The sequence below is a fragment of the Mytilus californianus genome, unplaced genomic scaffold, assembly GCF_021869535.1.
Source record: "Mytilus californianus isolate M0D057914Y unplaced genomic scaffold, xbMytCali1.0.p SCAF_1, whole genome shotgun sequence".
NCBI lineage: Eukaryota > Metazoa > Mollusca > Bivalvia > Mytilida > Mytilidae > Mytilus > Mytilus californianus.
The window spans coordinates 30,314,729-30,426,211 of record NW_026262581.1 but is presented as its reverse complement, the minus strand read 5'-3'; the positions used below and the strand labels follow the sequence as shown (position 1 = coordinate 30,426,211).

Here is a 111,483-nt window from a genome sequence, read left to right as displayed (position 1 = left end):
AAGTGGTAACTGGATTCGGTTTCTTTACAACAAATTGCAGAACGTTGTGTACAGTGCGATGTAAAATGACTGCATAAAAAGCAAACGTAACAGCGTAATGACGTGATAACAGTGTGCATCGAAGATGTAATTTCAAGGATTTTAGAGATGCCATACATACTTGGAAAAATTTACAGAGCAAAAATCGAAACGTTTTCTGCCTTGAAGTTTTCATACCAATAAAATGAAAAACATATTATGTGTAGCATGTGTCGTTGGAGTATATGTTTGGTTACAAAGTATAGTACTTCATTTTTTACGAAGCAGTTTGAATAATTTCTTTTATAACACACACCCACAAAAAGAACTGATTATTTTCGGCTTTTTCTGCGGCCGGGGAAACGGATCTGTCATCTCTTGTAAAGAGTGAGCGAAGCATGCAGTATCTACATCTTCTTTTAAACGTTTTTCGCATTGCTTGGAATAATAAAGAATCTTAAAAGTTAATTATGTTTACAATTTATAAATTTAGGGTCACGGTATTTCGACCCTTTTGCTACCATATTTCGTAGAAAAGTATTGTGAACATTTCTATATCAGTGGAATTATATCGTTGTTCAACCGTGGGAAATTAAATTTGTACTTTAATTGTTGACGCCAATTTCGTATGCACGGTTTTTTATTTTGTTTATTTATAGATAAATGATATGTGGATTAATGTTAATCAGATAGAAAAAAAGTTAGAGGATAACACGGAAACTGATAAACCTAAAAAAGATATATTCATAGAAATTAAACGAGTTATTTCGTAAATAAAAACAGGAAAATCAGCAGGACCCACCAGAATTTTTAATAAAACTGTAAAATATACTTATCCAGTGCTTTGTAAATCATTCTGAAACTTTTTAACCTTATTTTGAAAAAGTGAAACTATCCAAATACATTGGGGTGGGGGTGGGGGGGGGTCTTTCATGGTACCTCTTCATAAATCAAGAAATCGAAATGATCCCAATAATTATAAAGGTATGTCATTAATTAATTGTTTACCATAATATGCAATTTTAAATAACAAATGGAAAAAATGATAGACGGGCAACCAGTAAAAAGTGGATTTGTTTCAGGAAATACCATTGAACATCTGAGAGCATATTCGTATAAAAATCTTTAATCAATAAATATATACATAAAGGAAAAAGAAACTGCATATATAAATAAGAAGATGTTGTATGAGTGCCAATGAGACAACTCTTCATCCAGGTCACAATTTATAAAAAGTTAACAATTATAGGTCAAAGTACGGCTTTCAACACGGAGCCTTGGCTCACACCGAACAGCAAGCTATAAAAGGCCCCCAAATGAATAGTGTAAAACAATTCAAACAAGAAAACCAACGGTCTAATCTATATAAAAAACGAGAAACGAGAAACACCTATGAACACACCAACAAACGACAACCACTGAACAACAGGCTCCTGACTTAGGGCAGGTGCATAAAAATGCAGCGGGTTTAAAATGTATGTTTTGTTGCCTTCGTAAAGATTTTGATTCGGTGCAGAGAATAGGCCTTTTGTAAAAACTAATAAAAACGGTGGTTTTGAAAATATTCTTTCGATGTTATAACAGAGAAACACGAAGAGGGGTAAAACAAGGGGATTCATTTGGTCCTACATTATTTAATATCTTTATAGATTGAATTAGTTAATATGAATTCAGATCCAGTATCATTGGTTTCTTCAAACATTAATTCTCTTCATTTTACATATGATTTACTGTTCTTATTTGAAACTAAAGAGGGTGAACAGAATACATGTAGTTTAAACAATTTAATATCTCTTTTTGTTGTTGTGATAATTGGCAACTAAGTTTAACTTTAATTAAAACTGAAACTACATTTATAAAGGGAAGCTTTTCTAAAATGGTTTCCTCATTTGTAACATACAAATTATATTCCATTATCAGATACAATTGAGTACATACTTTTAAGCATATTGATTAAAATTAATGGACAATTTTCTCACAATACTATTGATGTAACTAAAAAATCTAAAAAGTTCTCTTTACTATGATGTTTTACACTAATTCATTAAACAATATAACAGTTAAAGTTGCAAATAATCTCTATGATTCATAAGCCTATAGCTTTATACTATTCAGCAGTTACTTTTTGAATACTTATATTGCATCTTTTAGAAGCCAAAAAAAGAGCAAAAAATTCAGGAAAACAATTAGACACAAATGATAAACTAACAGATAAAGGAGACAACAGCAAATTAAATATTAACTAAAATGTTAAAAAATATTCCAGAAAAAAAGTATCTGGCTTGCTGCCAATTAAGAAAGCTGATAACAAAAAATAGAAAAAAAGTGATCACAATTTATTATTAGACAAGAAATGAGCTGTCAAATTGGCAGCAAACCAGGTTTTCTGTATTTTGAAGACGCCTTCAGGCTTGTTTGACCTGCCATATTTTTGTGCTTATTTTACAATATATTATAAGGACCAAAACTTCTGAACTGCAAAAGTGAAAATCGTCAATATCTAACTTGACCTCCATTTTATCACCAGTAACAACATACTAAAATTTGAAAAGCATTGGTTAAACGGTTCATAAAAATTTCATGGAATCGACATAAAGTGCCATTATCAAATCAATCAAAGACCATAACTCCTGAACGGTAAAAAAGAAAATCGTCAATATCGAACTTGACAGGAATAAAAGCCCTGTTCATTGATAATTTCCTATGTTTTCTATGTATTGTGTGCGATTTTGTCCCATGTACATTTACTCCATATCCTTTCATTTTCTATTGATTCTAGAGTTTGTCTCTAGTGCTGTGTGGAGGCAGTAGAACGTTTCCCCGTGCTTGAGGTGTATGCTCTTATAATATTTACAGTTATGGTGTGCTTGTTCATGTGAGAATTTCTCATATTAATACACCGTCAAAATTTCATGTTTGGTTAAATTTCTTCAAAATACTGGTCTGGTCATCTGTTTTGTATATTGCCCTTTCATACTATTTTAAACTGCTAGGTTTTCTTACATATATTTCGATGTGCACCGTGCTGTCTATCATTTGTTTTTTAGTTTTATATGTATTGTCTATCATTTGTTGTTTCGAAATTATTGGGCTTTTGTTGGGCAATGTATGACAAATATATGTTGAAAAACCTCGCCCGTAATTATAAATTATATAATTCATTGACCGCTCCCGACATGTGTTACTTCAAGGCATATTTTAGCGGCGAACGATGTCTTTCAAAATTACTGCACTTTTCTTGTATCCCTGGTGCTTTCGACTGGAGAACCGTCGTACACAAGCATCGCACAAGTTGGCACTCCGAGTCGGGTGGGGAGCAAGAAGGTGAACTGTGGTTTATTTTTATCAATAGTACCGCTGAAGTCGACGCTAGGGGCCGTCTTGACCTTGTTGTAGGGTATGAATGATTCGTTCATTGTTGAAGACCCTACATCAACTGTCAAGATGAAGAACAGGAATAAAAGCCCTGTTCATTGATAATTTCCTATGTTTTCTATGTATTGTGTGCGATTTTGTCCCATGTACATTTACTCCATATCCTTTTATTTTCTATTGACCTCAATTTTGTCGTTAGTAACACTATATTGAAATTTTAAAAGCATTGGTTGAAAGCTTCATAAGTAATAGCAACGGAAACGACATACCGAGACATTTTCCAATTTATCAAGGGCCATAACGTCTTAGCAGTAAAAGTGAAAAATACTAGAAGTCAATATCGAACTTGAACTCTATTTTGTCATCAGTAACATCATATTTAAATTTGAAAAGCATTGGTGGAAAGGTTCATATGTTACCGTACAGAAAGGTTGGCAGTCGTCCGCCGACCCTTTTAAAACGGTCAGTAGAAATTAAATAGTGTATATTAATGTTGTTGGTTTTTTTTATTTTTGTCAGATGTAATTGTTTTTAATATATTATGACAATAAAAATTTGAATTGAATTGTGAATAAAATAGCATGAAACCAACAGCCTACAATAAAACAATTGGCAAGATTTAACGCCTTATACCGAACTCTTTCAAAATCTCCCATAATGGATGGTGGGTCCCCATTTCTGTATTCTTTAATTTCTTGCCATTTTCTCTAATTTTTTTTATATTTTAGCACCTTGTTATACTATTCTTTATTCTTTTATACAATTTTTTTATATTCTATAATATTTTGGCTCATTATTCTCTATTGTGTAAACCACCTGCTAAACTTGACAACTAACGGAGGTGACCTGAAAACCTGACTGTCAGACACCAACGCGAAATTCGCCGTTTTGATTAAAATGCATTATGCCGGATAATATGTTTAAAAGCGCAAAAAAATATTGGTTAATTGGTTAACCGCAAACAATACAACCACTGGCGTAATGCTGTTTTCATATATGCAAACCAAGAACTTTGATAGTTGAGAATACTATAAAAATCATTGAACAAACTATGAAAATCCTAAGATTATGAGGCTTAAAGAGTCAACTAGGGATCGGGATCAGTTAATAGAGAGGCGTACCAAAAGGACATTCACACTCATAAGTCGAAAATAACTGGAACTGATAACGCCATGGCAAAAAATATAAAAAAAAAACAAAGGACAAACAGCAATAATCAAAAGAAAAGAAAACCTAAGACTGAGCAACACGAACCCCGCCAAAAACCGTGGGTGATCTCAGGTGCTCCCGAAGGGTAAGCAGATCCTGCTCCACATGTGGCACCCGTCGCGATGCTCATGTAAATACAAACTAGGTGATAGGTCACAATCGGGGGAAAGAGGATCGACGGGATTGAGGTTACGAAGATTATAATATCGTATTAAACTGGGAGGAATAAGACATGGAGCGGGGTAATATGCAAATTTTGTTATTTTTTAACCCTCACCCTACTACATGAATGAGTGGGAAAAAGAAACAGTAAAATGCAACATAATAAAATTCAAACCTGGTGTTGTTCGTCTTTGAAATAAAAGGTGTAAAAGGTATATGACAGTAAATTTGTTTGCATTTATGTAACATTCGGAGAGGAATTGTATTCGATTCTCTATATTACCCATGTTACATTTCTCATAGATTCTGTTTTGCATTGACATTGAAAGTATAAAATATATAAGTGTACGATAATATGCTCAAATCTGCTTATTCCATTTATATGGGTCTATGTAACCCCAAAAATCGTATTTTTATATAGGCCTTTAAATCCCAAAAAAAATCGTCTTTCTGTAAAGCGTCATTTTCAGAACATAAACTAAAATGGCAACTCTTAACTACATAGGCACAAGATTCACACCGGACATGTAATCTCTAACGCTCAGACACACCAACGATAAAACTCTCACGTTTTTTGGGGAAACTGGAATTTTTTATGATTATCAAAAATGAAGTCAATAAAACTCACTCATTTTTTCAAATGTATTTTGATTGAATATTGAATTTTGTCAGTCGTGCTAACTGGGACTATTATACTACTAGTTAGTATAATAGTCCCAGGTGCTAAGCAGTATAATGTTTATAACTTCATCTTCAAAACTGTTGCTTACTAAATGAATTCATTTGCCAAACTGACAGGAAAGTATTTTCCATTTCCCTCTCAGTTTAATGGACGAAATGCGCATCCTGGTTCAGAAATCATGGTCTTGAGTTTTTAATAAACGATGGAAAAAAGGCAAACATAAATGTATATAAATTAATTTAATAACAAAATCCTCCTTGTGATGATAAATTACCTTAGTTCGGATGTATGATACCCCCGTCTGCAATTTTTATCCTTTTTTTTAATAATGACCAATACAAATTTAGACCGACTTCACTTGTAATTTATAAATTTCAAGAGATACCAGATAAATTTATTTCTTATCCCCTTTAAGCTAAACAAACAAGAAAATTAATATAACTATATTTGCAATGATAAAACTCACGAATCATTATATGTACACAGATGTTACGATTTTTTACCACTTTCTTAACTGAAAAATAATTAATATGCAGTGCACTTAATTTTTGCATACGTCATCCCCAAAAAATCTTATCGTTTTTACGTATGTGGTGTGTGAAATGGGAGGGTGCATCAAGTTACAATCTAATTTTATCCAAAATGTGTGATGCGCATATAACCTGTTCATGGAGTGCTCAGAAGAATTTATTATAGACTACAAATAAATAGTAAACTATGATAGTGCTCCATTTCTATCTTGATGCATGCTCAACCGAAGACCATTTTATTTACACGAATACAGCACAGGCGCTTGGGTACAGTATTTCGATAATGTATATTTGATTGTTTACACTGAAAATACAATTTCCTATTTTTATATCAGATACTTAACAGTACTGCTAGTGTATAGACAATGAGAAAATAAGGGATTTCACCAGAGTTGATAATCCTAAGACTCGGTAAGACAAGCCTAGTTGTGCTAAGCATGTGGTATAAAATAGAAAATTAAATATTCAATGTAACCAATTATGTATCCAAGTATCTATGCTGTATACATGTCTAAGAGGGTCTCATAATCATCAATCCTGTAAAATTTCAAACTATGTCGTGTTGTAATTTCAGAGGAGAAGATTTTTTGAAAATTTTCCAATAAGAATCGATGATTTCATCCGGCGATCATTTTTTGTCCTATAAGAACAAAAAGAGGACATTAATGAATTTGAAGGGGTCCTTCTATACATTAATCCTGTAAATTTTGGTTACAATAGGCAATTTCAGAGAAGATAATACAAATATGGTTTGAATGGGAACTACGTGCCACAACGCCTAATCTTTGCCTACCGAACACCACTTAAGGATGTGCGCCCCTTGTTTTAAAATACGGGCTTTTTAAAAGACTGTTATCAATTGTTTTAGAGAGTAACACAATTTGCCAATCAGAATCAAGGATTGCATCTGGCAACCATGTTTCTCGTAAGATCGGAACCGAATGGGGATCGTTTGTAACGACCTGCCACACATCCTATATCTACTAAGTTTTGTTTAAGATTTTCAAGGGGTTCCAGGAATAAATATGTGATTTCCCTTATGGTTTCCATGCGATTTATGTGCCAGTAATGCCGCCATGTTGCTACCAAAAAGTAAGATAACAAAAATACCGAACTCAAAAAAGAAAATTCAAAACGGAGAGTCCCTTATCAGATGGCAAAATCAAAAGCAGAAACACATCAAACGCATGGAAAACAACTATCATATTCCTGACTAGGTAAAGGAATTTCCTTTAATATGTAGAAAATGGTGGATTAAACCTGGTTTTATAGGTAGCTAAACCTCTCTATTGTATGACAGTCACATAGAATTCCATTATATTGACGACAATGTGTGGGCAAAACAAACAGACATAATAGGTAAAAATGTAAAAAATTGGGGTGCAGCAGTCAACATTGTATTATAATCTTAATCACTATGAAAACAAACAACTGTGTTAACAAAGAAAAACAAAATGGCATATAGACAAAGCACATATTAAACAAAAATGAAAGACAATAATACAAAAAATGACCATAGAATAATAACACAATGGCGGGATGTATAAATACCGAGCCAAATCAACATTATGTAAATGATGATCATTTGTAGAGGGTCTCTAAGTTAAAGTTTTGCTTAAGTTTCAAAACTTCACATTGCGATTTCAGAGAAGATTTTAGGAAATTGACCAATCAGAATAAAAAAGATTGCCTCTTGTGGTCATATTTTTTATCCAATCAGAACAAAATGAGGATTTTTTAACAGGCCTTCCATACATCAGCTCTACAAAGATTAGTTAAAATTGGTCAAGGATAGATGCAGAGAGGAAGATGAAATTTCGATAGGAAATATGTGCCACCAAAGTTGTCATGTTTGCCACCCGATCAACACTAAATGGAAATAGTTTGTAAATGGGCCCATTCATTATTCTGTTAAGTTTCAAAGCATTTGGCCATGTAAGTTTAGGCAGAGGAGAAAAATTTTGATAATTGGCAAATCTGAATAAAAGATTGCCTCTGATGACCATGGTTTTCATCTGATGGAAGAAATAAGGATGGTTTGTAGATAATCTTCCATAAATCATTAATGACATATTTGGTCAAAGTTGGTGAAGTGGTTTCAAAGAAGAAGGTGAAAATCGGAAAGTTTATAGTGGCAATAAATCACATGGTCTATCTCGCCAAGTGAGCTAAAAAGCCAACTTCGTTTAGAATTTTATTTATATAATCTATATATAGAAAGCATCTTTCATATATCTTTATATTAGAGTGTTACATCCTTGGGAGAATAGGGATTGTTTGTAGAGAATCTTCCATAAACCATTTATGTCATGTTTGGTCAAAAAATGGCAAGTGGTTCCAAAGAAGAAAACGAATGTCAAGTAATGGCAAAAAATTACACGGTCTTCTCGCCAGGTGAGCGTTTAGATTTTTTTTTGTATAATCTATAGACAGTATATATCTTTATATTAGATGGGAGTGTTACATCCTTGACGGAAATGAGGATTGTTTGTAGAGAATCTTCCATAAATCATTTATGTTATATTTGGTCAAAGTTGGGCAAGTGGTTCCAAAGAAGAAAACGAATGTCAAGTAATGGCAATAAATCACATGGCCTTTCTCGCCAGGTGTGCTAAAAAGTCAACTGCGTTTAGAATTTTTTTTATATAATCTATAGACAGTATATATCATTATATTAGATTGGATTGTTACATCCTTGACGGAAATGAGGATTGTTTGTAGAAAATCTTCCATAAATCATTTATGTTATATTTGGTCAAAGTTGGGCAAGTGGTTCCAAAGAAGAAAACGAATATCAAGTCATGGCAATAAATCACATGACCTTTCTCGCCAGGCGATCTCAAAAGCGAACTGCGTTTCGACATTGTTATACAATGATATAATCTAGACAGTATAAATAGCATCTTACATAAAAAAAAATTATCTTTATATCAGGTTGGAGTGTTACATCCTTGAATATTGTCTTCTTAATGATAAACATCAGTGCACTTGTTGATTTTTAAAATTAACTTTAACAGGCAGTGTAATCAGAGATGGATCTTGCAAGTGAAATTATCATCGACACAGAAAAATATATAGGTTAATGATGCAGTGAGAGTTTATAATTGTAATCTTACATGTAACAGATTGAAACCTTTGTATAGTATATTTGCTACCTGAAAATGCCATTTTAAGTACATTCCCAATGCAAATGAAGGAATGTAAGACTTCTATAATATACACGATTAACATATATTTAGATGAAATCAAAATATATTCATTTTTGTTTTTACCGTACTTTATGTGCTTACAGTATCAGGGTACCATATTTCAAATGATATTTTTGCTGTTTCCAATTGCCTTAAGGATATACTAAGGTGAAATTAGAAAAATCTAGAATTTAAAATTGATACTATAAGTCAGAAGAGTACTTATTAAGGAACAAAATAAGGTAAAAATATTGATAGGTTATGGAGCTCCTTTTCGAGATATTTGATTTTTAAAAAAAAGCGGGAAAAGGCTGACTCGGACTTTTACCTTATATTTGCATTGGTACAATTAGGTCTCAAATCGAAAGAAAAGAAATCTAGAATCTGCTTAAATTATGACCTTTTATGAGCTATTAAAGTCTTATATGAAAAGAAAAATGGGTGTTATGGGGCAAAATATTTTACCCTGTATCGTAGGGAAAAAACTAATGAGTCCGAACATCTGACAAAAATTCCTAAACCTGACCTAAGCATATCCTTAAAATATGCAAAAAGTGCTATTTTATTATGTTTATTAAAACTCTAACAAACAAATCCACAGTTTCCTTATTATATAGTTATTTTAAAGCATGTTTCTATAAACAAATTCAATCAGCTAACATGAAATGTATGCGATGCTAGATCAAACGTGATATCAATCCTCCCCACGACACATTACTAACATAACTATGAAGAGAAAGATAATTCAAGAAATTTAGACCCTTATATGTCTCTGCTGCTACCAAAAAAAAAATTGAAAAGAAAAACATTTTCACTGTAAAAAAGTAGTAAGTAGTTTATACTTCCCACCAGAATTTACAATTATAGACTGTTACTATAGATAAAGTAACCATATAGTCTTTTTTGTCTATAACTTCTTCAAATAGTGTTATATGTATATATACTTCGTCACAAATTTAGCCCAACTATGTTAGATCTGCAAATTAGCAAATGTTTGTTCTTCGGGATTTGAACTCATTCGTCTGTGACATCGTAGCAACTCCGCAATTTAGCCCAACAATTTAAAAGAGAGGCGAAAGATGCCAAAGGGACATTCAAACTCATATGTCGAAAATAAACTGACAACGCCATGGCTAAAAAAGAAAAAAAAAACCAACAGTCAAACAAAAGTACACAAAACACAACATAAAAAACTAAAGACTTAGCAACACGAATCATGTAAGATCTGCTAATTTGCGTTACCAAATTTATGTTCTTCCCTCAACGCGGTTTGAACTTATTCGTCTGTCATCGTACATTTGTAGATCTAACATTGTTGGGCTGAATTTGAAGTACGTAAGTACGACGACGAGGGGGTTTAACGACTTTTACTACCCATGAGGGTCTTGCACGGTCGGCTACGTAAGTAGAAATCACTTAAACTGTTTATCATAATGTTTCTGATTCTAACAAAAGTAAGCTTGATTCTTTTTTAAACTGATATTTATAGTTTGTGCTTATGTTGTACTGTTACACCACTGTCACAGATTAGGGGAGGGTTCGCGCTTTCAAACATGTTTAACCCCGCCACATTCTTTATGTGCCTGTCCCAAGTCAGGAGCCTGTAGTTCAGTGGTTGTCTTTGATTCATGTCTACTATATTTGTTTTTCGTAAATTGTTGTGTTACAAATTAGGCCGTTAGTTTTCTCAATTGAATTGTTTCATATTTTTCATATCGGGGCCTTTTATAGCCGTCTATACAGTATGGGCTTTTCTCACTGGTGAAGGCCGTACGATTGCATATAATTGCTTACATCCACTTCATTTGAACTTTGATATATATATAAGTTCTGTTCGCATGTTTTGACGTCGCTGATAACTTCTCCTCACGTCTAAAAGCTGTGATACGAGAATTATGGATCGACTGAGCAGGGTGATATTGCAACATCAATCAAAAAGCGTTTCATTGTATTCTTGTACATCATTAAGATTGCAGTTTTGATATGTATTTCAAGTATTGTATGTTTCGATTTCCTTATAAATACGATGGTTTCGACATTTTTTAAAGATGTTGAACGATTTGACTCATTTATAGACAATAATCATGTTATTCAAATTTATCCTAAGTGATCTCTCCTTATATATTTAAGTAGGTAGTTCGAAGAAAGATTGTGTAACAAATGTGTGCTTATCTGGTTCGTGTGCGTTTGAAATTTGAAATCATGTTCAAAGAAATTATTGATCGCCTTTATCGCAATAATAATTCAAATCCCTTTCAAACATGCTCTCTTATTTCAATAGTATAGTCCAAAGTTCCTTTGTAGGGATGATCCGGGATGATTGAAAGGGGAGGTGTTATTTCCGAAAATGGAATCTATGTAATGCAAAAAAAATATATGTTTCACGATTAAAGGGGGAGTGCCCGATATCCACCCCGTCCCCTGAACCCACCCTGCTTTGTCCATCTAAGAGTTCAACCCACTTTCCAAAGCCTTTTTTTAGGTTTTTATTTAATATTGATTCTTTGAGATAATATTTATTCTCAGTAATTTTCATATTTTAACCAGTGCAGTAATAAGAAAGTACATGCTACCAGAATAAGATATTTGTATACTAAACAATTGTACGATTATGTTATTTATACACATACATTTGCATATTAGATTGCTTTATGCAGGATAAAATTGACCCATAGTTCATTTCCCTCCATATAAAATGATGATCAATGAGACAACTCTCCACCAGAGACCAAATGACATAGAAGCATCGATTCGCACTGTTTTCATTGGCTGATTGATTTTCTGCCTAACGTTCGGGGGTATTCATTTCATTCATATTCAGGATGAGAATGAATTAACAATATATATACATTAGGGGCCGTAGGTCGACTGGGATGAAGAGCTGGAATTTCGACTGGAAAATGGGACACTTTGAAAAAGAATAGGGGTTTTGCCTTATAAGTTAACAACCATCTACGGACCCCTCAAACAGGGCTCGCATCGGCTCTTGAAGAACTCACCGCACTTTTCATGATAGCCTTCCAACTCGCAAAAGCTTAAATCATGTGAGAGTGATTAAAATCATAACTGTGACGTATATGGAATATATGCGTAGGAGAATATTAACATTTATTTTCTGAGGAGGAAACTTGTCACAGTGTCATTTGGTAGAGAGGAAATAAAGGTCATTAAACGATAAAAAAATTGGAATCAGCGGGAGAAATGAAATCAAGGAAGAAATGTTTGTACAAATTCTGGTTTAGGCGATACGAAAGCCAAAATCGTGGATTTTTTGTCCAATTAAATACATGTGAATTTTGAACCCAATGTAGACAGTTATTTCCAGGAATCCCAAAGAAGAGATTATGTCGCATTTTAAAAATTGTATCAGAATCAACTGGTGTATAAAAGGAGGAGAGTCATTAAACGGCTTTATTAACCCAGCAATTTAACAAAATATCAATAAGATATATAGGTCCGACCGATCGTTATTCTAGTCTATTACCTTATCTTTCACGAATATTTGATGTATCTTCATGACTGTTTGCTGTATCTTTTACGAATATTTGCTGTTTCTTTCACGAGAATCTGCAGTATCTTCCGTGAATATTTTTTGTATCTTTCACGAGTATATGCTTAATCTTTCACACATATATGCTGGGTCTTTCACGAGTATTTGCTGTATCTTTCACGAGTATTTGCTGTATCTTTCACGAGTATTTGTTGTATCTTTCACGAGTATTTGATGTATTTGCTGTATCTTTCACGAGTATTAATTTTGCTGGATCTTTCACGAATATTTGCTGTATCTTTCACGAGTATTTGTTGTATCTTTCACGAGTATTTGCGGTATCTTTCACGAATATTTGCTTTATCTTTCACAAATATATACTGTATCTTTCACAAATATTTGCTGTATTTTTCACGGATATTTGCTGTATCTTTCATGAATATTTTCTTACAGTATGCATTCATTTTTTAAAACGCGAACTAGAGTTTAAAAATGATAAAACATAATGAATTGATTAAATGATACATAAACCTATAAACTATTTTTAGCAACTTTTGGAAGTTTACCTCGTTTAAAATTAATGTATCAATATAAACATACGAAGATGTGGAATGCTTGTCAATGAGACAACTCTCCACCAGAGACCTTAGAAAACAATAGAAAACTAGCAAGATTTCAAAAAAGATTAAACAAAGTAAGGCAAATCGGAGGAAAACCAAACGCTAGAATATTTAAGAACCATTACTAATAGTTTAAAGTGTGTAGCATTTGTGACTGTTTTCAAAATCAATAAAACAAAATAGAACTAATATTCTTATGTATACACGAAAGAGGTAAACAAAAAAAATGCTTCCTGTATTACTCTATGGTGGCCGCGTTATTTTAGAATTTGAAAGCTAAGTTCAGATTATGATAAATTTACAGAAACTAAAATGAAATACAGAACTGGAAAGAAAATCCAAGTTGAAGTACATGTATGGAGATAAAGAAAATTATGAATAAGATTTTCTCATTTATTATTGTGCATACAAATATTCAAAGGAAAAGGCTAATCTTATTTTAGTTTCAAGTACTAATGTTTTATGCAAGTCAATTTGGAAAATACCCGGCTAACAAAACCGTAAATGCTGTAAAAAACTGAATTTAAAGAATTCGTGAAAAGCTGTTAAAACAAGAATGGTAAGTTAGATACTTATTTTTCTTATTTGTATATTATCTATCTAATATTAACAAACAAATATCAATCACAAGACACCTACTCGTGACGTCTACGAAAATTTCATAAGCTGTCAATAGAATAGAGATGGCAATTATTTGTACACCACCAAGAAATTAATGGTAATGTTAATAGAAATAAAACATGCATACCAAGAAATTTATAATAATAATAAGAATAAAATATAGCAATAAATAAAAAATATGATAATAATAATAATTATAATAATAATAATAATAAAGCCTGCCAAGAAATTAATAAATATTATAATAATAATAAACAGTAATAATTTATACACAGTTTCTGAAAATACAATGTCATATTTTTTATTGATATTCTAGTCAGTCCTGGTTATGTGTTTTTAAAGGTTTACTCCGAAACTAAGACATGGAGATCCCCATCTTTTGCAACAGTTGAGCTGCGCTTTTATTTGATTTATTTGTCCTCGGACATTTTTGTTAAAATGTTCAAATACTATTGCATCTTGGATAAGTCAGCGTTATATCTTTTAACAAATGAACGACAGTATTGAGAACTTGGATATAAAAGATAATAAAAAAAAACAAACACTAATTTCAAATATTTCCAAGACATCAAAATTTTGTTCAGCGGTTTAAAGCAATTTTGATACAATTTGAAACGTTTTTGTAAAATTTCTGCATTGAATGAGATCTTTAACGAAATTGAGATAATTTGCATTATAATTACTTTTCAATAGAATTTTGGTTGAGGTTAAGAATGCCTTTATGCATTTTCTGCTTAAATAGATACAAATAATTGCCAAAAGCATATCATTATGCATCATTAACTTGGTCATATGTTTAGATATAAACCATGATATTGTTAAAATCTCAAAGAACACGCATGAAGCTGTGATATTGAAATATTGGGAAATTTAGTACAATTTGAAATTACTTTTGTTAAATGACCTTGATGAAATAAATTCCGAGAATTTGCCCTGTCTTTTTTTGGTGGCATGCATTGACATAATTATCTATAAACAATTCGTATCAGCGTATGTTAAGTCACAGTCTTTGTCTAAAGAAAGTGTATTTCCGACAGATCTACCCTAAGATATGAAGACTTAAAGAAACAATAGAAAACAATAGAAAACTACTAAGATTTCAAAAAAGATTGAAAAGGGAAGGCAGATCGGAGGAAAACCAAACACTAGAATATTTCAAAACCATGATTCTGCAAAGGAAGGAGTATTTAGGTGGTTTTTGTAAAGGGGATATTTTTCATTTTGTACTGTAGACAACATCATTTATTTCATCTAGGGCCTGCTATGGGGTGGTTGCAGTATAGATTCATGCCTTTGCGAATGTAATTAGTTAAAAGTAATCAGTTGATGCAAGCATAGAGGCACAAAAAAAAAACACACACAAAAGAAACTATATATATACCAACAGTTACTGTTTATTTCTCAATGTTTGTGTAAAAAATCGTACAGATAATCGGATCTAGTGACATATGAATTTCAAACCGTCTTCATTGTTTACCTCCAAGATTTAAAAAAAAATTTACATATATGTCCATAGCATCAAAATAATAATAATCGCTATTCACTACTTATGAAGTCGAATTTTATGCATTAAAAATTAGTTCATGCATTTGTTAAAATTTTGAAGTGAAGCATGTTCGGAACCAAATGTGGTAATTTGTATCTAATTTAGAATGTATATCGTTCCTTCAAAAGATTTTTTTTTTCTTTGAAGTGTCCTAGCTCCTTGGATGTATGTTTATCATTTTGTGAAGAAAAAAACCCTATTAAATTGTAGTTTTAGGCATCTTCAAACATTTATAAGTTTGTTAAACGATCACACACATAAAATTTTATCAACATTTGAGATACACACATGAAGCTATGATACTGGATATTTAGGTAAAGAATGCATTATTTTATTTTTTATTTCCAAGTTTGAAATGGATAGTGGGGAACTCAACTTTTTTCGAATTTTACACCAATTCCTAATCAAATAAATCGATGGCAACTACAAAATCTTAAATTCTTTTTCAGTAAGTTGTGTCTTAAAAAATCAAAAGATCGTACAAAGTTTACCAAGGTTCAATAAAGCGCTAAATGCAGTGAAAAATGTTTGCATGTAAAAAAAAACAACTTAGAATTAGATTGATTGATTGATTGTTGTTTGTTTAACTTCCAGTGGCAAATAGTTCATGTGTCATGATTCAAGACGAGAACAAATTTACAAAAAATACAATAGGTATAGATTCTTGTAGAGTGTATCAACCGGGACGAAAGGCGGGAAAAGGGTAGGGCAAGTTGCGGAGTACTAGTGTCTGTTTCAGTCACAGGGTTAATATATAAAAATCAGTGGCGTAGGAGTAGACTAAAAGATGTGTGGGGAACAAACTTTCGAAAGTGACAAGCAAAAGTGATGATACCACATCTCCTTTTTTTATATAAAACTTTCTATAATCTTTTACCATCGAAGCCAATGTCCTCAAAATTTTTGTTTGCCTCTCCAAAATGTTAGGGGGTGGAAATTGCACCCCTGTCCTCCCTTGACTCCTTCACCCCTGAAAATTAGAGTCCTACTGGAATTTGAATATTCGCGAGTCTATATCATACACATAAATAAAAACTTTTTTCAATAATTTTATTTATTACCATAAATTCAAAATATTATTCAGCAATGCATGTTTCTGTTGCATTTTGATACAAAAACTGCAAATTTTGCATGTTTTTGTAAACAATTTCGACAGAAAAAGTCTTTTATAAAATTCGTTAAGGTTAATAGACTTCTTGAAAATGGCCCTGGTGTGAAATGAATTCAGGGGAAATTGGCCATTCCTCTTTGGACTGCAACAGGAAAAGGAGGGTAGGCTGGCAGGGACATACTTTTTGCTTTGCAACTGGCTATCTAAGGACATCTCAAAGGTTATATAATGGTTCTCATACGTGCAGAGGGCGTGGTTCATTCCATACACGGAGTATCGAATTTACGTCCTTATTCCGAAAGACTGACATTTGAAAGAATTTATATATCCCGCACACTATAAACAAACGTCCCTTGCGGGGGCTTTATACCCCTTAAACCGAGAAACTTGAAGAAGAAACCGGGATACCCTTGGGGTTAGATATTAGAAAAAACACAGTAAAACATTTTTTATGATAAAAGAATTCTATGTCCAACAACCTCCATTCTACTAACACATCTAATCTGAGACGTCAGCCCTGATCGCACAACCATTTTGAATAGTCTGATTAGAAGCACATTGACCTCTCCCTATTAATCTAAAGTGTTTTGGATTTCAGAATACTGAGAATTTCCTTAAGATTGCCTGGAATACGCATTTTCATCAAAAACGCCGGCATACGATTCTGTAGTGGGACTCATTTCCTATTGCTCTCATACTACAAAGTAGATGTGTATTATTACTTGATCATTATACCTACAAATTGTATTGGAAATTCATGATAAGTTGCTTTAAAATTTTACGAATTAACTTGAATTATCCATTGAGGGTAAAATATTCTAGGTTTTGGTGAAACAAATTAAGAGAATTATATATACTAGTAGTTATTTTAAATTTGTGTCGGTCGTTGGAAATCGACAGAATTAAACATATTTCGTGAATGAGCAAATAAATATGATTTGTGAAAGTGCAAATAAATTATTATTTATTATCAAAATATGAATGAGCAAATAAATATGGTTTGTGAAAGTGCAAATAAATAATTATTTATTATCACGGCAATTAACAACATATTATTAAAAAGTGATAAAAATGTTATAGGTATTATTATTTTCACCAATAGCCATAACATATTTATTCACACAATTGTATTTTACCCTCATCCCTAATTTCTTTAAAAAATCAAACAGTCATCTCTAAAAGTTACTTTGATACAACACATGCACTCAGAGACATCCATTTACAAAGAAATACAGACCACATAGCTAGTTTCATGTTGACATTGATTATAGAAACTTAAAAAAAAATATATGCACTATAAAACTCCACTTGAAAAAATTACAAATGTGAGGGTCACTCTTCATGGTTAGTCTGTACAAAGATAAAATCTCTGTATTGTTAATGTGCATAAAAATATTCCCCATAACTATATAAATGTTTTTAATTTGTATGAAATAATAAATAAGGTGTAATCTCTATTTATTCAAAATAAAAAATATATAAAAAAGTGCAGTTCATTCATTAGAAAAATTAATATATTTGAATGTGCATGTGAATGTGGTGCATCAAATTAATGAATGGAATATATTGTTTATTTGGGTTAAATTGATGACAAGGTCAACATATGTATACAGACTAAAAATTCGCGTGAACCAAATCAGAGATATGTATATATATGTATATGTCTCTGGTCACTAATAGAACATTTTAATTACGATATGATAAACAAATTTCATTTAATTGATTAATGAATACACTGTGGTTAATTTATAAATAATTTTTAAAAAAAGTATTGAAAAAAAAATACCAACAAATTTTGTATTAATTATAAATAGATATACATTTCATTTACTTTTAAATATTTCCTCGTTAGTATTAACTTCCCTTAATTAGTTGACAAGTTTTGATAGCAACACAAAGGAAACAAAACAGTGTGTCGTGTGTCATTACACTTCATAATGAGTAATTGTAAAATTTGCTATTTGAAAAATTTTGAAAATGGGAGGAGCGTCTGAGTATTTGCATAAAGTAATGCTATCAGTTTGTGTATATACACGCCTTGTCAAGAAGTTAAATTGTTATTACAGGAGAGAAACTTAGTGATAAAAGTGTATAAGCTGATCAGCTCAAATCAAATTTTCAATCTAACTATAAAAAGAAATAAGTTGTCCAAAGAGAGTTGTCTTCAGCAAATGTTTTGATATTAAAACTTCAGGAGATATATAGAACAATGCAAATGAGACTAGCTGATAATTTTGGAATGTATTCTCCGCCGCTGGGCAACATTCAGGAGAGTTACCATTATTGGCCGGAACCTTATGGATATTATAGTGACCAAAGGGATACAGGTTGCTCTCCTTATAAAAAAGAAGAAAGGATACGTCGCCCGATGAACGCATTCATGGTTTGGGCGAAAACAGAACGAAAGAAATTAGCTGATGAAAATCCGGACGTTCACAATGCCGACCTTAGTAAAATGCTAGGTATGTTTAATAGTTGTTTTTATTTTCTGTCCCTTTCATCGCAACTCCATTACTTATACATACATACGAGGCATTGGAAATTTTATATAACTTCTATTATTTATGTTTCTAATTGTTTAATTTTTGTCTTATAACCCAATATTTTTGCCATTTGTATAAAAATAAGGAGATCAATGTGGTATGATTGTCAATGAAACAACTATCCATGAAATTCCAAAATGAAATGGATGCAAGCAACTATAGCCTTAGGTCAATGTTCGGCCTTCAACAATGAGAAAAAACCCATACCGTATAGCCATAAAATGCCCCGATATGAAAAAATGTAAAACAACTCAAATGATAAAAGAAATGGGACTTGAAATTCCACATGTATTTTTTTCTCATTTTTTGCTCTTTATCTTAGATTGTTTTACATTAACAATAATAAGTAAGGGCATGCGAGTTGCAGAAAAATGCTGTATAATACACTTTATCAATTTTTAATTATCAATGTTTTTATGTTATACTTAGTTTGAGAATAACCTGAGAAATTTCTTGATATGATGTTATCTTAATTCCTTTGACATTAACCAGACATATATTTTACAACAATTTCTTTCAAAACAGTTAATTTTTGCATGAATTCTATGTTTTGTTTCATTTAATTCATAGTTTCATCATATTGTTACTAAAAAAATGATAAAAACTGAAATTAAATTTAAATTAAAATAAATCTGTAAAATCGTTTTCGTTTTTGTTTAAAGTACATTGGTCAGGAAAAAATTAACCTATTTTAGGATTCTGTCTTTGCTCTGTAAATTAATGCTTCCCTGTCCAGTTCTTGTCATCCGAACATAATTCGTGGATTTTTAGAGTATTACTGGGATTGAGAAATGAAATATTTATGATTCAGTAATCCATGATATTTATTATTGCTTTATTTATTTTTCGCCTTCCATTGTTTATTTAGGTGATAATGGTAAATTTACAAATGTCAAACCATTATGACTGTTGTCAGTTTGTAAATTTTACGGTTTAAAAATTCAGTTATATACATGTACTATGTTATACATGTATATTTTTTTAATAAATTTTGATTTCCTTTAATTGATGTAAATATAGAATTGATTGTAGCCAGTTAATTGGTATATTTTAATCAGTAGTTATAAATCATAAATGAAGAAAGTATTTACTAAATTAAAGAATTTTAAAAAAGATATTTAAAAAACATTTAAATAAATAATAAAAAAAAAAAATACCAGAAGAAGCATGTTGAAATCTTAATGGCAAAGTTGTATAAATTCGATTCAAAAAAGGATAATTTCCTGCAAAATCATTTTTATTTCATGTTTTTAGGCTCAAATATCATAAGTCAGGAGCATTTTTTTAATTTTAATATGCTTTCGTAAATAACAGTACAAAACTATAAAATTACATTCCAGTAGAATCTTTCTTTGAATTTATTTCACGAATTTTGTTTTGGAATGAAACATGTCCTGGATACCTAAAATTGTATTAAATATGGATACAATATACGTAGTTTTCTGTATATTTCAGGAAAGAAATGGAAAGATTTACCAGAAGATGAAAAGAAGCCTTTTTTGGAAGAAGCTGAAAGGCTACGTCAGCAACACATGGTAGACCATCCGGAATATAAATACAAACCAAGAAGACGAAAAAATAATAAGAAAGTAAAATCAGTCGACAAACCAAGCAGAAACTACAACTATTCCAGTTCAAATGTAGTCTATAATAAATCCAGTGTGGAAAACAGACATTATAGTGAGACGGACTCTTCTGGAGACAGTTTCCGGTCGTCTGGTAAAAGAAACCAGACGCCGGAAAGAGCAATTTCGTCAACGCCATTGTATCTGCAACAATTTTGGAACGTCTCAGCAGCAAGTGGGCAACCAAATCCAGCAGTAAGAGATATGAGATCAGAAAATACCCATATAACGAAAAACTTTTTGTCAATGGACTACAATTCGAATCTATCGAAAAATTCTCCTTTTTCAGACGTTTTACGATCAGCTTCGATGCAACCCTTGAAACCGACACCACCATTTTATTCACCAACAAGCACATGTTTGACTACAAGCTCTGACAGTTTAACGACTCTCCGAGCATTAGTTAGTCGCCAACCTTTTTATAGTGGACAGTTTGCTGAAAAACAAGACAATTCTCATGTTCCATCTGTAGGTGCAGCACCTTCAAGCTTTAAGCCAGTCACAAGTAACAGCCAATATCCACATCATCAGTTTTCTGAAGCAACACATGCTACTCCAAATACATATTTACCTTGCTCAGTTCGCTCTAATTCAAATATGAACTTTCAACCTGGACTTTGTGTGAACGAGGTTGATAGAAATGAATTTGACCAGTACCTGGAAGAAGGGAACAGCACTTATCTTCATCATATCGACAGGTGCCAAAGAGGTGCAGACCAGTATACCGGGATACAGTTTGAACATACTACTACATTACCTTTTTTCAGTGAAATCAACGGAGATGGAAAAACTGAAAATAATTCCACTGGCACAAACACTATGAACTTATCAAACCCATTGTTATCTGAATGTGTACATTAATGTTCATCTGAAATTCACAATGGATACTGATTCATTCCAGTAAGTCCACGGGTAACTTACCTTTTTGTGCTCATATATTTTTTTTGTGCCAATATATGTAAGGCTACGCCAAATTAATTTCTGCTTCATGGGACAATGATTTTTTCTACATATTCAAAGAAAAGTTTAGCAGAAAATTTAGAATTGTTAAGAATTTTGTAGTCCAAAACTTAATTTGGCATGGTCTAACCTTTTAATTAGTGCATTAATATCTCAAAAAGAAAAAGAAAACATATTTATATTGACGATCAAGTGCTTTAAATAAATATTGTATAGTTTCAAATTTTCAGTTTCCGACGAAAATGCCGGACACACTTTGTATATATGGAGAATATCATATGTTTTATATAGCTATATTTATATTTTTTGAATAAAAATTGGAAAACAGTTTTGACACTTCTGTTGATATAAACAAGAAATGTGTGTGGCGCACACCTGCTACACGTCACAGGGCAGAATCTTGAATGACGGGATCATATCGTTGTGACAAGATACTTACCAAACATGATGAAAAGTAGGTTATATTTGGTAAAAAAAAATTGTGCAGTCACTAATGTTTGTAAGACACTCGATTGACCTTCGAATCTAAAAATTGATCGATTAAGGAAATATTAAAGATATCATTATATAACTTTACCATTACGTGATTTTTCCAGGCTGCTTTTGGGGTCTTTACATCCGTGAAAAAGTAAGAGATGCAACACATTATAGTAGATCATACCAATAATCCTTCATTAAACCGACGAAAAAAAGGGGGGGGGGAGTTTGTGAAACATTACGCTTTTCATCCGAAATCTTCATGGATAATGGTTTACCTTTTCACTGAAATGTTCCTCCTAACCTTGTTCAGTGCCAGTGTAATCTGTCATGGAATACTTTATTAGTAGAATGTACCGTCTCCATTGGCAACAAAAATGTTCCTAGACCCTATGTCAGGTATGCGAATGAAAATTAAAAAAAACCAAAACTGTAGAACCCTATTTATAACTCAGTTCATGATAGATTGATTGTTGTTCTCCATTCTCACCACTTATACTCTTATTATCTTAATATTGTTTTACTAGTTTGGCCTTTCTAGGCTATACATTAAATATTTTTGCCTAGCAACATATATTTCTCAATATAATAACAAATACACAGCAAGTGAAATATTTGAAATTCTTGTTTTTTTTCTATAAGGATAAGGAGATGTGGTTTGATTTGCCAATGAGACATATATTCACCAGAGACCAAAGGACGAGAATATCAATAACTAAAGGGCACTGTATAGCCTTCAACAATGAGCAAAACCCATACCGTATAATGAGCTATTAAAGGCCCCGGAATTACTTAATGTGAAACAAATCAGAAGAGAAAACCAAGCGCCGGATTTATGCCAAAAACAATAAACGACAAGCTAATAACCGAGACAGGCAGCATCCAACGACAACGACTGAAAATCAGGCTCCTGAATTTGGACAGGCACATACGAATTGGGCGGGATGGATTTATATGTTTGTGAGCGCTCAATCCTCCCCTGATCTTGTACAACACGCGTATGCTTTAATATGGTTTCATATTCATTTCGTCTTTATACCAAGTGAAAGATGTAGAGGAAACTTTTCCTGCCAAAAATCAAATAATTTTTTAATGTTAGTATTGCAAATACAAACACCAACTCAAGGATTTTGATGTTTCGGGCCATACCAAATGACGTCATTCACCTGGAAAACTGCAAAAGCTGTGAAATTCCCGTGACATCTTTCGGTGTTGACTTTTAAACGTTTCATATAGGATGTATCTTTCAACTTCAAAATATCAACTTCCGTCCAGGGAATTGAAAACAACGAGAGCCACCAGGAACTCGGCGGACCAAGAGAAGTCAGAAAGTAGGACCCCTCCCTCCAAAGGTAAATTTCATAAATTTGGATTTAACAGACGGGAAAGTACCTGGGACATACTATATACTAGTCCCAGGATTAACCTGTAATGATAGGGGGAAACTGCTTTAGGGGAGAACAGTAGTGCTTTAATCGTTTAATGTTTACTAAATAATTGTTTGCCTTTCTGTGCTTTGTTACATGGCATGATGAATTTGTTGTGCCAGGTTGGTGTAGTTTGCTTGGGTTTAGATTTGCTATAGCGAAATAAGTACTTTGGACAAAAAAAAATGATGACCAACTACAAAAAATAAATTGATTTGAATAGTTATAAGTGGTGTTAGTATGGAACTCGCGGTGAAAAATTCATAATCGACAAATTTTTAAAAATCTTTTTTGAAAAATCGATGAACAAAAAACAAGAAATTATCATTAATTACATGATAAAGAGCAATTGTGTAATATCGTATGCGTCCATGAGACAGCAACCTAACGACAAAAATCAAGTCATCTATAGTCATCTTTCGTGTATTGTTCTATGAACTTTACAAAGTATTAAAAGCCTCGTTAGGCAAAGTTGATCGCAGATGTAGAAACAGGAACTCCTGCTCCAAACAAAGCACATTTGGTACCACGAAACCCATGAAGCGGTTTGGAGTAAAAAGCTGAATAGGAACGGTCTGGGAGTTTTAACAATTAAAATACCTCCGCTGAATGAAGTGTATAATACGGCATGCACTTTTCCAGAAATGCTCCTGGTTATTTTTACCAACCTATGGTTTTCAAAGTTTTTTTAAGATATGATTACGTCTTCGTGATTAACCTTTTTCTCGGCATTATTCCGAATATTTTCTTACGTCTGACGTCGGAGTAATATCGGACTAACCGGTATATGTAACTATTGGAGCCTTCTATAATAGTCTCGATTTGTCCAAGGGTTAATTTCACAATAATCATACGAGAAAAATACTCGTCAGTCATAAACGTTTAAGTATACTTTAAGATCTACTTTAGTCGTAACTGTTCTTGTAAAAAGGGCTTCCATATGTTTTTTTGCGACGTAATAGTTTTTCCTTGTGAAGGTCAGGATTCTTTTAATGCAAATGCATTCTTTTTGACACCAAAAGTATGTGTTTCCAAAAAGCAACTGGTACTAGATTATTCATAAAAATAGCTATATTTCTATACCCATGTTACCTTAGAATGTGGTTATAGTCAAATGATGATTTTTATATAAATACATTCTATTCCATCTTTGGAGCTGTCGTTCCCCGCAGTATGAATATAAATTACAGGCTTTTGATTATAATGTTGGTAGAGTGATCGTAAAACGCAGCTACTTCACTTAATTTACAAAGATGACGACCGATGTAAATATAAACCGTAAATATAAACTGTGTACATACCTCTCCATTTTATGACTTAATATGGCTCTCGTGTCTTAAAACTCAACACAAAACGGTAATATCGACGTCAAAATGAAATTTACAACCCTGGTACAGCCAACACGAACCGGTTATTTATCACGGTGCAATATTCGGATAGATATATGGCTTGAAAAACACTGGGAAAATCTTAAATCATTTGCTACTTTAGTGTTAACTGCATGTTGTGCAAGTTTTCATGTACATGCACTTGTCATTTCATACCAGACTGTATAGTAGATACTAGTAAAAAATGAAATATTTCTTAATCAATAAAATACCGGTAGTACTACATATATAGTAATTAACATTCAAAACGACACGTTTCTCGTCATTGTACATAGCTGACGCATAGATGTCTTTTGCAGACTTTGGTATAGCTCTACCAGGTAAAAGGAACAAATACTGTCATATAATAGACACGAAGGAAGTTAAGATGGCTAAGTATATACAAAACTTAAACCAGACGGTTAATTTAATAGATATAAGAAGATGTGGTATGAGTGCCAATAAGACAACTCTCCATCCAAGTCACAATTTGCAAAAGTAAACCATTATAGGTCAAAGTACGGCCTTCAACACGGAGCCTTGGCTCACACCGAACAGCAAGCTATAAAGGGCCCCCAAAATGACTAGTGTAAAACCATTCAAACAGGAAAACCAACGGTCTAATCTATGTAAAAAACGAGGAACGAAAAACACTTATGAACCACATCAACAACATGTTTTATTGTTCAAAATGACAAATGGATCAGATACAAGTTTTACACCTTAGTATATATAACATTTTCAGCAGACGGTTTTAGGAAGTAAAAGTCATTCTTTGATTCGCTACAGCTTAAAGACATGTTATCTACAGGTACTTATCCCATTTTCCATTGAAAATAAAAGGAAACGGTGCTTTAAATACTTGTACTTCACAATTCAAAGAAATAGAAGAGTTTCAAGGTTAGTCCTAGCAATCACAGGAAAAGATATAAATAGCATGCCAGTTAATGACGTCACAACATGATTATCAGGCCCAATGGTAAATATGTCGGCATGATATGTTACTGAACCGTTGCAAATTCTTCGCATGGTTTAAATGGGCTTTGGAATGAATAAATGACGAACTTCAGTTTGATAAAAAAGGGGGAGAGACGAGCAATCAAAAGCCACTAGACGAAGAAAGACAAACAACACAATGGGCAAAAGAAAGAAACAATAAAAAAGGAATAGACAAACAACACAATGGGCAAAAGAGAGAAACAATAAAAAAAAAAAGGAATAGACAAACAACACAATGTGCAAAAGAAAGCATCAATAAAAAAGGAATAGACAAACAACATTTTACAAGACACTACACAGAAGTTTGAAGTTTGAGCATCACAATCATCAAAACCAAAACCGATGCACTAAAAGGGTCAGCAATTTCTGCTCCACGTGTCGTGTATCATTACAACTAAAAATTCATTGACAAGTTGCATTCGGCGGATGTCAGAAAACGAGGAAAGAGGACGTAATTGTGGTTACAAGTGGAACATATGGATCCGTGGTCATCTGTGATACATGTATTCCCTTACAATCAAGCAAATCATGGTGAAGTCCGTAACACTTTTGAAAAGATGACTTCAAGTTTACCAATAAGAACCCTTGAAATATGGAAAGTAAAATGAACGTATAAACACAATATCATAAGTTTATTTTAAAGTAATAAAAAGATGAGCACGTCTTAAATGATTTGCCGAGTATTTTCTCCATTTCATGACCAATCCTTATAATAGTACAAACTCTGTGGTGAAAAACGACATTCTCGTTTTTTATATAGATTAGACCGTTGGTTTTTCCATTTGAATGGTTTTACACTAGTAATTTTGGGGGCCCTTTATAGCTTACTGTTCGGTGTGAGCCAAGGCTCCGTGTTGAAGACCGTACTGTGACCTATAATGGTTTATTTTTATAAATTTTGACTTGGATGGAGAGTTGTCTCATTGGCACTCATACCACATCTTCTTATATCTATTAAAAAAAGATGAAGTGCTAGTAAATAAAATAGATATTAATAAACAGTTTATCACAGGCGTTATTTGAAGTATTCCTGCTCTTTTTATTAACTTTAAGACAGTTCATAGCAAGAACACATTAAATAAGATAAAACAAGTTGAAATGTATTATAGAGATTTAGATTTACTAAAAAAATTGAAACACCGAAAAGATAAAAGGGGGTCCATGTCCAAATCGTCTGTGCTCTCCATATACTGGGTTCAGTAGTATTGTTGACTACATCTTGGCATGCATAATCTCAGCTTTAACTTGAATGAATAATCAATGAATCAATGCAATGCAATGCATCAATAAATCAATTAATCAAGTGATATATAGTATTGGTTTTTCTGCTCACTCATCAACTAGCCTGGAGATAAATTTCCGAAGGATGTACACAGCTTCCGTCACGTGACAACGTTCGTCTGTTTAAAAACATCCTTATCAATCATCGAAGTTTCGGTGTCAAGAGCTCGGAAATAGGTACTTGATATTCTTCAATGAACTTTTTGACAAGGAAATAAAGAGTTTCTCACCTTAAATGGACAAATAAAACTTTCTAAACTCTTGTTACAGAACACATGCACTCTTATTGCACTATTAAATGTTCACCATCGCAATTATAAGTTATTCTTAGAATGTACCAGCGTACGTAAAGAGTTCAGCATATATTTTTAATTGTTTTCTTATTCCTTTTGATTTATAATAGTTTTAATGTTTCGATATCTTTTCATCATACCATTTTAGTCCGAAACCTCTTTTATGTATATATATATATACCCATATCGATCTGTTTGTATCATACTGTACTGGTGCGTAGGATGCTTCTAGGAAATAAGGAATATTCTCAGGTCATGTATATTTGGTTTCAAATTCTTATTTCATCTCTAAATTTTTTTTAGCGTAAAATGGAAACCCTTTCTTTTTAATTAAATTGATTGATTGATTGATGATTTCTTAACGTCAGATTATACCGTTACGAGAGCCCCTCGTATACATTCAATCAGCTGATCTTTCATTAAATTAAAAAAAGAAGATAAATCTTATTTCGACATTACAGATTACAAACTAATTGTGTATGAAACTCATTCCTCCGTTATTCTCACGCCAAAAAGACGCAAATACAATTTTGAAGATAAAAAACTAAAGACTGAGAATCACGAACCCCACCAGAAACCGGCGGTAATCTCTGGTGGTACGGAAGGGTAAGTAGATACTGCTCCACATGTGACACTGTCGTGTTGCTCATGTAAGTACAAATAGGACAAATCGCATAGGCAATCAGCCATTAAAAAGGATTATGTCAACTTGTTTCAATCAACATGCTACATGTGATCATTTCATTTTCTCGTGGAAGACAGCTCTTATTTTAACCTGATTATAATCAGATCTGTCACTTTTCTATGTGATATTTGTTTGTCGCTCGTGTAGTCTTATTTTAATCAGATTGAATATAAGTCGATTTTTTTGTCGCGACATTCTATAGCAATATGCCGATATCAACTAAATGATATAATCCTCAATTACACTTTTTGTGTGAATAATTCCCTGTTATTTCAATGTTTCTCATTCTAATGACATTTAGTTATGTTCTGATTACAATATTGAATTAAGATAAATTTTATCTACCCCATATTTATTTTCGATACTGTAGTAAACAGCTTGATTTGTTGTGCTGTTGGGTTGCTGTCTCAACATTGATGTATATCCCTCATCTTCTTCTATTCATATGAGAAATTATTTTGGAAAAACTGTTCAATAATTATCAAAAGAAACCAACAAACAAACAAAATATGGGAAATATATAAAGTTCGTAGCAAAATAAATCATAATCTTTAAAATTAAAAATATACGTTTTGTAATATGGAAAATTAAACATTTTCGAGATTGTAAAGTCGAGTAAATTTAGGTCTAAAAGGCAGAATATTATTTAGAACAAACATGGAACTCCATAAAACGAGGGTCTGGATGGGGTCCTTCATTTCTCTATTCTTTATTTTTCCCCCTATTTTTCTCTATTTTATTTTTCCCTATATTTTTGTCTATTCTTTATTTTTTTTCCCCTATTTTTCTCTATTCTTTTTTTTGCCATTTGTTCTGCACATTTTGCCCATTATTCTCTTTTCTGTAAATCCCATCCATACCCTCTTAAACACGACAACATCGTACTGACTGAAGGCATCGTTGATGTCTATGTATAAAGACATCGAAAGGAAAGATCACGAGAAATGCGTCTTCATTCTGTCCAACCTTAGTCCTCGAACTTTTATATAAAATACTGATCATGCAGTGGCAATAAATGTGAAAGTGAACTATCTTCAGTAAACATCCAGGAGGAGGTATAAAATGTCAGGATAGTATATCACAACGATAGGTTCAAGATACTATAATTTACTTTGAGATATAGGAATCAAATATTTGTCTGTCAAATCATAAAACTTTGATATATTAGAAGTCAGCTACCGAAAATTTCATAAAGTCATTTAAATCCACATAATTTTGCCAATGTGAAATGATTATTTTTTTTACATTTTCTTTGAAATGAGTATTTTGTACTTTTTCTCAGAATTTTTGCTACCTCAAAAAAGAGCAGATATAACATTTTTGGGTTGTTGGGATAAAATTCACACGAAGTAAATGTGAATGGTGATGGTTGTTCTAGATAACCCTTGGTTATCCGAAAGAGAATGTCTCAGTCGTAGAGTTTTCACAGATCTAGTACGTATAAAATAAAAACAGTTTGATGTGATTGAATGGTAAGTTATATCCTGCACGACTGATAAAAAAAAAAGGATTTCCAAAGTATACCATCTATACATGCCGTCATACATGTACTGTACAACAAGCCTAAATGAGACCGACGGAACAAAGTAGGATTCGAAAAATGAAAGCTAAATGATTTTGTCCGAGTGGTTCAGATCGATAACATATAACAATGAGATCATGTGAAAGTTTCACAACACTCTTTCAAACTGTTTAAGAGTAGTAACGATTACCAAATTTGGACGAACATGTAGTTCGAGAAAGGCTATTATCGCAAAAAAAAAATCATGTCCTACAAGAAAGTGTTTTTCGTTTTTATTTAAGTTTAACATGCAGTTAGTTTGATTATCACTGCCCCGATACATATTTGTTTAGCTCCCTTCTATGGCTATATAACTCTCAGTAAACGTTATCTCCAATAAATGTATCAAGGCGCCTGAATCTTGAAGTGTTCCGTGGCACATGTTGTCTTCATTCTCTGGTCTAAAGATACTCATAATGCTATTTTGTGAGTTATAATCAGTATACGGCATACACTTTTGTACGGCACATGTTGTCTTCCTTCTCACCGGTTTAAGGATACTCATAATGCTATCTTTGGGGTTATAATCAGTATACGGCATGCGCTTTGGTAGGGGACATGTTGTCACAAGTTGCCACATTTTAACTCTTTCACATGTAATTGATTTATATGATCTTTTATATTTTTTTTTAAATTTTTATACCTAAAACAAACAGATTAAACGGACACGAGGACAGACAATTTTGCCCACAGAAACTTAAAACCATATGTCCCCATACAAAAGCACAAGTTGTCAAACAAAAAGGGAAGTTTCAACCACCGCAACACCTCCCCCCTCCATGGATCCCCCATTGGGTACTTTGAAGATATTTCCCTTTTCAACTAACAGAACAGTCCATATATATCTGGTATTGGAAAGGAACATCATTGAAAAAAAATCATTTTATAATTTATAGTATAAATGCCTTAAAACATATATTACCAACCATGCATAATCTGCTTTCCTTAATCGCTTATCGTTATTTGATTAAATTAAAGTGGAAATTGATTGTTTCCTCATGTTTATCATTTATACAAAAATCTGTTATCAGACAATTCAAATACTTTAGAAAGCAATTTCTATTTTTAAACTTACGATTAAAAGAAAAAAAATCTCCGATATTGCCGGAAAACTTTGTCTGAGTGATAGATACATTCAAGAAATACGTCGAATACAGGACACGACAGCTAGAATTTGACATACTGAGGACCATAGATGAGGGTCTGAATGGGGTTCGCAGAATAGAGAATAATGGGCCAATACTACAAAAAACGAGCAAAACAAATTATGAATAGAGAAAAATAGGCCAAAAAGATAAAGAGTAGGGAATAATAGGGTGCTTAAATATAAAGAATAGAGAATAATGGGCAAACAATATAAGGAATAGAGAATAATGGGCAAACAAAATAAGGAATAGAGAATAATGGGCAAACAATATAAGGAATAGAGAATAATGGGCAAACAATATAAGGAATAGAGAATAATGGGCAAACAATATAAAGAATAGAGTTTAATGGGCAAACAATATAAGGAATGGAGAATAATGGGCAAACCAAATAAAGAATAGAGAATAATGGGCAAACAATATAAGGAATAGAGAATAATGGGCAAACAATATAAGGAATAGAGAATAATGGGCAAACAATATAAGGAATAGAGTTTAATGGGCAAACAATATAAAGAATAGAGAATAATGGGCAAACAATATAAGGAATAGAGAATAATGGGCAAACAATATAAGGAATAGAGAATAGTGGACAAACAATATAAAGAATAGAGAATAATGGGCAAACAATATAAGGAATAGAGAATAATGGGCAAACAATATAAGGAATAGAGTTTAATGGGCAAACAATATAAGGAATAAAGAGTAATGGGCAAACAATATAAAGAATAGAGAATAATGGGCAAATAATATAAGGAATAGAGAATAATTGGCAAACAATATAAGGAATAGAGTTTAATGGGCAAACAATATAAGGAATAGAGAATAATGGGCAAACAATATAAGGAATAGAGAATAATGTACAAACAATATAAAGAATAGAGAATAATGGGCAAACAATATAAGGAATAGAGAATAATGGGCAAACAATATAAGGAATAGAGTTAAATGGGCAAACAATATAAGGAATAGAGAATAATGGGCAAACAATATAAAAAATAGAGTTTAATGGGCAAACAATATAAGGAATAGAGAATAATGAGTTTAATGGGCAAACAATATAAGGAATAGAGAATAATGGGCAAACAATATAAGGAATAGAGTTTAATGGGCAAACAATATAAGGAATAGAGTTTAATGGGCAAACAATATAAAGAATAGAGAATAATGGGCAAACAATATAAGGAATAGAGAATAATGGGCAAACAATATAAGGAATAGAGAATAATGGGCAAACAATATAAGGAATAGAGAATAATGGGCAAACAATATAAAAAATAGAGTTCAATGGGAAAAACAATATAAGGAATAGAGAATAATGGGCAAACAATATAAAAAATAGAGTTTAATGGGCAAACAATATAAGGAATAGAGAATAATGAGTTTAATGGGCAAACAATATAAGGAATGGAGAATAATGGGCAAGCAATATAAGGAATAGAGAATAATGGGCAAACAATATAAGGAATAGAGTTTAATGGGCAAACAATATAAGGAATAGAGTTTAATGGGCAAACAATATAAGGAATAGAGAATAATGGGCAAACAATATAAGGAATAGAGAATAATGGGCAGACAATATAAGGAATAGAGAATAATGGGCAAACAATATAAAGAATAGAGAATAATGGGCAAACAATATAAGGAATGGAGAATAATGGGCAAACCAAATAAAGAATAGAGAATAATGGGCAAACAATATAAGGAATAGAGAATAATGGGCAAACAATATAAGGAATAGAGAATAATGGGCAAACAAAATAAGGAATAGAGTTTAATGGGCAAACAATATAAAGAATAGAGAATAATGGGCAAACAATATAAGGAATAGAGAATAATGGGCACACAATATAAGGAATAGAGAATAGTGGGCAAACAATATAAAGAATAGAGAATAATGGGCAAACAATATAAGGAATAGAGAATAATGGGCAAACAATATAAGGAATAGAGTTTAATGGGCAAACAATTTAAGGAATAGAGAATAATGGGCAAACAATATAAAGAATAGAGAATAATGGGCAAACAATATAAGGAATAGAGAATAATGGGCAAACAATATAAGGAATAGAGTTTAATGGGCAAACAATATAAAGAATAGAGAATAATGGGCAAACAATATAAGGAATAGAAAATAATGGGCAAACAATATAAAGAATAGAGAAGAATGGGCAAACAATATAAGGAATAGAGAATAATGGGCAAACAATATAAGGAATAGAGTTTAATGGGCAAACAATAAAAGGAATAGAGAATAATGGGCAAACATTATAAAAAATAGAGTTTAATGGGCAAACAATATAAGGAATAGAGAATAATGAGTTTAATGGGCAAACAATATAAGGAATGGAGAATAATGGGCAAACAATATAAGGAATAGAGAATAATGGACAAACAATATAAGGAATAGAGAATAATGGGCAAACAATATAAGGAATAGAGTTAAATGGGCAAACAATATAAGGAATAGAGAATAATGGACAAACAATATAAGGAATAGAGAATAATGGGCAAACAATATAAAGAATAGAGAATAATGGACAAACAATATAAGGAATAGAGAATAATGGGCAAACAATATAAGGAATAGAGAATAATGGGCAAACAATATAAGGAATAGAGTTTAATGGGCAAACAATATAAAGAATAGAGAATAATGGGCAAACAATATAAGGAATAGAGAATAATGGGCAAACAATATAAGGAATAGAGAATAATGGGCAAACAATATAAGGAATAGAGAAAATGACCTAAACTATTAAAGAATACAGAAACGGAGGACCCCATTTCGGCCCCCAATGATGTAATGGTTTGATGAGAATATCTGATAATTGCAGAGTTGATAGTTCAAAGGGTGAAGGCATGACGAACATCTAGATCATCTGTAACGATCAAACAGTATCATCTTTATCTAACTAGAGGCTCTCAAGATATCATTTGTCGCTCACCTAAGTATTTATGTATCTTCAACCAATGGTTACACTCCAACACTAAAGACTAGAATATAATTCATGACTAAAATTTTCTTTTTTGTTGATCAATTTTGTTGTTCAGTTTCTTTCTATACTATAGTTGTTGCCAAAAATGTAAAAAAATCCTGATCAGTTAAGAGCAATAACTCCTATGATGAGTGGACTGACAAAGTAGAAATTGATTCGTCCCTCATATCTATCATTTATACGAAAATCTGCTATCAGATAATGTACAATACAAATACTCAAGAAAGCAATTTCTATCTTTAAACTTACAATTTAAGGAAAACTTAAGAAAAATACTCTCCGATAATGCCGGATTTTTTTTTTTTTTGGCTAAGCGAAATATACGCATTCATTAAACACACCGAATGCAGGACACAACACTTGATGACAAGTAGTGACTGTAGTGGTTTAATGAGAAATATCTGATAATATCTGAGTTGATAGTTCAAAGGGAGAAGGGGTGAAGAACATCTAGTCCAAACTTCCTGCCATATCAGCTGTAGCGATCGGACCTTTACTGACAACTCCTCGAGTATACGTAACAACAGTGTCATCTACATACTAGTATAACGAGAGGCTCTAAAGACCTTGTGTCGCTCACCTGAGTTTATGTGCATCTTCAACAATGGCCACTCTCTAACATTAAAGACTAAAATATAATTCATGACTACAATCCTCTTTTTTTCTGATCATTTTTGTTATGTTCAGTTTCTATTTACAATAGTGCCCAAAATGCAAATTTGGGTAGAACAGTATCATAACTTAAGGGCAATAACTCATATGATGAGAGGTCTGACGATTTCAGCTATATAACTTATTTGCAGATCTTGCCTTGCTGATTTTTTTGGTGTCTCTTTTGTTACTACAGTTTTTGCCCAAAGCGCATAAAAATGATAAAAGTCCTAACTTCCGAGCAATATAACTCCTATATTGAGTTGACTAATGATTTCGGTCATGTTGACTTAAAAATAGATATAGTCTTGCTTATCGTTTTTTGCTAAGTAAAGTTTCTCTGTATCTATTATATATAGTCGTCAACATAATAGACGACAGCTAAAAAAATTGGCAAAAATCGTCATTTGAGGCAATAGCTCTTTTAATGAGTTAACTGACATTTTGACATGCTGGCTTATTGTAGATCTTGTCCTACTTAACTGTTTTGCCATTTTAAGTTTCTATTTATGTTTTCTAAATAACAGTAAAAAACGAACTAAATTGGTAAAAAAAAATCGTCATTTAAGGGCAATAACTCCTTTAAGGTGTCGAGTGACATTTTAGCCAAGTTGGCTTTGTTGTAGATCTAGTCAATTTAAAGTTTTCACTATTTATTATAGTTTTCAAGTTAACAGACAAAACCATAAAAAATGGTAAACATCGTCGTTTAAAGGCAATAACTCCTATAAGGAGTCGTCTGAAGTGTTGGTCTAAATAGACAGTTGGTAGATCTCATGATATTGTACATTTCTGCCACAGTCAGATTTTCTCTATCTATAACGGTTTACGAAATACTAGACAACATTTGTATTATACCCCTATGTTCTATGTTGAGCCTTTGCGGCCATGCGATTTGGTAGGCTAGAGATTGAAATATTCTAAAACTAAATACTTAAGGATAATTGAGGCCACATTTGGTTTTATTTGGTCTATTAGTTTCATCAGAGAAGATTTTTTTGGTCAAAGTTAATGGAAATCGGACTACGACGGACGCCAAGTGGTAGCAATATCTCACACTGGCGTTTTAGGCCAGGAGAGATAAAAAAAAAATCACTATTTTTGAGTCAACAGACGAACCTTCAGCTTATAGGCAGCACCAAGAAGTATGTCCAACTGTTATAGTATAGAAACTCAAAAATAATCAAATCAAACTTTCGTTTCAAAAAAGGTAATAAGAGAAAGTTTTTTTCTTCTCAAAAATGTATAATTCTAAGCAGCAAACTTATCTTTTTTCAATAGATATCATGAAGGTTTGACAGAAGATGGTAGGCCAAAGGAGTATTTTATTAATCACAATCTCTTTATTATTTTTAAAAGAAAGTGAGAAAAGAAAATACAGTAATTTATAAATATTTCGAATGACAAATAATTTCTTAATTTTAAATCCAACTTCTGATACCGAAGAAGCCTGGTGATAGTTATACGAAATACTATTCATTATTTTATATTCTTAATTTATAATTTTGTTAAAATATAGTAATGAAACAACAGACAACAAAAACAAAATAACCAGCAGCAACATTAAAAGCAATATCAATACCTTTGACAGACTGCTCGAATCAAAAGAATGTCAGGCATCGAATCTACCTATCTGAACATGGTCATCCAATAAGATAAGATATGTTTTATTCCAATTAAAGGGCACACGAAGAGCAAAGTAATTCATTACAATGATTTTTCATTATCCTATTTGTAACATCGACCGCTGATGCACTTCATAGCAGATTTTATACCGCAGCAAAGTCATAATACACTCACGGATATAGACACGGAAAAGATGTATAAAATTTCAACAAGGGATTGGAAGCGACGCTTATATATTATATAAATGATGCAAATATCAAACACAACACAATCATAACCCTATCAATAAATATATCAAGCTAAAACACAGATTTAATGGACAACTTTCAAACCTTTTTACTTAATAAACAATCTAAAAAACCAAATGGGTCAATACCAGTTTCAATCAAATTTCAGACGGCATCCCTCCTCGATAAATCTGTTTATTTGAGAAAAAAAAACCAGCCCTGATGTACGTTTTTGCTAATCAATGATATCCATATCATTTTGAAAAAAAAGCCAATGATTTAAATGTCACGCTTTTCTGTCCATGAATTGAGTTATCTTTCTTCGTCTACTTGCAAACTGTATAAATATCGATAGCTATTCCGTCGTCATTAATAATCATTAATCTTTGAGAATCTTGATCAAATGCAAGACCCCAAGGATGGTGTATTCCTTCGTCTAAGACAATGGATTTAGTTCCTCTGTTGGATAATTGATGTATATTTCCAGATTCGTACCCAGCAACAAATACGTGACCTGTGCCATCTGTAGCAAGTCCAGTAGGACCAACCAAAGTCTCAGATCTGCAGATGAATTGTGAACGCTCTCTTGCAATGCATTGGACTTCATCCCCGTTATTACTTGTCCAGTAAATGGAGCCGTTGATTCCTGCGCTTAAAATTAAAGGGTCATATTTGGTGTTTATCTTGAAAATGGAAATTCCCGCGCGATCGAGAATGCTTATTTTGCAGTGTCCACTCCGGACGATGATTTGATCGTCAATGCAGGAAATCGCAGTGCATTTCCCACCAGGCCTTATAAACCGATCTGGTCTACATTCACCATCGATGATATCAAAAACTTGTATACCCCTCTCGCCTGCTGCGACAACGGCTGTATTTTTGTCAAACAGGGCAACATCATGTGGAAAGTACAGCAATGGAATTTTATCGGCCATTGACCCGTAGAGGTTACATTTAAATATACATCTATTTTGTGCATCGCATAAAAGAATATGCTTTCCTGATATAAAACAGCCACGTGAAACGGTGATATGTTCTCCTAATGATGAAGACGTTGGGATTTTTTTGTATAGTACTAGCTGTGTTATCGAGGGAGTTTGAGGTACAAGTTTTTTTAACGACATTTCATTTTCTTTGAAATTACTAACGGATCGAGTTGATACAGGTCTAGTTACAACCTTGTTGCTCTCTGTTGGACTTTCCCAGTGTTTGCTGATTGGCCTAGGTGGAGTTGTTATTGCACTGACATTAGGTGGGACTCGGTTAATAACTTTGATATCGACCCAACCCAGTGCATTGTAAAGCGATGCTAATTGTTCTTCGTTTTGGGTGAAATCTATTACCAGTGGTTTATATTTATCTCTGAAGTTACCTATAATATCCTCAGTCCTTGGTTTAGTCTGTTCAAACTTCTTTACAATTGTGAACTTATAAGGTTCAGAACCATTTTTTCTCATCAATTCAATATCACTATCGTGAATGGACATCAGTTCTCTATTTCGTTGAAGCTGGGAAATTTCATCATCTATTTGTTCAACGCATGAGTCGTATTTGACACTCAGACTATGTAGTAGTTCTTCTTCTAGTTTTGTAAGATGATCTATGATTTCAGACTTTGTTTTCTTAATTGTTGCTTGAATTGTCTTGTTTTGTTCATCAAGTTTTGCTAGGTTTTCTTTCCTTGTATCTATGAGTTGGTTTAAGGAGTCTGCAAGTTTTAATGCTTGCTTCTGTAGAACATCAAAATGGTCGTTACTACTACTGCGAGGTCTCTGTGGCATTAGCTGTTCAATTGCAGTAATATATTTACAGTCTTTATGTGTCTGTAACAGACAGGTTTGGCAAATCAGCTGGTCATGTCTATTGCAGTAGAAAGTCACCCTTAAATCTGAATGGAGATCGCAGAGGAAAGACGTAGCCATTAGAAATGATTTAGAATTTTTCACTTCCCGGAGACGGATAAGTTTATGCGAGGTTGTGAATCTAGACTTTCTATGAACCTTCCCGCAATCATCACACAATGCCTCAGCACAGTCACAACACCAGTGTTTGGCTTCAGCAGTATCATTGTCTCTTAGACAAGCAGCGCAAATTTCGACATTAACAGTCTTCTCCTGATCCATCTGAAAGTGTAAAGAACCATGTTTCTATGTTAAAATACATAAAAAGGATAGCAGGAATAACAAAAAATACTGGACTGTCCAACAGATCATATGAACTACCAAAACCAGCCTGAATTTTAATACTCTAATATCTAAAAGGGGGAGTTTTGTACGTACGCACGATAGGCTATCTATACCACGTGTAAATCGTTGTTGTTTTTAAGTATATTTTCTGGGAGGAGTCGGTTGTTGTTGGTAGTAAGTATGGTGTGATAAACGTTCTACTATTTATGGTAATACCTGCTATCGTACTTATGATCGATTTAAAAAAAATAATATTAAATTGTATGAAAATGTAGAAGACATGACAAGAATTTGAAAATATTTTATCATAAATGTATATAAGATATTTTTCTTCAAAAGATTGATAAATACTGTGTTTGCTGAGCAACAAAAAAAAAATGAACGCATTACAAAAGATAAAAGAAGAATGTGTTTGAAGACACGAATGCCCCCGCTCAAGCTTTGAAATTTTCCAAGTTAAAAGGGGTAAAACTCTATAACGTTGATTGACCTACTGCCCAACTGCGTGTTGTGGTTCTTAGCAATGTATATGAGTTTCATAAAATTTGTATGAGGAAAATTTAAGTTAGAGTGCGGAAACGAAAATAGGACGGACGGAAGAACGGACGGATAGACGGAAGGACGGACGGACACAAGGACGGAAGGTCAAGGGTAACACTAACGACGGGGGCATAAAAAGCCAAAAGGTTTGATAAATATTAGGAAAAGTTAAAAAATTGTAAGCAGAGAACTTCCCTAAAGTAAACCGATTAAAATGAATAATGAGAATAAGGACAAAAAATATTGAATACATAACGGGGTGTTAAAATATATAGAGAATGATAGGCAACAACTAAAGAATAGAGAAAGGGGGGGGGGGGGGGCGAAAGATACCAAAGGGACATTCAATCTCATAAGTCGAAAATAAACTGTCAACGCCGGCATGGCTAAAAACGAAAAAGACAAACAAACAATAGTACATAAAACACAACATAGAAAACTAAAGACTGAACAACACGAACCCCACCAAAAACTGTGGGTGGTATCAGGTGCTCCGGAAGGTTAAGCAGATCCTGCTCCACATGTGGCACCCGTCGTGTTGCTCATGTTAGTACAAACCCGGTAATAAGTCTCATTCGGTAGGTCACACTCGGGAAAAGGGGACGGGATTGTAGTTCCGACATTATGAACATATCCGCTATCATCTGTGAAACGGATACCTTCAAATAATGACTACAGAAATGAAGACAACCCCTATAAATAAAAATTAAATTCAGATCCCCATACCGGGTGTTTCAGGAAGTCAACGACGACCCCTGTTTGTAACATGAATATAAAGTATACACAACCGCCCCGTATACCTTTGCCTGGCACAAGTACCTTTCATATTAACAAAAAGATCTAAGCTTGGATAGATATAAGAAGATGTGGTATGAGTGCCATTGAGACAACTCTCAATCCAAGTCACAATTTGTAAAATTAAACCTTTATAAATCAAAGTACGGCCTTCAACACGGAGCCTTGGCTCACACCGAACAGCAAGCTATAAAGGGCCCCAAAAATTACTAGTGTAAAACCATTCAAACAGGAAGACCAACGGTCTAATCTATATAAAAACGAGAGAAGAGAAACACTTATGAACCACATCAACAAACGACAACCACTGAACATCAGGCTCCTGATTTAGGAACGTTTGTGTAAAAATATAGAAATGCATGTACATTTTCTTTTAGGGGGCTGTAGATAACGCCTATATCTTATCCTTTCCTTTGATATTCTTGTATGCTTACCTTTAAAATGTATCTCTTTGAACTGTTTCAAGTTAACACTACCAACATGTCGATATAGTACTGTTATACTGATATAGTAACAGTATATTCGACAAAAGAACTCATGCGGATCAGTTAGTTTCTTAAGAAGTAATAATGCAATAAAAGTAAAGCTTGAAATATGATCATGTATTGTTATCTGAATTGACAATAGTATATACACTCAAATCATTGTCGACATATTTTGATCAAAAGTTGATATGCTGGCATTTCATCTAATAAAAACATAAATAATTGTACTTTTCCAGATTTTGATATTTCAATTTCACACAGGGAATGCTTTACAAAAAGTTACCACAATAGAGAATTTTTTTCGTTCCCTATTGTTTTTTTGGGGGGGGGGGGGGGGGCGTTAATGTTCATTTGAGCCCATCTTACGATGTGTATGTTTTCCAACTCGATCGCCATGCCCGTCTGTAGTGCCGGATGTTTTACATTTAAATGAACGAAACTATGTACAACTGGTAAATATATTATGTCAGGGATTTCGTTACCATAAGTTACTTAAACATTCACAATTTGTTTTATAAATTTTGGATGTATACATGTGGAAATTTTATTACAAACGGGATATCACATACTTTATTTTTATGGGGCTGAGTACTCACAAACATGTTTACCCTCGCAACATTACTCTTTATGTGTCTGTCCCCAAAAAAGGAGCCTGTAATTCAGTTGTTGTCATTGGTTGCTGTCAGTAATATTTGTTTTTTTTTTTTTTTATTGTAAAAACATAAATCAGCCTGACAGTTGGTTTTCTCGTTTGAATTGATTCATATTTTTGCATACATCTTTTTTTAAAGCTATACGGTATGAGTTTTGCTCATTGTTGGAGGCCGTATGGTGACCAATTGTTGCTTAAACCCGTGCACATCCTTTCGTCTCTGGTGGATAGCTATCTCACTGGCAAGCATACTAAATCTCCTTATATTCATATTAGACTATAAAAATAATACGGAAGGAGAGATTCAAAATTCATAAGTCGAAGAAAAACTGACAACGCTGTTGTACAAAAGGAAAGACGACGAAAAGAAAAACAAGTCTACAAAACACTACACTCAACCAAAATCTGGAGAAAACTAATAACTAAGCAACACGAACTCAACCAAAATCTGGAGAAAACTAATAACTAAGCAACACGAACTCAACCAAAATCTGGAGAAAAATAATAACTAAGCAACACGAACTCAACCAAAATCTGGAGAAAACTAATAACTAAGCAACACGAGCTCAACCAAAATCTGGAGAAAACTAATAACTAAGCAACACGAACTCAACCAAAATCTGGAGAAAACTAATAACTAAGCAACACGAACTCAACCAAAATCTGGAGAAAACTAATAACTAAGCAACACGAACTCAACCAAAAACCTGAGAAAACTAATAACTAAGCAACACGAACTCAACCAAAATCTGGAGAAAACTAATAACTAAGCAACACGAACTCAACCAAAATCTGGAGAAAACTAATAACTAAGCAACACGAACTCAACCAAAATCTGGTGGAATTCGTATTAACTAATTTAGTCCATTACTTGAATGCCAATAGATTTTATGACTTGCTTGCAGTTTTTAAAGGTTAATTTTATTGCTAAACTGTTTTCATTGGCCGGATTTCATTTGACGTATATAATAAATACGGGAAAGATGCAAGTGGAATAGACCTTTAATATTAATATTCCAATATGATTATTTTTACAACAAATATGAACAACACGAACACGTTTATGTTGTTGAAATTATAGCCTGAGAATGTAAGGGTAGCAATGAAAATAAAAAGGATGCCTATAATGAAACATCTGGAAAAAATAAAATACTATATGACTTACAAAATGGTTTTCGATCATCTCGCTCCTGTGAAACTCAGCTAATATCATTTATTCAAGATCTTGCAAATTCAAATAATAAAATCATTCAAACAGACATCATAATAATGGATTTTGCAAAAGCATTTGATAAAGTTTCACACCACCACCTCATGTATAAAATCGGTTTCTACGGTATAAATTGCAATGCATTACATTGGATTCAAGATTTTTTAACAAACAGAACACAAACAGTATAGTCCTTGAAGGTGAAACATCAAATAAAATTCCTGTAACATCTGGGGTACCTCAAGGCACAGTGCTTGGTCCAATTTTATTCTTAATATTTATAAATGATTTGGCAGAATTTATTGAACATAGTACATTAAGATTGTTCGCAGATGACAGTATTATTTATAGGGAAATTAAAAAACCAGATGACACATATAAATTACAGTCTGGCTTGAAATCGGCCGGCAGATGGGAGCAGGACTGGCTCATGCATTTTCACCCTGATAAGTGCAACATTCTCAGTGTAACTCAAAAACGCAAACCTTTAGACTTCACTTATAGATTACATAATCACTCTTTAGAAAAAGTTGACTCTACAAAATATTTAGGCCTAACTCTTCAATCAAATTTAAAATGGGACAAACATATCGATAACATGACATCAGAAGCAAATCAGTCTCTTGGATTTATTCGTAGAAACCTAAAAATAGCCTCACCTAAAGTTAAAGCTCATGCATTTAAAGCTCTTGTCCGACCCAAACTAGAGTACTGCTCAACTATTTGGGATCCACATCAAAAACAGCAAATTTCACAAATTGAAAAAGTTCAGAGAAGAGCAGCGCGCTTCTCATGCAACCGCTTCCATAACACCAACTCAGTTACTGAAATGATGACAGACTTAAATTGGTACCCACTTGAAATTAGGCGTTTACGATACAGACTTGTCTTCTTTTACAAAATTATACACAAAATTGTTGCAGTCCCTACATATAACCTTTTGATCCCACTACACAATAGAACTAGACATAGCAATCCACACTCATTTAGGCAAATACAAACATCTAAAGACAGTTATAAATATTCATTTTATCCACGAACAGTTATAAATTGGAATCATCTGCCACAACAAATAGTATCATGCAGTACAGTACAGGGATTCAAGAGTATGATCTCAGAATCTGCTCTCATCCCCATTTTCTATCCCAAACTATTTTGTTATCAAATGTATATAGTTTTATCTAAATGAAATTTTTCAAATGTACATACATTATTTTGATTTTTTTATTTTGTTTATTTTTATTTTTCCTGCTACAATGTAAATTATAAAATTTTATAGTCGACGCACGGCAAATAATCTTCAATAATTGTAGGATCGCTAGAAACTTAAAGAAGAAGAAACATAAAAGTACAAATGCAACAAAGAATACTAAAGCAGAAACACCACACAATCCCTTTATATAAATACATTGTAAGTCCCCGGAAGGGTAAACAGTTCTGCTTGAGTTGCTTATTCAAAGTGAAAAACCTGAAATTTGGTGATGTCATGGACGAGGAAAAAAGACGGGATTGTAGCTACGACAATTGATCGAAATTAGATTCGTGGTTACCTGTGGCAGTCCGCCCCATAAGTGGTTTTTTTTTTTGTCATCATCTTTTTATTTGATACCCATTTTGCTAAATTACCTATGATTGATAAACTTGTTCAGTCAATACGCATGACATATTTGTCACTGGACGAAAAGAAAAGAATCCCGGATCAATCAATCCGGCAATCACTAATTTTATTTCAGTCAGGTTATGCCCATCGTTTGGTTTATGCCCTTATGTGCTTCTGGAATGTAAAACATGAATACTCAATGACTCGTTTGTTCTTTCTTTATAGAATAATGTATATAGTAATCTCCTGTTCTTTTAAAATACTTATTTTCGAATATTCAAAACCTGTCCGTAGTTGGTTTCTTTTTTAGTTTGATTTGGTTTGTTTTGATGCATGATCGCCCACGAGAAAATGGGTACATGAATAACAAAGGGTAAGTGAACATTTCTATAAACTGTCAGACAAAAAAGGAATCGATTTTTAAATTTTCTCAAAATTATGTGTTCCTTCATTCTAATTTGTACACTGTTTTGTCCACAGAAATTTGCTTTATGTTTGGATCACCTGATCGCAACTTCAGAAACGGGGTCAAAGTTGTTGAACCATTTCATTTCACTTTGGAATCTCCTTAAAATTGGTAAAATACAAACCAGGAAATGTTCTACTAGTTTAGGAAATAATAATATGTTTTAAACATTTAATTTCCTAATAAGGAACTGTTAATTGTCGAGATAATAGTATGTATCTGAAATGTACATGCTACACGCCCCCTTTTACGATATAATGTTGATAAAGTGTACCACTTTGGAATATCACTAAGTAATTATAATGTTATGAAGAAAAAACAGATAATTTGCACTTAGATTAAGATTTTATACACTGTCAAAGGAATCGAGAGTTGAATACCCTACTCTGTTGTTTTAATCATGTTACATGTAAATGTACAAATCAAATGTAGTACATGTAGATAGATGCAGGTAATATTAATAATTACATTTGTCAAAGCCCAATGTAAAAGAATAATATTTCAATGTTGACACTTGACAATTGTTATGTTATTGTTGATGGTCACAATAAATTTATACATAGAACATGTAGAAAGTATCAACATTTGTCATAAAAATTCTCCACACCTCAGCTCTCCAGAAGGGCATCACTGGAAAGTGTTTCACCATCATTTTCTCAATATTAAGGATACATATTTTGATTTGGACTAACATGCAACTGAAATACAGGTATGTTAGACCCCTTGTATTACTGCAAAATTGATGAATTATTTTGTTTTTGTGTCAGCAATAGTAATGTCGGATCATCTTATTTTTACATAATTTTATACATGTACCTCATATCTCATTTAATTTATAAAATTGAATGCAGATGTATTGGTACCCATTACTCTATTGAGTTAGTGAGCATTCACTTTAAAGTATGTCACTCTAACCTACATGTATATATGCATTTACATGAAGCCTATTGCCCTAAAAAAGAAGTGATGTGTATCTGCCAACCCAACCTACAAAATGTACCCTAGTTTTAAGTGTGTAAAGGGGTTTAGTGTTTTTGCCATTTTTGAACAAGCGCAAAAATCAGACTTTTCCAGCTGAAACCAATGAAACAAATTTAAAAAAGAATTATTTGCCTTCAGGCCATAAAAAAGAATATGTTTGTTTGCCCTAACCCTACCTACCCAGAAAATAGCTGCCTACTTAAAATCTTTTATTGTCCTGATGTGAAAAAGTTTTTTTTTAATCAGATAGGCATGAAGACTAAGAAACATCTGACACTGCAATTTCTTTTTGCCGAAAAAAAAAGAAAATGCCTACCTACCTACCCACTGTCTTTACCTATGGGTAGGATTTGGGCAAACCAAAATATTTTTAAGTGTGGCCTCATTTGCTGGCACTGATATTTTATGATTGTTCAACATGACAGTACAAATATTTTATTTTTGGCCTATTCAAAACAAATGTATATTGAAAGGGTTTTTTAAGATTTACTTTGCATCAAACTTTGCCTATTTTATATTGCATGAAGATGTACTGATATCTTTAAGTGAGTTATTCAGCATGTTCAGAGGTCTCGAAATATGCCTGACCTCCTGACATGTCAGGTCAATTTTGGTTGAGAGAGACTAGTGTTGCCAATTGTCTGACCACCAAATTTTTAGAAGACTGTTCAGTGAACTATCACTTAAAAGGAGGTCACTACATGTTTATCCTACATACACATGCAGAAATGCAGATGCACTTAAGGGAGGTAGGTTACGTAACATGTAGTTTCCAGAGAAAAGTAGGTGCACCTGTCAAGCTTCAGCAATGTTTGTTGGAATGAATGAATTAGATTTAATATATTCATCAACATGATCAATGAGACAGCAACTTAACAACATAAATAACCAAAAGACATATAGAGGACTGAGATCAATATGCAGTCTTCAACAATACTTTGTTTTCCTTGAAAGAAGTTTCTTTTAAAGAGTTTCTATAGAAAAATTTAATGCTTATATCATCTGATTTTTATAAGCAGGATACAGTCTGTCCTATTTCATGTATTTAGGAGTTGTTTCCCTTGAGCAATTTTTTTTTATCATTATTGGAAACAAAGTGGATCATTTGAAAATAAACTATTGTGACTATTTTTGAGGAAAATTGTCAATAAAGAAAAAAATGCAAAAATGCAAAGAGGAGGATATCGCATTAGTATAAATCATATATAACATTTTGAAAATATAAAAACATGTAATACATGTACATGTACCATAAAAAGAGGACAGGCATTAGCAAAAAATGATGTCCAGACAAAGTCAAACAACTACAAACAGCACATGGTTCATATAGCCTGACAAATGTTGTGAAGTTAAAACCGTTTTATATGAGCCCAAACCCCCCTCCCGGAAAGCATGGTAAAAATGTGCTAGCGAATACAGGCATGACAGGAAGCTAGCTATATGCATGGTAGCCTCAGCTGTTTGTTGAATACTGTCACTCTAGAAAAAAAAAAAAAAAAAAATATCAGACACAGCACTCAACAGGTTTCATTATAAAGTCTCATCATAAAATTTAATTGATATCAACAGTAAACTTTTTGTCAGAGAATAGGTATGTATTAATTTAATGAGTAAGGAAAGGAATCATAGAATAGAGAATGGAAATGGGGAATGTGTCAAAGAGTAGAAAACAACTCAAGGCTACCAATGGGTCTTCAATTCAGCGAGAAAATCCTGCACATGAAAGCAGGCTTCAGCTGGCCTCTAAACTGTATTCTAGTTCATGAAAATGGACGCCACACTAAACTCTGAAATATACAAATGAACCAAAATTTAGAAAAACACACAAGACTAACAAAGGCAAGATTTGTCGACTTGAAAAATGGATCCTATATGATTTTGAGATAGAGACTTGCCGCCTCAAGTCTGAGTAGAAAATTTCCATGTTTTTCCCTATGGGCATTTTTTCATGGTATTGTTTGCAGAAGTCAGAAGCCTTATGACTTTTATGAAAGAAATGGTAGGGTGGGCACAGGGGACCATATCTAGAATGGTTTGGCCACTTTCAATCTATTCTTACAATGGACAGGTGGATTAATTTTATTGAATTGACCTGTGGTGTAGTGCATTTCTTACATCCACAACTTTTATTTGGAACTCACTAGACTTTATCTTGACATTCATTGACATTTATCTTTATAAATACAATATGCATGTGACTGTATATAGTTATCAGATAATAAAGAGATGTACAATTAAATCATTATAAGCTTATTTTTTATATCTGTGAAGCTTTAAGGAAAAATATACACCCACATACACCAAAAACATTTTTGTATTTAGGCCAAAAATAGTGGGAACAACAGATCATTTTCAAAATGGGATTAGGTTTCTTTTTAAAAAAGTAAAAAAAAAGAAAAAAAAAAAACCAAAAGGTTCATGTTGTATTGTTTTAGAAATCCCATAAAACATGATTTATAAGTCGTTCAAATATTTCAAAAGAGGCACACACCCTTATTAACCATTTGGCTTGGTGTTACCCATCAGAACACCCAATTGTTACAGATACATGTAGATATATTATGCAGTTTTAATCATTATCAACTGAACCTTCAATCTTTGTTTAATGATAAAGGATTTAATTTTGATTGTCCAGGAACAGTTATGTGGTTTATCTCAATTATCACTGATCTCTTGTCTACTTCATCATGTCCATGCATAAAACTTTTATCATGTAAAATTACATAGGATTTATTTAACACTTTTTTCCCTAACTCAGCCTAGGATTGTGCCAGAAAAAGGTTGGTGTTTGTAATAAATTATAAGAAATATTGAATTCATTTATTTAGTTTATATCATGTACATGTATTTCAATCATGTCAATTTTGGTAGGTGCTTTTGTTAAGTGGCTGCTCAGTGTTGTTTACCACTGAGGGTTGCATTGATGTTTACTCCTGTTTGTCCCATTGAAGTTTACCCCTGACTGTTGCATTGATGTTTACTCCTGTTTGTCCCATTGAAGTTTACCCCTGACTGTTGCATTGATGTTTACTCCTATTTGTCCTATTGAAGTTTACCCCTGACTGTTGCATTGATGTTTACTCCTATTTGTCCTATTGAAGTTTACCCCTGACTGTTGCATTGATGTTTACTCCTATTTGTCCTATTGAAGTTTACCCCTGACATTTGCATTGATGTTAACTCCTGTATATTTTGTCCCATTGAAGTTTACCCCTGACTGTTGCATTGATGTTAACTCCTGTATATTTTGTCCCATTGAAGTTTACCCCTGACTGTTGCATTGATGTTAACTCCTGTATATTTTGTCCCATTGAAGTTTACCCCTGACTGTTGCATTGATGTTAACTCCTGTATATTTTGTCCCATTGAAGTTTACCCCTGACTGTTGCATTGATGTTAACTCCTGTATATTTTGTCCCATTGAAGTTTACCCCTGACTGTTGCATTGATGTTAACTCCTGTATATTTTGTTTCATTAAAGTTTACCCCTGACTGTGGCATTGATGTTTACTCCTAATTGTCCCATTGATGTTTGTCTCATTGATGTTTACCTCTGACTGTTGCATTGATTTTTACTCCTGACTGTCCCATTCATTTATACCCCTTTTTGTCTCACCATAATGAAGTCAAAGGGTGGTGGTGGTGGTGGTGGTGAGTTGAGGAGGATTTGAACTTTTGTACATGATTGATTCCTGCATTTTGTGTTGTATAAAATTCATGATCATCCTGTCTTATGCAAGGTTATTTATTTTCAGCCCTTACAAAGGCCTGGATATTCATATTCAAAATCCTCCTGCTAACTAAGCATTTCTAAAGACCCCTACCCCTACCCCTTTCCCCCATTCTTGGTGCTCATGATCATAAGCCAATAAGGTCAAATTTTCATGTAGTTTAAAAATGTAAATCAAATTTATGGAACACAAATGCAACTTGCTTTTGTCAAAGTGTTAAGTGTTTTACACAATCAAACCTGACAATATTGAGATTAAGTACTATTATTAGAAGAAAAGCTATATAGCTACATACAAATGTATCTTATCTTCTTACAGGAAGTATTAAATATAGACATGATAGACATATATGTATTTAAGCTGAAATACTTAAAAATATGAAAGTTTGCCAACTGATGTTGTTTGTTTATGAATGCACTTTTGTGTTGCATTTTATATGCGTTTAATCACATTATTCTGAGTGTATAGTAGAGAGAAATGCATCCTGTTGTTATTTACCTGGTCCAAACCGTCAGTATGATCTTATTGCCATCATACTATGTGTGTTGTTATGCAACATCTGCTATGTTTTCACATAGTGGTCAACTCTTCCGAATTTAGAAGGTTAAGAAGATATGTCATATCATTGCCAACGAGACAAGTTTCCACCAGAGAATAAATGGGCTAGAAATTAGCAACAGTTACTATAGGTTACTATATGGCTTTCAACAATGAGCAAAACTCATACTGCTTAATAAGCTATAAAACATGTAAAAGACAGTAAAACATCTCAAAAGAGAAAACTATAAAAGACATGATTTATGAATTAAACAATTAACAAAAAACAAAAATCAAATATGATATACAGCTGAAAACAACAACCTTTGAATTATAATCTCCTGACTTGGGACAGAATGTAACAGGATTAAACTTGTTTGTGGGTGCCCAACCCTAAACTGTGACAGTGGTGTAACAGCACAAGATAAGAACAAACTACAAAAATCAGTTTAAAAAGGCTTAATGACTCGTCAAATCAACACAAAGCACACAGACAACAACTATAAACAGTTAAGTCTATTCTTTTATTAGAATTTTAGAAATTTCCAAGTTTCATGCTACTTCAAAGTCAAAAACAAAACTTTTGAATAATTCAAAGTATGACTTTAATAAAAGAGATCAAGGAGTGAGGAGCCTGAAGTTCTGTGGTTGTTGTTGGTTCATGTCTGTCATATTTATTATTCGTAAATTTTTTTTTTAAATTAGGCTGTTAGTTTTCTCAATTGAATTGTTTCATATTTTTCATGTCGGGGCCTTTTATAGCTGACTATACAGTATGAGTTTTTCTCATTGTTGATGGCTGTACAGTTGCCTATAATTGCTTTCATCCACTTTATTTGAACTTTGGTGGATAGTTGTCTCATTGGCAATCATACCTCATCTTGTTTTTATATTTAGAAGCAATTCTCCTGAAAAAAACATTTATCAGTTAGTTTATGAAATGTGAAATATATTTGGTCATAATACGCTACAAGGTCTATCTGTTTGCGTCATTATGTTTGAATAAATTAACATACCAATAAATGTTTTAAATGACATGTGTTTTAATTTTCGTATCATGGTTATGGAAGTGTTTTTACGATAAGTAAATTTGCCTAGCGGTCCTTTAGCTGCATTTCATGAATGGACATTAAAATAGTTAAAATGTTTTAATTCTATGAATTCATTTATTTTGTCATTTGGTCATGATGTCAACATGGTTAATTTCAGTTGGTCATACTATTTTACTAATATGAAAAAGAAATTTGATTTCTCTCTTTCAGCATGTTCAGGGAAATCAAAAAACCTGTTTGCCTATTGAATGTTAAAGCTAATAGGAATACTCTGAAAGTTAAATGATAATGAAATTTGCAGAAAGAATAGCAACTTTTTTGATTAAAAAATTAAAATAAAATTTGAAGTCTTTGAAGGAATGAATTAATGACAAAAACATCTTACAATTATTCCAAAATTTAGGCTGTGAAATGTCAAAAACTATTACAAAAGTTAGGATAAAAAAAATATATTTATGTGTCAGAAGTATTCTTGTAAAAGTAGATATGTGCTAAAATGTATGTATTGTAATACATTGTTTCTAATGGAAATGTACAGAAACAACTATTTTGTTACCCCTGGGGCTATATATGTTATGTTCTATGTAAGTTGGATTAATTATTTATTGTGTTAATATTGACCTGATTAAATAATAAACATGTGTACAATTATGTTGAAATATTACTTGATGATATTTAATGTAATGATGTATTCCAGGAAATTAAAAAATTTAGTAGTACAAGTTTAAGTCTTTGTTTTTGAAATGTTTGGAAATCTAAAAAGGTGCTTGCAATTCCCCCCCAACCCCCTCTTGAAAAAACCCAATGTTAAACAATGTTTAAAAGGATCAAATGAAGAAAAAAATACAAATATGCATCATGGGTTTGTTTAAAGAAAATTTCGTTATTTTTGGTTGTAAAATCTAAATTTTATCTTTTTAAAATAGATACATGTAGTAGTTAAGTCATGAAATTAAAAAAGTACTTTGACCTTATTTCTAACCATTGATATAAGGAGAGTTTAACATAGCTGTCAAACCAAAGTCATTATGACTCGTTGCAATGAACAAACTCTAATTCCATAATTTACGATATTTCATAACTACATGAATAATAAATTGTCATAAGACCTTATGGTTTGCCAAGCTAAAAAAATCAATTTAAGACAAAGATACATTGAAGTTCATAATTAGTCGTAATCTGAGCACAAAAACATGTAAACTTGTAAAATTCTATGAAATCAATAATTGTACATGATACTTATGTACATGTTGTTACAATTTCTGCTTAATATAGTCCCAATTATAAAAATTATACATACAGGAAACAATTTTGACAAAAAAATGCCGGTTTTGATGATCTGACTACCGGTACCAGGTTTAAGGTTGTACTATCAGTATGAAACATGGTAATGATGATACTCGTACTCGTTTATTCTGAAGTTATAGTTGCTTTTATAAATGGTACCTTTTTATCTTTTAGGCACTTTAGACAGAATCTGATCTGAACAAAGTAAATTGAGAAGAATTCACATTTTAAGTCTTCATCTTACATCATGTCGACAACAGAAGAAGCCACTCCTGCCACAGAAACCATTACTGTTACAACGGACCCAACCACAACAACAGCTGCCACTACTGCAACAACACCAAACAAACCTGCCCTTGTTTTCAGAGTTAATAGAAAAATAGGTACCAGTTTTGTTTATTTGTTTAAAAACCTTGAAATATTTGATATTTTAATACATTTTGTCATTTTTCGTTTTTTGTCATGGCATTGTTGGTTTCTCTTCTAATTTAAGTTTTAAATGTCCCCTTGGTATCATTGTCCACTTTTCTTTTTTTTTTAAGAAGTTTTATTTTTTTTGGTAGAAAGCGTTTGAAAAAGTTGAACCACATGTACCACTTAACGATACATCTGTTAAGGGTTTCTAAACTGACTGTTGTTTGTGCCATAACTTTGTGTTTTTTTTTAGTGTATAAAAATGAAATATGTGTACCAGTAATTGTTTATGGTGGAACTGTTCGGTATGTACAGGAAATTAAAAAGAAATGCTTGTCATAGACCAGTCCATCTATAGGTGTTTTTGGATAGACTCATCAATGAAGTGTCCAGTTGTGGTCATTGATCCGGTTAAAATATGTAAACACTATATGTGTATTCGCAAAGTAAATAGTGAGACACAGATAATGAATTTCTTGTAAAATGGAGTTTAAAAACATATAAAAATTGTCACATTTTGGATACTAAAAGTATAACTATGATGTTGCAAAATATGCATATGTTGTTATTCTGATATGCTTTTTTATTCCTTTTATTCTGAATGCATTTTTTTTGGAGGGGGGGGGGGGGGGGGGTGGCAGGGAGTTCTCCGTATAGCAGCCTTGCTAACCAGGGTAGCTTCTGCAGTTCTCTTTATAAAGGCATTTACTGGAGTGGCAGTCAGTTGTTGAATCTGTGACCGGAAAAACTTTGACACGAAAAATATTTTTTTTGACTGAGAGGAAAGTATCTTCTTACGCTCTGCCATATTCTTAATACAGAATGATTTACCTGAACTAGCAGATGGCAGATGTGTTAAATAGAAAATCTAAGAAGCGGTAAAACATGCACGCGTAAATCGAAAATTTCTTTTTTGAAAAGCTGTATATTATGATCATATTCAAGGAAGGTAGGGAATAAGGTGTAAATATTTTATTTTTTATATATAATTTTTATAAATCCCATTTAATATTAATCTCACAAATAGAAAGGTTTTAAACAGAATAATACAATAGCCGATACTTTAAAATACTTAGCTATAGCACATATAAATTCTATCAATTGTAAACTATTTTATTCGTCCCATATCATACACTCAGTTCTTTTGTATATCTGCTTGGTGACACTGATAGGTGATTAGAAATCAGTAATAATAATTATAACGACAATCAATTCCTTTTCACACACATCTTCAAATAGACTGTCCTTATGCAAATTAAAATGTAAGCTCCGCCAGATCAGTTGAAAAAGCGTTGGTAATATGTGAATATTAGTAACGTGAATATTACCCGTATACCAAAAAAAAAAAAGAATTTAGATGAGCTTGATCATTGTATCATGTTTTTTTACAATGGAAACTTAAAATGACGTATGTATTCCTTAAAGGTGTATAACATTCAAATATTTCCTGATTTTAGATATTCCTGTAACAAAATGCAAATCTTCTGCTGGAAAACTCCAGTTTTGCTCCCTGAGACTTCTGCAAGTCTGTATCTTTGTGCAATTATTATGTTTATGATGAAAGAAGTATTACATACACATGTAGGTGTCAATTTTAGAGCTACATCATGGTTCAGGTAAAACCTTTCTTGATCAAATAAATTTTTCAGGGGTCTAAACTCGAAAGGTTATATCACTGGTCTTATGCTGGAGCAACCTAGATGAGTATATACGTTTGTATACATATTTGTAGCCTAGGGATTATTTGCTAATTGTTTGTCTTATCTGTAGACAAATAATACAGAAAAAAAAATTATTTAGAGCTACTTGGAAGTCCATTTGTATATAAAAAAAACCTTATTGAAATGTGTGAAATGACTAGTAACCATTCCCTATCAAATCATGAATAGTGTAAAAATATTCAACAATTTGTATGATTTTGGTTTTTTTTCATAGACAAAAATGATCCACTCAGATTTCAAGGAGAAGGAATTAGCTTTAATGCCAAAATGATAGGAACGGAGGAAGTCCCTGAAGCAAGAGGAGACAAAATGTGCCAGGAGAAAATCCAAAAGTTGAAAGCAGAAATCAAAGCTTTGGGTGTTCACAAACAGAGAATTGTTGTCAATGTTTCGGAGGAAGGAATAAAACTTGTAGATGTTAGACATGGGGTGAGTAATAGAAAGAATCAAAACTATTTATGGGTAAAAGAGAATTTGAAATTTAAGGTTTCTGACATGTAATTATCTAAATATAATGTACAGTTATGTACAAATTATGTCAAAATAAATTGAGAATCATAAATGCAAATGTTTATTTTCAGTTCAATAAATTAAAAGACATGACAAAATTAAAGGTCAGGCATCATTAGACATGGACTGATCAAAGGTGTAGTTTAGGGTAAATGAAGACAAAGTAATGACAATTGTGATATGAATAAAAGAAAGATTTGAGTTCTTTGAGAAGACCTTGTAGAGTAATAGGGGTTTAGAATCACAATTTATTAACAAGCTTATTTATCAAGGTCGAATTATTTGTTGAAACACTTTAATCTGTGGTTTAAATGTGCTTATATATATACATAATTGTAGCCTTTCTGTATTATTGTTTTGAACATTTTGAGGGATGTGTTGATGCACATTGTTTGTACATTATGATTGAATACCCCTTAATTGCTGTTGTCAATTTAGTGTTATTTAATTATTTTCTTTCGACAACCCTGCATACCATCAGTATCCACTTAAAGGAACTTATTTACTCCCTCGTTTTACTCCTCCGAAAATAAAATTTTTCTGAACTAGATATCGTAGAAAAAAAAAAAAAAAAACGAAACACAGTATAGGGTTGTGCGTTCGCTACAAGATCGCATTTAATTGAAAGTGTTCAACATAAATATATACAATCAGCCATACATAATGAATCAATTTTTACTATACACAAGTCGATAAGAAACGATAAGGTTACATATAATATGCGTAAATGGGGTGGGAGGGTGAGGAATAGTATACCAAACTAACATAGTCCTTACTATCTTGTAACGAGCGTCGCATTGGTCAAACACACCTCAAATCTTCCTTATATACTGTCTCGAAATCATCCGTGCAGAAAGGAATTCAATGGGTATTACCCTATCTCATTTAAATATAGAAAGACCGTTATATGTAAAACATAGGACCGTAAAGAAATGTATTCTACCAACATGAAATTTAGGAGGCGTTTGTTCATTGGTTCATTATTTGATATATATAATTGAGTTTATAAAACTGTGGATTCATTTTTATTTGTGGGATTCTAATTTTAATGGATATTGTGGATAAAAGGTAAACCACAAATTTAAATGTTCAATGAAGTACACATTTTCTGAAGGCTTCTAAACAGACTTTGGCAAATCCTTGAAATCAGTTATCCACCAAAAAACAAGTATTCTTCAATCCATGAAAATGTGTAAACACAAAATGAATGAATTCACTGTAGTTATTTGTCAACAAAAAATAAACATTTCAAATTTGATAGGTTTATGCTATTTTGAACATTATCAATATTAAAGAAAATTATTTATGAAACATATGATTTTTAGTGCTTCCATGTGTCTATTTGCATTGTAATTTTGGATGATATTTTATATCTTTGTTAAGGAATTTATTGTTTATTTTATAGGTAGTAGAGCATTCACATCCAGTACACAAAGTATCTTTTATATCAAGAGATATGAGTGATTCCAGGGCTTTTGGTTATATCTTCAGTACAGAGGAGAAAAAACATATATTTTATGGCATCAAAACAGAAAAAGCAGTATGTAAAATATACATAAGTACTTCATTCATTATCTTATTTACACAACTGGTCCATTTCCAATGCTCGACACCAATACCAAATAGACAGAGTTTGCCTAATCTGCCTTGAAAAACAGTTTTATTATCTTTATAAATTCTTGTTTTAAAATAGTAGGTTGAACTGAAAGGCCATACTCGTTAAAGACACCGTACATATGACAGAAAATCCCACATTAGAACCAAAATCTGTCTGCTGGCATCAATTATGAATAAAGAGGAAATTTATTCTTTATCTATTCAGAAAAGGCTGAGTTTTTTTGTGTGTAGGTTGATTTTATTGATTTTTTTCATGAAGTTGAGCTTCTTGATATTCACCTGAACTTTGAAGAATAACTATACAAATTAATTTTTCAAATACGGTATTATCTCCTTTTGCTAAAGTCCCACATAGTAAGTTATACACTGTGAATTGATGTAAATTCAAAAATCATTATAGAACTATACAACCATTACATAGTAGTAAGAGAGTATATATCATAGACTTAGGATAGGGAAATTGTAATGCTTTGAAACCAGATTTTTATTTTGGCTAATACCACTAACGAACATGATATATTTCAGAATTCATATGATATAGCAAACCTATAAGCAGTTAGTGCATATATTCTAGCAAGTCAAAACACTTTGGATTCATTGTTATTTAAGAGATACTGATCTTTGTGCTATTTTTAGAGATGGAATATAAAGTTATCAGATAATAAAGAGATGTACAATTAAATCATTATAAGCTTATTTTATATCTGAAGCATTTTTTATTGTTGAAGGCCGTATGGTTGTCTATAATTGCTTACATCCACTTCATTTGAACTTTGGTGGATAGTTGTCTCACTAGCAATCATACCACATCCTTATTTTTATTTATAATAAATCTTTAAAAAAATTGTAATAAAGCAGACAGAAATAGCAAACATTATTAGTTACATAGTGTGCTAGTAACCTAATACGATATACATGGGGTCAGTAAATTCCATATGGGGTGCGAGCGAAGCTCGAATCCCCATATGGAATTTACTGACCCCATATATATCGTATTAGGTCACTAGCACACTATGTAACGAATTTATCTTACCGACTATCTTAACATGTGGTATTTAGACTAGTGGCCTATCAAAGTGATCAAGTCTTCATTGCCGTTAGTATTAAGAACTTCTTCCATTGGTCTATACAAAAACAAATGCCAACAATAACAACTGTGTTTTATGAATTTATTTCAATCGTTCATCATCAATTTCTTCGTCTGTTGAAACCTTTAAGATTTGTCCTCAACACCATGTTATTTTTATAAAGGGACGTAACACCACTACTAACCGTATATTGAAACAAGCCCCGCCTACTAACCTAACATGGAATATACAAGGTATCCACGTGGTTGCTTTTAACCAATCATATTCCTAGAAATGTATAGGAGGTAAGATAATAATGCATATTCAGTTACATATTTGATGAAAACAATTTAAATCAATCATCACATACAATCAATTAATAAAAAATATTTTTCATTATATTTTGCATAGTCTGAAGCTGTTGTCTTGACACTGAGAGATTTATTTCAAGTAATATTTGAAAGAAAAAAGAAAGAAATGGAGGTAGCTAAGAAGCAGCAAGAATCCCCAGAGAATAAAGAAGAGAAACAAGATCCAAATGGTAAGATATCTTTAATGGGATATTTTGCTTCGAGAAGAAAAAAATAATAAAGAAGAAGAACCCACCAGGTACATACATGTATAGGTAATGTAAGTTGAGATTGAGGACCTGAAATATGAAGCGTCTTAAGATTGTTACACACAGGAATCTATATCATAAATGATCACATGATTGATGTAAAGACCAGGATGAAAGTACAGTAATAACTCCAAGAGTTTAATAAACTTTGCACTATTCTGAAAAGTTCAGACACAGGATAAAAAAATTTGAATGGACTATCACATAAAGATATGAACAAAATTTATTTTAATCTGCTGATGTTGAAAATTAAGAAAACTAATGATCATGTCTGATATTTGGATGCTGTAAGAGAGCCAGCTAATAATTTCATTTGCAATACAGTTATAAGAAAAACCTTCATGAACAATTCATGAGGAATGTGTAGTTTGTCCTAAGACAATGATATAGGCCAAACCCTCTGGTCCTTATTTTCCAGTGACAACCTATTTTTTCTACCATTTGTCCTCTTATACCTTATATACTATCAAAGTGGTTTCTGGTCAAAATATTTGATGCATAACCTAGAAAACTTCCTGGAGTGACAAAATATTGAGGAAAAGTTGAAAATATGAGAAGCATCCTTAAATAAGATTTTCTCTTACAGTCATCAAATTAGATGGAGAATTAAATACAGAATCAAATACAGATGAAGAACCTGTCTATTCAGTAAGTCATTTATATTTTACTCAGAGCCTTATGATCTATGATGAATGGAAAGGATAAACCAATCTAATTCAATTTTTAAAAATATGATTTCTACGAGAACCCGTGATAAAATTCATAGTTATGTGTGGTACAAAAAAGATGAAAAGATGAAAAGATGGACGAATTTAGAATATCCAGTTGCCAGATGTACCGTCAAAGGCTAGAAAACTGAAAAAGAAAAGCAAGTGTTGATTTCAAATAATTCAAGGAAATATTTTGTTTTCAATATCTTTGATAGTCGATGGATCCCATCATAACAAAAAAAGAGGTTTTTGCAACTTGGACTGACCAAAAGGTTTAACATCTGCTGCATTGCAGTACAATTTAATTGTTAAATATTGCTTTCTCTTGGGCTTTTGGTCATAAAAATTTACTCAGTACTCAATGTACGAAATTTATGCTTGAAAAACCAAATCCAGTATTTTTATTGGTTGATTTCTGAGTCTTGTGTACAATAATTGTGCTCAAAATTTTTATGACAGCAGTGTTGAATAATGGGGATTAATTGGGTCCTTATCACACCTTGTTTCTTCTGAAATTTTGTTCCAAATAAAAAGAAAAAGCGTTTGACTTTTTGCTTTGTATGGGTGCTGAATTATTTATATAACAAAAAAGTATGAGATGGGTCTTAAAGAAAAAATCCTAACCCATGGTTATATATTAATGTCCCTCAAATTATATACTAAAAAGTGTTTTCATGTTCTTAAAATTATCTTTTTATGCCCCACCTACGATAGTAGAGGGGCATTATGTTTTTCATTCTGTGCGTCCGTTCATTGGTTTGTCTGTCCGTTTGTCCGTCTGTCCCGCTTCAGTTTAAAGTTTTTGTCAAGGTATTTTTTTATGAAGTTGAAGTCCAATCAACTTGAAACTTAGTACACATGTTCCCTATGATATGGTCTTTCTAATTTTAATGCCAAATTAGAGTTTTGACCCCAATTTCATGGTCCACTGAACATAGAAAATGATAGTGCGAGTGGGGCATCCATGTACTATAGACACATTCTTGTTTTATTTCTTTTCCTGTACTTGTGCAAAAAATTGATGTCTTTCAGATTGAAAGTGAGTCTAACACTTTTTCAAGTTTAAGTATTTATGTTTTTGTCAATTAAGCCCATTGCAAGGGAAAGTTAGGGGTTGGATAAAAGCAGGTGCAGAAAAGTCCTTTTCAGCGTCTTCTTTAAAAGAGGGATAAACTCTTATTTAAAGTATGTGGGCAATCAAGTAGGTATCTATAAGTTTGACTTTGTTCATATAATATGTATTATAATACTATTCTATATTTGATCTAATTTAAATGTTTTATAGTTGTTATTAGATGTTGTTATGTGTTCTAACAAGTATTTGTGAAAAAATGTAAATGACATGAGTAAAGGGAGATAACCTTGTTTGTGCTTTCTGTCATTGAGTTTGTTGCAAGATTATCTCCCTTCTATAGTGTTTGTTTAGTATTTGAAATTACAGTATACAACAAGTGTACAATTACTTTCTTGTTAGACCACAAATCGATTTGTAAAAAGTTATAGAAACAGTATTCAAACTAATTACATGACTTATGCAAACAGCTTTGGCCTTTCAGATTGCTAATGGGATAAACAGTTTTTCAAGTTGCAGTATAAAGTCATCTCTTCACACTGATCAATTGGTGAAAAAAATTTAGTTCATTTAATTATCCCTCTAATACCAATGTCTGACTATCTTTTTCTTAAGAAGAATACTAGTGCTAAAAGAAATTAGTATGAACTTAAAATTTTTCTACTGTTGATCAGTTTTTAGGAATTTACCCAGATTTGGAACTTGAAATAGTGTAAATATTGGGCTGATTTTATAGTTTATAAGTTTATACAGTGGATTCATTTATTCCTGTGGCTACCATTTTTTGTAGATTGAGGAAAAATATTTGTTTTTGTAGATACTTGATATCCTGGTTTCAATGTCCATTGGGGTGTGCCCTTGGTGGCTGAGTGGTGGCCGAGTGATCTAAGTGGTCGAAACTACTGTATCACTAGCCTGTCAACACTGAGGTTGTGAGTTCGAATCCCTCATAGGGCAGGTGCACACTACTCCAATCTTAATTGACTAGGATTGTCAGTTTTCCTACCGATGGTCGGTGGTTCTCTCTGGGCACTCCAGCTTCTTCCACCAATATAAAACTGACCGCCACGAAAAAGCACAATAGTGCTGAAAGTGGTCTTAAACACCAATCAATCAATCAACTAATGTCCATTAGTTTTTAGGGGACAAAAAAGATCAAACTCAAGCTGAAAAAAACTATTTAATAGAATTATCTTTCTTATGATACCACCATTTTTTCTATAAAATTGATAGTGGAAAATACACTGTTTTAGAATCTAATGCATTCTGGGAAATATTTTCAAAAGAGTACACCAAAAAGGTTATGATTGGCTAACTACATCTTAAATAATGGAAATTATGTAACTAATAATGGTATCATCCATTTTTATTGAAATTTTTTTGCTAATTTAAAGGGTTAAATAATCCTGTAAATTAGCCTGCTCATTTGAACTATAATGAAAAACTTTATAGGGAAAGACCAAAGAAATGACCAGACCAACCATTGAGTGGACGACACACAATATCTCCCATTTGATATAGGTGAAAAAAAGCATCATTCTATATATTCCCTCCACAACTCTGTTGGGCAAGGGAATAAAATAAAACCTGCTATGCTCTATAATTAAAAAATAAATGACATACTAATTACTTACCATTATTAACCTTGTGATATTAACCCTTGGCCCATGGAGACAATAAGAGCTACATGAATTAGGAGCTAGCTTCTTTTTCCATTCTGTTATTTGATCAACAAATTAACAAAAAATTAAAACTGATTTTTGTTGTTACATATTCAAAAGTAATGATTTTTGTTGTTGGTGCCGTTCATAAGTGTACCTTTGTTATGATTTAGCTTCTTTCTCCGTCATATTGTTTAATAAAAAGAACTTAATAGAATAATGTTTCAATTTGTAAAAGCAAATTGTTGTCGTTGCAGTTCTTTCATAACGAACATCAAAGGATTTGGAAAAATTAACACATAAATATTTTGTAAAGTAATGAATAATTTGCAAGTTCAATCACCATTAAACGAAGGCATTAGTTTTAATAAACAACTACACAAAGCAGATTCCTACTAGATAAGATAATATTAAAGCCAGTAAGTATCCACCTGTATCCAACTGTAGAAATTGTAATTGTTTGATTTCAAAGGCTATATACTGGAATTATATGGCATTGATTTTACTGTAGAAAATTTGTAAAAGCAAATTGTTGTCGTTGCAGTTCTTTCATAACGAACATCAAAGGATTTGGAAAAATTAACACATAAATATTTTGTAAAGTGGTGAATAATTTGCAAGTTCAATCACCATTAAACGAAGGCATTAGTTTTAATAAACAACTACACAAAGCAGATTCCTACTAGATAAGATAATATTAAAGCCAGTAAGTATCCACCTGTATCCAACTGTAGAAATTGTAATTGTTTGATTTCAAAGGCTATATACTGGAATTATATGGCATTGATTTTACTGTAGAAAATTTGTAAAAGCAAATTGTTGTCGTTGCAGTTCTTTCATAACGAACATCAAAGGATTTGGAAAAATTAACACATAAATATTTTGTAAAGTAATGAATAATTTGGAAGTTCAATCACCATTAAACGAAGGCATTAGTTTTAATAAACAACTACACAAAGCAGATTCCTACTAGATAAGATAATATTAAAGCCAGTAAGTATCCACCTGTATCCAACTGTAGAAATTGTAATTGTTTGATTTCAAAGGCTATATACTGGAATTATATGGCATTGATTTTACTGTTGAAAATTTGTTTAGAAGTTTTGAGAAGTTTGAATATTTGTTTTCAGATTTTGCTTCCGAATCAAATGAAACACACATTCTGTATATTTCTGTGCTAATCCAAAAAGCTATGTCTTAGATTACTTTTTAGCTAATCATGTTTTTAATAATAAATCCCAAATTTATTTTGCATATGGCCAATAAATGCATACTTGAGCTCATGATACTTATATATATCAAAAATTGAAACCGACAGTTATCTAAATTGTAATGGTATGAAATAGAAAACTGTTAGTAAAACTATGATAGTATAACAATGTTAAAGGGAGATAACTCATGTGTTTCCAACAACAGGGGAGACAATTTGTGTTCAATTTAAAAGACACATTAGAGTACTAAGAATTCTCTTTCAAACCTATTCCATTTCCAGAATAGTTTTATGACATGTATGTTATGTCATTCACAATTTATTTTTACTTACAGATTATATCATAGTTTAATTTTTTATGTCTGTTGTCTAAATAATGTTACATGTATAAAATATTGAATATTTTTATTAGTATTATACTGTTATCCCAATAGGAACTGTATATATATAATGGATATGATGAAATATCAGAACCCATCTATGAAGTAAGTTACGATGTTGTGGTGATTTTGGTTGTTGTTAGAAATCATTGTTAGTTTAATGTGGACGATCTTATGATGAAATAGGATGCAATTTCTGTACAGCTTTCTGACTCTGCACATTCTAGTTAGTTACCTGTTGTTATCTATATTTGCAGTTTTTGTTGTTATTACTTCTTCACACTGTTAAACACTTATTTTGTTTTTGTTGTGTTCCTATACCAAATAGATGTATTGAAAATGAGGCAGATGTTCTGAAATCTCAAAGTATTGTCCTTACAATTTAAGGATACAATTTTTGAAAACATTTTACCGCCAGCATTATGAGTATACATTTTTAGTTCACCTGGCCCAAAGGCATCGTTGTTGCGTCCATAAACTTTTACAAAAATCTTCTCCTCTGAAACTACTTGGCCAATTAGAACCAAACTTGGCCACAATCATCATTAGGGTATCTAGTTTAAAAAATGTGTCTGATGACCCCACCTGCCAACCAACATGGCCGACATGGCTAAAAATAGAACATAGGGGTAAAATGCAGTGTTTGGCTATTATCTGGAAAACTGTTAAAGATAGAGAAAATCTGACATGGGCAAAAATGTTCATTATCTTGAAAATTATAATACAGTAGAAAGAAAGAAACTTTAAATAACAAAAAATGATCAGGAAGACAAGATCTACATATAAGTCAACATGATCGAAATTGTTAGTCGACACCTCATTGAAGTTATTGCCCTTTAATGACGATTTTTCCCAATTTTTGGCATTTTTGCTTATTGTCTTGAAAACTATAATAGATAGATGGAAATTTTGAATAGCAAAAATGATCAGCAAGACAATTTCTACAAATAAGTCATTAAGACTGAAGTTTTTGGTTGACTCCTTATTGAAGTTATTGCCCTTTAGTGAAGATTTTTCCCAATTTTTCATTTTTGCCTATTATCTTGAAAACTATAATAGATAGATATAAATTTTAAAAAGCAAATTGTCTGTTAACTCTTAATACTGTTATTCCCCTTTAATGATGATTTTTACAAAAAATGTGGCAATTGTTGAAGATACAGGTGAGCGATACACAGGCTCTAAAGAGGCTCTAGTTATAAGTGAAAAGTAGTACTGTTAATTTTAGAAAACTATGCAATTCCTGATATGATTTTGCATATTGTTTTGTTTTTTTTAGAATTTTGAAAAATATTTGAAAAGGGTTTCAACAGATACTTTTCTTAAAATTTACGTCAAATAAGCCTAGTGATCAGGTGGGTTTTGTAATTTTGTACCTGTCATCGATATTAAACTCAGGTTTTGTAAAAAAAATATTAAACACAAAAGCAATTCTCTTTTCCAAGGTATCATATTTATAATCTGTTTATTGCTGTTTTCCGAGGCTTATGACGTTATACATTTTCCTTCTACTCTACCAAAAGAAAAACCAAAAACACTCAAGAAGTGTGATATGAAAAATGATCACTAAAAAAGATCAAAAGAGAATGTTTTTGAACTTTCATGTACTCATATTTTATTTTATAGGTACCTACAAACAATAGACTTGTAAAAGAGAGAGCTGGAAGTTCTTTGGTCGATTTAGAAAGTGAACTTGAGACTATTGGTCAGGTAACTATAGATATTCATTTGGAAAAGGAAAAATATTAGGTGTGGGATAAACTACAGAAAACTATTATAAGAAAGTAACCCTCTGTCACAACGATGGTGAAACATGAGGTTTTCATAGAAACATTTAAACATGTACCGGATTGTCTTTAAAAAATGATTAATAGCAAAATAATAATTTGACAAAATAATGTTCCCTTTTCACATTTAAGTATAATAACTTGGTTAAAAACTGTTAATTAAGAGGTATTTCTTCCAGAATCGTCTATGTTTGTAACTCTTTGGTAGTTAAATCTTGTTTGAACATTTGAAAAACATTAAGTTCCGATGATTCTGATTCATTTGTTGATTTTTTGTTTTGTAGAGGAATATTTCACCGCTGTATGATACTCAAATTAAATGCATCGTGTAGTTTTTGGTTTCCAGCTCCTTCAGTATGTGGTTTGAACAAATCACCATCAATATACAGTTTGTCTTTTATCAGGAGTACTTTCCTTTTTTCCCTTCTGGCCTGTTTAGCTACTGGGTATAAAGTTTTTTTTTGTTCAATTTCTTTTGGAAATTGCTCTTGAACTCTAAAACTTATCCTTTTTAATTTGAATCCGTTTTTCAGCATAATTTCTTTATCCTTAATTGATACAAATTTTGCTAAAATCAGATGATTACCTTTGAGACTTCTTTTCCCTGAATCGATGAACTGTTTGATAAAAGAATTAAGTGTATCTTCTGTGTTTTATCAAAAATCATCCTTCAGCACCAGAAACTCCAAATGAAATGACAAAAAAAACAGGTTCATAAAAAAAAAAAAGTAATTGAAATGAATATATGGTTTAACATGTTTTGTAGAAACACAAAAACTTTGGAAAATTCTGTCTTCAATTTTACGGCTCTTTATCAAAATGCAAAGAATAAAAGGAAAAGAAAGATTAGAAAATGTTTGTTTATCTTTTTGGAAGTGTGAAATCTGTTTATAGAAAATGAAAAGTAATACTTGGAAACTTCTGTCAGTTATAACACAAAGGTTATCAGAAAGAGGATTAGAAATGACAATTGTATTTTTGTAATGCTGTGTGAGTTTTGATAATACCTATTTGTTGGACAACAAAGCTGAAGCAAGGGAGGTAATTAAAACCCTTATTCCTACACAAAGGACCATATTGTTTGAATAAGACATACTTTTGTTTTGCAGGGTATAGAGCAAATGAACAAGCTAGAAACATTTTTTGAAAATGAAAATCCACCAACATCATCTCCATCAAATGATCCATGGGGTTCTCCCACATCCACATCCACAGCTGGTGGGGTACCCACATCAACATCCTCTGACCTTCAAGATATCGACTTGTTTGGTACAAAACCAGCTTCTCCAGTTGATAAAAATGCTATATTAGGACTTTTTGGTAATCAACCTACAATGCCACCTAATAATCCAGGAATGCTGCATGCTGGTTTTGCAGCTCAGCCAGGGTTTGGTGCTCAACCTCAGCAAGGATTTGGTGCTCAACCTCAGCAAGGATTTGGTGCACAAACTCAGGCAGGGTTTGGTGCTCAACCAGGAGCACCACTAACAGTTCAGACTGGATTTGGACAACAAGGGTTTGGAGTACCAACATCTCAGCCAGGCTTTGGAGCACCACCAGCTCAACCAGGTTTTGGTGCACCGACAGCCCAGCCAGGCTTCGGAGCACCTGCAGCTAATCCATTTGGACAACCTATGGTAATAAATCCTTATGCCAATATATTGAGATAATTAATAAAAGTAGTAATGTATGATATATAGATTCCACCACTGCATCAAGTGTGTTACAATATTTCTCAACTCGAGACAGTATTATTTTTATATTTAAAGCAAGAGGCTTGCCAAGCTTTTTAAATAATAAAAATGTAACTGTTGAGAGTGGAGAAATATCGTAATACACTAGATATAGTGGTAGAATCTGTTTCCCTAATGATTTTTAGATGATATCTAAACGAAGTTTATCCTTCCTTTTCAAAGATTTGCAGAAAGTTGTGTTCTTTTTATGACGTCTTCAGGCATGGTTGTCTTTTTTCATGACGTCACAATAGAAAATTCAGAAGAAACCAAGAAAATTTTACGTCATAATTGAATTTCAACCAATTATTTGCTGAGATAAAAGTTTTCCCTAGAGATGAGAAATATTTTTATGCCCCCGCTGTGGCAGAGGGGGCATTAAGTTTTACTCTTGTCTGTCTGTAAGTATGTGCGTACGTCCCAAAATTGGTTTCCGTTCTCTAACTTTAGTTTGCCTCAACCAAATGTTATGAAACTTATACACAATGCTTATTACCACAAAACACAGATCAAGTTTGAATTTTGGTGGCGTCACTTTTACCGTTCTAGAGTTATGCCCCTTTACAAATGGAAAACTGCTGAATTTATAGTTTCCGTTCTCTATCTTTAGTTTGCCTCAACCAAATGTTATGAAACTTATACACATTGCTTATTACCACAAAAACACAGATCAAATTTGAGTTTTGGTGGCATCACTTTTACCGTTCTAGAGTTATGCCCCTTTACAAATGGAAAAGTTGCTGAATTTTTTGTTTCCGTTCACTAATTTTAGTTTGCCTCTACCAAATATTATGAAACTTATACACAATGCTTATTACCACAAAACACAGATCCAGTTTGAATTTTGGTGGCGTCACTGTAACCATTCTAGAGTTATGCCCCTTTAGAAATGGCAAAATTTTTATTTTCTTCTAAATATCAGGTAATTTTAAAATTGGAGTTATCTTCGTTTGTCAATGATTATAGTTGAATCAACTACAATCAATGCTTTATACAATGCAATGTTTAATTTTGACTTCCACTGATAAAACACAGATCAAGTTGAATTTGGGTAGTGTTACTTTAATAATCATTATTGAGTTATGCCCCTTTATAAATCGAAAGATTTCAAAATTTTTAGTTTCCATTCTGTAACTTAAGTTTGCCCCAACCTAACATTATGAAACCTATACACAATATTCATTACCACAAAACTAAGATCAAGTACAAATTTTTTGTTTCCCTTTTCTATCTTTAGTTTGCCTCAACCAAATGTTATGAAACTTATACACAATGCTTATTACTACATAATACAGATTAATTACGAAATTTGGTGGCAACACTTTTACCATTCTTGAGTTATGTCCCTTTATAAACATAAAAATTGCTGAATTTTTCGTTTCCATTCTCTAACTTTAGTTTGTCTCAACCAAATGTTATAAAACTTATACAAAACCGTTCTAGAGTTATGCGTGTTTATAAATAGAAAAATTGCTGAATTTTTAGTTTCTGTTCTCTACTTAAGTTAGCCTCAACCAAATGTTATGAGACTTACACACCATGCTTATTACCACAAACTCAGATCAAGTTCATATTTGGGTAGCGTCACTTTTACCGTTCTTCAGTTATGTCCCTTTATAACTATATGATATGCAAGCGGGGGCATCATCTGTGTCCACATGTGGACACTATCCACATTTATTTTTTAAACCGATCGAGAAATGTGAAAAAAGCATGAAAATTAGAGAAATGAAATTTCCACGATAATGCCATGAAGGAGTAAGGTCAATTTCTCCTGAATTTATTTCACACCACGTTCAAAAGTCTTTTAATCTTAAATTAAATTCATAGCATCACAGCCAAATATTTGTTCTTTAAGATTATAACAATATTTTGGCTTATTTCTTAACAGGTCATCAAATTATAAATTCCTGAGGATTGCCCCAAACCTCAATTTTAATTATTTTACCTAGGTGTAAAATACCATTTCTTAAAATAGTTGAGAAGATGTACTGGTAAGTCAATGAACATGCTATCTCAAATAAATTTAATGCAGTACACAAGTAAAAAAGTCCTGACGATGAGAAATTCCAAAAAAAAACTAAAAAATACATCAAAAAACTGTTCAGCTTTGAGTCTTTAGTATAAGAAACGCAGGCCTGGTTTACAAATTTATAAATCTGGTATGTTTGATGACTTTTTTTAACTTATCTATATGTACTTGAGCAAAACACTAATTGAAATATAGATTTTATAATCCTACATTAATAGATTAAATTTTAAAGATCTGACAGAGATTAAAGAAAACTACTAATTGATATATCTTATGGAATACCTCAGGTATGCAAACTAATAAATTTTCAGATATTCAAATGCTTTAATCTTTTCAAAATACATATCCTTATATAATATTGAGAATGGAAATGGGGAATGTGTCAATGAGACAACAACCCAACCAAAGAGTAGAAAACAGCCGAAGGCCACATATAACATTTTTAACGTATTATATAAACAATTTCAAAGGAGTAATTTTCTGTGATTAAGTCTCTATGGCAAGTTAAATCTTGGCACTATTCTGTTTTGTCATTTGACCATGGCATCATCAACGTTCTACACGATTAATAGTCATGATAGATTTGATAAAAAAATTTCTTTCCATCAAACCTATAGATATGAATTTAATTCAAAATATCAATGTATAAAAATTTTATTGTGATGTGGAGTTTTGAGATATTTAAGGGTAATGATATAATGTAGAATTTTGGGTTATGATAGAAAACATTTTTCATAGGTGATCTTCTAAAGACCAATAATAAAAGAATCTTGATCATGCATTAATATGGGTATAAATGACCAAAAAACGAAAGATTTTTATCATAAAGAATTGTGAACACTATATTGACCAAATATAAGATATTTTTTTATAAATATGAAATAAAAAAGTTTAATTTACAGTCAAAAAGTTTTAAATTATTAAATAAAGCTTGCTTTAATGTCTAAAAGGGGAAAACTTGATATAGTTAAATTAGCTAAATATGCAGACAAATAAGTAGCAGGGAATTTTAATTTAGTTGAATTAAATAGTTTTGCAGTGAGACTGAAAATTGCAAAACAGTTGAAAGCATATGCACAAAATGCTGACAGTTTATAAAGATTTTAGCATCTGTTTCAAACATAAAACATAAAAAAACAGTTTGTCATTTGATTATGTAATTTTTTCTTCTTTAGGGAGGTTTTCCACCTGCTGTACCACAGAGACCTGGCTTTGGAGGTCCAGCACCTAATCAACCTAATCCATGGGGAGCTGCAAATTCGGGAATGCCAGCACCTACCAATGATCCATTTGGGGAACCAGTTTTAGCACCTACAAAGATGCAAGGTGAAGGAGGACGAGACTCTCCTAAACCTCCAGCAGATGCTTTTGGAGATCTTTGCCAAATCAAAACCAAGAGTACAGACAAGACTCCAAAAGAGCTGTTTGCCCAACAGACTGCTGCTACTAAAAAACCAATTAACGAATTAGCAAAAGCTAATCAACCACAAGTACAGGCAAGTTCAGAAGATCCCTTTGGCACATTTGATTCCTTTTCTCTACCAGATGCTGCAAACTTCAAGACAACTCAAGCAAGTCAAGATCCTTTTGATACTTCCTTTATAAACAATCCTCTCAAAGCAATGCCACATGCTGTACTTCCTGCTTGCAACAACAATGCCAATATTCAAAATAAACCAGATCATCTGCAGGTGTCGTCTGCAAACAATGGAGATAGTGACAGTGACAATTTTGATATGCCTTCTCCAGAAGGGCCTCCACCGCCACTGCCACCAGAGAGGAAAATTGATAAAATTGCTGCAATACCCCCTGCACCCCCACCACGCCCCTTATCAGGCACATCCCACCAACAGCACTCCTGTGATAAACCTGTACCAGCATTACCACCTAGAAATATGTCATCGGAATCTCAAAAGACAAGTATAATACCCGTTCCTCGACCCAGACCTCAGACCAGAAATCTGAGTGAAAAATCTCTTAGAGAATCTCAGTCTAGTCAAAGTAACTTTGGTGCAAATACTCAAAAGAAAGTTGAAGAAAATAATAATTTAAATGCTTCATCTCCAGATGGTGATAAATTGAGTATGAATTCTACAAATTCATCCAGTTCAAGTAGTCATTTCGTGATTGAAGACCCGTTTCAGAGCAATGATCCCTTTGCAGACTGTGATCCTTTTAATTCATCTGATGGATTTTCTAAAATTTTTGACAATAATTCCAATGATCCATTTTCTTCGCCATTTAGTATTCAAACAAAAGGACAGAAAAGTGAGCATTTAGATTCATCCAAGGATCCATTTGCTGCCTTTGATTTTAAGAGTAATGGTGTTCAAAAAAATATTAAAGATTCTAACAAACCAAAAGTAAGTATACTTAGAATACAAACATCGGAATTTGTAGTGTACTTACTAATATTTAACAATTGTAGATTTGATATAATTGATTTATCCTTAAGAGTAAGAAAGGTCCAAAACCATCAATTTTGTTAATTTGTTTTCAGGGCTTTTTAAAATTTGTCATCAAGGGATAGATGATGAAAAAGTTATGCCAATGAACTATGCATAATTGCTTTTTCTTGATTTTTCCTTATTCCCCATGTCAACTTACCTTAAGGTATGGCCTTCCTATTTAATTAAGTTTAATGTTACTTAAAACATTTTATGAATTGTTTTTTATTCTTTTTTAGAAACATAGATACGTGTAAACACTTGAATAATGATTACAGTTAAATGTGTAAAAGAGATAACAATTCAGACTATTAAATAAAAAATTGTGTCTTATTAAAAAAATCTATTAATTATTCTTACATATATTAAACTACAATTGAAAGAGGAGAAAAGAAAATAGGTATTGGTGATGTTATTCTTGTGTATACTTTGAGTAGAATGTCACATATAAAAATGATTTGCATGAATTTCCTATTGTTAACACAAAATGCTTTCCCATCCCAATTGCCCATTTGTTATATACAATGTATGCAACTGACCAAATGTATATTCATTCCATATCCTCCACCATATATTATTTAAGTACAGTATTGTTATGCCCTGCCTACGGTAGTAAGGGGTCATTAAATTTTCCAAGTCTGAGTGTGTGTCAGTCCCATATCAGTTTAAAGTTATTGTTTAAGGTAGGTTAAAGTTTAGGTTTAAGTTTTATTTAAATTTTTGTTTTAGGGAACTAGCAGTCATTTCAACTTGAAACTTAGAACACATATGTTCCTTATTAAGTGAACTTTTAAAAATATATGCAAAATTAGATTTTTGACCCAGATTTGCTTATCACTGTACAAGGACATGTGATAGTGCTAAGGCGGTCATTGTGTCCAATGGTCACATTTTCCTGTTTTAATATGTGTTCAGTTTCTTTTCAGTATTAAAATAAGTTGTTGTACAAAGCAAATACTTTATTATAGCATTTTTATCTACTTTGGGGACTAACATCAACTAATGGAAAACCATTGGAAAATGAGTTAAGAAAAAAAAGTTTCCGAAATTTGACATTTGGCTCTGAAGTACGATCTTTTATAAAATGTTTTTATTGTGATTATACATTCTCATTGCACAATGTTCTGTTCTGTACAGGTATGATCCTCCCTTATATATCAGAGCTCTCCCACTTTGGATATAGGTTTAACACAACATATATTTACAAGGATATTTACATAGTGTGAAGGGGTGCTAAAATTTAATAGTTTTATATACTATGTTAATTTTATTATGCTTTGTAAGACTGAAAACTTTTTTAAAAGCCATGGCTTAAAAAAAAACCAATAGAACATCTAAATAAATAATTAACATTTATGTCATACACATTAAAGAACTTCTCAAGTTCACTTTATTGATCAGCAAAAGAGTTAAAAGAATTAATGGGAATATTGTGTTGCTATATTATATAAATGTAAAGTACTTCCCTTTGGATCAATACATTCTATGTTAAGGGAACTAAAAAGTGTTCATATACCAAAGGGGTTGGTACTTATGACTTACCAGGTTTGTATATCTTTTGTATTGTAAATTGCTTACATTACTAAAAAAGGGGGGATAAGATAACAAGGGGCAATAAAACATGATGACAGAAGCTTGCGCAAAAGAAAAATGACAAACAAAAAACACTCCACAGAAAATTAAAGCAAACCCCACAGAATCGAAGGTGAACTCAGACGCTCTGATAAGTAAGCAGATCCTTCTCCCATAGTGTCGCCTCTCATGTTGCTCATTTTCAACTAAAAATCTGGGGATCAATCAAATTGGGAGATGTCATAAATGATCAAAAGAGGATGTGATTCAAGTTAAGAAATATTCTGTCGACAAAGTTTAATGTCTAGTGCTGAAACAATAATGATACATTTGATTTTTGGATTCAAAAGTGTAAGACTGGATTATGTGTATTGTTAAACTTGTTCAATTTTACAAGACCAACAATTTTAGACATTTTATAGTTAACACATATTTTGGCACAAACTGTTGACAATAAAAGAGAGGCGAAAGATACCAAAGGGATATTCAAACTCATAAGTTGAAAACAAACTGGAAATGCCATGGCAAAAAACAAAAAAACCAATGAATAGACAAACAACAGTACACAAAACACAACAAAGAAAACTGAAGACTGAGCAACACGAACACCAACTAAACCAGGGGGATCTCAGTTGCTCCAGAACGGTAAGCAGATCCTGCTCCACATGCGGAACCCATCGTGAGAACATTACAATAACAGGAAGAAAATTAATAATTATAATAGAATATAGAACAACTGAGTCGAATTTATTATTTAATATTTATAATATATTTATTAACCAATTTATGCCTTTTTACAGCAGCCACCACCTGCCAATGACCCATTTGATACCTTCTTTAAATAAGTAAGTACATCATACCATTTAGGATAAAAGAAAGAACAAGTTTGAAAGAGGATAAACCAAAAATTAGAGATTTCGTCATAATCTAGAAACAAATTCTTATTTTTATGACCCACCAAGATAGTGTTCAGAAAATGGATTAATTCTTGTTTGTCGCTATGTTCATCCAAAATTGGTTTAGTTTTTGTCGAGCCTGTGACTTTTGTAGCAGAAAGCTCGACATAGGGATAGTGATCCGGCGGCGACGGCGGCGTTAGCTAACTTCTTAAAAGCTTTTATATTTTAGAAGGTGGAAGACCTGGATGCTTCATACTTTGTATATAGATGCCTCATGTTACGAAGTGTCCAATGTCATTGACCTCATTTTCATGGTTCAGTGACTACTTGAAAAAAAAGTTCAGATTTTTTGGAATGTTAAATTCTCTCTTATTATAAGTAATAGGATAACTATATTTGGTATGTACGTACCTTGCAAAGTCCTCATGCCCGTCAGATAGTTTTCACTTGACCTCGACCTCATTTCATGGATCAGTGAACAAGGTTAAGTTTTGGTGGTCAAGTCCATATCTAAGATACTATAAGCAATAGGTCTACTATATTTGGTGTATGTAATGATAGTAAGGTGTACATGTCCAACTGGCAGGTGTCATCTTACCTTGACCTCATTTTCATGGTTCAGTGGTCATAGTTAAGTTTTTGTGTTTTGGTCTGTTTTTTTAATACTGTATGCAATAGGTCAACTGTATTTGGTGTATGGAATGATTGTAAGGTGTACATGTCTAGCTGGCAGGTGTCAACTGACCTTGACTTCATTTTCATGGTTCAGTGGTCAAAGTTAAGTTTTTGGGTTTTTGTCTTTTTTTCTAATACTATATGCAATAGTTCAACTATATTTGGTGTTTGGAAATATTTTATGATCTATATGTCAGTCACGCAGGTTTTATTTGACCTTGACCTCATTTTCAAGGTTCATTGCTCAGTGTTTAGTTTTTATACGCCCGTTTACGGGACGTATTATGGTATACCGTTGACCGTCTGTCCGTCCTTCTGTCAGTCCGTCCGTCGTCAACATGTAGGACATTAATTCAAAAACACTTTAACCAATATGCATGAAACTTTGGTGAATTGTTTATATCTATTGACGTGAGCTCCCTTTCGTTTTTCATAAATTTGAGATTTACCATTTCCGAGTTTTGGGGTTTTATTCATTAAAAAAGGGGGGATTTTACAGTTTTCGGACAATAACTCAAAAACAATTTCACCAATTTGCATGAAACTTTTGTGAATTGTTCATATCTATTGACATGAGCTCCCTTTCGTTTTTTATAAATTTCAGGTTTACCGTTTACGAGTTTTGGGGTTTTATTCATTAAAAAAGGGGGGATTTTCCAGTTTTCAGACAATAACTCTAAAAAAATTTCACCAATTTGCATGAAACTTTTGTGAATTGTTCATATTTATTGACATGAGCTCCCTTTCCTTTTTTATAAATTTTGGATGTAACGTTTCCGAGTTTTGGGGTTTTATTCATTAAAAAAGGGGGGATTTTCCAGTTTTCAGACAATAACTCAAAAACAATTTCACCAATTTGCAAGAAACTTTGGTGAATTGTTTATTTCTATCGACATGAGCTACCTTTTGATTTTTATAAATTTCAGACTATACGTTTCCGATTTATGAGGTTTTATTCATTACAAAAGGGGGATTTTCGAGTTTTCGGACAATAACTCAAAAATTCAGCATTTTTTATGAAACTTTGGTAGATTGTTTATAACTATTTTTGTAAGCTCCCTTTTGATTTTTATAAATTTTCGATTTTATGTTTCCAAGTTATAAGATTTTATTTGTTTATAGCCTGACAACAGATTTACTAAGTATTGCGCAACAGCACAGTGTATTGCACAACAGCAAGAAATCTTTCATATAACCAATTTCAAGTTCTTTGAATACATTTATTCAGAAACCTGTAATATATCAAATATTTAGTTACAATCCAAATTCAGACCTGTATCAAGCTTGAATATTGTGTCCATTTTTGCCCCAACTGTTCAGGGTTGGACCTCTGCGGGCGTATCCAGCTGCGCTCAGCGAAGCAGTTTATTGTGTTTTGGTCTGTTTTTCTTAAACTATAAGCAATAGGTCAACTATATTTGTTGTATGGAAGAATTGTTAGCTGTACATGCCTGCCTAGCATGGTTCTTCTGACCTTGACCTCATTTTCATGGTTTATTGGTCAATGTTTTGTTTACTTGGTTAATGTTAAGTTTATGTGACAGTTGTAATAATGCTTTATGTTTAGGACTATTAACATAATATCAATGATTAGTAAAGAAGGCGAGACATTTCAGCGTGTGCACTCTTGTTAATTACATTTAACATTTACAGACAATCTGGGATTGAATTTTTCTGACGTGATAAATTTGTAAACCTTCATGGATTGTTATGAAGCTTGGGCAGATGCTTATCTTCAAGACCAAGAAAAAGCATCTATTTTTTTTTTTAATTTTGTATTTTACTGATAAATGGACTCACTTTTTATGTCAACATTACACTTAACACTGACAGCATTAATCGCAGGTGAAACAGGGTTCCGTGGAACCCCTTACAAATTTTTAATCATATTTGAATCTAGTTTATGAAATAATGTTGTTAAAAATGCAAATTGTTTGCCACATTTATTGTTTACTTGTTGGATCATTTCTACCCAGTGAAATAATGTTGCCTTGTCTTATCATGATTCATGTACTTTTTTCCAGAACATTAATTAAGATGTAGATACCAGTCGACAGTCAGCTTTAAAAGATATTGAAACTAGTGTTCAAAGAAATTGTATTAAACCATGCACTTTGTTTATTATATATGCAATATAATATTACATACAAAACCTCTTTGTTTATTATGAATTTAATTTTGAATATAAATTGTATATTACAATTGTTTATTCATTTATTTATATACATTATACTGAATGAAGTGAAAAAATATTTACAATATTACACAAGTGAATTGCATGGTCACTTTATTGTTGTCATAGATTATTTCCTCTTTTTTGCAGTTTGTAGAATTTTTCAGAAACGTTAACAAAAATCAAAATTAGAATATTTTGAGTTTACACCTCATGCATTGAATATAGTATTTTAAATTTTATTTAGTATATTGTAAAAATATCTTGGTGTTATATTTTAGTAGTCTTTTCAGGAATTACAAGAATAATTTTTACAGTATCTTGAATTGAAAACATTATGAGTCTGTTACTATGCATTTTAAAATAAAGGCAGTATTATAAATTTAAATGGTGCCTTAACAAATTTTTCAGTAAAAACATAAAAAGAATATTTTTTTATTGATTGTTTATTAGTTGTTCAAGTGTCTGGAGCAAACCACACCTAGGTTAAAGTTGAGAAAAAATGATAATAATTTTTTGATATGAAAACACAACTTTTTAGACATGGGGTTATTCAGAGCTTCATATTTTGTTTAGATTTCTGTTTGATGATGAAGACTGTACTTTGACTGCTAGATTTTGTTGGTTTTTGTATTGCTGGGTTGCTGTCTAATTAATGTTTACCCCACATCTCCTTACATTTATCTGTTTCCAAAATGAAGCTTTCTGTAGGGACCAATATACTTAAGTATTATTGTTTGTTAAATGTGCCTTTTCTGTTGCAGGTTTTGCTTTTTGATTGATTATATATTAGTATATTTAAAAAATACTCCTTTACATGGAATAGATTAAACTTTAAAATTGATATGTTGAGAGGTCAGGGTTATTTTTGCTAGGGTAGAATGCAAGTTTTGGGTAGTCACTGCCAAGGAGAAGGGATGTTTTATTTATTTGTTTATTTGTTTGTATGTTGTTTCTGAACCAAATGACACAAGGTTAAAGTTCAAAGATCAAATGAAAGCATTAGTACCTTAGTATCAATAATCTGTTTTTTTTTTTCTCTCAGAAAGGTTATAGTGCAATAAATACTATTTATTATGGAATTTATTCATTTTATTTATATATATGTATATGTATATTTATAAGCCAAGGAGTGAGCAGGTACTATATAGTGCTCATTGATGTACTTCCCCTCCCCCACTCCTCTGCTCATCCATGTTACTTTGTGACTTGAAATGCAATTTTTTAAAATTATAGTTATTAAGTGTTTTTTTGGAAACTGTACATTTAAAGTTTATGCATCAGAGAAATTTACTCAATTGAAGTCCTATGTCAACTTTTTTCAGAATTCAGAAGAAGGGAAAAAGGGTCAAATTTGGAAGAATAAAAAAAAAAAAAACGGGCAAATAATAAATAGGCCAAGGATGTTATTTTAAGTTTTATTGTTTTGAACCTTAATGGAAAGTGTATTTTATATTTTTTGTTAAACCAATACCTTCAAAATAGTACCATGTTTTAATTATAAATCCACTCATATTAATTTTTAGATGTCTAAAGATGTGACTATTATCAGGTGCAAAAATTAAAGTTCTATGTCACTTTCTACATTTTTCTTTCGCTCTAGTGTAAAAAAAAATTTATGTACTAGAAACTTTGATAGTCTTATGCTTTTGATTCAGGTCTTCAAACTATATATGACAGCTAGCACATGTGAAAATCATGAATTATGTTAAAAAATGCTTTTTCATGTTTTTAGTAAGTTATAGCAAAACAAATGTGCCTTAACTGTTATTGAAGCATTTCTGTGAATGTTTTATATTGAGCTACATCATTAAATATATACAATGTATTGTGTTCTCTTAAATTCATTTTTGTCTTTTTATATTTATCAATTCATGGTTGAAAAGACAACACATAAAAGTAGTTATGTGTAATTTTCTCAAGGGCCAGTAAAGTTTGATGTTAGTGTAATTTTCTAAAGGGCCATTGCTTAAGGTTTGACGTTAGTGTAATTTTCTAAAGGGTCATTGCTTAAGGTTTAACATTAGTGTAATTTTCTAAAGGGCCATTGCTTAAGGTTTAACATTAGTGTAATTTTCTAAAGGGTCATTGCTTAGGGTTTAGCATTAGTGTAATTTTCTAAAGGGTCATTGCTTAAGGTTTAACATTAGTGTAATTTTCTAAAGGGTCATTGCTTAGGGTTTAGCATTAGTGTAATTTTCTAAAGGGTCATTGCTTAGGGTTTAGCATTAGTGTAATTTTCTAAAGGGTCATTGCTTAGGGTTTAGCATTAGTGTAATTTTCTAAAGGGTCATTGCTTAAGGTTTAACATTAGTGTAATTTTCTAAAGGGTCATTGCTTAGGGTTTAGCATTAGTGTAATTTTCTAAAGGGTCATTGCTTAAGGTTTGACATTAGTGTAATTTTCTAAAGGGTCATTGCTTAAGGTTTAACATTAGTGTAATTTTCTAAAGGGTCATAGCTTAAGGTTTAACATTAGTGTAATTTTCTAAAGGGTCATTGCTTAAGGTTTAACATTAGTGTAATTTTCTAAAGGGCCATTGCTTAAGGTTTGACGTTGGTGTAATTTTCTAAAGGACCATTGCTTAGGGTTTAGCATTAGTGTAATTTTCTAAAGGACCATTGCTTAGGGTTTAGCATTAGTGTAATTTTCTAAAGGGTCATTGCTTAAGGTTTGACATTAGTGTAATTTTCTAAAGGGTCATTGCTTAAGGTTTAACATTAGTGTAATTTTCTAAAGGGTCATTGCTTAAGGTTTAACATTAGTGTAATTTTCTAAAGGGTCATTGCTTAAGGTTTAACATTAGTGTAATTTTCTAAAGGGCCATTGCTTAAGGTTTGACGTTGGTGTAATTTTCTAAAGGACCATTGCTTAGGGTTTAGCATTAGTGTAATTTTCTAAAGGACCATTGCTTAGGGTTTAGCATTAGTGTAATTTTCTAAAGGGTCATTGCTTAAGGTTTGACATTAGTGTAATTTTCTAAAGGGCCATTGCTTAGGGTTTAGCATTAGTGTAATTTTCTAAAGGACCATTGCTTAAGGTTTGACATTAGTGTAATTTTTTAAAGGGCCATTGCTATACGTTTGATGTTAGTGTAATTTTCTAAAGGGCCATTGCTTAAGATTTGATGTTAGTATAATTTTTCTAAAGGGTCATTGCTTAAGGTTTGACGCTAGTGTTTTTTCTGAAGAGCCATTGCTTAAGGTTTCACGTTGGTGTAATTTTCTAAAGGGCCATTGCTTAAGGTTTGCATCATCTTCTCAGAATCTCCTTGGCTAATATAAACCAAATTTTAAAAATAATATATAAACATTTGTTCCTATCAATCTACTGCATAGAGGAGGTGGATACTAGAAGCAACTATTGTTTCTGTTCAAACATATTTGTTGGCTTCAAGGATGTTGAGGTGATTATTGGAGTATCCCCTCGTCCACATTAACATGCACATCAATAGTAATTCCTCAGAAATCAATAAAAACATACAGCCATCTTATTTGGTTTGCAGATACATGATGGAGAGATTGATTAAATCCATAAGATAAAGGTCACATAACTTGTATTTGGTTGTTTTTTCCAGCTGTATTGTTTATTTAAAGTTTTACATTATGAAAACCATACACTAAGTGTACACTTGTATAACTTGGTGTTTGGATGGATCTAGATGTCAGCACTCTTTGTTGATGGGTTGCTATCTCATCTCTCTGAATCTCGTTTTATTCATACTAGTAATTAGGAGGGTATATTAGCATCTCTGCCTAAAATATGGCTGGCATTTTATGCTTCCTTGACTTAATTTCCATGTTAAGATCTCAGATACTGAATAAACTTAAATCATAAGGATTGGTGAACAGATTGCATAGGTGAGTATAAGAGTGTAACATTAAAGGTCACTCAGTCGTATATTTTACCATTCATCAAGTTTGACATGTAAGTTTATTATATATATTGACGTGAGCTCTGTTTTGTTTTTTATAAATTTTAGATTTTATGTTTCCGAGTTATGCGGTTTTATTCATTAAAAAAGGGTGATTTTCCAGTTTTCGGACAATAACTCAAGAATGCTTTCACCAACTTGCAAGAAATTTTGGTTAATTGTTTATATCTATTGACATGAGCTCCCTTTTGATTTTTATAAATTTTAGATTTTACATTTCCGAGTTGTGGGGTTTTATTCATTAAAAAAGGGGGGATTTTCCAGTTTTCAGACAATAACTCAAAAATGCCTTGAGCAGTTTCATGAAACTTTGGTGACTGGTTTATATCTATTGAAAAAGCAACAGGCGTATCATGCGCTGATGGCGCAGCTGTTTATGAGCCATGGCGTCAATTTATTTTCGACTTATGATTTGAATGTCCCTTTGGTATCTTTCACCTCTCTTAAACAACAATCATATAATTAACATAGTGTAAGGATGTTTTCAAGAGAATGTAACAGCCTCACATAAAGGAGGTCACATCCACCTTTAACACTTCAGATGCATACACATATTAAGTTTAACATTCAAATTTATTTTCACGGTACTGAGTGAACTTCATTTCAGTCCTTGTTATACTGAAGTTAAATTTTAATTCTATTACACTTCTTAAAATTAGTTCATCAAGCCAATTTTGGGACAAAGAAAACTTTGTAATTATAGATTACCTAAGTTTCAAATTAGAATCTTCTCTGTAACTATAAAGGAATGACCATTTAACTTCAAGGGAGGGGGGGGGGGGTATGGTTTTTTCTTAAAAAAATATTCTGATCCCCAATTTGATGAAAAAAAATATTGTGGTCAAGCAGAAGACAAATAACAAATTCTGAATCCAGATTTTCCCCATACCTTATAGTGTTAACTTTTGAAAAAAAAATAATTGGACTCCTTTAACGATGATTTTTTTTATAACAAAAATAACATCTTTTATTTCAAATCACCTGAAAAACATAAACACAAAGCAGTCCAGGGCAGCTGACAGAGGGGTCCATGTTTTTATTTTACATATCTAATTTGCCAGGGAAAATACAAATGGATAAAAAAATTACTCCCGGCATATAATATTCTATATAAAAACCTCTATCTGTTTCCAAATAAAAATCTACACATCTTGAAACCTTGCATTTTCATATAAATCTAAATGATTTCTTATTGTCTGCCAATTGACAAACATGTCACATAGGTTCACTAGAAGAAATCCAATTTATCTAATGAATTTCGATAAAGACTACATAATCTTTCTATCAATTTAATTAGGTCTGGAGCTGGCATGTCAGTAACTGCTAGTAGTCCTTTGTTAATTTATGTATCATTGTCATTTTGCTTAGTTTCTTTTGTTACCTATTCTGAAATAGGACACGGACTTCTTTTAAACTGAGTTTTACTGTTCATATTACTGTGTGTTTGTTTATTCTACATTGGCTAGAGATATAGGGGGAGGGTTGATATCTCATAAAACATGTTTAACCCCGCCGCATTTTTGCGCCTGTCCCAATTCACAAGCCTCTGGCCTTTGTTAGTCTTGTATGTTTTTTAATTTTAGTTAATTTATATGTTTTGGAGTTTAGTATGACGTCCATTTTCACTGAATTAGTACACATTTTTGTAAAGGGGACAGCTGAAGCCCGCCTCCGGTTGCGGGATTTTCTCGCTGCGTTGAAGACCCATTGATTGCCTTCGGCTGTTTTCTGCTCTTCGGTCTGGTTGTTGTATCTTTGACACATTCCCCATTTCCATTCTCAATTTTATTCATCACATTCTTATCAGATGAAAAAATAAATCTGCCAGATGCAACTCTTATTCTGACAGGATATTATTTTAAATTAAATTTCCATTTGTTAAAAAATATCCTTGGCCTTTCATAGTAAGGCACTTTTGTCTCGCCTGTGACGAAAGTCGTAGAATGCCAGACATATGGATTACAATACGGCGGCGACGGCGTTAACTCTTTGTTTAAAGCTTAATATTTCAGAAGGTAGAAGACATGGATGCTTCATACCTCGTATGGAGATACCTTATGTTACGAAATTTCTGTCTGTCGTATATCCATTGTCCTTGACCTCATTTTCATGGTTCATCGACTGCTTGAATTTTTTTGTCATGTCAATTTCCCACTTATCATGAGTAATGGGATAACTGTATTTGGTATATGGGTTCCTTGCAATGTCTACATGTCCGTCAGACAGGGTTCACCTGACCTCGAACACATTTCATGGATCAGTAATTAAGGTAAAAGTTTGGTGGTTAAGTCCGTATCTCATATACTATAAGCCAACTTTATCTGGTGTATAGACTGATTGTAAGGTGTACATTCTGTAATACAGGTTTCATATTACCTTGACCTTATTTTCATGGTTCATTGGTCAATGTTAATTTTTTCATGGTTTTGTCAGTTTATCAGGCACATTAAGCAAAAGATCAACTATGCTTAGTGTATGGAATGATTGTAAGGTGTAAAAGACTGCGTGTCTTCTACTGTTCATCTGACCTTGACCTCATTTTCATAGTTCATTGGTCAATGTTAAGCTTTCATGATTCTGTCAGTTAATCAGATACAATAAACAGTAGGTCAACCTTATTTGGTGAATGAAAAAATTGTAAGGTGAACATGTCTGTCTGGCAGGGTTCATATGACCTTGACCTTCGTTTTCATGGTTCATTGGTCAATGTTGGATTTTCATGGTTTTATCAGTTTGTCAGGTACATTAATCAATATGTGAACTGTATATGGTGAATGGAATGATTGTAAGATAAACATGTCTGTCTGGCAGGGTTCATTTGACCTTGACCTCGTCATTATTATTCAATTATGATTAAAAAATACGCAGGCGAGACATTTCAGCGTGTGCCCTCTTGTTTGTTTTTATATTAAAGATTGCTGAAATGAGATATTCTTAATTGTCTCCCTTAGCGAAGCAAAACGTGGGGTCATGGAAATGTGGATGTCCTTTCAAATCTGTGAACATTCTCGCTTCTAACAGTTCTCATTTTATTTTAGAGAAATTTTGGTCAAAAGTTCATAACAGCAATATCTCGAATGATTTTGGATATCGATTTTTCAGCTATACCCCCGGAAATTTAAACATTAATAGAAATCGATTTTGTTTCAACTTTTACATCAATTGATAAATTTTACTATCAGCAATATCATGGATGAGTTCGAAAATCAGTACCGATTGATTATTCTTGGAGTTTTGTCCTTCGGAAATGTAGACAAAAAATAATCAGATTACCAGATACCAGACCTATAACTTGATACGTCAGAAGTGCGTTACATCTAAACACGGAATTCAATACTGTAGTGCTCTCACCCCTACATTACTTGTCGGAGTGTGATGAAATTTATCAGAAGACATCGAAAATCAGCGCCAATTTAATTTGTTGGGGGAAATAACGTCGTTTGGAAATGAAAATTATATGAAAAATTAACAATGTAAATGCACTAGTGACTCCATTTCTCATAAAAGTATAACGGTATTTATGTTAAATGATTACATTTTTGCACATCAACAATACGCAGATGAGTTGGAAAATTAGGACAGATTGCCACATAGTAATGGAAATGGTATACAAAAAAAAATTAACACTGTAGGTGCTCTTCACATGATTCACACCAGCACTGATTCAATATATTTTTGGGAGTTAACAATTCTTCGAGGTGTCCAATTTTGGTTCCTCTGGATCGCGGTTTACCGCTTTACTCATTCTCTGGAATAGTCCTCAACTGCTTCCATCAGTAATCTGAAGTTGTTCTTTCTGCTGATAGACAGGGAAATTCGATATTTTGGACTTTTCGCTAACATCTCCCGAAGTTGGTAGTTTTTTATCCAGCCATGCTGGATCTATGTGATCACTCCGGATTTTAAGATGGTGTAGAATTTGGAGTTAAAGACATTTTATTCATCTACTGCCATCTTTTGACATGTTATCTGTCCTCAAATTAAGAAAAGAGCGATCGATCAGCAACTAAATTTTAGATATACACATCCAAATAGTTCCTTTGTAAATCAAAATTAATAATATATTACTAATTATGAATAAATGTGAAAAGGTAATATATCAAATTTAAACAGTTGATAATTTTTACCGATGATGAATTTTCATTAAAGATAGCACTATAAATTCAGCTTCAGTGTGTTTCCTATATAGATTATCATAAAACTCGGAACAACACAACAAAAAATAACTTTACGCACACAAATATAGTTCGAAAATAAACTTAGCAGCCAATACTTTTAGTTATGCTCTTGGAAATAGCATTTTAGCAAAGTATACAAAAACGTTGTAGCGTTTTTATATCTGCATCAAAAGTCTAAGGACTAACAGTCAACTGATAATGAAGGTTAATATTATTAAATTTCGTCTTAGAAACACTGTTAAATATTAACCTTCATTATCAGTTGCTTTGAGATATGCAGCCTGCCTTTCACGGCAAGATTGTACCTGACTATTATAGCAAAATTCTTCTGAGCTCTCCCTTGGACATCATAGAAATAAATAAGACAGACACCTTACAATAAATCTATGCTCATGCTTATTTATGTTTTAATAAATTCACACACGTAAGATAATTTTGCGCTACAATAAGCATCACCCCAAGCATAGCCAAATGCCCTCCAGTATACTAGACAACGCTCTGTAGTCGGACCGCTTGGTTCTCCCGGGTTCATATCACTATATGTCATAGGTTGGTCAGGATTACTAATCCATTCAAGATTTTCATCCTTGTCGAAATTATAACCTCCTAACCAGTAGCCATTGACTGAAACAAAATATATAAGGAATAAAACCACTAATTCATATTGCTTTCTATGTTAAATTCTACAATGTATATGACAACAAAATGAAATTACAAATAACAATTCTGTAATTAAGTCAAAGATAATGTTATCCTTTTCATTTATCAATCTAACTTCCATAATTTCGAAAGTATTGAGGAATTTCACTATCTTTAGCAATTGTAGGGACAAATATTATCTCTTATCACGCTTCACGCGGTAAATCAAACTTGTTAGTACCGTTCTATTTGTACAATTACATGGTTGATTGAATTATCAATGGAGAAAAAATAGTTGTAAGAGAAACTACTGTATTTTAGAATTGAATGCCGATAATGTTAGTTTTAAGCAAATAAATGTCATATCACAGTTTGCAAGAAGCTGAGAAGAGCTTCTTTCGTAAAAATTTGCTACGTCATTGTATTCATATCCCATAAAATTTACAGAAATGGCATTCAATCATCTTAAGCTGTTACAGTACTTTGTCTATCAACGTAACGCCTAAAGGATATAAAAGCTCAATTTATTCTGACATTCATAGTTAGTTTATAAATAGCACATAGCTGCGAGGGTGATAGAGCAGACTGCTATACCGAGAAAACACTCGACTGTCAACTGAGGCGAAGCCAAGGTTGACAATGTTTTTTTTTTTGGGGGGGGGGGGGGGGGGGGTAACCATCTGCTCTATCATCCTTTTGTCTACGTGTTATTTAATTATTTATACTGAATGAACTTTTATTATTATTTTCTTTTAAATTTAAAATTGAAAGTAATAAACTATGACTTCATGTACATAAAAACCAGCCGTATTTCATAAATTGAACAACTGATCAAGCGTCTACCTGAATGGTAATAGACTATAAGCTATGGGATGGAGTAGAATATCTCCCTTCTATTCTGGCATTCTAACGTGAGGCATTATAATATGCGTTATTACACTAGTTGCAATGAAATACCATGATCTCTCAGTGAAATTAAACCCATCGATTTAACATGTGAAATACATTTGATAACTTCACTCCTATATCGTCATACAACAATTTGTGTTGAAAATTGTTGATTACGTTACACCAAAACAAATGGAGAATGCATAGAAAAGATAAAGTTCCCCGTTTTTCTATTTTATTTCGATTAAAAAGTTCCTTGTTAATGAAATGAAAAGAATAACTAATCCACAAATTGAAATATCGAAAAATATTCAACTCGTGACGGAACAACAGTAATAGTTAAGTCATACGCTACGCCCATTCGTGAATTAATTATTTGTTTGGTAAATCGTTGAATGTTTTTCTATATTTGGATTCTTGCATTAACTTTTTTATAATCGATGTAATATTACTAGAATAGTTTAAACATATCCAGTAATATTGTTACTTTTCCTATTGTTAACCATCTATCAACGGTTACACGTTTAAAAGTAACCGTTTTTCAAAATATGAAAGTGACAATACCAAGTGAGATTTCTCTGACGTCTACTTAGCTTTTTTTTTTAACTTGCTGAGGCCATGGGACGGCAGAGCAATGTTGGAATGACTGAAAATTATATTTGTCAATTTAAAAAGTGAATTGCTTGAGAGTATGCACTTAATATAGTAATGCTGAGAATATCAATTCATTGTACAATGGCATTAAACTCATAATTATAAAGTGAAATTTACCTATATTTTGGCTTGGAGCATCACCAAAGAGACATAAATTGTCAAAATGCGGATTTGGTGCAGTAAAATTGGGACCATTAATTTTCATGATTAGCATGATGGTTTACAACATCAGAAATATTTTAAAATTACAAAATTACGTATACATGTAGATGTTGCATAGGATCCAATAAGCTATTCATACAATATACTGTTTATATCCTGTAGTACCGGTTATTAAATATGCTTGTGTTTCTTGATCATCTTTATGTGATATGTTTATATTTACAAAAACAACAATACCATGATTTATATCACAAGAGACGTTGGTATCGTATATCATTTGATGCGTAAACTCAATGAATATGATATCGTTGTTAAACATAATATGTGTTGGTTTACGAATTATTGTTGGGAAAAAACAAACATTTTCATATAATTATATTTTATTGGTAAAAAGACGGACATTATGTAACACTTACTAACAAGCCCCTATACAAACGGTGTGATCAGTTGGATAGCAGGTTTGAAACAAATCTTATGTCTAACGCAAAAATTCAGTGAAACTACCGTAGAGACAAATACCAGCTTTGTCTTTATATCCCACCATCATAACGAAAACTTTACGTTAAAATTTATATATCTTGAATATATATGTTGTTCACTCGTCAAAATTTGCCTATCGAATGATAGTCCGTATTGTCTGATTTGATCTCAAAACGTGAAGTTTGTATTGAATTTGTCAAGTCTTATGATTGAAAGATGTAAATGTTTTCGAGGGAACTGAAAATGATGGACCATATCGTAGACATAACCTGACGAAAATGACAGCAAGGTTAGATCCCCTAGTATCCTAGTCACAAATGAAAATACACTAGAATCATTACATTCGGGGTTATTTTACAAAAACAAGAAAAAAAGAATTGAAGTTCAATTTATAACCATGTGATTTTAAAAAGACCGAGGTCAGCACTAACCCTTTTCAGAGAAAGTTACAGGACTAGTACATTTGTATACATATGAGACAGACTTCATACAGGACCTTCTTCCGAAGAATGAAAGGAAACTAGCATTATCCATTGACTTCAAGTTCCGCTATATACATTTAGATGATGTCCTCTCACTGAACAATTAAAAGTTGATGACTATGCTCAACGCATAGATCCAACTGAACTTGAAATAAAGGATATCACAGAGACAGTTTAGTCTGCTTCATATTTTGACTTACATATAAAAATTGACAATAAGGGTCATTGTAAAACAAAAAATTGCTACAAATGAGATAATTTCAACTTCCAAATTGTAAACTTTCTATTTTTGTGTAACAAAATTTCAGCAGCGCCTGCATATAGAGTATACATCTCCAAGTTGATACGTTATTCCAGAGCTTTTGTTTCCTATCACAATTTCCTTGAAAGAGGGTTGCTGCTTTCTACATTTTCTACATAAGGAAATGCCAGTACCAAGTCAGGAATATGACAGTTGTTTACCATTCGTTTGATGTGTTTGAGCTTTTGATTTTGCCATTTGATAAGGGACTTTCCATTTTGAATTTTCCTTGGAGTTCGGTAATTTTGTTATTCCTCTTTTTTTAAGGAAGCTATTACACCAAGATTTCTAAGTGGTAAATTTAAAGTCATTCCTTGGAAAAATGAACAGACCAGAATTGGTTAACCGATATGTTTAATTGATGACAACTTATACGTTCCAATTGTCGTAACCACAATCCCATTCTCATTTCCTTGTGAGTGACATTACCGAATGAGACTGATCACCGAATTAGTCGTTTTTGGTTTATTGTATGGCGTTGTCAGTTTGTCTTTGATCCATGAGTTGGAATATCTCTTTGTATCTTCCACATCTCTTTTTGTAAGATATTGCTTGGAATTTAAATTAGAATCCACAACTCATCTCAACTAGGTGCTGCAACAGTCCTGTCAGCAGATACTGATGCAGTTTTCTTTGCATGCTAGCTGCGAAAACGTAGCTCTATTGTCCTTTGAATTTGTTTTGCCCGCAAATATCAAAATCATCAAAAGGACCTTAAGAGCTACGTTTTCGCAGCTATTTGCATGCATGATAAAAAAAATCCCTACCTGATTTTTTTCTGAAATATTAGTCGAAATTGAGATCAGCCATCCATTTTCTTTCTTTGAAATTATTTGGGATAACAACAGCAAGCTTTTTTCAGATTTCTTAAGAAAATGGTTGAATTTTTATAATCAGCTATGGAGGCTTGCGTTTAGACGACAAAGCTGGAAAACAATTCCTAAAAGATATAAAACATTTGTATTTCATTTTTTTTCTACATTTTTGTGGTACCTCATACTGTTTCCGAGATATTAAGGGGTAGGAAATGGTGTGCCTCAAATACCTGTCAATTCAAAAAGATTTAGATGCAGATTTTCCTCATTCAATTCATCTGGAGGAAATACTACCATATCTAATGGCAACAGATTTATGTAGCTCTTACCTTCTATTCAATACAACGATGCAGTATTGACGTACCTTTTTAAGTTATCATTTTATTTTTAAAATACAAAATAAAATAAAACGGATTTTAATATAATATATGCTACAATTAATCAATTAACCAAACAATCGATCATCAATTAATTATTGTATACAAGTATACGATCTTTACTTACTTTCTGTATTCAACGCCACGAGTTCAGCTTTAATGAAATTGTTTTCCTCTATCGTTTCAGCCTCGAGGAATTTACCTCCTAAACACACACAGCTCATCTGTTGCAAAACAATAATAAAACAGACATAAAATAAAGTCTCAACTGCCTTACAATCATTTCTAAAAGACAAATTACTGCTTAGAAATAGAATGACGGTTCTACACTTTGGACGATTGAAACTTGACATATTGTATACGCTGTTGTTAATTGATAAAGACCTTATGGTCATCGCAATACGTCTTTTTAAACTAACACTGTACAGGTATCATTTGGGATTCGAACACGGAACCTCCTGGTACTGTATGGACTCTTATATATCTACTAGATGAAGGGATGCACCGCTTCACTTTCCCAACCTCAAGAGTCATTGCAACATAATGACGATATCCAACTCAAACCAATTTAAACTTATGTAATCTCTTCCATTCGCCTTTGGTTTTCATTTGAAAGACAAAATGTAGCCTTCGGGCATGATTTGTTCCAAAAATGACACTTTAATAACCGGGATTCGAACCTGGGACCCATGTCACAGCCAGCCACTTTTCTACAAACTAAGGTAAAGTAATACTGTTCCAGCGCAGTTAACGTAGGGGACATCTTTATCTACTAGGTCAATGGAGGCATCGCTACACTTCCTCAATCTCAAGAGTCATTATAACTCTAACCAATGCTAAACTCATATAACCTCTTTCATGAACCTTGGTTTTTTTTAGTAACAGCGCCAAATGTAACCGTACCAGTCGGAAATAGAACCAACGACCCTGGAACAGATGGATAAACATTTTTTTATCGTAGCTAATGGAAGGCGGTTATAAATATATACCAAGTCAAGGGGAGAACCAATTCACTGGTTTACCTTCAGTTTCAACAAATACTTTTTATTAATAAAATCTTGCATCCAGTTTCAGTTAATTTTTCAATGGTTTCTTACAGCTTCCTAATCTAAAAACTCAACGATTCTTATAGGCGATTTTACTGACTAGCCCAGAAGCCCTTTTGAATTGTTGGAAAGGAATTTGTTCTCAAGGAATAGATTACCGTAGCTGTATTTGGCAAAACCATTCGGAATTTGTGGCCCTAAATGCTATTCAACTTCGTAATTTATTTGTTCTTTTAAGTTTTTTTTTTCATTCGAGTGTCACTGATGAGTCTTTTGCAGACGAAACGCGCGTCTGGTGTTCAAAAATCATAAGCCTGGTATCTTTGATGAAGTTTTGTACGAATTATGTAATACCGTCATTAATGTAGGACACTGCTCTCAGTGTACGGTAACATTGACATTGTCTTGACTGTTGAATAAAAAAATGTTTTCGTGACGTTTTGATGACAATGTCACCCAAAAAGGCGGGTTCAATCAAACCGTGAACATATACCCCATTTGATCAATTGTCCTACGTTACATTGACCTTTATTTTATTTTTTGAATAAGTATTCGAGTGTAGTTCCTACTGATACGTCAACCATTCCTATCATCTTTTTTTTAGAACATTCATGCTGTTCTTTTTTTAATCTGTTATTACACAATTGAGATCATGTGTCTGAAGTTTGTTCATATGGTTGAATTGAAGTTATGCATGTAGCTGTATTAATTTCTGTGTCAGGTATTTATGATCAAGAGAGAAGACTAAGTATTTTGTATAAATTACAATTATTTCAAGAAAATGCAATGCGAAAAAAAAGTACAGATGTTTTCACTGTCAAAATAATTATAAACATTGATATCAGGTCCGCGATAATCTATTGATGCCAAGAACAAGGAATCAGATTAAATATCCCAGGGATATCATTTGTTATACAAGTAGATTCCTTGGAAAACTCCGTCTGTTACCAGCCCTTAATACCGCTGAGAATGAAACTTGTTTTATGTTAGTGTCACAGATTTATGTGATTATTTCGCAAAACCATAAAAGTAATTTTACATGGTAACACAATGCAAGATATTTGGTTCTTTTTAGTTACCTTTTAACAAAATAAGATGTTGAAGTATACAACAGTTATCAATGCTTATGATAAGGGACTCGTATTGCTTATTTCAAAAAAGAATTAACTTTTGCTTTCTCTTGTGTTTATTATTTACGGTATCTGATGTGTTGTGCATGTTGTTTTTTATCACAATTCTAATGATACACCTAACAATAAAGTATTTGAAATTATTTCATGGTAGCTAATGACAAATATATCTAAATATATGATAACCCGTAATATATTTACAGTTTAATGGCGGCGAGACTTACCTTAGCGCCATTCCATGATTTATGATCCTCAGAGAATTTGTAAGATGACGTCCCATAGCTGATGCAACCAATGCATGGCGATTCTTGAATTATATGAAAATTAAATATGAAATTCAAATTTTGTAAAATTGCTGAGGCAGGGACATACCAGTCTTTGGTTTCTGGGATAAGACTATTATGACCATTTTCATGAAGTCGTTTAACCTTTACACACAATTACAGTATCACAGCATCATATATTTTTTGAGATTTCAAAGACAGTTCTGGTGTAGTTATTCTAAAACATGTTATCTGGTTAAAATGCTACAATGGCTATTGCTATCTTATAGTTCGTTTCTGTGTGTGTGTTGCATTTTAGTCTTTCTGTTGTGTCTTTGTTCTCCTCTTATATTTGATTTGTTTCCTTCAGTTTTAGTTTGTAACCCGGATTTGTTTTTTCTCAATCGATTTATGAGTTTCGAACAGCGGTATTTTACTGTTGCCTTTATCTACAAGAAGACTCAAAACTGCGACTTTTATTTATTATTGAAAATATTAAGTATTGTAACATTGTGTATTCAAATGTATCTACAGAATTATTGTAAAATGTTCAAAGTATGAACTATGCAGACAATTTCCATTAGTTTTATTATCTTTACTATTTTAATACTCGAATAGAAACAAAAACAGAGGCAATTCAATATACATAATTGGTATATTTGACTTTAAGATACGACAAAGTTTTGAGGCCAAAAAGATGCATTTATTTGCGGGGTTGCAAAAATGCAGAACCAGCTTATAGTATGGTGATGTTATCGACTGGGCAGGCGACCGGGGAAATGTTGGTACATATATTTGTAATCAAATACTACAGTTTTCAACCCAGGTCCCCGAATCTTCACAGAAAGATACTACACTCATTGAAGTCTGCTATGAAGGAATATTAAATGATTTTCCCCCATCTCACCAATCTGTCTGTGGGAACTAATTTACTTTAAATAAAATTTACAAAGAACGGTTCCATTTTTGTTATAATCACCTCTTACAGGTTCAAAAGGATCGTTGATTTTTAAGGACAGATGATTGCACATCTATTATATGCCAGTCCAATGATGAAGCTGTTTAGAAATTTATTTTCTCATTTTTTCCTGACTCATTAATTTAGTTATTCTTTAGCAAAATTTTCAAAAGACCATAGCAATATATTGAACGTAAAACATCTATTGAAGCCTTGAATCTTCCATTAAGGATTTGTTTTTAGATTTTAACCCTTTTTTCAATACATTAAAATGTCCATTAAAGGCCAATCTCCATTATCTAAGAAAATTTCTTTGCAACCCGGCCATTATAGTGTTTGGTCCTTTCTTGTTATGTTAGTCAGGGTAAATATACCTTTTGTATAGTTATAGGAAATAATTTAATAAATTTTACACAAGAAAAGAAAAATATTTGAAACATACTTTCGTCTGATTTTGAAAAGTATGGCTAGAGACAAATGTCCCGTTTAAGAATAAAGATATATTCAAGAGCTTGTTTTACCTATCATGATTTATTTGATAGAAGATTGAAGCTTTCATGAAGCACGGATTCTTATTGGTTAAGTTGGGGTCATATCTTCGAAAGGTTAACAGACGCCATCATAAATGCAGCTTTTCACAATACTTGTACTTGCCATGAGCAAAATGACAGGTCTCTAGTGGAACACAATCTATATACCCTTCTGGAGCACCTGAGATTTACTATATATACTTGGGGTTTGTATAGCTCATTCCTTAGTTTTCTGTGTAGTTTGTAGATTGTTGTTTGTCTTTTTGTCGGTATTTTGGCCGTGGTATTGTGTTTTTCTTTGGCTTATACATTTGATTGTCCCCTTAGTATCTTTTTCTTTTTTTATGGTAGGATGTAAGTTTATTTACCTTTCTTGAATATAAACTAGATTTTTTATATGTTGGATAATTCAAATTGAAAAAATAAAAGAATAATTTTGCTGAACACAAAATACATGAATTTTGTTGTTCAACTGTATTTTTGCCACTTTAAAGGTGCATTTACTCAAAACTAGACAACATCATCCTCGGTAATTGCTTACATCCACATCATTTGAACTTTGGTGGATAGTTGTGTAGTCTCATTGGCAATCATACCACATCTCCTTATTATTATAATGATATTCGTGCTTTTACTGTAGTAAGAAATAAATTAATTCGTTACATTATATTCTTTAAAGACACAAATGCATTGTTTTGTGGGATTTGACTTGATGTTTGCTTTGTAACTTCATATAAAAAATATTGATATGCCAAAATATGTGAATGGTACCAGTTGGACTTGTTTGCTTTGTGACAGTTGTTTATAGTTCCGTTATATTGACAAACTTCAATGAACAACCCAAATAGACATAATTGGTTAAAGTGACAATAATTGGGACCAAGCTGCCAACACTAATTAATCATACATCACAGACATACAACACAACTGACAAAAATGCTAAAAGATCTGATCCAAAACTGTGAACATTTCATAATATTCAATACAAAAACTAAATAGGGAACTTTATTTGTCAATGAATGATGCCAACATATTAGCTTAAGACATAGTTTACTTATGTTTATAGTTTTTATTTACTACCGTGAGGTTAACAATTTTGTTTACAAGGAAAAATAGTTTTCCACCCAATCTTTGGAAAATAAAGGCAACAGTAGTATACCGGTGTTCAAAAGTCATAAAGCGATTGCGAGGAAACAAATCCGGGTTACAAACCAAAACCGAGGGAAACACATCAACTATAAGAGGAAAACAAATGAACAACAGGAACACCGAAGAATGAGGACTGAGAAAATACTTCCCAAGCAAATTAATCCTTTTCTTCTACAAGTTTCCGCAAGATTTATGTGATCCTTACCATATTTATCTGTTTTGAAAGTTTCCCATCCGTCAACAATCTCCAAGTCATCACAACAGTTCTCAGACGTATCAAGACGACAAGTAGAAGTTGATTTATTATAACTTGCTACACAGCATTTCTCCTCTGAAAAACATCTAATGGCACACATCATTCTCGTGGCAACAACTTGGTCTGTGGTGAATTCACTAACTACGATCCTATTTTTGTTTACTACGGAAAATGATCCTTCATTTATCACAATTTTCTCTGCCTTAACCAACAGGAAAAGGCTTGTTATGAAAAGACAAAAATGAACTTTCATAGTCGAATGCTAAATCGGACCAATTAAGGATACACAAACGAACAGAATGAAATAAAAACCTTGCTACTGTCTTCCGTCTCTTTATTTATGCATTTCTAGTTTTCAAGCTTTTCATTTATTCTATTATATTCTATATATACTTTCAAATATTTACATGATTCTGAAATAACAAAACACGTGATACTTAAATCACATATCATTTCCTAATGTTCATGCGTAAAAGTTAAATGTCTTTGGTTTCAAACCTTACCTTGAAAGAATTATAAATCATTGTTTCTTTTTTTCATATCAATTATTGAATTCACCACGTATCAACAATTTTTCAGTTCCCACAGGGAATTTGCATGAATGATGCTGATAATAAAAAAATCCTAGACAATGATATTTCAAAATGCATTTAACCATGCATAATATTTCATGACATATCTTTGGTAGTATTTTAGATATTGTAACGTTTCGGGGATTTTGAGTCAAGATTCTCGGCGTTACTTATGTAGGCCTCCGGCGAAGGAAGTTATATTAAAAATCATAATGGAAGTTCATATATTGTTTTACGTGCTGATTCAGTAATATTCAATATAACAAGCAGCCTGTAATTGTTTTGCTATAAATTAAGCCAAATCACCGTGAAGTCTCAATATCACCCAAACTATAACGTCGAAGGTCGTTTAAGACCGGTAAAGTGACCTTTTAATGTATATTTTCTTCAAACTACATCCTAAATTTTTATATCAGAATTTAAATACTGGAACCGTAAAATCATCAGATTTTGTGGAAAATAAACGTTTGATACCAAAGTCTCTGTTACATCATTTGAATGTCTGTCTCTACCAAGAACGTCGTTAATAATCGAGTACACATTAATCAAGTTGTTTGATTTAATAAAGGTTCTCAAGCTTTGATTGACAGAAGAACCATCTTCAATTTTAGAGTCCTGAAAAGAAAGTATACTAAATCTTGAAGAATTTGTATGGTCTCAAAAGAAAACTCTTTGGCATCTATGAATATCCGGAACTTCATCATCAATGTCATTGCAAAACACCAAACAAAATACTCTACGCTAATTTCGGATTTTTAAGAGAGAGCAAAATTCCGCAGTTCATCCATCTAGAACTACATCGAGATAATGGAATGATATCACAAGATTCTTGCATGTAAACAAGGGGCTAGTTGAGGTCGTCACTGGTTCTCAAAACTAAAACAGTGACTAAGATAATCCGATGGCTATAAACAAGCACAAATGTTATTGATAAGATAAAAAAGTAATTAAAATGGACCAGTCAAAACCGTGGATAAAAGAATAAAAAAGATGACAGGAACAAATACAGTTCAAAAACAATAAACAAAAAACTATAACGAATTGCAATAAATATAAGGATAAACTCGGCTGCACTATACGAGTGGGCAGTTCCTGATCAATTGATGGCAACCGTCGTGTTGCCTATGTAAAATTCCGGAATAAGTCCGGTGATAGTCATCAAGGAAGATAGGAAAACTGCAAATGTGTCTACAACAAATTTAACATACCCGTGGTAAATGTTGCGCAAATTCGTAAAGGTAAACTACCTGGTAATGATTGCGTTTCAATATAGCTTCGAGAGTCGACATCACAGTAGTATTACGAAATTTAGGCTAACAAGGTCACTATTACAATTTGTGGGTGGCTAACTGTCGTAAATGTTTCATTCGATAATGTTTGCCCATAAGACAAAGATTATCCAACATTAGAGAATTTTATATTTGAATCTCTGTCTCGAGAACTTTTATTAAGATCGTCGTTAATACTCACGGTAGCAGTAATCAGGTTGTTAGATTTGCGAAATATTCTCAAGTTTTCAGACAAAAAGGGGATATACGAGTAATTACAATGACAAATGCTTAACACTTTAAAAAATACCAGGTCTGTAATTTACTACTCCAGATAGACGTTTCTTCTATATAACACGCATCAGTGACCCTCATATGAAAAGAGTTAAAAGCTAAATCAATTAAGAAGATCAAGAGCAATTCAAAAACGTTGTGCTTATTCAGTGTATATTTTAAATAAACTGAGGGGGCGTTTTCTGTTGATGATTTCGTTAAACACCAATAATCAATTAATTAAACTACATTAGTTTTAAATTATAAATTAAAGAATGAATGAGGGGGAGATGTGGATAAAAGATATAAGAAGATGTGGTATGATTGCCAATGAGACAACTCTCCATCCAAGTCAAAATTTGTAAAAGTAAAACATAATAAGTCAAAGTACGGCCTTCAACGCGGAGCCTTGGCTCACACAGAACAGGAAGCTATAAAGGGCCCCAAAAATGACTAGTGTAAAACCATTTAAACAGGAAAACCAACGGTCTTATCTATATAAAAAACGAGAAACGAGATAAGTTCGCTTTATTATGTACAGGAAAAACAAGCATTAAGTCCCGAAAGCATAAAACCACAGCAAACAGTCCTTAAGAAATGACAACGATGACTTTCGTCATCCTGATATTTTCTTAGAAAACAAAACATTGTTTATTATTCAATATTTGCATTAAATACATGAAGAAAATTAAACAATAATCCATTTTGTCTGTTTTTCCAAAGTTTTGATTTGTATCATGAATTAGTTATTAATTTCATATATTGTGATCAGCTGTAATGCGCCCATACACCAACACATTCGTCAAAAAATTAATTTGGATTCATATAAATTGTCGCTAACAATCAATTCTCTACAATACAAATATAATTACAAATTTGGCATAATGATAAAAAATAAACCTGCAATATTTGTTACCGAGTACAATCTCTCTACTTTAAGCAAAAGACGATGTGCATCAGAAATCTAATTAACTGGAAATGAATCTGAACTGTAGGCAACATAAATTACTCCAAAGGTGTAACGTCATAAACATTAAAAACGTGAAAATAACAATTAACATGAGAGCAATATTACAAATTTGAAAATACACGAAATTAGTATCTACAAGTATTATAAATGAAATAAAAAAAATTCAGCAATAACATAAACAATCAATAGACCCAACAAGTTGGAAACAACATTTTTAATGTAACAATTGTAATTTAAGTTATTTTATATGATTTGCTTCATAAATATATAATAAGATTCAATTGTTGTCAGGAAGTTAGGTAAAGGACAGAAGGATAAGTTAGTTGTAGAACACTGATTATAAACCGAAATGAAACGTTATTGGACGTGGTTTATGTGTATTTTAGGTAGACTATACATGGTAAGGACCTTAAAATATTTAGAAGACACATTAATCTGAGATGCACGTATAATATGATGTCTTCAGTTTCACTCGCTGTGGAGTGCACTGCATTGAATGTCGAAGAATTTATAAATTCATTCTAGAGATCTTACTTGTAGTATTTATGTCATAAGAAAAGTCTCATGTTGAATGATAATTGTTTTCTACACTGACGTCTGCTGTAAACAATTTATAGTTAAAAATTGAACTTTTACTCAGTTTTTATACGCATACGAAATAATGGGTGATTCTTTGATATCAAAATAGGGATGTATAAAGTTTTTAACGGTAGAGCAATTCAATTGGTTAGATAAGTTTTTAAAATTAATGTTTATGTTTTCTATTTTAGGAAAAATATCATTACGATCATCAGGTTTATAAATAGGGAGGAACAGCCTATCGTGACCAAAAAAACTGTAATGAAGCAAATATACTTTTTAAGTGGATAGAAAAACGTCACTGTTTCACGCTCTTGTTACTTAATTATAGTTGCCTGTCAGTAGTAGAGGAATCGTACTGTATAAAGATGTTTACCATATATGGTTCACTGATTGGATGACTTATGAAATCGACTATTGTTATGTATTGTTTCAGTTGCACGTTGTAAATATCAAGAACAAGTTGATCTGTATCAACTAGATGGCTGATTTCGTTTTCAAAGTGAAAAATGGCAAAAACATTATCAAACATTATGCTGGCCTGCCTAAAGTTACAGGTCTTCAATTCTGTTTCTATAACATTTATGTTTTATTTGTGTTTGCAAGGTTTAAAGAATTCTGTCTGAATTATCAATTTGTTTTTCTTTGTGTGTTGAATTGCTAGATTATTTTTCTTCAAACTGTGTTACTAATGGTTTATTATAAACAACATCGATTACAAGAGTAACATCACAGAGTTAAATATGATGTTATACTTAATTGGAAATTATTAGAGTTATTGAATCGGCAAGCGCTTTGCTATTTGAACTAGAGACATGAAATTCAGAAAATTTAACCACAGTGTCAGTCTCTACCATGTTTCAATTTACTTTGATTTTGAAAGTTTCATCTACGAGTATCAGAGTTGATGGTTCACCATTTCCTTTAAAACTTGTCTGTATCATTATATGCTTGGGATGATCAAATATCATGACATATACTTACATATATGACGTTTTAATGTGGTTTTTGAATGTCATAGAAGAATTGCCCTTATTATAAACAAAAGATTCCTTGAAACAATTCATTTCTATTTATTTCCCCCATTAAGGCAGTATAAAAGAGAGGAAAAAGATACCAAAGGGACATTCAAACTAGTAAAAGTCGAAAATAAACTGACAATGACATGGCAAAAAGAAAAAAGAAAAAGACCAAAAGACAAACGAAAGTACATATATACAAAACACAAAATGAAGAAACTAAAGACTGAGCAACACGAACCTTACCAAAAACCGGGGGTGATCTCAAGTTTTCCGGAAGGATTAGCAGTTCCTCTGCTCCACATGTGGCACCCGTCGTGTTGCTCATGTAAGTACAAACCCGGTGATAAGTCTAATTCGGTAGGTCACGTTTTGGGAAAAGAAGGACGGGGTTGTTATTACGACGATTGGAACATTTCCATCGTCATTTGTGAAAAAGATTTTCCGTAACGATCAACCAACTAGTGATCAGATTCTTTCGCCATCTATGATTTCAATTACGGCACATGACCATTCCACTGTTTTTTAAATGAAAATAGAAATTTTTTTATATATTACCATGCTTATCTATGTTTTAACAAATTCACATACATAAGGTAATTTTACGTGACAAGTACCATCACCCCAAGCGTATTCGAAACCTTTCCAGTATATAAGACAACGCTCTGAAGTCGGAGCGTTTGGTTGACTTGGGTGCATGTCACTATATGTCATAGGTTGACCAGGATCACTGATCCATTCAAAACTTCCATTCATGTAGAAACTATAACCTCCTAGCCAGTACCCGTTAACTGAAAAATAGTAATTTCATTTTGAAAATACATTTAGAATGAGGGTTTACAATTGTAAAAATATTAAATATTGTAAAATTATATTAGCCAATTATTGTTTGGTACACATGTACACTAAACTGTTTATCTTCAATATGTAATTGTATCTTTTAATATTTCTGGAATAACTTTCGTTTGATACGTTTATGTTGTATTTAACACGTACCATCATTAGTATCATCTATCCTCTGATGACGAAATATTGCATATGATTGTGCAAATGTGTATGTCACATATACAATATTGTTTTATATTATTTGATTATTTATCATTATTTGAAATGTCAAAGTTAAGATCTCGAAATTCACAGCAATTTTGGAAACTTAAGTTCTCTATTTTTTTATTTAAGGATATATACACATGTAACTAAGTAGTAAATGGTTTATATGCAAATCTCACTAGTTATAAATGATTCTACACTAGTTTTGCATATATATTCGTGGAACGTTTGATTTTTCGCATGCTGGGGTCTTTTTATACTACCCCTGGCTAAACTTTCGTTTTTTTATATTCCTGGCATTCGAGATCGGTGAAAGGTAAAATTAAATGGATATTAAATAGAATCGATATGTAACAATTCATAACCTTTTTTCAAACATAACAACAATCAATTAATCAAATAGCATTCATAACATTTATTTGTCATAAGATTCCCTGGCACTTACCTGTATTCCTTGCAAGGAGTTCGTTTTTGATAAAACAGTTTTCCTTCGCAGTTTCAGCCTCAAGAAGTTTCCCTCCTAAGACTTCACAGCTCAACTGTTGGGGAAATGATATATAAGCATAAAAGACAGTTTGCAAATAGATTCGGAATTATCTTTACAAGCAGCATTAAGTTAATGACATATTACTGCTAATCAGGGAACAATTGGACTAAATTTTGAGCCGCCATTTAAGTGCATTAATTGATAACAAAAATAATTGGCATAACAGAAGCTTAAATGTCATTAAAAGACTTGAAAAACTTTAATATTACACACACAACGGACACATAAATTCAGTTATTACGCTAGTTATTCATTGTCAATGAAAATTTAAGTATCTCCTAAGGGCAACAAGCTGTACAAATAAATCTCTAATCACAGGAACAATTACGGAATTGGCAAAAAGACAATTATACAAACTAACCAAAAAACATATTTTATTGTCAATTAAAGTTTTGGGAAGTTGTAAATATTGTTTCATTGCACTGATATACCTTGTATTTTAAAACTAAATGATATGACGTCAAATATTTCAAGCATACTATTGAGTCTTACCTTAGCTTGATTCCATGACTTAGAATCATTGGTGATTTTGTAATATGACGTACCATAGCTAATACAACCAGTACATACCGATTCTGAAACTATATGGAAAGAATCAATATAAAATATCATAGGACTGCTTATGCAGATACATAAAGATATGAACTGTATCCAACAGTAGTTAACCAATGTTCAAATCTTGTAATAAATTGTGACGATACAAATCAAGGTTAGAAACACAAACTGAGAATCTCATGAACTCCAAAAGGAGAGAGATAGGGTGCATCGACAAGTGTCTCCTATGAGATAGAAATAAGTAGATGAGCTATGATTGCCAATGAGACAAATCTCCACCACAGACCAAAATGACGTAGAAATTAACAACTGTACGTCACTGTACGACCTTCAACAATGAGCATAAAAGGTCCCGAAATGACAGATGCTAGACATTTCAAACGACAAAACCAACGGCCTGGTTTTATGTACAAAACAATAAACGAAACACAAATATGACATATATAGCAACAAACGAAACCGAATGAATTACAGGCTCCTGACTTGGGACAGGCACATACATAATGTGGCAGAGTTAAAAATGTTAACTGGCGCCAAACCCTCCCCATAGTCTGGGACAGTGATGAAACAATACAACATCAGAACAAACTATAAAAATCAGTTGAAAATAGCTTAACTCATCAAATCGACAGAAAGAAAACACCTAACAAAAACACAAAGACACAAAGTACAGACCTTAGAATACTTGCATGTGTATGAGGGTCAAATTAATAAGATGTTTGATGGACAATTGGGAAGTTTAAAAGCTGGTCATTCGGGAATTGTTTTGATAGTGATTTATTTGTGTGAGTGCATATCAGATAATTACAAGTAACTAAAAATATATCTTAAACATTTGAAATAAGCACGAAGAGAAGTTGGTATTTACTTATTTTATTTTGCACATATTTATTGGGTTCAATTAAAGTAGTTGAGTAGAGTGTAGAGGAATGAGTGTGGAACTTGGACCATCTTCTTCATGCTGCTGTTCCATCTTTCGATAGTGGCTTCTTCTTGTTCCTTTAGTTTGGTAGTGATTTCATAATTGTCTGTTACTTTCAACCTAGTATATGATGACGTTGTCCTAAACGGAGTGGTGTTGAGTAAGATTTTCCAGGTGGTCCTCTGACTTCTGGGTAAAAGTGCAAAGACTAGTAGAAACATTTCTCCATCAACAATGTCATGTAGACTGTACAAAGAGTGACGGGCAGGTGTAGCCTGTTCCAACTGCATATATACTGTTGTTGTTGTTGCTCACCAGTGGCGAATACGAGTAGTTTGTCGTAGGTACCATAATTTAAAAGTAGGAATCTTTCATCTGTAGTGCATTTGATTTGAAGATTACATGCAAATTTAACTAAAAACTTTAAAATCAAGAGAAATTGTAATTAAAAATAAGGGTATTGATATTCCTTTTTTTTTTTTTTTAAATAAACCCAACTGTTATAGATATTTTTATAACTTTAAAATATTATATATGAAATCAAAAGTCAATTAATCTGATGTTTAGAAAAATCATATTCAAATTTATAAAATTAATATTAACTACTTGTATGCTAATTGAATACTTCATTGTAATTTAATGTTGTAAAACAAACATCAATTACATTGTTTATTAAGAAAAATTAAGCTAATGAAATAATGTGTGACAATCAGAACTTATGATGTGGGACAATTATAACTCGGAAAAAGTGGGACAATTGGGAATAAACCATTCCTTAAACGCCTACATATGTGCCGACAAAATACAGGTAAAATATGTTGGCGTTCAAGGAATAGTGTCTCATATTAGACATGAAGTGTTATTTAATTGTGAATTCAGATTTGGTACATCGAGTACACGCTTTACGAACTGCCCGTGCAAATCCATTAATAAACTACTATATAAGGAAAGAAATAATTTATGTATATTCATTTAACAAAGTCATGAGAAAGAAAAGGAGTCCAAAATTTACGTCGGGGAAGATTCAAATTTTAAATAGCAAGGGGAATAGAATAGATCTTTACTATTTATCAGACTGAGCAACGCAACAACAAACTAAGTTAAAAGGAGAGCATGGGAGGCTGCATGTGCAAAGATAAATGCAGTAAATAATGCACACTGTTCACCTTAGAACAGTGGAAGTGATGTCGTAACTTTTATGATAATCATAAGACCATCATAAGTCATGTCGCTAGGTGTCTTGAGTTTGACAAATCGTAGCTTGGGACACCTTTAAAACATATCTTACGACTATGACATGTCCTAAAACCATCGAAAGACATGTCTTAGTCATATGTCTTTTGATTGAGTTAAGACATTTCAATTGATATTTTATAGTGTGTCTTTCTATGTTGTGATATTACACTATAGCTTCAGATAAGGGTGAAGGTTTGGTACCATTAAAACGTTTGAACCCGCTGCAATTGTTTGCACCTGTCCTAAGTCAGGAATCTGATGTTCAGTAGTTGTCGTTTGTTGATGTGGTTCATAAGTGTTTCTCGTTTCTCGTTTTTTATATAGATTAGACCGTTGGTGTTCCTGTTTGAATGGTTTTACACTAGTTATTTTTGGGGCCCTTTATAGCTTGCTGTTCGGTGTGAGCCAAGGTTCCGTGTTGAAGACCGTACTTTGACCTATAATGGTTTACTTTTATAAATTTGACTTGGATGGAGAGTGTCTCATATGCACTCATGCCACATCTTCTTATATCTATATAAGATAGTTCGAAAACCAGAACCAAGTATAAAATACAACAAACGGACTACATTTCATAACTATTTAAATCTTAATAAATAACTCCACTAATTTCTGTTGCATTTGCCTTGTGCGGGAGTAATAGAAATCTACAAAACATGGCACCGAATAAAATTAGAAATTTATAATCTTAGAAAAAAAAATGCCTGAGAAATATCAAATGCCTAAAATTTTAGTCCTGACTTCTAATCTATGTTCCAATAAGTCTGCGACATATCCGTCCTTGGTGAGTCACTCTTCCAACGACCGTGACGCTTTGAACACCTGACACTGACATTGCCAACGACCGTGCGTGGCACTTTGAACACCTGACACTGACATTGCCAACGACCGTGATGCTTTGAACACCTGCCACTGACATTTGCTGAAGCACAACTAACTCTCAGTTGATACAAACCAATATTCAATTTTCACATAATTCTTTTCAACTGTTGACGATACATTCTCTTGCCCTAGTATAACTAAGTGGTTTGTTTTGAAATATCAAACTATAATGTCTGCCTGATCGGAAAAGGGATCGAAATATGAACTCATCAGTCGACATAATAATAGCTAAATCCAAAAACTTTTTAAGCAAAAGGAATGGACATAACGCGGATTGACCTTCAGCCAATAACTACAGAGTCGCCTAATCTGCAATGATCGGTTTCACTACCTGTATTTATCATGTTTATATATAAATCAAAATTTAACATCTGTGTAAATTATATTACTGATTTCACAAAACCGTAAAAACCATATAATAATATCACAAAAGGCAATTAGTAAACCACTATGTGAAGAACCATTATCTAAAAGTTTGGTTAAATGCAATGCCACGTGATTAGGTTCAGCTGGAATTGCAAATCCACCTTCAGAAATTATTAATTTCTTCCATCTCTGGAAAGCACCATGATTTAATTGAACTGTATAATCACTTCTAGAATATAAAAGAAAATTTAGAATTCGATTGACTAAAGTTAAAAATTGTCTGACGTTACACCAGCTGTTAAAATTGCATCTTCTATTTTACTGTACCATTTAAATCCCTGTCAAAATTAATCAAATTAATGAATATATATTTCGATAATTAACGCAATTCAAGTATTTGAAATTGTGTCATAAGATACATGTACATGTGTGTTTTTAAAATCTAAAAACTATTTAATGCTATCATGTCAAACACAGATTTGGAGATTCTAAAAATTTCGTTTCCCCCTCCCTCGCAAAATATGAGTTGCGGAAACGCTTTCCGAATCAAAGTTTTCATTTTTCTACCATAAGTCACTAACAATGGCCAAAATGCTGCTTGTGTTCGAATCTTTTGAATCAAAACGTATGTATTTTTTTTTTACTGTAATCTGAAACAAATCTAGCAATTGAATATCAATCCCACTTTTGATTAAAATGTTTACAAATATTTTATCTCCCAGTCGTCATAAACTGATTTTTTACTGAAGATATCAGACGTTACATTTTCTGTTCTTGGTATCCATTGTCGACTTATCTGAATTTATCTGCAATATCTATTGAATTTGTTTTTAGATCTAACTCAATATGTGTACGATGTCTTGATTTTCAGTTCTCCATAGAACATTTTGACCTCTCAAGTGGTCCAATTCTGACAAGCTTTCTATAAAATTGCCTCAAATTCACACCATGTTGAACTTTTGTCTGGTTCCTAAGGTTTTCATACACCTATTACATTGCTTGTTTCGTCATCTATTATATACCCACTAAAGCCTTACCAGAGGCATCAGTATAAACCAAACAGGTACAGATTTTTCATCTAACAGTTCCTTCTCATTGAGAAACTGTATGTTTTCCTTCCAGAAAACAACTTCATCAAAAGCAATTAAAACTGGCGAATTCTAATTAGCCTATTGCATTTTGCATTCATCAATTAAGACACCAGGTTCTTAATCTAACGAGACTACCTATAACTGCTTGCATAGAAATTATCCGAACTACTAACGAAGCAACTTATCTCGCTTAGATAAACACTTCTCTAAGGATGTTTATTCAAAGAAGAATTTCAAAAATGTCTCGGTTCATTTAAACATTTAGGAGACACGTACATCTTACATTCACACACATTCCATTTCAAACCTACATATTTAACTGTCTGAGAAGGTTTCCAGTTGCGTTTTTATTCTTCTAACCAAAAGTAAACCAAAATATGTAACCATGTGTGTACTTCATTACTCATCTCTAATGCTTTTTCATAATTTTCCTCTCCAGCTAAGCAATCGTCTAAGTACATAACGATATATATACCCTTTTGTCTTTGATACTGTACTACCTGTCTAGTAACTTTAGTGAAAATGTACCTGGCTGTTGAAATACCAAAGGGCAATACGTCAAAATTATAATAGGAAATTTTATCAGAAACTTTATCCCATGCAAATTCAAGATATGTTTTATGTTCATGTTATATCGAAAAAAGGTGATAAGCAGACTTCAAATCATATGAAAACAGATGATCTTGCTTATTTAACAATTTTTTTCTGCAACTCTTGCATCTTCATACTAAATATAGAGTTTGACAAGCGTGGATAATCATGCATTGCATCTAAAACTTATCTCAACACATCTTTATTCAAGGGTACTGTCAAACGATTTACTACTTTTGGTATAAAATTAACTGTTGACACACAAACTAGTTTACTAGTTTGTATATATCTCACTTTGTACAAATTCAGGACTATTTTAGTACGTTGATCGATTTTTTTAGTGTATAACTGTTTGGTACAGTGTAGAATGGTAGTTGTTTCCCTTTCATGATAACATCTTATACTTGTTCAGTAGCACCTGATTTCGCCAGTAATTAAAATGCTCTTTTGTCATGTTTATTGGCGACCTATTATTTTCTTGTTTACTTGCTCTCATTATGAAAACTAGACTGGTTAAAAGAAAAAAATATCAAACATGATATTGTCTGAATCGGATATACAGAATTCTTTACAATCTTGACAACCTGATAAATAGCCAAAGTCAATACTTATCTTAGCACTTTCCTGGTCTGCTCACAGGTACATGCAGTTATATCTGTACAGGTATGGAAGCACTCGATCGGGTCATGCGGGTTGAGAAATAAGGTTCAATCTATTCTTCTTTGTTTTTCCATCCGCCTTCATTTTCTGTGCTCCTCTTACAGGAATATGACAGTTGTCTTCCATTCGTTAGATGTGTCTGAGCTTTTGGTTTTGCTATTTTATTAATTTATAAATTTCTCTACCATTTTTCACCCACTTTCAGACGGATCGGCCATCTTCACAATTTTTTGTAATTGTGTTAACATATCTATACTTTCACCTACTCTTTGAGAAACAGAGTTTGTCTGTTTGTTCTGCATCGGACTGTCTTATAGGCGAGATTGCGTTTCTTCATCTTTTTCTTGATTTTGATGTTAATTTTATTTTGTTTTTTTGTTTTTGTTATTGTATGGGTCTATTCTTCAATTTTTGCAATTAGGGTATCGGAAAGCTGTCTCTGAGATTCCTTCATAGAACTTTCAAAGGATCCTAGCTTATATATTTATCATATTCAATTCTGGAAAGCTTGAAATTCTGAGAACTCTGTACAGTATTCCGAACTTCGTTTGCTTCGCCGACTCGTCCTTTTGTTGTTTACTATCAAACTTCTACGGCTACAATGAAAACCTTAAAACAAGACTATCATTTTGGCATCATACCAAAAATCTTTTACCACTGTTCATTCAAAACCACATGACGACTCTTAGTCTCGATGAACCGTACAATACAATATTTTTCTGCTGTATGAAAGGCAGAAAAAGATACTTTGTGGAGGTAAGCTTAGTCTTCATAAATTTAATTTTCCTACTGTTATCAATGAATTGTTTTTTTCTGTTTGAATGTTACTAATGGGCATTTTTAAGAATACTAGAAAAGTTCTTGTTTGACAGCTGCTCAGTGAAAGTATATAATGAACTCATCATATATATACCAGGATTAAAATTATGCACGCCAGACGCGTTTCGTCTACAAAAAGTTCATTGGTAAAGCTCGAATCAAAAAAGTTGAAAAGGCCTTAAAAAAGTACAAAGTTGACCCAAAAAGATAACTATGATATCATAAGGAATATATATATTTATTCTTGTTCAATTGATCACATAAGCAAGCACATATCTATAAATAAGAATATAAAGAACAATCTAAAAGCTCATAAGTATCAAAGCACATGTCACAATCGCAAAGAAATTAAGCACACACATATCTAAAATTTACATGAATAGAGACAGCTAAAGCACACATGGTAATATCAATCTAGTCAAGGTGAAGGAGGTGTGAGGCAACATCTTCGAATTGTATTGTGGAAATCATTCTTATCTGATGTCTGATTTTGAGGTTGGAGTGTTTGTCTTCAATTTCCATGTTTTTCCATCTTCCTAAAAACACGCTTTCTACCTGCAGCATACTGACGTTTTTGACAACTTTTAAGGCCTCTCATCGCTGAAGTAGCTCTATCAACCGGAATATATTAGGATCGAGAATGCTGACGTATTTCTTTTTGTTATCTAAGAGTTCCGGCCTTCAAGATTGTTAGTAGTCCTTAGTCCTTCTATTTTGTAATTATTCGGCAAATGCTGTTTACCTTCCATCAAATACTTAAAAACATAGTATGTAAGATGTTGAGAGAGACGTTCTCTAGATCTTCTAGCGCGTTTAATCAGACATTTTTTACTTTTTTTTCTGGCACCAATGGTAACACAACGGCAAGTCGTACCGATAACTGAATGTCTGCGATATTTGCCGAAGTACGTTTGAAGACCATTATAGTGTGTCTTTCTCCAGATGCATTACATTATCGGAAGAAATATTCCTGCTTAATGATTGCTGGAAAGATTGAAGTTAATGCATTGTGCAATGCAAATTATTTCATTAATTCCTTTCAATGTTTTTGTTCTTATTCCATTCCATTTCAATTTAATGATTGAAAAAATTATGATTTTAAGAGAAACCAACCTATTTTTACCTTTAAACTACCTTTTTCCTAATCATTCAATGTTGTTACAAAACAACACTCATTCACTAACATAACTTCTATTCAATTTATTTTGTTGGCATTCGAAGAATAGATATAGTATAAAATATAGGTATTCAAGGAAGCCACTGTATCATTTAATGTTTTTGGTCGAAGATTTTTTTGGAAAATAAAAAAATAAAACTTTTGCAACCCCATCATTAAGAGTAGAAGTTGAGCAGTTATCCTGCTCCTATTTAACCCGTGCTCAAACTTAACTGACCCGTTTAATTATATAAAACATGAATTATGTGATCTTACCATATTTATCTTTTTTAATAGCTTCCCATCCGTCAACAGTCTCCATGGTAACACAACAGTTCTCAGACGTATCCAGACGACAAGTAAAAGTTAAGTGATTATAGCTTGCTTCACAGCATTTCTCATCAGAAATACACATCATTGCACACATGACTTTCGAGGCAGCAAACTCGTCTGTACTGCATGTACTAGCTACGACCCGTTTGCCGTTTTCGATAGCAAATTTTGCTCCATTTACATTATTTTCCTTCGTCCCTATGGACACGAACAAACTGGTCATCAAAAGACAAAACGGGACTTTCATAATTGAAATAAACTTTGAACTACTAAAACAGTAAGATTATTAATTTACACAATAAGTCTGCAACCTTGCTATTGATGCGTTGTCATCTCTTAAAATACTTTTTTATATGTTTATTCATGCTTTTTCCTCATTTCAATATTTATCTTTTTTATATTTTCAAATAAATGTAAGCTTCTGAAAAATATCCTAACTTGTTACACCATCAATTATCCTATCTGCTGTTCTTGCGTTTAAATCAAATGCATGTAGTGCCATATCTGAACTAGTGCGAATGAAACAATAACTGATTCTTGTTTCCAACTACTATTGCATGTGTCGGGCCCATTATTTCTTTATTTGAACTTGAAGAGGATTGGGTATTTACCTGTTTGAATCTGTTTAAATCTCATCCATGCAGAATATTTCTTAAAAATCTTCTGAGACTATGAACTTAAAAATGTATTGAAAAAAATGCATTAGATTTTATGCTTTGTAGTTTAATCCCTCATTCTGTATAATTCATATCGGAGCTGTAAAAACAGCGAGAGCTAGGTTGTGAATAACAGGATTTACGTAAGTGACATGAATATAGATGAAAACACAGAATATTTTCAATGGATGATTGAACCGAATTGCAATGAAATCCATTCTGCTAAATGCATTTACAACGAAAATTTCTAAACAAATGATTTGAAAAAAGCCTATAGGCTAAAGATCTAAGGTTTTCTAAATGACAATTTTTAAAAATGATTTTGTTCTTTCAAATTGATAGATAAATTCTAAAGGAATTTAGATCTAAAGGTTCTGTTTTTTTTCAGAACTAGGATTTGTTTTGCTAAATGAATTAGTAATGATAACATTAACGGTGTCATTTTTATTGTACTTAGAATATAAAATAATGTTGATATCAAACATAGGGACTGCTATAATCTATTAAAAACAAGCAGACAAACAGAGCACCCTTAGAAAAACACAATAACAAAACAACAAGCACCCTAAAAAACGACAAAACAAAAAAAAAAAACAACATAACATAACACAACAACATAAAACAAAACATAACATAGCATACAATAACATAACAAAACAAAACAAAACAATAGAAAGCGAATAGAAATGAAAACGCTACTTTGAATACAATCTTCTTGGTTCGTGTATATTTGCGTCTATTCGTTTTTCGTTTTGAAACATCAAAAAATTTTGCAGCATGATGTTAGGTCAACCACAAGAATAGCCAAAAGCACAGGCGCTTGAGGTACATTTGTGTATGCACTCCTTTTCTCCCTATTGTTGTTGTTGGGGCCAATTTTCCTTAGGATTATTTCACTCATAGGGTCAAAATCTAAAATTTGTCTGGAAATTGAAAATTGAAGATGACTTAATATATTGTCACAGTTTTACATATTCCCTTAAAATCAAAATACTATTCATTGCTATATGTTGATATTGAAGGCATTTTGACAAAATTGCATAAGGATAGAGCCAATTTCCCAAATACTTGTATCACTCACAGGGTCGAAAATTGATTTTCATATCTTTATTTTACTTCAGATTAAATATTAAAGTATATAACACATGATTAAAATTTTTGTTTGATAATTTATTTCAAAAAACTCAAAATGCCATTCAGTGTTACATCTTGCTGTTTCAGACATACAATATGGAAATTTTATATGTTTTTGCCAAATTTTGCATCGAAGGACATCGATAACCAACACGGTTTACTAAGAGCCCGAAAGACAATATAAAGCGTTACTTTTAACAAAATTTTGGTGTTGGTCAACAATGAGCTTCTTATACATTTTAGGAGTAATCGGTCCTACCCCTTTTATTTGTTGACTTTTATATCGGCAGACGACGCTAACCAAAATGAATTAATTTGTATCC

General features: G+C 32.3%; 3 protein-coding genes across 4 annotated transcripts; 2 read left to right on the top strand and 1 right to left on the bottom strand.

Annotated features, from left to right (window-relative positions):
- The first annotated feature begins 18,570 nt into the window (after window positions 1-18,570).
- On the top strand, window positions 18,571-22,008 carry LOC127701264 (transcription factor Sox-17-beta.1-like). The gene is made up of 2 exons (XM_052205099.1): window positions 18,571-19,014; window positions 20,551-22,008. Exons 1-2 carry the CDS (start codon window positions 18,762-18,764, stop codon window positions 21,579-21,581), a joined length of 1,284 nt encoding a protein of 427 aa, XP_052061059.1. The 5' UTR covers window positions 18,571-18,761; the 3' UTR covers window positions 21,582-22,008.
- A 14,483-nt stretch (window positions 22,009-36,491) lies between these two features.
- LOC127701141 (uncharacterized) lies at window positions 36,492-40,433 on the bottom strand. Its single transcript, XM_052204950.1, has 2 exons — window positions 40,374-40,433; window positions 36,492-38,541 (listed from the first exon to the last, which is right to left on the bottom strand). The coding sequence occupies exon 2, from the start codon at window positions 38,539-38,541 to the stop codon at window positions 36,745-36,747; it is 1,797 nt and encodes a 598-aa protein (XP_052060910.1). The 5' UTR covers window positions 40,374-40,433; the 3' UTR covers window positions 36,492-36,744.
- A 3,760-nt stretch (window positions 40,434-44,193) lies between these two features.
- LOC127701075 (disabled homolog 2-like) lies at window positions 44,194-78,067 on the top strand. Of its 2 annotated transcripts, none has more exons than XM_052204882.1 (11): window positions 44,194-44,259; window positions 52,115-52,323; window positions 54,290-54,504; window positions 55,991-56,125; window positions 57,681-57,810; window positions 58,475-58,536; window positions 64,548-64,631; window positions 65,818-66,345; window positions 69,649-69,969; window positions 73,293-73,337; window positions 76,091-78,067. In XM_052204882.1, exons 2-10 carry the CDS (start codon window positions 52,188-52,190, stop codon window positions 73,335-73,337), a joined length of 1,656 nt encoding a protein of 551 aa, XP_052060842.1. In that variant the 5' UTR covers window positions 44,194-44,259; window positions 52,115-52,187; the 3' UTR covers window positions 76,091-78,067. The 2 variants fall into 2 exon arrangements, with proteins under 2 accessions (XP_052060842.1, XP_052060833.1); XM_052204873.1 differs by having other exon boundaries at window positions 69,649-70,836.
- The last annotated feature ends 33,416 nt before the right edge of the window (window positions 78,068-111,483 follow it).

Bases quoted from the DNA above. Each gene is read 5' to 3' on its own strand.
- LOC127701264 (XM_052205099.1), top strand. From the start codon at position 18,762: ATGCAAATGAGACTAGCTGATAATTTTGGAATGTATTCTCCGCCGCTG. The intron at 19,015-20,550 runs GTATGTTTAATA...TGTATATTTCAG, and splicing joins CGACCTTAGTAAAATGCTAG to GAAAGAAATGGAAAGATTTA.
- LOC127701141 (XM_052204950.1), bottom strand. From the start codon at position 38,541: ATGGATCAGGAGAAGACTGTTAATGTCGAAATTTGCGCTGCTTGTCTA.
- LOC127701075 (XM_052204873.1), top strand. From the start codon at position 52,188: ATGTCGACAACAGAAGAAGCCACTCCTGCCACAGAAACCATTACTGTT. The intron at 52,324-54,289 runs GTACCAGTTTTG...TTTTTTTCATAG, and splicing joins CAGAGTTAATAGAAAAATAG to ACAAAAATGATCCACTCAGA. The intron at 56,126-57,680 runs GTATGTAAAATA...TATTTTGCATAG, and splicing joins GCATCAAAACAGAAAAAGCA to TCTGAAGCTGTTGTCTTGAC.